The following is a 120,684-nucleotide window of genomic DNA, read 5'->3' as shown; positions in this document are numbered from 1 at the left end:
GTCGCGTGCTCGGGTCTCGCGCCGGTGCGCGTGCCCTGTCTCGCGCATTGTCTCGTCTCGCGCATTGTCTCGCGGCCGGTCGCGCGCTGGGTCGCGTGCCGTCTCTCGCGGAGGTTCGCGCGTGCCCTGTCTCGCGCCCGGTCGCGCGGCGGAATCTTGCGCACTGTCGCGCGCCGGGTATCGCGTGCTATGTCTCGTGCCGATGCTCGCGCCCCGTCGCGCGGCTGGATCTCGCGCACTGTCGCGTGCTATGTCTCGTGCCGGTGCCCGTGCGCTGTCGCGCGGCCGGATCTCGCATGCCCTGTCGCGCAGCGGGCTTCGCGCGCGGTGCTGGCGGTGATGGTGGCGGCCGCCAGGGGGCGCGGTTCCCTCGCCACCCACGCGGGGCTCCTCGCGGGGTCTCGGGGCTGTGAGAAGCTCCCGGCACGGCGGTAGTCGTGTCCCGCGCGTCATGTCCTGCCAGTAATTCTAGAGAGAGTTTGGGATTTGGGCTTTTTTTGGTTTTATTTCCCCAATTTGTGTGGGTTATTTTTAAACTATCATTTACTCTTCTCTTAGCGCCCCTGACATGGTACCGCGGTGCAGCGCAGCCCACACAGCTCCAATGCCGGATCGCTGAAGAGCAGAAATGAGAACCTGGGTGGTAATTGCCTGTTTGACGTCTGAAGCACAGCTGAAAGGCAAGACTGGAGTGCCCCTCAGAAATGCATCTTATATGTGTGCAGGGTCTGCACTCAAACTCTCATGACAAATGAGTTTCTAACTTCAGCTCCTCCAACGAGGAGGATACCACGACCCCCTAGGTTCTACTGTGTAATTATACCTACGTGGTATAGCTAGAAAGCCTCTAACTCTGTCTTCTTTACTGAGAATTGTGTTCGAGATAGTATGTGCGCAAAGGGTCATGTAAAGTCTTCTATTGTCTAAAAGCTTGACCTTTTACGTCTTGTTATCATCTCTCATCTCTTCTTTCTCTGACTAAACAAACAATTACTTTAACTTTTCCTCTTCATTAATGTTTTCTGAACCCTTTCACTGTTACTGCCCCTCTCTGTATTCACTTGCATCTAGCTCCAGGTTCCACAGTGTGCCACACCAAAGCGAATGAAGTACCACAGAGTTGCCAACGTGACATACAGTGATCACGTCTACTCTGAGTACCTGCAGCATGCACTTATGAAATCATTGGGAACATTTCTACATTTATTATAGCGTAGGGGTTTTTTTCAGACTGGCATGCTTACAGCAACGTTTTATACTGGAGGAAAAATAGCTGAGCTTTTATCCCTAGATAAAGCCTCTTCCTCAATCACCTTATTTCAAGTAACTACCTAATAAAATTAAAGTGATTCTGTATCCTTCATGTGCCGTGAAGTGTTGCTTAGGGCTTGAACAAGAATGTCTCTGTTCAGTTAGACTCTAGCATGTTGGAAAGGAAATACTATATTTTTTTCCTTCTGTATTAATATAAGTTTCATAAAGATTTCTCATAGCAAAGATTACTACAACACGTATCTTTAAGGTGCCTCTTTCTTTGCAATTCAATTCCCTTGTAAGCTATGTGAGCCTTGGGTCCTAGTGGGTTGCTCCAGGTTGTTCCCCCACTCTCCAGGCTGAGTATTCCAAATGCCATTTACAGATCCTTCAGTCACTTCCATTGATCATGCCTCTCATAAAGCAGAAGCATCCACGTGCTGTGAGGGTGTGACCTTGCTCAGGGTCTGTGGGCACCACCAGTGTGAATTGGTGGGTCTGCCTTGAAGGTCTACCTTGTGTTGCACAGGGGCAGCACTGGAATGTTAATTGGGTTGTAACTGGGCTTAGAAAGCTCGGACAAGTCACTCCTGCTCTTTTGGACAAGAAGTCCATGTAAATCTGTAAGTTACTGGTGCTGAGAAGGGGAGGCTGACAGCTACAGATGATAATCTCTCACTTCTTGGTTTCTCCTGCTCTTGGCTGCCCTGCAGTGCTCGGTCTCTGTGGGAGCGTGGACCTCATTTGCTAGCTGCTCCCTTCAGCTCAGCTCAGGCAGAGTCCCTTGATCCCTGGGGAGCTCTTAAGGATGTGCAATATGGAAGTATATTTGCATTAGGCTGTTGCTGAAGCCAGAGGAGGTGGGAAGACAGTAAGCAGCCCCAGGCTGGGTTAAACGTTTCATGGGGTAATGGAAAATGTGCTGCCTGGTCTGTCACCTCAGTTCTGTGGCTGTGAGAGCCTTACGGCAGGAGGGGTATGAAGCAATGTGCACAGTCAGCCTCCACGTGTGCTTAAGGGATCACACAGGAACATGCACACAGACCATAACTGTGCTTTTCCTGTGGATTCCCTGCTGGCACTTTGTGCTGCTTCAGCCACCTCTGCCATTCCTCTGCCATAGGGCCTGAGCTGATCCTGCTAGAGGGCACAGGCAGTACCTCTGATCACTCTGTACTCAAAGGATCCAAGATCCCCTTTGAACTGCTGGTGATTCGTGTACAGAGCTAAGGTTCTTTCTCTGAAGTGGGTTGGATGTGTCTCTGTACATTTTTCTGGGAATTTTGGTTAGCATGTCCTCTTGCCACATGCTAAGCCCTGCACTGATGTTTGTAGCATCCCAGACATTTGGATAATGGTTTATTTTTCCTGTGGCATGTTGCTGTGTAACCCAGCAGGCACAACATTTCATCTTTCTCTGCAGCTTGAAAACCTTCTTTTGTCTGTGTAGACATTCAGAGTAGCAACACATCTGCCTGTTATATTCTCTCCCTGTTACTGCTTTTACCTTTGCTTTGAATGGGTTTTAGTAACTTATTTTAGCAGATGCTGAAATGGGGAAATGGGTTGCTACTATCCTTGAATTTTATTCAGACACTGCAACTGCTTGTTGTTTTTTTTTTGCTTTATCTCAGAGAAAAATATTGGAACTTGCCTGTAAAGGTGCTGCTTCAGAGCTACAGTGTAGTGCAGGGGAAGAGGGGGGAGAACAGCACAGAAAGAAATGGGTGCTTGATAGTTCCCAAATAGAATTGTTTCCTCATAATGTCACTTTTTACCTGGTCATGTTCTCAACTACAATGTAAGTAATCAAGAGGGGTAAGAAAGATACGAATATATATATATGTGCGAGTGTCTATTAGTCTGTTGTCGTTATACAAAGAAGGAGGTGGGTTTTTTCCCCTTTTACTCTTTAAGGTTTCTCTCATGCTTTGCAGACTCATGCAGGGATGGACACGCACATGCATACACTGTCTGGTAGGGCAGGACAAAGCTCAGTGTCAGGGACAGTTGCTAATGTGACACAGGCAGCCCCGCTACCCACAGGTCATGACATGGAAGGGAAAGAAAAGAGTCGGAACAATTTATAGAGAAGTCAGGAGCCATCTCAAATATCAGACTTGTGTCCTGGCCGCTTGTTTTTCTTTATTTAATCAGGAATATTTTTTAAGTTATTGTAATCCATGTGAACAACCTGTGAGTGTTTTTGTTCTGACAAAGGGAGCATTCGCCTCTGAATAGAATAAATAGTGAGTGTGGGTGGGGTGCTTGGTGGGGGTATTTTTAATGCAACTTCATTTGTCTTTTGTTTTTATTTTTATCTCAATGTATACTCCTCTGAAAATGCTCCTGGTATTCTGTCTGTGGTCTTGACATGGACCTCATGGCTTTCATGTTAAATCTATTTTAAACTGTTTTGGTTTTGCAGGATCTTGGTACCTAATTCATATACAGCAATAAATTTGACAGAACTCTCAACAGTTTAACTCATAACTTCAAGTAAAATTAGCATAAACTTGTAGTTTCCAGTTAAGAAAGATTATTTCTTTGATTCTTTTCTGTTTTCCACTTCTGAGGCAATAGCAGATTTACTGGTTGCTATTTTAAAGGTATACTTAACCCTCAGACACTAACTTGCTGTGTGACTACCTGCACAGGGCAGGTGCAGATATCTCAAGCTGAATGCCTTTCAGCACTGAGGTTATAAATTGCTTTGATGTTTGCCCCTAAAGGTGAGCCCTGAGGGAATTTCATCATTCATGAAAACTGTGTTTCAGCTTTAGGCTTAGTAGGCTTCAGTTCTGCAGCCAATGCAGTTGAGTATGCTGAACTTCCTTTTGTCAGCATGAATATTTTTAGTGGTACTTCCAATTAGGGACAATTTAGAATTAAAATAATAGTATAACTGTCCCCCCTGATATTTTTTTCCATTTTCTAGAATTTTGAAGAGAAATTATACCAGTTTCTAAATGTGTTGGTGAAAGCTTTAAATAAAATAGAGATTTGCCCTGAAGAATGGTTTTGTTAAGTCTCTATTTATTGTTTTTTTAATACTACCCCAATACAAGGCCACAAACAGTGGAGAGAGTGACAGCAGAGCTTTCCTAGTTTTAGTTTTGAGCACTGGGGAAGGAAAAAAAAACCTGTTTTCTTCTGAGGCTCTAACTTTTCAGTTTTCCTGTTAGCTCTCTGAAGCATATACTCTAAAACTCAGTTTGTTCAAATTCATGGAAATCTGCAATCCACATAGGATACGAGACTGTACAGTTATTAAGCCAAGCAGTTATATAAAATACAGTGTTGAAATTAATATAGTGTGAATTGAGCAATAAAATCTCTTTGAGCTGTTTAAGGGAGAATCCTCAACATTACAGATCCTGTACAGAATGAACTGTGTAGTATGCCTTTTTTTCCCTAATGTGCAACTTGCCCCTCTCATCTGTGCAAAAGACTGTGTGAACCACGTGACAGAATAAAGGTGGTGCCTTACGCAATCTTCTGGTTCAAGATGACCATGAAAAACATACTTTTGGCTTGTTTCACCAAAATATGCATTCAAAGCACAGAGATGCTTAGTAAATGACAGACTGAAAGATGTCTACTGAGGAGAGGTTATTTGACTATGTATATGTCTATGTACATTGCTAATTTTAAGATAAAACTGCAGGGTTTCTGTGATGATGAAGGATTGTCAGCTACAATTGTATGTGCTCAGCTTATGATTTTTGCACAAAAATGTGGACAGTGCATGAAACGTGTTCTATTGTTATTTATTTTTTAAGAGGTAAAGTCTAATTAGCAGACTTAATTATTTTGCTTCTATTGAAAGCAACAGTAAGGCTTCCAAGATATTGCCTTCATTTTTTTCAGTACTCATTATGATGTTTCCCGGCGTTCATCAACACTTCTAAATTACTGGGAAGAATGTAATTAATCATTCACTTCCTTATGCTTCCTACTAGGCAGATGCAGATCATTGCAGGCAAGTTGAAGTAAGCTATTTCAGATTTTCAAAACATGCTGCAGCTAGTGGAAATTTGGGGTAAGCACCAGTTTACACATTCTGTCAACAGATCACAGCACAAAAGGTAACTCAATGTCTGACTATAACAGGATTTGATGACAGTTTATGGGTTGTCTTTGAGGAAGGATTTCTCTGTCACTAAGTCAATAAAAATCCAGAGAAGAAGTTTGTGGAACTAATTTTCAGTCCAGCCCAAGTGCATTTCAAAGCAAATTGAGAAAATAGAGTTCCAGTGTCAGAAGGCCCAAATTCTGAGCCAAACCTCGATAGCTGACAGTCCCATGTTTACACTGAGATTTATTTAGGTTTACTGGATTAAATCAAGATTCACATACGTAAAAGTTCTGTTCAGGCCAAAAAGGAACAGCAAACCAAGTAGACAAGTTCAGACTACAAAGATCAGAGTTTTCATCTTTATTCTGCAAATATGGAACATTTGGAAAGCATTGCGTAAACGGAACTTTTGCCAAGTTTTCTGAAGTAGTTGCCATCTGATTTGTCTGCATGATATTTACTTGGTAAAAACGCATATTGCTCTGTTTTTGGAAGTGAGAGCTTACCCGCGAAGTGCAACCTGGAGGGACAGAAAGTATGTTCTTAAATGGCTTGTCAGCAAAAGTTAAACTCGGCTCCTGTCCCTATCCACCCATGCTACTTCACAAACTCACATCACTACCGGAATGAAAGTACTCCCGGCAGTCGGAGAACAGCGGCCAAATGTGTTTAACGTGCTGCCCCACGAGGAGGGGAGGGAACAAGCTGGCCAAGAACTGAGTACAAATATGTAGTCCAATTTCTTCTGAAAGAATGAAACAGTCCTTTTATGTCCTTGTAGGAAAGTAACAGCTTTCTGCTCTTGCTCTGCAGCCTCCTTTTCTATAAAACTGTTGTTCAAAAGAGCATGGTGCAGCAGTGTGCTTCGGCCTCCAAGATTCACTTTTGGGTTATTGCGTTAAATAAACAATAATAATAAAAGCCCACGACCTTAAAAAAAAAAAAAGGCACCTTGAAGCGTTGTCACATAACTACTAATAATGACGTTTATTGTGTTTATTTTGCTAGTTTTAACCTGGTAATCAACTACCAGGTTTCACCCTGGATTCTGGACTTTAAGAAATCCATGCTAAAAATGAACATTTGCTTCAGCAAAGGCTTTGAGCTGAACGTTAGCCACAAAGGGTTTCTTTTAAGTTGGATATGAGCGGGGTTTTTTGTTGGTTTTTTTTTTTGCCTCCTCCCTTCCTCTGAAGGACAGAAAACAAGTTCTGGAAGTCTGGTTGCTGGTTTAAAACACTAATAATGTGAAATCTCTTCAGTGTTTCTGTATTAAACGCCGTTTTAGAGCCACTGCTACTTAAATGAAGGTATTTAGTTGCTGAATACTTACCTAAGGCCTGTTTTCATACTTAAACATGAGTTAACCTTATCAGGTATGGACTATATCAACAACTTCCTTTTTTTCCTTTGTCTGATTAATCTCTTCTTACTAGTGCTTGATTATACAATGTCTTTAGGCTTTGCGGGGGTAAAACCTGCCGTGGTAATGGAAGTAAAAGCAACCAGACAAGGGAGAGTGTCTGTCCTCACCTTGTGGCTGACTGACGTGGGAAGTATTTGAGCCTGCTTCAGGCTATGGTGCTTGGGCTCAGCTTGTTGAAGGCATTTGGCCAAAGACAATCTCACACCTGCGGTGTGAAGGCTGGCCACAAAGGCTTGCTAGGGGAATGACAGGACATGTAGGTTCCTTGTTTAGTCCTGTTATAGCCTAAGTACATTATTTTTCTTAATCTGCACCCTTTAGAGTTAGATCTTGTTCCTTTATATACCTGGTAATAAAGGAAGTTAAGTGTTTTAAGTACTGCAAGAGTCCTAGAAGTAGATCCAAGTGAATCTCCATATCAGAGAATTATGAGGAATTGGGTCCCATGGGCTCTTAAAATGGGAAGAAAATAAAAGGGAGGTTGTAATTGCCGTGTTGGCCATGATTCCTGTCCATGGAGGAATGGCTATTGCGGGAGGGCTGGCTATCAGACAGAGTGAGTTTGTAATCTGTTTGTAGTGGCAAATTCCGTGCTTGGCTCCTTGTGATATCTCAGTCTGAGTTAATTATAGAGTTTGGGGGGGTGGAGGGGAGGGAAGACAGAAATGAAAGCCTATCTCAGAAAACCCAATTCAAAGGAAAGCAGAGTTCAATTCAGTACCTTTTCTTCTGTCTGACGCTTCAACTGCTGAGTGTGCCACACCCTTATTCACACAGACAGTGCAGTCTGCAGAAGGTCCTGTCGTAAGAATCGAGTGAAGCAGCCTATTGTTGGGTGCAGCTCTGAGCCAGGTACTCTTCAGGGTTATAAATGCTACTGAGGCATTCCAGTGGTACTTATTTTCAGATCACTCTGATATTGATGCATTCCCTTGCATGTTTTCTGTTTGTGACCTATTTTTGATGCGTTTTACATCTGCTTTAGCAGCTCTTTGACAACCAGAAAACAGGGCTGTTTACTGAGTTCACAGCTGCTGCTAATATCCGTGCAACTAGCCAGAACTGACTGTTTTCTTGGTTAGCTCATCCTGTTGAATGAACCTCTCCACAGGGTTTGTTACAAGTTTGTTTCAACTGGAATGCTATCAAAAGTTTCCACACATTTGTGAAGTTCTCATACTTCAGCCTTCCTAGAAATCCAGAAACATATGCACCCTTGCTAATTCCAGTAACTTTCTTCTATTTCCCATGGCTTAACTACATCAGCTTTTTACAGATAATGAAAACATAACAGCCTGTTATAAATGGGACAAAATTCCTGCTGTCATTAGTTAATACTAATGCAACTGACAGCTTTGCACTTGAACAGAGTCTTTAAGGAAATGAATCTTGAAGTCTAGTTTTAAGGGCACCATTACCTATCGTTTCACATTGTAGTGTTTTATGATGGTCATTGAATTATCTTATTTTTCACTTTTTTTTTCTGTACAGATGAGGTTTGAAGGGGTGGGAATGTAAATTGATCTTGCAGTAATACGCATTTTCTTGCATCACCTTCAGTGCTCTCTGGGACTGGTTTTCTCATGGTGCATCACCTGTCAGTGAGGCTGCATCCTGAGCGTGAATTCTTACCTATATTGTTGTCTGAGCAGTTTGGTACTCTTGCAGTTTATTACTCTATGGATTAGTTACTCCCAGAACACTTGTTCCCACCAAAGAAAGATATTATTGGACCTTTGTGGTTTAGGTGCAGGAAGTCGCAGCTGTGTAAAGTCCAGGCACGGTTTGGTTTTGTTTGTTTTTGGATTGTGCTCAGGCATTGATTAATAGCACAACATTGTGGGCAGTCAGTATCTGTGCTTCTGGAAGTGAACAGAGATCCCAGGCTCTGGGAAGCGATTAACGTGTGAACACACTGCTTCAGTTGCAGCTCTTTGAGCTCCTGCCTGCAGACTGCCCTTCCTGATTTTTAAATACTGTTCAGACGTGTTATTGATCATCTCCCAAATGCTCATGTTTTTGATAATTGTGTTTCCTAAGCCACATCTTGGATCTCAAAAAACCTCCAAGCCTTTCTATGTTCTTGTCAGGTAAACATTATAGGCTACCTGTGATTGGAATTACAGATGTGGAAGCAAAGGCACAAAGGGTATAAAATATCTGCTAGTGTCATTTCAGTACATCAGAGACAAAATTAGGCAAAAAGATTTCTGACTCCCACCTGTGTCCTACTCTTCCAGCAATTTTCATGCTTCATTCAATTTTGGAACTTTTGTTGTCTCTGTATCTTGCAGGTAGCTTTCATTCCTTAATGGTTTTGAAGATTGATTTTCACCACTCCCACCCCCAGTTAATTTCCAGTTGTTAATGAAGTATATCTTGAATTTTCTTTGGTCCACTGTGAAGCTTGTGATAGTGACTCTAAAGTACTTTCTGATCCCTACCTTCTTGTTCTTAGGGAATGACAGAAAATGTCAGTAGAAACTGACCAGCTCCTACTCTCGTTTTACCAGGTACAGCCAACAGGAGATATCAGAACATTTGTTTGGGCTCTTCTTAGATGGACTTAAATATTTATTTGCTAGTAGGCTTTTCAGTTTGCATTATTCTAGTCCAGATGACCAGTGTTGTGGGGTAGCTTAAAAACATTTATTGTAGTAGTTAACTAAACTTAGAGTGCCTTGTTTGTTTGTGCTGTGATGACACTGACAAGGTGAGTGCCCATCATGGGAAGCTCATGAACTTATTTTTGGTACCTAAAAGTTGTTCTCCACTGATGTTAAAGGAAACTTAGGTGCACAATAACCTTCTCTGGACCCCTATTTTTTTTCACCTGTCTCAGATACTTATTCTGGGAAGTGAAATCTTGGTTTTCTGCTTTTTTTGTTTTGTTCTAAGGGGAGCCTGGGTGATGAGTAGCTGATACTAAGCACCTAGATTTGAGACAGCTAAATCTGTCCAACCAAAATCTCACCTCACTTAAAGGACAAAATGTAACACTGGTAGAATAAATACATTGAGAGTGTGCATTGTGCAGTTGAAAGGGGGCAACGAAATGTCTTGTGTTATTTTATGCAAGCATCTGCCTTGCTTTGCCATACTGAGTGGTAGGAAGAACTAGAAAGTAATCCAGTCAACACAGCTATTTGTGGAGGTCATGGTATGCTATGAACACAATTTGTTGACTCATAAAACCTTGTCAAAACATCACTGTTCCTACATCTGCGAGTCTCCTCTAATCTTTTTGCACCATCTTTGTTCCTTTAGTTTTTTCCTCTCTGTGAATTCATTCAGCTGGAGAGATGGCAGGTATTCGTCAAGGCAGCTCTCTGTCTCCTACCCAGACAATTCTGCTGAACCCTTAGCACCTTTCTGTACAGACAGGAACATTTCTTTCATGGTTTCCAAGCCTTTGCTGCTGTATCATTTTCCAGCTGCAGTAGGGCAGTGTATCGATTTTTAAGCTGACACCTGTGGTCTCAACCTGTGTACGCTCATTAGGTCCCTGGCTGATTGCTGGAGAGGACTGTGGAATAGTGCAGGCAGAACAAATGCTAAAATACAACAAACATCTTCCTCTGTGAAGAAATTCACCCAGTTGCAGAAGGACTGAGGGGAGAAGAGACCACTGGAAATAGCCTATTGCTGTTGCTCAAAGCAGGGACAACTCTGCCCAGATAGCTTGACCAGTCGTGTTCTGTGTACCTGCAAGGATGGAGACTCCACACCCTCGCTAGGCAACCTGTGCCAGTGTCCAATCATAGTGGCAGTAAAAGTTTTATCTTAAAAGGGCATTTAAATGGAGTTCACCATATTTCAATTTGTGCCCACTGCAACTAGAAAGGAAGAGGATGTTGTGTAGGTGGATTTTAGCAAAGTTGGGAGAAAGGAAACAAACCATTAGACTGCTGTAAAACAGGGAATTCGGTAGCAAAAATGCCGAATGTCTGTGGCACAGTACAAATCAGCAGATTCTACAGACTGGAAGAGGGAAATCCTTCCAGCCCCAACTGAAATAGATGAGGTAGTTCACATCTTTCAGAATTGCAGATTAAGGCAGCCTGAAACACAACGGAGAGGGAGCTATGTCAGCATATGCTCAGTGCATGTTCTCAACTTTATCTGTACATGTGAATGCAAGAAAATTCTCTCATTTTTCAGAGGCAAGCTGGGTTTCTCCAGTGCAGTTCTGTGGCAATGGGCAAATTCCGCAGGAAAGCTTTACAGCCGCAAAGCATATAAAGTCTGGAACATGGATAAACTGGTTAGGATAAAATAGAAACCAGCAAAACTCTGCCAAAATCTGAAGTGAAATGAATAGAGGTTCAAAAAAAGTTCATTCAGTACGCCTGGCTCCTTGTTTCCATCATTTAGGAATAATTACATTTTTGTCACTAACATTGTTTTTAAATGTCAATAGAAACCAGACAAGTAGATTTGTAAACCCAGCCCTGTCACATTGAATATATTAGGTTTTCCAATACGAGCCTCTTTTAAGTAAGGTTGAGGAAGCTTTAAAAACTCAGTAACTCTCGAGTGTTAGGAAGCTATTGAAAGAGCTTGTTAGGCTTTATGACAAGCAGGTTGAAATATAATAGGCCTGGAGCTTTGTGAAGGAGCCAGAAAGCTGTGGTTGGAGAGAGGACAGTGCCCAAGAGTTTGAAGGCCAGATGATTTGTGCAAAGGGGATGTTGGAAGGTTCAAGGCAAAATAAACACATGGAGCTAGCCACAGGGACGGTGTTAAGCTGAGATCAAAATGCTTCCTTAGCTTGGTTTCTAAACATCAGTTAGCCTGTCTAACCAAAGAAGGTATTTTCAGTTAATGTTTCTTCCTTTCCACACTCGGGACAAGGAACCATTTTCTGTTACCTAATTGACCACATTTGTTCTGACCCAAACTTTCCTTAGCCTTTTACCTAGTGAGACTGTGGTCTTCCTCCTAATCATGAATAGCATGTGACTCTCTTCTGGTAGTCCTAGATGGGTTTTATTAACTCTGTCCTGCCCTGCTGGCTCAGTTCTCATCCCTTTGCTTTGATATCCTACTTAAATAGGCACTTTGCACCTATCATTTGTTTTCTGGTAGAGGAGTTTTGGATATGATGTTGTCTACTAGACCAGCTTGGGTACCTGGGAAATGTAGTTAGCTTCTGGCAACATAGGTCCTTCTAATAAAATAGGCAGTTTTCCATGTTCTTAGATCCACTGCCATGCCTTGAGCAACAAGAAAAATACATAAATAAAGGGTTGTTCTTAGCATTTATTGCTTTGAATGCAAATTTGAAGATGTGAGCTAAGTGCAGTAATAACTTATGTGACTTGCAGGCCTCTTTAAGCTATAACTTGGAGGTGTGTACCTAGTCTTCTTCATATCAGCAGGGGATTGAGAGCTCCACAGGAATATTCCTTTAAAAAAAATCCCTTGATCTTCAATGGAGATGCACAGTAAAGAAAATGTAACTCTACAGTGACAGCTTGGTCTTGTAGTAATCACTACATCCAGTTACTGGGGTCTAATTGTATATAATAGTCCTGTCAGAACTTAAGTTATCTACCACTTTAAAAGTAGGTCCTAGAGGCCCTGAGCATAGGTATTGTCACTAGAATATGTCAGCTGAAGAATGAGTTCCTCGAAAAGTAGATCAGGAAGCTGTTACAGCTAAGCAGTTGTTATGGCTGTTGACGGCTAGCTAGAGAATATTACATTACACTAAATCAATTTTTCCCAAAGGATAGGAATTTTTTATGTTCACTTCCTTTTTTTACTGATATGGCAGATCTGGGATATGTAAAACAGAAGAGAACAGGGAAGCAGGAACATTTTAAAAAAACAAACCAGTGGTTTGAAATCCTAACTTTCTAATACCTTCTTGAATTATATATATGTTCTCTCTCTTTTACATAACATAGCTGGTTGGGAAAAGAAAAAGAAATCCTTTCTGTTAAGGTTGTAAACTGCCAGTGTTCATTACTGAACTTTCCAGATAATCCCTTGTCAACCTAAGATTATTTTCCCTAATCCCTGCTGCACCTTAAATACATCACCAGGCATTCACCAAAGAAAGGTTAGTTCCAACTCCCTTTGCAAGCACAGCATCTCTGAATCACTATAGACATTCTTCATGTAATCTCGCAGTCCCCGAGCAACTCCAAATACGGCCAACTCATTCCAGTCCTACCAACATATTCCTAGCTGAGTCAGGAAGGACACAGAGCCTTTGCAAAAACCCACTATCATACAGATATGTCACTGTCTATGAACAATACCAGATTAGATGAGGTAAAGCCCAGTTTGAAGAATGAGGGTAATTTCATAATTCAAAACCAGAATAAAACTAAATGATAACATGCTCTATCCAGAATACCTGACAGATAACTGGGTATATAAACCTACATTCCTCCAAAGTCACATACTTTGCAGTATATGGAACCATCCTGCATAGCAGTGCATGGCCACACCACAAAACAAGGACAAATTTCTTTACTCCATGTCTATGTATACCACATCTCTTTGGATGCTCTCCTCTTACCGAGTGCAGTCGATGGAACCTGTTGTTCCAGCTTCATTATGTGAAGGTGAAAGTCTCAGCTTTAGACACCAGCATTGCTGAACTTGAAAAGCATCGTCTTCTCCCATCTCATGGCTCAGGAGTTCATACTCCGTTACTGACCAGCTCACTGACTTTCCTCTAACTGAAGTTTTGTTATGGTGAGAATGCTGTGAAAATCTAGAATTATTTTTCCTTTTTCACATTATATATTTTCTGGGGCTTCTTTGAGAATTGTACTGGAGAGATAATGAAGGAATCTCAGAAGAGCATCTGATTTGCTGTTTGCGTTGTAATCATCATAGGCCTATTACAAAGTATATATTCCTCATCTTAATAATATTATCCTGGAGTGTAGGTTGGGAGTCAGGGAAAACTCCTATGTAGCTAACCTTGGCAGTATCCAGCATGTCTAGCAGATGCCAAGTTCAATGTTCTGGAATAAATCATCTCTAGCTAAATCTTTGCTAATATAGCAAGTAAAATATATGAATGTGTTATTTTAGCAAATGCATATTGTCAGATCCTTATTCTGGGTTTCCAGCCTCTAAAAGTGCAGGTGGTGCATATTAGTGATTAAGTGAACAGTTGGAGGAGGAAGGAACTTATAGTATCCTGAATCTGAATTCTTACTTGATGTAGATACTTGAAATGCTGCTATACATGGGAAAAGTTTCCTTTTTCCTTTTTCTTTTTTTTAAACCACTCAAGTGCAGACATATTTATTCCTTTTTTACTACCATTTGTTTGTGGGGAGCATGAGGTTTTGGAAATTTGAGAAAGTAACTTGTAGTTCTGTAGAACTTTCACTTGGATCTGTTTGGGCTATAATTTGCAGCCTGAAAGACATAAATATAAAGAAAACAGTTCCAGGAAATAAGGTGGCTTAGATTAATCGATGTTGCTGCACATGTTCAAATCAATTACTCAGAGGAAACACAAAACTTCTTAACTGTTTATAGTACCTAAATGCAATATAAATTAAGTACTGCTCTCCAAAGCTTGGAGAAGTTTTTATCTTAACAGGATTAAGTGAGTTCACTTGGGTTTTTTTAATAGGAAACAAAACTACTGTTCTGTCCCTTTTCTGGTCTTTTTCAAGATAAAATTTGTCCTATATAAAAAGAAAGACTATGAATGAACACAGATGATACGAAAGATCAAGTAACTTTCTACATTTGCTGGGCAGCAATTTGTTTATTTTTCACACTGATCGATTTTTGAGGTAAAAATATTAATCTGTCTCCACTTTCTCTTTTTAGGTATATTCAACAGTGAAAAATGAATTGGAAAGGACTTAAGAAAGGCTGGGGAGGGGAGAGGATGGGAGAGAAAATTAGGTGAACTTTAAGGTCAGTGTCATAGAGATACCAATCTAACCTGATTTTTGCCTGCCCACTGGAGAGGGGAAAATCTTACACAACTGCATTAAAGTTGAGAAAAATGAGAAGCTGAAGAGGAAATTGTATTACTCCCTGAGGTAGATTATGTTGTACCGTTAACAAATTAGAGTCACTTACATTCCTTAAAAAAAAAAAAAATGCTGAAGTCATGTAACTGAACGATATAGGCAACTGTAAAAATCTTCCAAGGAAGTGAGGGCAATATCACTTAGTATACAACTGGTTTCTCTTTTGTAGGAAGCCAGAGGCTCTCCACTAAGAGGAATATGTTATTTACAGGTTTAGAAAGGTCTGTTCCATATCCTAACAGTAATCCTTTTATGTTGATGGCAAGACAAAATCTAAATAGTGCCCCATTGTTTTCTCTGACTTGCAGCTTCACTTTTCTGAGCATCCAAGGTTATTTCTAGGTGGACGTGCATTTCAGCAAAGAGAAATTGTTAGGGAACTGGAAGAGCAAGTCTCTTTTTCTCTACCATGCTACTTGTATCTACATAGGCTGCAGGGCTGCATCACCCAGGGGAGAAGGCACTGCATGGATGCAAAATCCATGTCTGTCTTGCTGGCTGGTGGCCTGGTGGCTCAGACTGTGCCTTCCCTACTGTTAGGCAGCACCTGGACTTTTTCTCTTGAAGGAGGGGTGACAGTGGTACTGAGAAGGAAGTGTTGGAAAATGGAAAAGTCAAGGGAGTGCACCTCCACCTGATCTTTGTCATGGTGGCTAAGGACAAAGGAACCTTTGATTCTTCTGTAGTAATGGGCTTTTTAAACTTGAGTGGCCCACCTCTAGGTAAAGCCTCTATCCTCTTGCTTAATTCAGAAAGCATAAGACATTTTTTGATTGATTCCCACTGAAGTGCTCACATTGAAAACATTTCCAGAGTTACACATCATGGAAGAAGTACAAAATTTAAGTCCTTCAGTGTAAAAGTATACATGAAATGATGGATATTTCTGCAACTTTGGAGACCAGATTGCCCTTCAACTCCATCTACTTCAAATCCATTCTGAGAAACTTTTTCAGTGAGTGAACACTGTTAGATCCCTCAGTCTCTTTTCTGGGTAGAAGGGCCAGCAACATTTTTACAAGTTCCTATCTCACAGGTGAAACGTGCTAACTAACAACAGCACTTTAACTGCTCGTCTCTTGCAAAGTAAAATAGATGCATTTAAATGAACAGATGTTCATTTAATAGGGCACTAAATGCCCTATTTTGACTTTCACCTACGCTTGGATTTGAAATGAAGAACTGTACAACAGGCTAATTTTGACACATTTCTTTGTGAAGTAGCATGTACATTTCTGGTATTTACATTAAATTTTATGTCCAATATATAGTGCATCTGTTTGCCTTAATTATTAGAGGGGCAGGACAAGAGATATCCTGGACTCAGTAGCATGGTTGCTAATGCTTTGATCGGGTGCATTAATGGGGTAACAATACTACTGGATTTCTTGAAAGTGTTTTTGGTGAAGAATGCTTGAAAATTATTAAGTAGAAATACTACTGTACAAGATACCATCATCTTTTAGCTGAGCTTGATATGAAATGAAATTAGTTATTTGCTGCACTGCCTTGAAATGCAAGAAGTTGGAATACAGGCATTGGTTTATTCTGCCCTTTGTTAGACCGAGAGCTTTAGAAATGTGCAGAGCAGAGAACACAGACTCTTTTTTTCCCCCTTTTTTTTCCTTTTAACAATGGAGGGTTTAGAGCGGCTGCCGGCACAGGAGGAAATACCATTAGATAGATACAAGAAAAACCAATATTCTGCGTTATTCGTGCAGACAACTAACATTTGAAACTTGCACGAACTGCTTCCACTTAAAAGCTGTCAGTCACGTTGGTTATAAAAAGCCCAGAGCACTCAGGGACTGTCAATCACTTCCTAGGAGAGAGAGCTGACATCTTAACATTTACTTTTCCAGTATTTACCAGATGCAGAAAACCAAAGGGTGAAAATGCAAATGAAAACACACATTCTCACTGATCATATAATACAAGGGAAACATTTGGATCGGTTACTGTAGCTGCTCACCTAGGAGCCTCCAATCCCGAGAAGGTTTTTCTCTCTTGCTCTATGAATAGAACTGTTGCAGGCTGGCTCTGCCGTGTTGCAGGGAAAAGGCTTTTGCAGACAGTGTCTTCAGAGAGCTGTCATGGAGTTGTCAGGTGACGAAAAAGGTTGACTCTGGCCCCTTATGTCTAGGGGAGCAGCAAGAAATGTGCAGAAGACTTCAGAAGGGCACATAAAGGGCATCTACCTTGCTTTTTTTCTTATGGTAATAGAGATGTGGGTGTTGTAATTATCAGGCTGATGACATGTTCTCGTGTAAGAAGGGGATTGGCAAGGAAAGGAATAGGAGGAACCAATTAATTCAAATACATCTTCAGATCTTTTTCTCTATGTTTCTAGGTCTAGTTATCCCTGGATTGCCCGGAGAACCGATGCTTTAGATATTGGTCCTGGTGCTTCAGTGAGACTGCATCTGTGGGTAGCACTATGAATTCAGCAGCTGGGACCTCTGGTCAGGACCACTGTTATTGTCACATAGCAGGAGGTGTAGGTGCAGCTGTAAGCAAGGTGCAGAGCTGGTGTGTTTGCACATCGCAGGCCTATACACATTGTGCTGCTCTATTGTTGGGAAGGTCAAAGGGATGTTGTCCTTGAGGCTGCCTCCAGCAGTTCACTGGACCTGATACCAAGTTAACGTTCCCACAGCTGCGTGCATCCAAAGGGGTTCATGTGACTGTTGGTCCTTTTTCTAATCAGACTGTCAGCCTAAGTCAGCATGGCCAAACACAGCAAATACAGCAATGTTGCAGAACTCTGCTTTAAATGAAGTCACTCGTGAGCTCCTCTTTACTGGAGTCTTCTGGAAGGTCTGTTCAATAGTGAGCAGCTTCCAATGTCTATGTCCCTTGGAGTGGTGCAGCCAACATCTACAGCAAGTTGTTCAGCAGTGATCTCAGAAGTAACATGTATGCACAGGTACACGTTACTATGTGCACGCAAATGTTAAGTCTCACGATCCAAACACAGCCTTTGGTTCCACAAGTCATCTTCCATGCAGAGTTCCTCCTGCCATTTGGAGCAGAATTTGGCTCCAGATCAAACTACTAAATGAGGTTTTTAGAGAACTAGTGTAACTGTAGATACTTAAGTGTAAATTCATAGAACCAAAGTCATGCTCCCATTCAGTTCCCGTTGTAGTCAGTGGAAGCTGACTACAGTTTATGGAACCAAGTGATTTAGTTTACCTTGGAGTAGACATCTCTCATCTGTCAGCAGAATGATTCTATAAGCTTCATTGACTGTATTAAGTAGGTTTCCTTTGACTGTAATAGGAATTCAGGCATTTACTGCATATTAAGTGCCTTAATCTTGAACCAAATCCCACCCTTGCAGCCAGCTGCTTAAGTGACTCTGCCCATTTGGAGGACTTGCCCACTGGGATTATAGCCTTTCCTGAAACTCATGTTCCCACATACATGAAGCTACCATGTTTTCTTTCATAGCAGGGCTGTCTGACATGGTATATATACGTACTTTAACCTTTCAGGCATCTTTAACTTGGATACAGACAGTCTTACAGTTGTGGCAGCCCAGAGCTCACTGTGGATAAGTAGACCAAGTATTTACCAATTATTTCAGATCATTCTCTGTGTATTTGTGTGTCAGGTTTCTATATTAGCCAGTGGTATGAAGAATACCAATTTAGGTTACATGACACTCAAGAAGTTCTTGCTGCTGAGTGTGTATAAATGCATGAAAACTGTATTATATCTCGTAAGCAAATTGCAGTAGGGTTCAGGTACTACAATAAGATCGAAGGATTTGTTTGGGGACTTGACTGCAGGTAGAAGCTTCCACTGTTTTCCCCTTGGAAATGGGGAAAAAATGGACTAGTAGACTCCACTGTTGGTGACCTTTACTTAACAAGTGAAAAAGCATTTTTCCATTGTTTCTTGCATGTCGTGTCTATCTGTCTATACATGGGCCAGGCCTGTATTCTCTATACTTTATTTTTGTATTAGAAAGTTCCTTCTTGCCTTAGGGAGACTCTTCATCCTCCTTTCAAGGGTAAATAAAGATTGCTATTCACCATAACAATAAGTCTAGAAAAAGTAACAGAAAACAAAATGTCTCTGTATACATTTTGAATAGCTGAAAGTTGATTACATCAATGCTCTGCTAATCATCCTCACATTTTGATGCCAAAACCCATAAGGCTGTGGTTAGTATGGACCAGAGGTTGGGACTAAGAGAAAGACCAATAGCTCAATGTAAGAAAACGTAGACTGAATGTGTGTTGAGTAATTTCCTATAAGAAATATCCACTGCTATGCAGAACAGACTCCTGTGGTGCACAGAGGATGTCAAATAAAATAGCTATTTCTTTTTATTTCTCAAAATACTATGGAAGTTATATGTGAAGAGTACAGAGCAGAAGAGAGAGCTTGTATTATATAATCATCTCCTCCACGTTCTGTGGTCCATGCCCTTTGGTCCTTTACTGTATGACGGTTAAGATACGTAACACATGGGGTCAGGAAAACAGGTAATGAACACCTGTATGTACTGATTATCCCTTTGTTCCACTCCTCTGATGATACAGAAAGTTAGAAAACTCTTGATGTTGTAACCTGAAGCTCTACCAAACAAAGAGGAGACTGTAGCTGAGAGAGTCTAGGGCTTGCCTGCCTGGGCAAAGTATGGCATTCCCTGAAGTGATGATTCCTTGTCTGCAGATCATGAGCTGGAGATGTGTCCACATGCTGTGCAAGTTACTGCTACTGGCTGAAAGCCAGCGTGTAGTAGGGGTGATACCCTTGTGAAGTTTCTTCTGAGAACTAAATATAAATTCCATTAATTCATTCTTACTAGAGAACACAGGGTTTAACTTGTTATGTTTCTTAATTTTTAAAAATCCAGTCTCAAGCAGTTAAAAGAACTCTAATATTGAAATAAAATAAAGTCTTCTTCATCTGAGATTTAGTGGTTTTAGGGTAAACTTCAGGTATTGAATCATCAATTCCTTTGGAAAAGTGAATTATTCTAAATTGTTGGAGCATCTCCCCTATTTTCAACTACTGATCATAACCAGAACACAAGAGGAATTCCATGAGTATTATCCAGGTGAAGGGGAATAGGAACTGACCTAAAATATTCATGTAATGCTGGATAAATTGTCAGCTAACAAGGCAGCTTGTACTTAAGATTGCTTTTTCTCTGAACAACATCCAAACTTTTAGACATGGCCTTAAAGATATTGAAATGGCTTCTGAAATGGTCATTTTACTGGATGCTTGTTGAGAATGAACATATTTTTACACCTTTTGGAAGTCCCTTTTACTTAAAGCAACTGTGACTGTCAGTCATAAGCAATGTTTATGATGTTTTAGGAAATCTGATTACAATTCTTATGTGTTGGATATTAAAAAGAGGCAAAGTTTTCCCTAATCAGCTGTAAAAAGCTAATTTTGTCTTAAGATGGCAAATAGAATGGAATTCTAATATATGTGGGAATCTGAGAAAACCAAACATTGCACACATTATAAAAAAAGAAAACTTGGAAAAAGACACAAAGCAAATGTAGGTATTTCTTTTTGCAAATTTCAAGTGACTTAGACTACTGCAATAAGACAGAGTTGAGTATTGCTAGTGTCAAGGCATGACATGTCACACCTCTTTGACTTTAAAAAAGGTGTAGTAATTTCTGCTTCTCTTTTTTTTTCCTTTTGATTTCTCTACCTTTTTTTTTTTTAATCTCTGGATTTCACACTTTCAAGTTTTCTCCTCCACAGCAAGGCATATGTTTTTTATAATAATTACATATGTATGTATGTATTTGGCAAAAGGTAAGATACTGTAAAACTAAATGACTTCAGAAAAAGGGCCTTCAAGAGAAACATCAAATGCAATGAGATTCACAATAAAGTCTTAGGAATTGACAGCATGAAATAAGGGAGTATTTGTGAAGGCTCCTTAGATAGCAGTGAACAGGGAGAAGGCTGCCGGAACAGCTGGGTGGGACTTCTGTTCTGGATAACCTTGTTCTCCATTAGGGTCTTTTCTCCACTGATTGTGGAAAGAAACATGGTCTCACCAGGCTGAAGTTAGCTTTTGTGAATAGCTCTTCAAGTGAACATGAAGAGAGACTTTTAATGTAACGAGCTGCACTTCTAATCCCACGTGTCTGAAGTGATTTCAGAATACATGAGGGCTGTAATTCTGCTCTGAATTAGATGCACTGGTCCAGTCTGCCAGAGAGCTAACACTTAATGCGTGCATATATCCATACTGAATAGTTGCTGCTGGATACCTGCCTGAATTTGGGAAAGGGTGATAAACAGGTTTGTGACAGCTCGTTGGATATACTGTGACGCTAATAGCCGGGAAGAGTGCTCAGTAGGTAGGGAACCACTGTGCAGAATTAGTCAGTCACCAATATGCTCACAGTGCTGCACTGGTAGTAGGCTGTGAATTTGAGCCAGACGGTTGGTGCTCTCCTGTAGGCATCCAGACAAGCCCATTCCGAGTTGACATTTGCTACACTACAGATATGTCACGGATCATTTTTCACAGCCCTGTTGAAGTGGCTTATTTATTATCATCTGTTCTGGTGTTATATCCTGGACATGGGAGAACTGTTTACTGTACCACAGTGCCAAGAATTCCTTGTTACTGTGCAATCTGATTCCAGGAGAAGGCTTAGGATAAGCCTCATCACTTTCCTTGAGGCTACCACTACCACAGCAGTGCACCCCAGACTGAACCACCAAGTCAAATCTTAGGAGTTAGAGCAGAAGTTAGTGGTTTGATATTTGAGTGACCTCTAAGTGAAGAGGTACTGGATTTGTCACCATTCCACACTTGCCTCATCTTTAGAAATCAAATACCAAAACTGTTGCCAGCAGAACAACTCAACCTTGGATGTGGGCAGCTCTGTCATTAGTTCACTTGAGATTTGTTGAAGTCACATTATCATGAGCAGTGATTCTCAGTTATGCTTCACAGATCGCTAGCGGCCTGCAAAGCCATGCTGCCTTAAAAGGTTGGTGTTACAAGGGAGTGTGCGTAGCCCAGAGTGCATTCAGAAAGTTGACAGTGACCCATGAACAAGATGCCAAGGAATTGCTGCCATTACTGCCCTAGAGCGTGAAGAGAGGGAAAGGAGCTAATGAGTTTAAGAAATGGTAACAGGGCACGGCTGTTGTGTTTTCTGGACTTGGTGTATAATTCTTACAATTTCCTTTCCTTGCATTGTATCAGAGTCACATTCACTACTCTTAAATGTTATAAAAACACATTTCTGGGAAAGTCACTCACCTTTCTCTGGGTCTGCTTGTCCAGTTTGATTTATGTTGCTATCCTAGAACAGTATTTCCCAAAATCTCTATCAGTATGATCCATTAAGTTATCGGCTAATATCTGTCATCCAAGATGACTGACTGTTGTTATTAGGAAGGAATCAGATTGATCTTCATGGAAACCAGACTAGTGCAAGTGCCAGTTACCATGGGTAAAAGCTCACTGCTGTGTGTGCTGCAGGAAATCATGCTGAATCTACTGGAGAACACACATTCTGCACATAGATTTTAAAGTGACCCAGCATAAGAATGCCTTTGTTTCCAGTTGTTATCTCTATCTGTATGAGGGTAGGGGGGGAAGACTCCAAACAATAGCATGGCTCCATTGTGCCAGGTCTTGCCACTGGAAGAGTTTTGTGATTGAAACAGCAGATAAAAGCAATCATCTTTTCTCTAGTCTGCAGCTGGAAGGTAGGATAGATGGTTTGCCTGAGGTTACCTGCCGGGGAACCCATCCCTGTTTTCCTTAGTTTCAGAGTTTCAGCCATTTCCCTCTTCCTGCTACAGCCATCTAGGACTGGAACAACACAAGCTGGGACCTGCTGGGGAACTTCCTATGACTTACCTGCTGGCTTCCAGCTGGTGGAATGAAAGGCCAGCAATCCACTTGGCTAAGGACAGAAGATGAGCAGGCAGCCTGGGGGAGTTTTGTGTTCTTAGGAGCCCTTGGGTCAGACAAGGAGAGGATACTGGCTTGCCCCAGCAGCCGAGCCCTGCCTCGCAGAGAGGGGACCTGCTGGGGTGAGTTCCTTCAGTTTGCAGCTGGGAGAAACTGCATGTCTGGGACTGGCTTCCCTGCTTTCACAGCAAGGTGGCTTTCAGGGCAAGTGGAGGTGCAATCTGATGTGTGAGAGCAGGGCTTGTAAGGCTTTTTTTTAAACATTAAGCCACATTTTATTTTTCCATTGGCAATAACAGAGGTTTTCCTGCCAAAGCAGTCAATGCTGAGGTAAAAGCAAGAATTCTGCTAGCTAGCTAGAATAAATGATCTGGGGCCTGAAGCAAAGCAGGGGTATAAAGTGTTAAAAAATGGGCTGAAGACAACTATCTGAAGAAGTGTTGTCACTTACCGAGAAATTTACTTTACCAGCTAGTCTAAGTCCAAATATTAAAGTTGTTAAGACTTTTCATTTTTCTTAAGCAACTGTAGCACGAAGGAAAAAATTAGATGATGTTGAGACTTTGTTCTTTTTTAAAAATGGAGCCATGTTACTGACCCAGGACATGAAAAGTGTCTAGAAAGAAAACTCAAACACATTAATCTGTTCTAATCCAATAGAATACAAAAGTAGGCATAAAACAATGGCAGAACAAAATGAACTCAGATTTATAATTCTTTTATTATAAGGTAGCAGTAGTCAGTAACAAAGGAAATTAATTTTGCTTTGTTTACTTTGTGATGTTTGCTGGATTAGCAACGTCCTGTGAAAATACTGTACCTCAGACAGCAAAGTACAGCTTTTTCCAGGATGTGTTTAAATATTCTTATTTCTTGTGTGCTGCTAAAAAGGAAAAATTAAAACACGCCATACAGTACTCCTAATTCTAACCTGCTTTTTCAGATGTTTTAATTTGCCAAACACAAGCAAGGAAGTCTTCAAAGATCTAATATATGCTGCCCCCATCATTTCTGATAAACAGGCACTATTACCTGATAGTCAAAGAACTGCAGTAGTTAGGTGGTGTCTATGTGTCAGTCTGGTTAAGTGCTTTGGGTTATTCTTCACTGTCACTGAAGTTAGCTGGTGAATCAGAGTGATTCTGGGCTTATAGCTATAAACCCAGAAGTAAAAGGTGGCCTGTAAGTGGTTCTTAATAGAGCAGGAACATGTTTATATCTTTTTCTTAGACGTGCTTCCTAATAAAAAAAGTCATTATGCATCAGGACGCACTGTATGAATTATTAATCTCTCCTTGCACATGATGAAACCAATCTTTTATGAACTCATACTCTGTTTCAACCAAATTTGACAGCAGCCTAGAGTATATTAAGTGTATGGAGTTCTCAAAAGCAAGTGGTCAGGTCGAAGCAAGAAGGCAGCTAGGTTTCCAGGCCTATCAGATATCAGCGTGCCTGTGGTGGAAGGAAGCCCTGAGATGCAGGTGCTCATGGAATCTCCTGCTCACAGAGCTATTTTTCTCTAAGGAAGACAAAAAGTGCTTATCAGTCTGGATAAATTCTATTTCTGCTCATGGTTCTAAATATTTTTACATTTCAAAAATATCTACTGCTTTCTGTGTGTGTATGTGTGTGTGTGTGAGAGGGAGAGAGAGAACACCTAGGACTTCGCACACACCAGTGCTACAGTTTTCTAAATGTCAGAGCTGACCTTAACAGAGTGTAATCCATAATGGGAACTCTCCACTCCCAGTCTTCCCTCTGCTTCTTTCCCACCCCCATCCTGGCTCCACCAAGCTATTTTCCTGTGAGCCCAAGCTCTCAACACCTTTCCAACCTCTTCTTTTTAGCTGGGCTCATTTTTCTGCAGGCTCATGAGTTGAACCAGCATACAGAGATAGGAGTTAATGTGGCCACGGCACACTTCGAGTTTCCTGGAGTCTGTCTCCGATCCTTAGCATGGTAAGACACTTGGATACTAGCTCAGGCCCCTCTGCTGACCTAGGAATGGGAAGCATAAACAACCTATTGGGATGTAGTAGGGTCTGGTTCTGCAACTGTGTCTCACATTCTGTTTTTTGAACAGAATCCAACTGAGCAGGAGCTCTGAGGGTGTTTTCTTCACTACCTGCTTATCCTTTTACAATTGCTAGAGTCCACTGCACTGTGGGGAACAAAGTAAAACCTGAGGTCGTGGAAATTCCTCTGCTCTTCCACTGGCCTCAGAAACGTTGCAGGGATTTACTGAAGTACTAACAGTAGAAATGGCTATTCTACCAGTAGTAGCAATAAGAGATGCAGAAAGTGACCTGGGTTTCCATGTGCTCTGTGCTTGGCTTAAAAAGCATCTCAACACTGGTTGTAAGATACTGAAATAAGTAACAGTAGTATCTGCAGTGACCTCTCAGTGGTTCTCATTTGATCAAACAAAACCGAAACATACACATTTTGCTATTTGTGTGATGTTTGTGTGCACGGTGGTTGTCTTGGCAAACCACAGAACACTTTGGTTTAATTTTTTAACTAATTTCCTTTGTGCAGGAAATTGCAGTACCTTTCTCTTGTATTTAGAAAGCAATGTAATGCTTGTGGCTAATTTTAACATCTCTGTTCCTGTGCACAGAAAGCTAGAAGATTCTGCTTTCTTGGCAGAAAACAGCAGCGAGTTCAAATCCTATTAACTTGAGTCAGTAGGTTGATTTCTAATGCAATAGGAGAAGCATTCAGACGTAACAGCCATACCAAGCTCACACCTAAGACAAAGATTGTCTACTAAAAGATCCCGACTGAGAGACCACTATCTTGTTTTCAAAAGTACCTTAACCTCCTGGGTTTCCAGCAAACCTTAGACTCCTTCAAGTGAGGCCTTGATATGTGGAGCTTGTTATAGCTTTGGGATGGGATAGAGTCTAGAGCTGTGATTCAGCTCTTCTGCTCTATATGTAGGAATGCTGAATCCATGATCTGGGTGTCAGATCTGCTGTCTGTACTCTCCTGTGGTGTTTTTTGAGAGTCCCACAGGTTTTTGAGTGTCACTTGATGAGGAACGCTCTTGGTCCTTGTGACCCAGATACTGTAAGTAACTTGTTTTGCAGCACCAGCCTTACCACCCAGTTTCCCACCCTCCTGCCACCTTTCAAAGAGGTGCCTACCAAGTAGCTCACAGACAAAAAAGCTACAGTTTCAACTGCAAGGACATTTTAGGTGAACACTGGACTTCACTACCACAGATATTTGAACGAGGTGCCTTGACGGTGCCAAGATCAGTCACTAACTCGTCTACTTTGTCTTTATCACTTTCTGACATTGCTTCTATATGAGGTTGTTGTCCTGCTTCAAAGCTTGTGTTTACTTCACAGGCCATGGAAGCATGTCACAAATTCATTTTGGTGGAAATAAAGGGACAAAAAAGTATAAATTCTCATGTCATATTTTTTTACTCTGTCATTACGCTAATTTAATCTCACTTTTCCCCGTGACTGTTATGTAATGTTATTCCCTGTCCTCTTACTCAGTTTTCCTGGTTGATCTGCCTTTGCTAAACATCCATGTTATTTCAATCAACGAGTAAACCATTAAATGAGAAATCTTGCAGTTTAAATATGAAACTCTGATTCATATGGGAAGTGCGTTTTTTCCTTTGTTTTAATGAAAGCAGTCTCAGCGGCTCATAGACACAAAAAAAAATCACACATGGAAAATGTGCGTAAGCTGTTTGTGCTTCAGCTTTGAGGAAATGTTTATGTTGTACCATGTTTAATATGCATTAAATTATTGTTAAATCCCTAAATTATTTTTTTTGTTGTTGTTTGAAAATAGGATAGGCCCTCTTTATTTGTAGGAATAAGCAGAAGACAGAAAATGATCTTACTGAAATGATTTATTGTTTTGGTTTACAACCATGAAAGGGAATGGCATTTTCTCGGCTGTATACGTGCCTGGCTGTTGGCAGCTTACATTTCTATGGCTAGAGTATAAGATTATTAATAGAAAAAATTATTGATATATCTCCCACTTTAAATGCTCATCAGAAGTTTGCTCCCAGCACTAACCAGTCAGGCTTTGTGGTCTTGTGGGTATGAAAGTAAGTGGCTCGTGTTTGCATGCAATAAACTTCTCTCTTCCAAAACCTGATGGTCATAAGCATCCTTCAGCACATTTCTGCTCTCTTTTCCCTAAAGTTTCTAACATTTACTTTGAATTTCTGAGTGAGCAGAATATGAATCATACAGAATTTAGTTGAAGTACACTCTACCTGTATTGCTTCCAAAACTACTAGTCTTGTTTAAAAGAATAGCAGTTTCCAGACTGAAAGCATTGAGAGAGGTTAGAATATTAACATACCATTTTTTCCCTTCTGCTTTGTGAATTCCAAATTCAATTATGCTTTCCGGGAGACTGAGTACAGTTACATTTTAAATTCAAAAGTACAAGTGCAATTTATATAGGCCAACTGGTTTCTGATCAGGAGACATAAATACTATTTCTAAGTGCTGTTTTCATCTTACTCTTTGTAGCTACTAGCTTCACCTGTGGCTCTGGAAACAAAACATTAGCAGCAGTATGAAGTAAAAAATTGAGGAAATACCATTATTATTATTATACTGTTATTGGGAACAGAGTAATCTACTCTTCTTATTTCTTCCTACCTTGACTGTCCATCTGCAGTGGGCTAGAAGAAATTATTTGTGATAAGGAGAATTATACCAAGAGAAACCGAAGTGCCTTTTTTCATTTCTGGGGGATATAGAAGTCAAGACAAGGGTCCACGTCTCTTTTAGATAAACAAAAATTGGAAAAAAAAATGCAGTACTTAAACAGCAATAGAAATAAGCTGTGTCATTATCCTTACTTTTTGCCAGAGCCCCATAAGCATGTATGAGTCAGGGCAACTAAGTAAACTTTGTAGCATGACCTACAGGGTCTTTAGGGCCAGCATAGAATATTAATTCTAAAACCATGAAAGAATCTCTGTGCAGACACTTCTTCGTCTTTCATATTGTAGCAGTTTGCCAAACAAAAGTTCAAAAATCATGAGCTTTTCCGCAGTCTACTAAATTTCTCAGATTCTTGTGCGTGTTTGTGTGTGTTATAAAGTTACCTGTTTTATTGTTCAGTACTTCTGGCTCTCAGTTTTCTCTGCAAACATAAATAATCAAAATTTCTTTTTCAGTAAGGTCACTGAATTTTTTCCATGAGTGCGGTAACTTATGATCTTGAAAAAATTTAGACTTGTTTAAAATTTCAGTTTTGCAAGAAACAGAATCCTTAAACTTCAGGTCTTAATGTTGTCAGAAAAAAAATCTAAAATTCAATTAGTGTTTTGGAAATATGTTTGATCCTAATTGGTTTTCTTTTAAATTTCGTTATTAAAATATACCATGCCTTTCTGGTCATGCATGATTTTATGGTTTAATAACTTGAGAAATTAACTTGGTCTTCCTTCCAATGATGTTTAAAATCAGCAACTAAGGGATGAGCATAAAGTCTAAGAAATGCTATGGAAAATATGGAAGGCTTAACATTTCAGTTCTGTATTAGCTACTGCACATGTGGAACTAGGAGACTGCAGATCACAAGGGGTAGTGAATCCGGTTGTTGCTTCTAAAGAGGACATCTGATTCTCAGAAGAGATGTGCTTTTGTCTGAGAAAATCCTTGGCATCTGCATGATGTACTGGAATGTATCCCCTTACTTGCAAAGCTGTAACTGTGTGTTATGTTCAAGGTTTTATTTCATAATTTTTTTCTATTCTAGTTTTCTAGAAGTTTCAACTTTGCCTTTACATAGTTATTTACAGATGAATTGAAAATAGCGTTTTATACTTTTTACCCATGTGTCATCTCCTTTAGCATTTTAAGGGAACTTCAGTGTTCTTGTTGGGTGTGATTCTTTTTTTCTTTTTTGTTCTTTTTCTGGGTTTGGGTAGTCATTTATTAAATGAGAAGAAAGTTGTTTTGATTTCTTCTGTTTTCTTTCCTTTCTTTCTCCCTCTCTATACCCCTCCATGGATTTTACTGGCAGAACCAAGATTTTTGTCCATAATCATACATTGTCAACAATGACAAGGGTTGTAATTAGCTTCATAACCAGATTATATCATAGAATCACAATCTCTCAAATGTTTAATTCCATTGGCTGTGAGTCCAGACAGCTGCCTGTAATTGCCAAGTACGTAAATGTTTGCAGGTCTATTACTGGTTTTCATAAACTTAAGGAAGCCTGATTTGTAAAAACGTTAGTCTCCTGTTTAGATTTTAAACAGACATCTTTCTATGGCAAAGATTCAGTCTATCTAAAATTGTCATGCATGCAAGTATCAGCCTCATATTTCAAGCTGAAGGATTTTTGATTTTTAAACTTGTTTGGGGTAAGTTCTTACTTTGTGCAAAGTTAAAAGTGCTGCCACTTAAAAGGCAAGAGAACACAAGGGAACACAGTTTACTGGATTCATCTGAACAAGGCTAAGTGGACTGGATAAAGCCTAATGAATTGAACAGGCTTTTGAAAAATCACTGGTGTTTTAAATAGCAACTTTGGACTAGGTCATTTGCTCCAGAGACTTAAAGTGGTGTGGTAGGCCACTGTTGGAGGCTGTAGTAGTTAAGAATAAGGGTAAAATCCTGGTGCCATGGAAATGAACAACAAAAGTCCCACAGATCTCAGAAAGGGGCCGTGATTTAACCCAGCATCCAGCTTTTTCTATTTGCCAAAGCAGACACTAAAACACAAAGCAGTTGCAGGAGAGAGCAAAGGAGAGGAGAGAATTTTCCATGCAAACAGGCATTAATCAAACAGGACACTTTATAACGAAAGACATAATAATGAGGGCTTACTCACAGTTAAGGGAATTTTTATGTCCCAGGGTTTTTCCAGTTTTGCCAGATGCTAAGTCAAAAACAAGGCAGGAGGAGGAAGGAGAAGGCTAGAGAAAGAAATATTTTGACTACTTCTAGACTCTGAAGAGAATCAAGTTCTTGTGCTAGTTTTTAAATATTATATGTCCAGAGGGGAATAGCAGAAAAAAGCACAGAATTGTAATGGAAGTATAAGTAGACACAGACCAACGGGAAGCTCACTGTGATTCTGACAGGCTTTAATTTGCCAAAACCTTGCTTGTGCTGCAGTAGTTTTCCTGTATCCGCACAGTGCAGATGTCTTTAGGAGTAGGAGGCATGCTCCTCCCATTCCAGTTTCCTAGAAATGGATGAAAGCTTGAAGATTTCTACATGCAGAGGTTTATTTATTTATTTATTTCCCCACCAGCAGCAGACCTGTTTCTCAATCCAAAAATTTTCATTTCTCTCTTTGCCAAAGCCTTTTACAGTTCCTTGCCACTGGGGGCAATCCAACACAGGTATTGTGGTGGCCAAAGCTGCCTGTACTTTGCAGCCACAGTCCTGGGGAGCTCGTGACAGTTCAATCAGCTACCTTGAAAGAAAGAAGTGAATACAGTTAAGGTCAGATGAAAACAACATCTACTGTGTTTCACTAGAAAACGAGGAGATATTTATCTCTGAGTAAGAAGGAAAGATGATAGCAACTTTAAGATTTAAATTGATCCAAGTATATGATGCTAAAGATCCTAAATGGTTTCAAATTGCAGAAGATTATCTTGTAATTTGTATATATTGCTTCTGTAGGCTGCTGAGGAAGCTAATTGCGGTACATCCTGTGGTTGAGTTATCATCTTTCTCAATGACTGAAGATCATAATTTTATCTTTAGGTGAGTTTATTGCTACCCGTCTGTTACATTCATTTGTATGCTGGAGCAGTGCTGACAAGCCTCCTCTTGTTCCCTGTACAATTTGTGTCAGCCAACCAGGTTAGTGGAAGATTCACCTCTGTGAAACTACAATATAGGAAACAAGCTCAGTCCCCAGAGAGAGCAGAGGTTTTTTTGTTTGGTTGGTTTTTTCCCTTTTTTCTTTTTTATCCCTTGTGTGGCCAGTGAATAGGGGCTGCAGCTGGAAACAGGCTCATGGGCTGCATTCATGTACATTCCAACTGACCTGACTGCACGTTTACAAACAGCAAAGTATGCAGTATCAAAGCAGGTACACAGATGTAAGTGGAAATGAGATATCCCCATGGTGCTGGGGGAAACTGATTGTTTTGTTGAGCAGCATTTGCCTTGATGCACAGTGATTCTCTGATAAGAGCATTTTCCTACACAGGAAAACTGCTGAGAAAATGGGATCACTGCTTGCCTCCATTTGCCCTCACCTCAGCCACCGGAGTACTGGCACCTGGGGGAGCAGTCACACACCACCAGCTTTGTTCAGTCTTATATTTTATTCTTTTACTGGTGTACTAAATACAGATTGGAGAGACTGCCAAGGAAACTCTTGTTTCCTTAAGCAGAAGGGTAAGTGAAACAATGGAAGGATTTATTAATTGTCAAATTAACTTATTCTCTTGATATAAGCCGATGTGAAAGACCATGCCAATTCTGCATATGTGACATCCTGTCGGATAGTTGGGGACTGATGGTAGAGAGCAATAGGGTCTTTTGCTATCCTGTCTGCTTTTCCTTTTGAAATGTTCTTGTAGTCTTTTTCTAGCATAAGTTTGGATCTCTTTTCTTAGCTTGCTGAAATGAAAAGCGTGTTGGGAATGACAAAAGGAAGATGCACATAACTACAAAGAAAGGGCAGGAGCAGGTGAATCCCAGCTGTGTTAAAAAGGCATGTAAGTTTTTAAAAAAAAAACCAGAAACCTAAACAACAAACCACAACCAAACCCTAACACAAACAAAAAAATAATGTAGATGTGTATGGTTGGGTTTTTTGTATTTTTGACTGGCCCAAATGTGACAACAAGGCAATTCTGCAGAGAGTGCTCTGTAAGGAGTGAAATCTGAGGCAAAAATTGCTAGAATAAAAAGAGAAACATATCTTAGCACTCTTGTGTGCCGAATCAGTTTAGACAGGAAGTGAAACCAAACCCCTGCATCCAAGTACGGCCTCCAAAAATGCTGAGGAGTATTTAGTTTGGGTTTAGGCTTAACGTCAAATTGGATGAAACTCCAGGTTGTCTCCCAAAGTTTACCATTTTTCATGCTAATTAAAGGTAGATGTCTGTATTCATCAACAGAAGATGAAGTGAAGGAAACTCTTCTCGATGCTCTCCTTAAAGTCAATAATGAGAGCTGATGTCAACACACTCAAGCAAATGCTGCATAGAGAGACTAGGGCAGGAACATTGCTGGGCATCAGGCTGTGGCAATTAGGCTGGATAAGAGGCAGTTTCTAGTGAAGGTGGCCAGCTGTTTGGGCTGGGTGATGAGGTGTGGGCTGGAGATGGATGTGGGATAAGAAGAGGGGAGGCGACTAAGAGGTGTTAATTATTGGCACAGATAGTGGTTAGACACGGCACCACTGTTGGGACAACTTGTTGATGGGAGTTATGAAGCATGTTGGGAGAAAAGATGTCAGGTAAAAAACTGCCCACATGTTTCTGAGCTCTGAATAGGTTTGGGGGTTTTAGAGATGTTGATGGTGACTTGGCTGTACAGCAGTTCTTGCTTTTGTAACACTGAATTGTAAGACTGTCACTTTCTGCTAATACATTCTGTTAAGTAATCTTTACGAATAAATAAGTATGCTAATATGTGTGGTCAGAGCACTGACTAGCTCTCTGGTTAGGGAGAGGGAAGCATGGGAGAAACTGTTGGTTCTCACACATCAGATTTGGTTAATGTATGCGAGTGACCCTGACAGAGGTACATTAGTTTGGCGAAAACTTTGGAAGCTACCTCTTAAATCCAAGTGTCAAGGTTCATCCTGTGAAATATGAGGTATCTGTAAAAACAGAAGTGAGCTATTTTTCAGCTGAGTTCTAACAGTGTTCACAACCTGAGCTGGATGAAATGGCTGCAGATAGATTTCTAACTAGTTGAAAAGGCTGGACAAACTCATGCATGCCAGCTCTGCTTGCCCTGGGAGGCTGCACAGCGTTTTCCTACATGTGCAGCATGGTAGCTGCCTCAAGGAGTGACTGGAAGCTTCTGTGTTGATTAAGCCAAAGGGTCCAATGGCTTGCAAAGGCTTTAAGCAAAGCCTTGTTGTACAATTTATCAGAATGGCAAAACCTTGGAGCATTTTGGCTTTAGAATAAAAATGCTTCTGATATTGCTGTCTTGCTTGCTGACCGTAGCGAGGAGTGGGTTATGAGCTGCTCTCCTGTCTGCACTCTGCCGTTTGGGTTGCGACATCCCTGGGCGGTGGTTGGAGGGGAAGGAAGCTGAGTGTCCTGTCTCTGACTTTGCACCACATGTTTCAGAGCGCGGTCGTTCACTCTCACATTTTACAAAATCTATTTCCATTCTGTCATGGTATTTCACACATTCGCATTCTGAATAAGTTAGAGAATATTCTACAACTTACAAAAATAACTTTAGTTTTAATTTTTCCTGTTACATGAAGAAACCTATCCATACTTTATCTGTTACAGATGGAAAAACTACATATGGAGAAGTCAGATCTATTAATTAGTTTATAGGCACAAAGTCCCCTAAAGAGTGCCACAGATCCATGTGTTATTCGTAAGAGCTGTCTGAAGTACTTGCACTGAATAATTTATTTCAATTTAGCCCTGTTTCTACTGTTAATTATCCAAGATCAGATTTTGCTTTTTGGAATTTTATTGTTTTGGGCTTTTTTTTTTAAACAATTTTTCCCATTTACTTAAATTCACTGAAATGAATATATTTCAGCCTACAGAAGTATTCAAACCATCACACTCATTGAGTGTGTTCTGTTGTTTCTAAGGCATGATAGGGTGATTACTAACTTCTGTTGTTTTTAATCTTTCACTCATTATTTTAATCCTAGGAGAAGGAAGAAAGTGGGAGGAAACTAGGAGAATAGGAAAATCAGCCACATGAGAACTCCAAACTATATTATTGTTTATTTCACCTTTGAGGACTGCTTCAGGACCCTAGCTAAGAATGTGGCTCTGTTGCTCCAGGAAAAGAGAGACAAACAGCATCTTCCCAGTGCTGCGTAACTCTTCGGTATTGGAGGGGGTTAGGGTCAGTTAGGAAGCAGCACGTGGGGGACCAGGGAGCACTCATTTCCATGCTCAGCCCTAGTGACTTTTCCCTGGGTTGTGCAACTTTAGACTCCACTGTGGGATCCTTTCAGCAGGAAAGACAAGAAGGGCCAGGGCAATAGGCTGGGAAAGAGTTGGGCAAACAAGGGTGAGGTAGAAGAGTGGCAGTAGTCTGAGAGTTGTATTTTTGGTTGGGGATTATTTTATGTGTGAGGCTTTAGTTGGCCTGTTTATAAAATAAACCCAGCAAAATGTACGGTCTATTAAAACCTTCGTACAACAACATAGCAGGGTAATGTAATCTGCGCCCTCATTGAATTACTGTGAATTTTGCCTGCTAAATTAGAATTTTTATTCACCCTCTCTATGCAAAAATACTTTTTCAGCATTTTTGATGCATCTACTATTGTGTAGTGTAGCTGTAGTAGTAGTTATGGAAAAGCTATCCAGAAAAACTAAATTAAACTCTACTGAAATCTGTGTCTACTTAACACTGTATGTTTTATTCTTCTAACATTGCCCTGTGAAATACCAGCACTCCTGTATTAGGTAACACACACACTAGTGGGCACTCACCACCCCAGAGCACAGGGACAGATCTGATGAGGATCTGTGGGCACTTGGGGATAGGGGATATTTGCTGTTGTTCTCAAGGGCAAAATGAAGTGACTGATGGGATTTGCAAGAGCACTGGTTGCAGCTTTAGCAATCATAATACCTTTTAAAACCTGTCCCTGATCCTAGATAGACGAGAAAAGCAAAGAAGACTGGAGAAAAATGCCTGTAACTGTGTCCTTCCTAGAGGGCCTCAAAGGAGAAAGTGACTTTTCCAGAATTAGCTAGAGAATCTGAAGTAGCATTGGACTTTGAACCCAGATCTTGCAGTATGCTGCCATAAACACAGAACATAGAAATGCTTTTGGGCAATGAATGGGAGAAAGGGTCAAAAATGTAAAATAGTTCACAGCTTGCAGATGCGTTTTCTTACTCATTCCTCTCTGTTAGTGCTAAGTGTTGCGTTTGGGACTCTGTGAGAGCTGAAAGATTTATTTAGCTGGATATGATTTATTTATTCAGGTAACTCCCTCTGGTACTATTTATGTAGTTGTGCATTTTCATATTCCAGTAAGTCAGTAAAATGCAATGTGTTGATGTACAACGGGAATGTTAAGCAATTAAACGGTGTGTTGGGCCCCACTATTGTTGATTAGGTCATGCCTTAATTAAGTTTTCTGTATGTCTTCATATCTCTTGCTGGACATTTGGGCAGGCAGCAGGCTCTTAATGCTGCCACGATTTGGCAGTGGGACTCCTGGGTTACCGCCAGTCCTTGTACACAAAGATTGTGTTGATAGAATTACGATAAGGGCTCAGGGGGAGATAAGGGCTATGTTTTGGCCCAATGGCTTGACCTTGCTCTTGTTGATCCAACAGCAAGAGTCCTATAAATTTCAAAGTGATTGGGACACATTAATGCATTTTCATTCTGGAGAGCTGCATGCATGCAGATGGGAGGGACTGCTGGTGCTGACGTTGAGTGCAGTTTGTTGATACGCAGGTGCCTGTTCTTGCGCGAATCAGTCCTTCTTTTGGCACGGCAGCTTTATGTATCCGTATTTTATGTGTGAACACAATGTTTGTCAGGCACTTGTTTGGCAGTTCCGGAGACAGAAGTTCTCTGTACGCTGGGTGTCTGTCTTGGTGGTGCTAATTCGCAACCTATGTTGCAATGCTTGCCTGGGTATCAGAAGACAGGTCTCAGACACTGGTGAGTGCTCACCAAGCCTGTTAATCATGTCAGGCTGTAGCCACACAGTTGAGTTTGGTATTCTCATCACCTAAATTCCTAAATGTACTTCTAAGGCACACTCCCTTCTAACGCAAGCTGCCCAAACATCTGTGGCGAGAGTAAGGAAAACATGGAGAAAAAGACCCGAAGATGAATATTTCAGCACAAACGTGGGAAGGAATGCAATGTAGCTCACGCAAAACCTTCTGTAGTGTATGCCATAAATTAACACAATATAAATTTATACATATTTACACCACATAGACTAAAATATATAAATCCTCAATACTGAGCCTTCTGTAGTAGGTGTAAGCAAGCAGTCCATATGTTTAGCTGATTTCTGAGGAGCTCTAGGGAACAAAATGTATCTTTGTGGAACTTTTGATATTAAGGAGATTATAAACTAGGGTAATGAGTGCAGTTCTCAAAAAGGGTTGGCTTTTCTGCAGGCTGAAAACAAGCAGCCATCTCCTGATTTGCTATCTGAGGCTTTAATTCAGCCAGGTGCTAAAATACACATGTAACATTTAAGTGCATGAATAGTCCTATTGATGTTGAAGGCCTGAAGATCAATCCATTGGATTTTCCTGGCTTCAGGCTGCATGAGTCCATTTTTCTCTTGATTTGTATACTTTCATTGCAAATACCAGCTTGTAACATCTCATTAGGTACCAGGTGTTTCCTTTTCCACCATTTCACACTGCCTATTCTAGACCAGTTACTTGATAGCCCTTGCTTGTACAGCTGTGCAGCAGAGAATTGGATCTCTAATGTTTTTTCTGTCTCTGCTTTTTTAAATAAGGAGAGAAAATTTTTTTGTATGTTTAAGGTATGAGATCTGAAGTCCAAATGTCAGGATTCTCTTCCCAAGTATACCATAGTTTCGAAGAATTAAGGGAAATCACATGATTCATGAGTAATCTTTTGTGATTTCTGTGTCTGAAATGTTGGGAAACTCTCAATTTCGCAGGGGTGGGATGAGAAGGAGAATGAAGGAAAATGAGGAGAAGAAAATGGAGAAATTGTTTCTAAGTTTTAGGATAAATTGTCCTGACACATGTTCTTTAGCACAGAGACAGTGAGGTTATTTGCAGCCTCTCATTTTGGTCACCTCTTCACACAGGTGCCTATGATAGCTTAGATAGTCTCTGGAAATGGAAAGAAACCCTTCCAAAGTAGAGTTTTCTGGTGCTGTTGTACCAGTACACCCTCCACCTCACACTGAGGTTCTACTTCTCAGCCATTAAAAAATGCCTCCAGAAGTATCTTATCAGGCCTGACGTGTCCAAACCACACCACCAAGGCAATGGTCTAGAAACACATGCTTAGTGTGCAAGGTATCAGCACAGAGGGTGCAGGCAGGGCTTAGTGGGGACAAAGGTCTTCATGTGTTTGTGATGACTGCGTCCTACTCTGTGGCTTTACTACTGGGAGAAATTCCTAGTAGAAATATGAGCAGATAACAGCAAAACTTGAAGAGGCTGGGTTCATGCCAGCTGCTGTATGATGCTAGTTTAAACTTCTAAAAATATCAAAAGCTGTGTACATTAAAGAGACAGAACTAACCTGCTGAGCCATCTCAAAAGGCATATCAGTGTTTCCTGCAGCTGTATAACTCCTTCGACAGGGTTGCAAACAGCAAGCTTCTCATCACCTATGACTCTGCAGTCAGGGATGAGGACCCAAGACCCAGATGTCCTTCTCCATCACTTCAGTGATAGAGGCAGACAAGGACCCAATGGATGGGATACTTTTCATAGGTCAGAGCATCCTGCCCTACCTTTCCTTCCAGGCCATGGAGAAACCATGAAATGAGTGAGCAACAAAGACTGTCTTTCTAGCGTACTACAGTGCTTGTGGGTGTCCTAAAGTTTCATCTCCTCCTGATGGAAGGATGACTGAGAGAAGCAAAGGCAAGTGGACTTTGATGTGGATGATATTGTAAGGAATACCGGGCAGCCAGAATTAAGCAATTAAATTTTGGGCCTTAAGGGAAAGAAGTAGTCATGGAAACTCCCTGTTTCATTGCAGAAAGTGAACCATGGCCAGTATGCTGAAGAGGGTCACAAGCCTTTTTGTTTGCAAAGCACTAGGAGCCAGTGTCACTTCACATTACAATAAATCTAATTGTCTGTGTTGCTGATGGCCAATCATAACATATGTGATTGCAGCACTCAGCACTGCCCCATAACCTCTCAAAATACCTTTTCTTTTCTTTTCTTTCCTACTTGCCTCTAAGAACATAGTTAGTCCCATCCCTTGGCATATGTACATGTACAGACCAATTATTATGGCTGCACTGTCTGCACAAGCTGAGATGACAAAATGTACTCTCCTGACTTAGGGGGCTTGCACCTTGTTGGGACAAGGCTGGTGAAACAACCGAAGTGAGTAACTGCCTTTGCACAGGCCTCTCTCCTCTTCCTTGCTTATACCCATTAGCTCAGTGAAGGACAAGACATTTCAATGGGGCTGCGAAAAATAAGGCTTCCAGTTGCTCTCTCCCTTTGTCAGCGTTGAGGAAAGACACAAACCACTTGCTCTTTCATAAACATATGGGCACAAGACCTTTAGCTGAACACTATTTGTCCTGACTCTTTACGTGGACATAAGTGCTTTGCTTTAACTGAGAAGGAATCAACTAGAGGGTCAGAAGACAGTTCAATCTTTTGTTTACTTTACTTCATCCTATCTGCAAATTTATACTTGGCCAGCTTTGTGCTATCTGAACAGTCCTAGTCTAGTGTCATCAGCCTTTGACCACCAGTGGAATGACTAGCAAAGATAGTCACAGACTAGGTAGTTGTGAGGCACAGATTTTATCCCTGCCAGTTGGACTAACAAGCTTGCTTTAATATCAGCACTTGAATGAGACATGTCTGGTAACCTCTTTTGGTAAGAGACTGGCCAAGAGAGATCAATAAAGAATGGTTATTTACACATCTTACGAACCAGTGATAGGAGTGGATCAGTTTTACACATTGTGTCTAACTGGATGCAAGCTCCTTGGAGAAAAGAAAGCAGCACACAATGAAAATGCAGAGGAGAAAGCTAATGTGGTATGTCTTTTAAGGGTATTAAGACAAACCAGTTAACTCTTTTTTCTTTTTTTTTTTCCATAAGAAATATCTTTGGTGTCACTCCAGGGGTACTAATGGAGTCCCAGAGGAATGAATTTCAACCCTGCAGTCTCAAGAGTTGGGCTTCCAGCTGGCTATGTACAGAGGTACTTGGTCTAAGTGTTGTTCTTACTGGAACAAAATCCCCTTGGAGTGATTCTCATCTAGTCCATAGGGAGAACCCAACATGCAAGTGCATTCCCACAAATGACCCAGCGTTAATTGTCAAAGGGTAAGACTCAGCAGCATTCAGAAACTCTCTCCCACACACAATTCCCTTCTGCTGCCCATCCTTTGCCAAAACCCAGTCACAGGTGCTTTGGCGTGACTCTGTTACCTGTGTTTTGTTACAATTTGCTGTTCTGTTCTGAGGGAAATTGGTAAGCAGCATGAGTTTACATGGAAAAAATGTTTTTTACGTTTTTTCCTTTAGTTGCGTTTCTCCCCTTTGTTTTGCTCTGTACAATTATTACTGTATTGTTTGATTACATTGCCCTTTTTTATCCCTCAGTGCAGACCAAGCATGCTGAAAATGAAAGGCAGCATGTAACCTTCTGAAGTCACTAATTGTAGTACTGCAGGTGAGTTGAATAACAGACTATTGTAAATTTTGGTCTGAAGTTCTTTGCTGTATAAATTGGACAACAGCAGGAGAGAGAACAAAAACTATTTCCTACCTGATGTTCTTGGAAACCTGTTCCCAGTTCTTTGTGGAGGACTGCTGCTATACTCAAATATATTAAACTAGGGACACATGAATGACATTGATACTCTGCAGTGGAAATAGCTGAGCCTTTTGTATTTATCACCACTGCATGAGACTTATAATAATCTGCTTCTTTCTCTAAATGGAAACCCTCCAGGGAAGTTTTGTGTACTCTAAATAGCATATGATGAGAGACTTGGCTTCATGTGCATGTAATGCATAATAGATAAAGATACAAGAATATAAATGCAGATGAGAGTTATTCAGTCAAGGCAAGCATGTTTTGAGGGTGGGGAAGGCATGGGGACAAGAAAAATTATAAAAATGCCAAACAATACAGTATTGCTGCTACCCTTTCTGGCAAATCTCCGTATTTTGCCAAAATGTTTTCGAGCAGCAAACAGGATCTGTCTCATAAAGTACCTATCTCTAAACACTTACTGTCCTTATGTGTATACTCAGCAGATAATCACTTCTCTCTAGCCTTGTTGCATTGAATGTTGTATAGCTACTTTGAAGGGATCTCAGTGATGAAAATAGTCTGCAAAGAGAGATGGATACAAACTTTCAGAAGAATACTAATATCCTCAAAACTACGCGTGAACAGTAATTGATCAAACCCATTAGCAGCACTGGGATGTGCATAAAGTAGCATTAATCTGTTTTCTGTAGTCACACAGAGAAAAGACCCCCAGCTTAATCTCAGCACAAAGAGGTAAGTCTCAGCTTTAACTTCAGTAGAGCCAGTGGCTTCTTATTTGAGTAAATAAACTTCATTTCTCTGGTTGTTCAAGGGATGGTCAGAGAATTGTCTTTGCAGTGGTGTTGTCTACATAAAAAAGCTAGTGTGCATGATGCTCAGGTGGAAACTGATGGCACATTAGCTGTGTGGACTAATTCTTTGTGTAAGTGTTCCAACAACTCCCTTTTTAGTGGTAAGAAGGCGATCTAATGCTCTTAGAGAAGCATCTCTATCATCTTACTGCTACTTCTATCTTTTTGTGAAGTTGAGTTTTCTTTTTGTCTCCGTAAACTGTATGATAGAAGAACCAATGACACGTGGCCATGAGCATTCATGGCCATTTCTGTATGACCATGAACATATTGCAGTGAGTATGGAGGAGCAAAGGTAATTTCCTCTCCTTAGGTGAAAATTATGGTACAGTTATTCAAGAAAAAGGTGAGGGGGAGAAACTTGCTTGTTACACTTCTCTTTTTGACCCAGTTGACGTTTCAGAGGGAATCAGTGGTTACAGCAAGAAACCACTTCCTATTTCTGGATGAAAGGCTCTGTAATAGGAAAATAAGTTCTTTTATGGCCAATTGCAAAGGAACACATATCCATTCCTGCAGCAACAGCAGATGTACATGTTTTGTTTGACCCTAACTACATGACACAGATTCAGGCAAGCAGTGAACTTAACAGGGATACCTCACACCAAGCTCCAATCCTAGGCCTGGAAAAGTGCAAGTCCGAGCATTAAGTGTAACTAAGGACCTGCATGTATGTGCACAGTGGGCTGGCTATGGGGAGATATATAAGTTGCTTTGAATTTTCTCTGTTTATAAAACTTCCGTAGTTTGTAATCTCAAAAAATACGCCTTTTTTTTTCAGTTGAAATTCTTTTTGGCTTTGTTGGGGATCTTGCTGCCAGAGAAGACCTAGGCACACCCACCTCAAAGCTTTTTCCAAATCAGGATCTCATCACAGACTGAATTTCAGATTTTCCTCGATTCTGTGTGAAAGGCTTTGAATTCATACCTTTTTACGTATTCTACCATGCTATTAGGCATTGCTTGATGAAATGGTACATTCATTATCTTTTTCAAATTTGCATAAACAACCTTTAGTGGAGCAAAACCAGGAACTTAAATGCACATACTCTGGCCACTGGCTAAGCTGTCATTCTCTGTGTGCACTCCAGCCCGGGAAGACGTTAAATGTTTACAAGCAGCTAAAACAAGAGGTTTCACTAGAGCTCCAGGTTCTGCTATTTAGAGCAGAGGCAGAAAATTGAACTGGTGAGAGACTAAACGAACCTGATGGTTAGGGCTCTTCTCTGCAAGTGGAAGCTCCTGTGTTCCCCTGCTAGTGAATGCGTATTTGTGCAAAGTTGAGAAGAGAGTTTGAGGGTGGCCCAGCACAGTGGCAAAGGGATGCTACCCAGCTGGTAGCATAGTGGTAAAGGGATGCTCCCAAATAAGGAGTCTGTTGTCCTTAGACAGAAAAATGAATTATCCTGATTGCTTGAGTATTTTATAAATGGGGTAATTGTAAGTAACAGTTTTGTGAATAGTTTTCTGAAATAGGATACCCATTGCTAGATGAAACTAGTGGGTGAGCTCAGCATACGTTTGCATATACTTCGGAATAATCCAAGCTGCATTCATCAGTGAATTTGCTACTTGCTGAATTCCCTGCCTAATTCAGGTCCCATCTCACTTTGTGGTAATTTTGTGCATGGTAGTATTTTGCTCTTTTCTGTCAAAGCAGTTTAAAAATGAAAATAAGAATCCAGAATGGCCTTTAAAGCCCTTCATACATGGAAAGCCTATTGCCAGTGCATCTTGGAAGCCAAGTTCTGCCTTTAACCAGCTTTTTATTGACCTCTAAAGGAGTCTTGGACTTGTATCTTGGAATAGAATTTACCAGTGAATGACCACCTCAGTCATGCCCCCTCAGGTTGCAACAGGTGTTGGCACCACAAATTATGTCTTCACAGAAACCCAGGAGCAGACAGATGAATGCTAGCGGGGTTTGCCACCCTGAGAAGCCAGACAAGAGTAGGGTAAGTTTGAGTTAAGAGGCTCTTAGCACCAGAGCAGTCTTGAATGATGAAATCAACTACAGAAGCAGGGTTTATTCATGCGGGTGTAATTGCAGTGTGCTTAAATCAGTTTTGAAGGTGGAACTTCAGCTTCTAGGTCTCGTCAGAAATTTTCAAAAGAACCTACCTCTCAGAGCTACTGCCAGTTTTCCTATTGTGTGCATATACAAAAATCTCATTTTGAATCTTGATAAGTTCTTGGCTTTAATAATGTCTCAAAACTGCAGGTTTCCTAGCTTATTTATCATGCACTGAATAAAAAAATTTCTTTTGTTGTTGGTAAATTCACTACCTTTCAGTTTCCTTGAGTATCAACTTGCTTTGTATTGTCTGAGGAGATAAAGGGGAACACCCCACTTAACCTCTCAACATCATTCTCTGCTCCCTTTTCAAGTAATTTTCGTGTGCCTGTAATACTGTATAACTTGTATAAATGCTACCTTTTAAGAGAAAATAATGCAATCTCTCAGTATCCATATAATGAAATCTCTCTGTTACATTCCACTGCCTAATAACGTTGTGGTTTTTTCCATTGAGGGATGCCTTATTCGGTCGTTCTGACAAACTGCTGTTTTCTTGTAGCAAAATTTGTTCGATGTAGTGTTTTTACTGTTTTGTCAATAAGCAAAAGAAATAAAAACCTTATGGGATTTGAACAAGAACATTCACACTCCGTATGTGAGCTGCGTTTGAATTGGAGTGTGGTGGGGAAGCAGAGTATAGTATGCAACCTGTTTACTGAAGTGCATGCCAGCAAGTGAGATTTCATTCCCACTTGCTAGGATCTCACTTTGGACCCATTTTCTCTCTCCTTTCCTTTGCACTGCTCCCTCACAATGTCTGATGCTGGTAGCTTATTTTGTTTTAATTGCCGGGTTTGGACAGAGCTCTTTTTTTTAAGTGTTCATCCTAACAGTGGACTTACAAGATGAAATTATGCAGTATCTGCTGTAACAAAATGATCTAGTAAGACCTGCCATTCCTTGAGGCAGTATCAGTCAATTGGGAGTTCAGTAGAAGGGAAGAGGTGGATCTATCTCTGAGCAGAGTACTTGGAATCTCTCTGAATTTAGGCCATGTCTACAACTAAATTTCAGCTTTTTGATGATGAATTAATGAATTATATGAAATTGTGAATTGGAACTATTCATTTTTTTCTAATCACACGAGGAAAATATTGAATGCAGGAAACCTGAAGTTGATTCAAGTGGCGCAGTGTTATATAATACGTATTAAGCCTGTGGAAGGCATTGCCATGAGCTATCTACAAATGCTTCTGAGGAGATAAAGATCATCCAGAATTGCCTTAGATAAGATTTAAACTGTTCAGGGAACTGTGAGTTCAAAATGGAGTAAGCCTTTCATTGATTAGCCTCTGTTCTTACGCACCAATTATTCATTAACTGACCATGTCAGGTAATATTACATACTTGTTTCTGACCACTCATTGGAAGCACACCAAATGGAATAGATTTTATGCCACTTGTCTGGTATGATGCTGCATTTTCCGTGTTTGCTATCAATTGTGAACTTGGACAGTTTCAAATTATGTTTAGTCTATTTTGATGTCAGTGTTCCCTATCTGTAGAGACTGACACAGCTCCACCTACCTAATAATGAATATGTTAATTGACTCCTATTGGGCACCTAAATATGGCTCCAGAGCCAGGGAAATAGTAACAGCTGATGGCCCTTTGGGGCATAAATGGTTTCTCACTATGATCAATATTCTCCACTGCTGAAAACACTTCTTACTTTTTTGGACTTCCACTCACTTAACTCTCCCTCTGGCAGTTGTTTACAATACTGAAGTGCAACAGAGAGTTAAAGAAGGATAGCCTTAAAAGCTGCCTTAATGACATCTATAGGAAAATCGCCTAACTCAGCTTTCATCTTCAGACAGAAGGTCAGAGCTCACAGATTTTGTTGTTAGGCAGCTTCTATTTTGACCCCTTTGCCCCCGCCCCCTGTCCCATCTAGCCAGTGGGTTAAAAGGGTACTTAAAATACCCAGTATATTTCTTGATGCATCAGAAGTCACAGCTACTCTGGACATCAAGAAAGTACAAAACCAATGTTTCAGCATTCTCAGTTCCAGATGGACGTGTTTTGTAATGCTGTTCGTTTCAATTTCATGGGTGGAACAAGCCCTATTTAGAACTAGTATTTATGCTTGGCTCAGAGAGGGACAGGCAGAGTTTGTTCCATCAAGAGACTTCTGGGTGGGCTCTGGATTAGCACACCACAGGCGTGAGCGCAGCCAGAAGGTGGTCTATGCTTTGGGTTGCTCTCTCTCCAAGCATGCGGTCCTGTTTCTGGTGGGTACAGTGATATTCTTTCTCACTGAAAGAAACTTGCAAAAGGTGGTGAGGTGGCAGGAAAGGAGGCCATAGCACACATTTTGTTCCCTTTCACCCAAGTGACAAAATCACAGGAAAGCAAATATAGCCAGGGCAAGGTGGGCATAATTTTGGCCTGAATCTGTGTGTGGGAATCTTACATCATTGCGTCTAACTGGTGATCTCATGGAAAAGTTTTCTGACATATTCATGTGCCTTGGATTCCAAATTGTTTTCTTCAGAGAAGTCTTAGGCATGCTGGAGCTCAAGACCTGCTGACAGAGAGACATAGACTAAATCTTTATCCCTGTTGTTATAACAGATCTGATTTTTAAAGAATGGTGCACACACAATACATAGCTCCAATAACGTTAGCTGTAGGGATCCCTATGGAAAGTCATACCATGTGCAGCAAACCAGCTATAGTTCCCTCACCTCTGGATCCCAGAGTCTTTCTCTTTGATTTTTGCTTCCTTCACACAGTCAGTTCTTAGTATGCATTAAGACATTAAATTCAACTACCCTTCATGAAGCTGTGAAAAGGTCTGTGGAGCAGCAGGACTTGTTGCTGTATGACTGGGATATCCTGGCACAACTCTGATACAAATACCATGTGAAGGTATGCAGGAGGTAAACAACAGTTTTCCTGGATGTTCCTATATAGGAAAGTTATAGGACTGGCAGCACTGAAGTTATTTACGCTTTACAAGCTACACTACTGTGTTAGTGTAGCCTGAAGCAACCACTCTGTCATGGGAGAAGAGGTGTTAATTCCCTTTCTGTGCCACAGCAGCCCAGGCTTTGAACAAAGACACTGTGTACACTGGACTGTGGAAATTTACAGGCTTGTAATTAGATGTTATACTATGGACAGTGATTTTGTTTTGTTTTGTTTTTTTTAATTATTGTCTAGTTTAGATGACACAGACTTGTAAAGGCAAAAGTTAATTGGTGACTGAGAAAAGGACCCAGATATGTGAGTTTTTAAAGTATTTCAGTGAATCTGATGGACACATGAGTTTTGGTCATTTTGTGCAGGGCTGACCATATGTCTGAAGTGACAGCTAAGGGTGTAGGACCTGCAGACCCATAAGATGTGAAATAAAAAAAGGTGATTCATTCAGGACACTTGGAAGCCATGGAGTGCCAGTGAAAGGAGCCAGTTTTCTTGGCTGATACAGGTGCATTAATTGAGGAAGATGTGTTTGCTTTAGGGCATGACCAGTCAAACATCAAGTAACACATAGCATTAAATATTTTTCACATAGGACAATGGAAACCCTTGTACCTCTGTCAGACCACTGTGGTATTGTTTAGAGCAGGGAAACATAAAGACCTTGTTGTATCTATGTACTCTTGACAGTAATCTCTGGGATGTTCTGTGTGGGAGATGCTTTTAGTGCCAAGGAGCAGGCAATGATTTCAAGATTTTGGCTAAGTAGAGCTATCTGGGCAAAGAGAATGAAAAAGGACATAGGATGTGATGATTGCAGAACTAGGAAAAAGAGGGAGCCTGAGAGTCCTGTGTGGATTACAGCAGAGGTAGGGCTTTCATAATCTAGCAAATATGTGGGCTGAGTATTTCCAGCAGCAATTGTTTCTTCTTCGGTGCTTCCAGCAGAAATTATAATACTTTGTGGTTAAAACAGCAAAGCAGAATGGCAGAAACCTGTATGCTACTCTTTAGAGAAATTGATGGGATGGCATAGTTTCCTTATGTACTGATCAGTTCCTGCCCAGGTTTTGTCTTAAATTGCCAGCGCTTAGAGCAGAGGGCTGCAGCATTAACTCAAGAAAGATGCACCAGCTTGAATACCTGATCAAGGACACTATCGTTTGACCTTTCCTACCAGAGAGGAGTCAATATAGATCAGGTGGCCAAGCAGTACCCAAGCTTTGTCAAAGCCAAATTACACACACCTGATAAAGACTCTAGAGCACTATTTGTACACAGTAGAGAATCTTTCAAAGGCAAATATTAGTTCACTTAGTTATTTTTTTTTTATTATGACTAAGAAAATCCAGACTAGCTGATGGCTTTGTTCACAGAGAGAGTTTTACAATACCTCTGACCACATTTAAAGTTTTTGTAGAAGAATGCACATAAAATCCTAGAGACATGTCCAGTCATTACATTATCCATGTGGGGTATGTTGTAAAACCAGAAGAGGGTGAAATTTTCAAGACATTCGAAAATAAATAAGAGCCTAGGTATAAAAATATTCTGGAAAAGGATCCATATTAACAGAATGCAAGAACTTTCATTTCCATCTAAAAGGATGTGTACATTATTCTTGATATCCGGTTCTGTATGTCCTGTTGAATCTGCTATGTAGGCAGTTATAACTTGGAGAAGTTTTTTGTAAAGAACTCTTTACAAAGAGTGTTTCTCTTTGCAGCCAATCTTATATCCTTAATGAAGGCATCTAAAGGGGAAAGGAAAATTTGTGATGAAGTCAAAGTGCTACTCAGACTAAAAGTATATAACAGCCTTTTTTGTATAAGAACGGATATATAATATACTCTCAGTGTGTGGCTCATCCTGTAAAATAGAACTGTGGTAAAAACTGTTTGCATCAGATAATTTGATAATCTACTTATTCTGAAATGAGTTACTGTGAGATTTTTAACAGAGATATTGGTATGAGTCTTGAAGAGAAAATTCAGGCAAAAGGTCATCAGATGCTGAGAGCGCTCATATTGAAAACAAAACCTATATTTTTTATCTCTCTATTTCAGATTTTACCAAAAGTTTGGATGCATGCAAAACTGAAGATTTTTCATAAGTTTATGATCTTGAGTCTTGCAGCTTCTGTCCAACACAATGTCAGATTGATACGTGCGTGGAGTAGGTCAGAATCATTTTTCTAACTTCTTTGGGTTGTCTCTGGGAATCAAGGTGATGAGATTCTCCAAAGTGCTTAAAGAAGTATTTGTTAGAAAGGAAAGCAGCAATTCCAAATGGAATGAATTATGCTTCATTTTTCTTTGTCTCCAGAAACCACTTCCTTTCCTGAAAGCATCAAAACAGCCAAAAGGCAATAGTGACCAAACAGCATAATTACAAGTAGAACTAATTACACAAATTAATCTTCTGAGACCTATTGTAGACATGGGGAATATATATGAAGTTAAAGTCTATATTCCCAAAGTTCAGATATGTTTGAGTCTCTGGTTTTGGCATAGGCCTGTCCTACTTCCAACTAAGTAGTTTGCTCATGTTTTCTTTGGATATTTTTCCTGAGTGGGCTTTTTCACTGTGACTCATGCAGGATAAAGCAAACAAGTTTAGAGTGTGTGAAAGCAAGCTTCCGGAAGAGTACCAAGTCCAACTATGTAAATCCTAGACATACGAAAAGCCTGTTGTCTTTGACAACCCATATAGACATTCTCTGGATGAAGCAATGCCTACAACTTAAAATTAATTTTTTTTTTTTTGGGGTCCCATTAAAGAAAGTATTGAGCATTGCAGAGGAGAACTGCTTGGAAAAGAACTGAGAGAAATACAGTTCAGTATTTAAACAATAAATGAATCAGGAAGGTGGGAAAACTGGAAATTTTTTAATAACCCCATTGAAATTATTTTGTTGGGGTTTTTTTCAGCTAGTAAGGGAAATTTATGGTGGCATGCAAAATGAGCCCATAACTGAACATTTTAATGCTGGACAAAATGGAGAATTGAGTCATTCCATTAGCTTCTGATGCCTTGTCTTGATTTTGTGTTGTTCTAAATGATGACTGCCATATAAAAACTTTTCTTGGATCTCTTAATTGTTAGGTAGTGATCAGATCCATCTCTCGATTGTTCCATCAAGAAAATATTGGTGATGTTTTAAATTTTCGTTTACAACTTAAGTAGCTGCAATGCTCTAATCCTGATATAAGCATCTCTTAAACTCATTAATGACATCTTAAAACATGGTATCAAATTACATTTAGGTAATGGGGTTTTGGGGAGGAAAAATGTGTCTATTTTTATTTTAAAATATATTGATGTAGTGTTTGTAGGCAAGTAAAGGCTGTGAAAAACATTGGTGCTTTTATCCTATTCTACTATACCAAACCCACCAATGACACAGCCATTAGACTATGAAATTTCCCCTTTATTTTGAAAATACATCATGCCCCCCCCTCTGTGGGATAATCAGGTGCCGTGGCTTCTGCATTTGTTGGTATTCCTATAATTTTGGGAGTCTCCTCACAGTTACTTGAATGTCTTCTAGCAGTGCATGTTCACTGGGCAAAGACAACAAATGGGTTAGAAGAAATTCTTGGAGTCTTTGTTGCATCTTCCTTAAAGTTTGTACCATCTGGGATATGTTACTGAGGGAGAAAAGCAATGATTTAAAAACTAGGGGGGGGAAAGGCATTTTTTTAGACCTCATGATTCTGGTGAAAAATCCCTGAAACATAGTGACCCTAACACTTCAAAATGCAGGGGGGAAAAATTAAGAACTCAAAAAAAAGCCCCAAACCTCTTCTGATTTATACCAGTCTTGTTATTTGAGGAAGAATGTAACTCATGCTTATTGAGTGCTTCAGGTTACTGAAGGTTTTCTAGATTGTATTTTTTGGTTGTATTTATGCTACAAATTACTTCATAGCTTGTTGGGGTTTTTAGAGGTGGGAGGGTTGTGTTGTTTACATGCTGTGGATTGATTGCGAACAGTTTCCCAGAGAATATTCAATATCTGAAATTTCAGCTGGGTTGATTAGCTGTGAATGCTTGCATATGCTGTGTGGCTTTGTTCCAGTTCCTGGATTCAATGAGCATAACAACTTTGGCAGTCCAAATTTTGAAAAGTACTTATGGTGTCTGGAAGGCACCAGTTTTCTTGAAGTCCCAATGGCAAAGACAGAGAGAGTGATAGGTCCCATTCAGGGACCTGGATGGAACAGGACATAAGGATACCAATGACACTTCCCTCTACTTTCTCAGGTAGCTGTAAAACTCTCCCAAATATAGGTTCTTTTATGGCTGGAGGAATACCTTGAGCCGCAAAAGAGATTGGTGCTGCCACTCATTGCTTTTTTTCCAGAGCTTACTCAGCTGTGAGAGATGAAGCTCTGTGACTGAATTTAAGCAGAAGCATTGGTGGAATGCAGTTGAACACAGTACATTTCTGCAGATAAAGATTAGACTTCAAACCCTTTAAGCACATATTATTCTTTGAACATAGAGGGCTGCATTTGTTAATTTTTTTCCTTTGACATGATTGGCAGCATATCTATTGAGGCAAGACAGAATAACAGCCAGGGAGGGGCTTGGTGGCTCAGAAGAGCAGGCAAGAAATCTGTCCAGCGTAGGGAAGTCTGAATGTTGCAGCACACAGCCTGGGACAGGCACTGCTCTCTTAACTACCCAGAAATCCAAAAATCAGTGCCATTCCTTCAGTCCGAAGTAACAATTGGCCTAAATGGGTGGAACCTAACACTTGTAATCAGACTATTTGTGGATGTATTTTTTTTTCTGGGGCTTACAAGCATATGTGTTGATAAAGGGTCTAAGTGGCAAGTAAATGTGTTCTAAGAGAGGGCAACCAAGAGCTTCTTATTAGAATCAGCACTGTTCTCCTTATTTCAGTGCGGAGCTAGTTGCATTTTCTTTTGTTCTTTCAACAGGTTAGTAATTACAGTTGAGGTAATTAGGCTTGATGGAGAGTATATAAGACAATAAATGGTTATTCTGTGCAGTAGTGGGGGATATTTGGTGCCAAGCTTATTATTTTCAGTCAAAGCTAATTATCTCTATTATAATACATGACTCTCTTCCTTGAATTATGAGTGGGAAACTGCTGAATAGATTTTATTTTTTTTTCAAAGTGCCCTGAACCATGGAGAGAAATGAAAATTAAAAACAATGAAAAGCTTGTTAGACAATGAGAAGACTCATCTGTAAAGCTATTTCTGACAGACTTTTTTCCCCCCTCTCTCATCTCCGGTTATATAAATATCAAACACTTATCGTGAAATAAATTGTTGCATTACAGATGATATGGGTGTAAAAGTTTAGTTTGGGCATCAGAAACGCCCCTTGGGATTCAGTGGATGGCAGGCGTTGAGCTGCGTGGCCAGTCAGGTGTGATGGTGCAGGCTGAAGGGAGCAGTGAGGTTGCCCCTGACACCCAGCTGTGCTGCCCACAGCCCAGCCGACCTCCGAGTTGATGAGGTGATCAAGGGATTTGCAGATGTTCCTATCAAGCGCCTTTGAAAAAGACCAGCTGCCCAGAATAGGCGTCTGTTTTGCTTGTATTTAGGGCCTGCCCTGGTAATCTGAGCAGGGAAGCAATGTCAGAAGGGATTATACACTCTGGCTGTTTTACTCGAGCGATAAGGCCAGCAGAGACAGCGTGACTTTGACTGGTAGGATTTTTCTGCTCGGCAGATGCTCCCCTGTCATTGATTAATAATGCAGTCATCCCCTCCTCCTGTTACATCATGGTTTCAATTTGTAGCAGTGACAGCGCTGATCACCTTTCCAGTCTTAGCTGGCTTAGAGCATATCCTGGGTTTGCTTTGTCCCACATATCTGAATCGTGCTGTTACTTGACACTCTGACTGGTGAAACCTGTAGTAGAGCTACAGCTGACTGCCAGCGGTAGCGGCCGCAGCTCAGCTGTGCTCACTGCACCCCTTGTCCCAGTCCTTCTGACCTCACGCCTGAATTGCCTTCCTGTGGGGATCGGGCAGTGAGGCTGAGTAGAAGGACATGGTACACAACCATGCTTTGTCTTAACACACTGACAGCCACCACTAGTGTGGACAGCTGGACCCCAGAGCTGGGAAGCGCTCCTGGGTTCTGTGTTCGTGAAGCAGTCACTGAAATATCCCAACGCCTTGTTGGGTGATTGATGGGCCAATGGAAAAGGCAGCTCTTTGCTATTAAATGTGAATACTCTTGTGTGAAGAAGGCATGGGGCGGTGTGTGTGTGCGCGCACAGAACTTCTGCCATTTCTTGTTTTCCACATATACTTTTCCTAATTTTTTAAAATTTTGGTTTAAATTGAATTTAGTTCCTTACAGAAGAGAATCAGTAAAGCTTTGCTGTGTATTTACAAGACAGCTTTCCTTAGAAATTCTGTAGCGTGCTTTTCCATGTGTGCTACACAACAGATGTTTGAAGCTGATTGGTGTCATGTGTTGCATTTTGCGGTACTTTAATACGTGCTTTTGAGAGACAAGCAGTACAAAGAGGAACTGAGACTCTAGGATGGATAAAATTTTCACAGCACTGTCTTTGGTTGCTGCCAGCAAAACCACATCAAACTATCATTGTGCTGTTCATCTGCAGTCTGCACTAAAAGCTGCTTGACTTCCATTGGAAATTTCATCCTTTACCTGCACAGTAATTTTTCCAGCGAAAGCTGAGAGAGAGAGGGGAGCCTTTCCGGCAGGTACTGCACCCCCATGGAAGAGGAGGAGGCAGCTTCAGAGCACACAGAGGTTGGCCGATCCAGGTCTGGGGGGAGGGGGCAGGGAATTGGAAAGGGAGCAGAGGGGAAGTGCTTTGAGCGGATCATGGTTGTTCTCCGACTTGCGGGTGGGAGTGCAGGGCTGTGCCATGTGAAACATCGCAGGTGTGCAACGCGCCTGCCACTTGTGGTGTCACAGTGGGAGAAGAATAATAATCGTCAGGGTGGAAAGTGGGTTCTTTTAGATTGATGGGGACCCCAGCCAGGCCGGGGTCTTGAAAGGCACCCTAGCCTTGACAGGTATGGGGGCCTGAACGGTTGGTCAGCTGATTTATTTGTTTGTCTATTTACCTATTTACTTTTGGCTCACCTGCGGCTACTGCCCAGGTTCGGCATGTTCTGGATATATTTTCTCTGCTCTGCTACATCCTGAAAGGGTGGGCAGGACTAAGGGCTGCTCCTGGTTGTCCCCTTATGATGGTATTTAGGTAGGTGTTAGTAAAGTAGGAATTGAAGGACTTACCCAAATCGTTCTAACAGGTAAGTAGCCTATGTACCCCCCCCCCCATGTGGTTGCGAGCTATGCTGGCGAGGGTTCATGCCCTCGGTAGGGTCGCCCATGCCAGACAGGTCAAAACCATAGGACCAGATTCACTTCATTCTTGGGCAGGATGAGCTCATTAGCCTTCTGGCAGTCATCCTAGGAGAAGGACAACTCTCATACCAAACCCGGGCAGATGGAGCTCGCTTAGCCCTGGAAGGCCATCCATCTAAGAGAAGGTCACTCTAATCAAACCTACGTCCTGAGGACCTCGCTGCCACCGTCCAAGCTTGCTCGGCCCTGGCAGATGAACCTCAGGATTAAAGGGTGGGTTCAGTTCCGCGCACACTGCATCTCACCTAAAAAATCCATTGCGCAGGCTTGAAGGCTTTACCCACATGCAAAAAGTCCTGCAGCGAGGGCGAGGGTAGGTGAAAGGTGCACTGGGAGCCGCAGACTCAACCCTGCATGCAGGCGGTTCAGGATATTGGTCATTTGAGACTGACGGAGATGAGAGTCTCTTGGGGCAGCACCCTGAACGACCAAGCAGCCTTTTCAAGGACAGCACTGCTTGCTCCACTCGGAGAGGGGCCTAGAAAAGGTGGCCTAAACAAAGCTCATCTCCACCTTCACCCGGTTGGTTAACCGCAGACCGATGGGCATCTTCTTCCAATGCGGTCGCACAAAGAGCAAAAGACAAAGGCACGCACCTGCCTCCAAAGGTGTACCTAAATTAACTCTAGCATGCTGGAACATCAGAACCTTGCTCGATTCTGCGGACAGCGGACGTCCTGTGCGTCGCTCTGCCCTAATTGCCCATGAGCTGGCCCGTCTCAACATCGACATAGCTGCTCTCAGTGAAGTTCGCCTTCATGAGGAAGGCAGCCTCAGAGAACACGGTGCCGGTTACACTCTCTTTTGGTCAGGTAAGTCCAGAACCGAAAAACATCTCTCTGGTGTCGGCTTCATGATCAAAAACTCTATTGTCCCTAAACTCGAAAATCTGCCGACAGGTCACTCTGATCGCATTATCTCCCTACGCCTTCCACTAAATAACAACCAACACGTTGTCATCTTCAGCATATATGCCCCAACTCTCCAAGCTGACCCTGCTGAAAAAGATAAATTTTACTCTGACCTGCGCTGCCTTACCCAAAAAGTACCAGCAGATGATAAGATCATTATCCTTGGTGATTTCAACGCCAGAGTAGGCAAAAATTTTGAAGCATGGAAAGGCATATTAGGCAAGCATGGCGTTGGAAACTGCAACGATAATGGTCGACTTCTGCTAGAATTCTGCGCGGAGCAACAGTTTACCATTACCAACACTATCTTTCAGCAGAAAGATAGCCTAAAGACAACCTGGATGCACCCCAGATCTAAGCACTGGCACCTCATTGATTATGTCTTGGTGCGACGGAGAGACGTCCGCGATGTCCTCCACACCCGCGTGATGCCCAGCGCAGAATGTCAAACAGACCATCGGCTTGTGTGCTGTAAACTCAATTTCAATCTCAAATTCAAACCCAAAAAGGGCAGTATCCCAAGGAGAAGACTCCAAGTTAACGATCTCCAATCAGCCACAGTAAGAGAAAGATTCCAGGCAAACCTTCAAACTAAGCTTGATAACCATTCCACAGATTCTGCAGATTCCTCTCCTGAAGCTATTTGGCACCATATTAAAAGCTGCATCCTGCAATCCTCCGAAGAATCCTTAGGGTTCTCCCTCAAGAAGAACAAAGACTGGTTTGATGAAAACAATCATGAAATCCAGGAATTGTTGAGGCAGAAGAGAACCGCCCACCAAGCACACCTTGCACTGCCATCCTGTCCCGCAAGAAAAGTAGCCTTTCGTCTTGCATGCAGCAAACTCCAACAGAAACTCCGTGACATCCAGAACAAGTGGTGGACCGATCTAGCTGCAAAAGCTCAACTTTGTGCAGATACAGGGGACCACAAAGGATTCTATGAGGCCCTCAAAACAGCATACGGGCCTACATACCAAATCCATAGCCCACTACTCAGTGCAGATGGTCAAACGCTTCTGACAGATAAAACCTCCATACTGAATAGATGGTCTGAACACTTTCAGACTCTTTTTAGTACCAACCGTGTAGTCCAAGACTCAGCAATTCAGTCCATCACACAACGACCGGTGAAATACGAATTGGATACTGCCCCCACTTTAGGAGAAACCCTCAAGGCCATACAGCAGGTGAAAATTGGCAAGGCAGCTGGGGTTGATGGAATTCCACCTGAAGTCTGGAAACATGGGGGCCTTGCACTCCATGCTAAATTTCATGAGCTTGTGGTGCGCTGCTGGGAACTAGGTGAACTACCTTCAGACCTTCGTGATGCAGTCATCATCACCTTATATAAGAAGAAAGGTACTAAATCAGACTGCTCAAATTACCGTGGTATTACTCTGCTCTCCATTGCTGGCAAAATCTTGGCAAGAATACTCCTGAACAGACTAATTCCCGCTATAGCAGAAGAAATTCTACCTGAATCTCAGTGTGGCTTCAGAGCCAACAGGAGCACCACAGACATGATATTTGTTCTCAGACAACTGCAAGAGAAGTGTAGGGAACAGAACAAAGGTCTCTTTGTAACCTTTGTCGACCTCACCAAGGCTTTCGATACTGTGAGCAGAAAAGGTCTTTGGCAGATTTTGGAACGTTTAGGTTGTCCCCCCAAGTTCCTTAAAATGATCACCTCACTTCATGAAGATCAGCATGGCCAAGTCAGATATGGCAACACACTTTCTGAGCCCTTTCTAATAAAGAACGGCGTGAAACAAGGCTGCGTTCTCGCTCCTACCTTATTCACAGTCTTTTTCAGTATGATGCTCCAAAGGGCCACGGCAGACCTCGATGATCAGGACGGTATCTACATTCGATATCGTACTGATGGAAGCCTATTCAACCTAAGGCGACTGAAGGCCCACACTAAGACCCTGAACCATCTTGTCCGGGACCTGCTTTATGCTGATGACGCCGCCCTTGTCGCTCATACAGAAGCAGCTCTGCAGCGTTTAACATCCTGCTTTGCAGATGCTGCTGAGCTCTTTGGGCTGGAAGTCAGCTTAAAGAAGACAGAAGTTCTCCATCAACCTGCACCTCAGGAAGTCCTCCATCATCCCCACATCACCATCGGCCAATCAGAACTCAAATCAGTCCAACAGTTTAATTACTTAGGCAGCCTCATCTCCTCAGATGGTAAGATTGACGGGGAGATAGACAATAGGTTAGCGAAGGCATATAGTGCTTTTGGAAAACTCCATAAAAGAGTAGACAGCACTATGGCTCTGTAGACACTGATCTTGGTACCTTTCTTCAAGTGTTTATTACGCCATACTCTTTTATATGGTTCCGAAACATGGGTCATCTACCGCCACCACCTGCGTCTCCTAGAACGCTTCCATCAACGCTGCCTCCGCACAATCCTGAACATCCACTGGTCAGATTATGTGACCAATACATCTGTTCTTGAACAGGCAGCAATCACAAGTATTGAAGCCATGCTACTGAGAACGCAACTGCGCTGGGCAGGGCACGTCTCCAGGATGAAGGACCACCGCCTCCCTAAGATCCTGCTTTATGGTGAACTTGCCTCCGGCTGCCGCAAGAGAGGAGCTCCGAAGAAAAGATACAAGGACTCCCTGAAGCAACAACTCAGCCTTGGGCATATTGATCACCATAACTGGTCTACTCTGGCCTCTAACCGGGAGGCCTGGAGACAGACCATTTATAACGCTGCTGATGCTTTTGAGAAGGCACGCAGGATCACTCTTGAGGAGAAAAGACAACGCAGAAAGAATCGAGCCTTGCAGAATATACCATCTAAGGAGTCTTTCTGCTGTGTCTTTTGCAACCGGACTTGCCTTTCCCGTATTGGCCTTTTTAGCCACCAACGCGCTTGCAAGAATAGTGGGTAGAGCCCTTCCCAAATCTTCGTTCGCGAAGCCTAGCCATGATGAATTTTTCCAGCAGTCCCTTGTGCCACACAAAAGCTCTGTTTATTGACCTTATAGATTTTTGTGCTACTCACAGGCTGAAAATCAGACTTTTCCAGTTTGTTCTAGTAGTGCCATTGTTAAACAGTGGTGGTGTAAGTGGACTGCTGTTTTGATGGCATAGGTATTATTTATTTAAATTTATGATGCAATACAAATTGTCTTTCTCAAATTAGGCATGATATTGTGAACTCTCCTACATGGAACTTACCCAGGAGATTTCTGTGTCTGATGTTCATTGTTATACTATCCCAAATCTTAGTTCAAATTAGTGATGGCTTTTTCAGAGCTGCCTAGGAGTGGCTAAGCAGAGCCATAGCAAAGATACCTTACTAATTCACTTTCTTGGTGCCACTGAAAGTCCAATCTGATGAAAACTAAAAAGGTACTTTCCACTGAACTGCTTATAGATCCTATAAGGCCGTAGCCACATATTTAATAAGAGTGGCAGAAAATTAAAAAATAAAAATACAAGCAGACACTATTCAAAGGTGGTGTTTCAGATTTTTTCATAATGTCCCTGCCAATTAAGGTAATCATAGAATCATAGAATCAACTGGGTTGGAAAAGACCTCAGAGATCATCAAGTCCAACCCTTGATCCAACACTGCCGTGGTTACTAGTTACTAATCACTGAGTGAGGAAGAATTCACATGTATTAGCATTTGATCATGGTTATTTGCATGAAAGAGGGTTGAAAGATAGGGCCCTGGAGCGGCTATAGGCTAATAGAAGCTGTGTAAGGGCTACTAAGAAAGTATTAGCGCGTAAAATTAAGACAACACAGTCAGCTATACTTTAAATTACATCTAAATAGGGATATAAAATATTTATCTGAGATGCAGGAGAAGCATAAGCCTCTTGACTTTCACAAGGCAAATATATCGCAAAGCACAAACAGATGAAAATAGACACAGTTTTTGCATAATAAAATGTGTAGCACTCAGTCCTTCATTCCCTGGCCTGAGAATCCAAAATTTAGCAGCTAATAAGTAAATATTGTAAAACATAGTATTAGCTGATTAGATCTGGCAAGAGGCAAAACTTCAGACTAGGAACCTGCAGTACCAGAGAGCGGGAAAATCCATTAAACATACACAACAGTAACTCATAATGATAATCTTGTAGAGATGTGTCTGCAAACTGTAGCTCAAAAAGCCAAACTAACCCATTTACAGCTGCCGACATCTCAACAGAATACCTTTAGATGCTGTTAGCCTATTTTTGTTTTATGTCTCTTTTTGTAGCGGCAACTTAACTGTTTTAAAGTGTATCTCTGTGGGAATTGATGGGGTTTATTATGTACATTTCTGTACTATAAGAAAGAGAATGATCGATTTTGTTTATGCTGGTTGTTGTTTGTTTGGCTGCGTGACAAGGTTGCTATCAACAGAAGGGATGAAGCATGAGGTAATGACCTCTTAAATGAGAACACTTGTCGTACCTGCATTTTGCTTGGACTGATCAACAAGTATCAGGGCATAGTCAAATGCAGTGTGTGTTTCCTTTCATGTTTACAAACTGGCAAGCTTAATGGAAGGTAAACTTTGACATTTCTTAACAGTTTCCTTTGCCCTTGAAATTAAAGCTACTAGTATTGTAAAATTACTTGGGATCTACTGAGAGTTTGAGAAAAATGCTCTGTGAACTAAGCACAGAAACCATTTCTTACAAAGGCATTTAATTTTTTTTTTTCTTAGTCATTTGTAATCTGGAAGAAATTAAAGTTCAGCCTTCTACATATCCTCCTCAGTGAAGTCATGCTGACTCCTGATGATTTTCTTGTCCTTAATGTACCTGGAAATGATTTCCAGGATTAGCTGCTCCAACATCTTCCACGGCACAAGTAGTTCCTTGTATCCTTCTTCTTGAAGTCAGGAATGACATTTGTTTTCCCCCAGTCTTCAGGCATGTCTCCCAATGGCTGTGATTGATCAAAGATGGTTATGGAAAGTGAACTTGCAATGACACCTGCCAGCTCCCTCAGCACTCACGTGTGCATCCTGTCATGGTCAATGGAACAGTTTATATGTCCAGTTTGCTTAAGTATTCCCTGACCTGATCTTCCTCTGCTAAGAGTGTATTTTTGTTTTTCCAGCCTTTCTCCATAATCTCCAGGACCTGGGATTCCTAAGGGCCAGTCTTGCTATGAGGCAAAAAAGGCATTCTGTACTTTGGCCTTTTCCATGTCCTGTGTCACCAGGTCCCCAGTCTTTTTGAACAATAGGCTTACATTTTCCCTAGCCTTCCTTTTGTCATCCATGTACTTACAGAAGCCCTTCTTGTTGTCTTTGACATCCTTCACCAGATTCAGTTACATTTGGGCTTTTGCTTTCCTGATTTTGTCCCTGGGTGCTCAGACAACATCTCCACATTCTTCCCAGGTTATCAATCCTTACCTCCACCCCCTGTGTGCTTCATTTTTATGTTTGAGTTTATCTAGTCCAGTGTTGAGATCCTCTTCCCTGACCTCAGGATCCTGAACTCCACCATCTCATAGTCTCTTCAGCCAAGGCTGACTTTGATCCTCACATCCACAGTGAACCTTTCCTTCTTGGTGGGTATGAGGTCCAGCAGAGCATTTCTCCTCATTGGCATTCATGGTCTCCAAGAACCTCCTGGATTGCTGTGAGGGACTGTGTCGTCCCTCCAGCAGACATCTGGGTGGTTGTAGTTCCCTTGTGAGAATCAGGGCCTGCAAATGTGATGATACTGTGTGAAGTTGCTTATGCTGCTAGGGCAATCCAATGAGGGAATGGAAGAAAATGATGACAGAGAATATTTAAGTTATTTAAGTTAGTCCAGAACTGTGTAAATATGTTCTGTCTTGCATCCTCCCCTGCCAGCTGAAAAGGTTACTACTAATATCCGTCTCCTACCTGGAAACGTTTTACCCACACTAGAGATTACTGTCCCCTCTGACCTGTGGCTCAGTGTCATGGGCACCACTCATAAACCAGCAGAAGCCTCATAAACCTTTTCACATCAGAAAAAAAAAAGAGTGAACAAAGACTAAATATTTAAGCATTTTCAGTCAACTTCACTCATTTTGCCTGAAGCACACTTGCACACTAGGAGGTCAGCTTGCTGTAACCTCTGGCGAGGGTGAGAGGCAGCTGGGAAGTTCATCATCTTCAGCTGGCATAGCTAGGTCTGTAAAAGGACTTCTATCTTTGGCTTTTGTCCACTCTAGACATACTCTGCATATGACTAATTTGTTTTTTAAAAGAAACCCACAGAACGCTTACTGAAAGAATTCTGCTGCCACAGCATTCCTGCTAAGAGGAAGACTGAGCTATGGTCTTGTCTTGGTCTGGGAGGTGAGAAATCTGATGGTGTTTGCAATTATTGGCCTAACCTGGAGCAGAATGGCCAGTCAAGAATTGTACAGAGCATGAGAGAAAAGCTGCTCAGAAGTGAGACCTTCAACACTCATTTGTACCCCTGAACTTGTCTGAATGTTGAACAGTGGAATCATGAGGAAGAGACACCATTTGAAGAAGACACAAAATAAAAAAGAGAGAGGAAATACTGAATAATCTAGAGTGAGTCAAATGCAATTATGAGAAGACAAATGCTTTGTGAAAAGGTCTTAAGCTATTACTCTTTTCTATGACTGACAAGGTGCCATCATGACTTAAAAACTTTATTCTTGGACTCACATGGACCAGAAGTTCTAGTTTCTTATTCTTTCTCCTTGACTAGCTGCAATTTGCTGAGTGTTGCCTAAAGTTCTTATAATTTATATAAATTTTAATTTAGGAAAGATTTGGACTCCATTGGTGGGCCCACATCCCAAGCAAGGTTGATAAAAATAGACTCAGCTGTAGGAGAACAACTCCTCATGTTAGGGCAACACCTGGCACTGCTGTACCAATGGCTGAATGGACAGGGGCTACCTGAGGAGCCTGCAAAATCTAGTGTAAAGAGCTGAACTCCTTTGGTAGAAGTCCGTGACAAATTGCCAGAAATGAGAAGAGAACCACCCGGGTATGTTTAAGCTCTCCACTCTATGCGACTGAGCACAGTGCTCATGCTTCCAAAATGTACTGTTGAAGAGGAAAATTATCCTTCAGCCTCCAATGTCTGTGACAATCTGAGCACATTTTGACATTCTAGCAGCCTGCTTTACTCTTCTGCTTCATTTTTTGTGGATCATGAATGCCACAGGTCTCAGAAGTTCACTTGCAGGTTTTCCATTGTGCTCCCACCTCTGTCACCCTTACATCTCACAAAGCTGAGTGTTTTTTCAAGATTTCCTGAAATTCTATAAAGTAAGTCAGATAATGGTATGCTTTTTTTCATAATCAAGCAACTGGGTCTTAATTCCAAACTGTAAGTCCAACATACAGAATGGCAACAGCAGGGGAAGAGGTGCCTTAGCACACCCATTAGACGCAGAAATCAGATATTTCAGAGTTGGAGGTTGCTTTTCAGTAGATTAATGTGGTAGCACTAATGACGGATGTTGTTGCAGTTATTAAAAACACACATTCTAGAATAATGGAAAATAAATATAAAAGGGGTTTCATGTGAACCCAAGAGCCAATTCTGTTGTAAGAGTGAGAAATAAGGGGAGAAGCAATAAGTATTAAGAACTCCTAATAACTCAAGCAACTGAGTTGTGCATTTCTGGATGTGTTGGAGATTTTCCACAAATATTTCCTATGGAAAGAATTTATGAATCAAGGCATAAGGGTTGTCCAGGGAAGATTGGTCCCACATGGATACTGTTGCTGTTTTAACTCATCCAAATCTTCAAAACTATTCACTATGAACAGATTGTATTCATAAGTACAGGAAGCATTTGCATTTAGCATAGCTAAATTAGCTGAAGCAGAAATGAACGCACTCCATGTAATGTTTAACCAGAAAATAGAATGGTTGTATGGTCAGAATGAGACATTTAGAGGGAAAAGATAGAGCAAGCCAAATTTTATTCCTAGTTGGGGTTATCATAGGAGCGCAGCAGCATTGTTCAGAGCAAAACATGGCTAGATTCATTTGCTTTCTACTTACATTGGCATTCTTGTCAGTTATATTTCCTATCTGTACAGAAGGAAGAGCTGAAACCTACACTTTTTAGCATCATTGAAAATGGTGTAGATTATTTACCCTGAAGGGACCTATCTATTATACATTTGAGGGAGGAGGTATGCCACTTGTCATATTTGATTTTAAATAATGCTACCTGTATATTAGTATATTTCCCTTCTCTCTTTCCTCTTTTCAAAAAGTCCAAAGCAATACTATTCTTAGAACAATTTTTGACTCGAGACTGTGAGGTTACAACCAACATCAACTCTTCTAGAAGTAAATAGAGTTAGAAAGGTTTGTGGATACCTTTGCATTCTTAGGCACATTTAGCAATTCACATCACTGAAACTCCAGATTAAAAAAAAAGACCAGGAGTTCTCTTTAATTATCTTTCCTGGAATAAAAATTTTGCAACCAGTTTATCTGTATTAGAGAGATTGTACATCTTTAAATTTATTAGATAACACACCTACACTTGCAAGAAGATTAAGGAGGGGCAGAAATGTTACCAAAATTTCATAATGCTTGTGTAAATACTTTTCATCTAGAAATATCCTGAGCACTAGGATCCCTGTTGCTTCACAGCATCATCCTAGACAGATTCAGTAAAGCACATCATACTTAGGACCCAAACTTTGAAAATGCAATTGTGCCTCAGGTTAAAATTTTAGGAGTTAAACTATTTGTTTGTTTCAACTGGTGTTCCCATCATCACAAAGTATACTGCTTGGAGTTGTCAAGTGATGCAGAGAATTCTGTTGAAAAGTTCAAATGAAGAGCTGGGATATGCTGAAGTTGTTTTACCCTTGCTGAATCTGGGAAGTTCAACTCTGATGAACTTCGTTCCTCAAACGCTATGGAGCTGATCCCAAATGGCCTTTTTGCTGATCTTTCCAGTGAAGCGATTTTTTAATGTGCTGTCTGAAGGGCTGTGTCCTTTTATATCAGTGGAAAATCCAAGAACTTCTGTGGTGGTAGGAATGATTACCAAAGCTTGAATACTTTTTCCATTGACATTAGTGGCAATACTTGGCAGAGGCTGGGTATGATGTCCCTAGTTTGAAGTCTTGCTGGGGTAGAAGCAAATGCTTTTCTCTGGTGAGTGTGTCTGTCAAATTTTTAATACATCACTTGTCCAACTAAACATTTCACTCAGGACTGAATATACCTCGATTTTTACTTTAGATCTAAACTGGGACATCTAGAACACTCTGGAGCTGTATGGATCCAAGTATATGCTAACTTCCCATTAAGGGGAGTCAAGGGATATATCCCTGCCCTGATTGCTCCCTTCCTACATCCCTTTTGCACGTTGATTTTCACACTCATCATGTGAGCTAGAAGAGAGTGGCAGTGCCCAGTATCCCCTGATCTGGAAAACAGGGTGACTGGGCCTGAAAGGAACACTGCAGCATGTGTTCCCACAGTCCCCCACCTCACATTCAGTCTGGCTTTTCACAATGAGGTTCTTGCATCTTGACGCAGCATCATAAAGTGTTTACTGCTGTTGCAATATGTTCTCTGAGACATGGGATATCATTCAGTGAGAAACTCAGGTTTCTCACTTCAGCGTCTCTTCAAGAGGAAAAAGTGAAAGCCTGATATGGCAGTATTCAGTTATTGTACAAGGTACAAGCAAAACATCAACCGTTAATCATGGATGTTTTAAAACCATAAGCTCGTTGTCCATATTCTCTAACAGTTGGGGAAGAAAGTTGATCTTTCCTGAAAATGCTGAAGCAGATGGGAGCAGTGTGAATGCCAGAATATCCCTACAAATTCTCCTAACATGAAACAGTTTTGGACAGTTCAGGACATCTGGAGTGAATATGGAAGAGGGAAATGAAAAATTTCTTGAATGTACTTAAAGGCTGAAATAGAATCACAGTGGCACAGACATGCAGAAACTCTGAATGAAATACACACATGGATATGGCAGAAGGCTTAAAAGGAAGTCAGCCTGCTAGGAGCAAAACTATTTTTAGTCTCCTAATGAAGAAAGCAGCTGTATTTGAGAAAGCCAGTCACTCACTGCTTGGAAAATCAGCTGGAACTCTTTCTGGGTCCTGGTGTTCTTGGTTGTGAGAGGAAAATCTTATGTATAAGCTCTTTCAGCCCTGGAGAACCTTAAATGGCAGTCATCTTGGGTTTTGAAGCACAGTTGGGAGCTTCTTGGGAACAGATTCACAGACTTCTGTTGGAGCCCATGGTCACTCTGCAGTGTTCAACCACTCTTAGAATGAATGTTTCTTCATGAGACAGTAAGGATCTGGCAAAGTTCTCTGAGATGTGCATTGAATATAACATTGAATTCTGCCTTTTTTTTGTTCTGTGCTGTGCAGCTTGTTATACAATGTTTATTTCCATTCTTAATTTCCCTGGAGCTTTGCTGAGGTGCAGCAGGCTGTCCAGTTCATTGTAAAAGCTCTGTTTTCTTGTCTGTGTAGTGCTTGTGTTAAGTATGGGAATGGAAGAGAGCCACTTTTTTACTCCAGTGAAACTTGAATTGTGAAAACTCGCTGGTCTTAATGTACCATCTTTGTATAGAATAAGCCCTTTTGTAAGGTTTCTATGGTATAAAAGAGAGAGATGTCTTTTTCTGTCATATTGCTGAGTTAAACAAATGATCAAAGTGAGTTATGTGTATCCTGGCTGTGACAAGAATGGACAATAGTTATCACAAGGTCAAAAACATCGAATGTGCTTGCTGGAAGTAAAAGAGACAGCTTGATTTTTCCGCTGGCTTGAGAAACCATTTCTGAACTACTTAAAGTAGACGCATCTTAAAAGGCTGAATTGAGAGAAAAGGATTTTAGCTTCAAGCCAGTGTCTGGGAAGCCTGACCACAGCCTGAGATGGCCTGGCATTTTTCAGCGAGAGGATGAGATTAGTGAGGACGGTTGCTTGGTTTTGGAAACCTTCTTCTGCAAATGATGTGTCAATTTCCATCAATGGTCACCTGCCCAAGTCATCAGGAATTGGACATGGTCTTAAAGGTGAGAGGAAGGTAGGCTATTCAAGAAGAAATGCCATGGATAGGGAGCTGGGACCTGGGCTTCATGGGTATCCCTGCCCCTGGGTAGCTTTGCCAGGCTCCTTCAGTCACTTCCAGCTCCCAGCCTTGCATTTGGTCTCTTTAGAAATACTTTTTTTCTTGTCTGTCACATGCTTTAATACATGAAGTGTCTTACACAGTGGGGAACCATCTTTTATGTAGGTACTTAAATACTCAAAAATTGGAAGGAAGGAAGGAGAGAAGGAGAATTGTATGCACCTAATCTCTCCTTTTTTACTAACACTATGGCTTGGGAAAGAAGTTGATACTCTCAGATTCTTCCTATTTGCTTGTCGCCTGCCACGTATTTGCAGAAGACTATCCTTCTTATGATCTCCTGGCTAAGTTTCTTGTCCATAAATCTGTTTCTGCTTGAGCAATATAGTTTTAAAAAATAACCTCAAAGTACTGAAAGGAGGGAAGATCATTGACTGAATTGCATAAGGGGCAATTACATGAGTATTTGTTCTGGCATCAGTTAGGCAGGTTGGGGACAGTGACCAGAAGCTATAGAGAGCTCAGAGAGCAGGAGCCTCTTTGCCCAACTCAAGGGCACCCAGAGCAGCACATCTGACCACAGCCTTTGCTTTCTGACACAAATATCTGAAGTTCTTAGCTGGTTTCAGTAGAGCCTGTTTTGCATAAACCATGTCTGTTTTCCCATTACTCGTATGTCCCTTTCTTAATAACATAATGTAAATAATTCTGTACTGGATTTGGCATTCATTTAAACAGGTGTAACACTAAAGCAGTCATAATTGGTTTCAGTGTTCCCAGCCTTCTCTCTGGCTGCAGTTTCCAAAGGAGTTTGCTTGTTTTTGCTTTTGAAGATTTGTTATTACCATAATTCACCCATCAATTGGCTGCTTTTCATGTTAATTCACTTTTATAACTTGGTAGGAGGCAAGATGAAATGTTTCAGGCTGTATCCTAAGGTTATTCTTTGAGTGGCCCGTGTTTTAAATGGATGGGATGGGCATTGGCAAGAAGAGCTTTGTGATATTTATAGTCTTTAGGAATCTGTGTAAAAGTGAAAAAATGCTTATCCTGATTCTGTATAAATACCACATCCAAAGCACACCTGTCTTCTGCCATGTGGGCCAGCTAATTGGTTTTTGATCTATTTTTACTGTTCTTAGCTGAAAGGCAATTTTTTTGTTAAGTTTAACAGAAAGCTCTAGAGCTGTTTTAGGGGGTTGTAGCTGTGAAAAATAGCCACAGTTCTGTTTTTTAAAAAGCATTCTCAAGGAATAATTACAATGATTGAGAATGCTTCTTAAAAAAAACAGAAGCATGTACATTTTTCGTAGCTACACGTCTCTAAAATGACTTTGTGGGTTTCTTCACATATTCAGGAAACTTTTAAAAATAAAAAGGAGCAAATGTATCTCTGAGCTTGGCAACAGATTAAGTTTATATTTCACAAGTATCTGAAAATGGGTTCCTCCCCATTTGCAGACACGGATGCCAAAGTTTTAAACTGACAGTGCAAAGTTTATATTGCAAGCTTTGTAAAGGGGCAAAGCAGCGTTTTTCTGCTCTGTGCCAGTCCTGCACTTATGCATGGCTGAGATGAGGCCTTGTTGGACAGTTATTATTATTATTGTTTATGAATTTCTTGCCTTGCGGTCATGCAGAACAGCAAGTCGGCATTGTTGAGTTGGGAACTGTAGACATGAAAATAGCCAAAAGGTTGCCCCTGCTGCTAAACTTTTGGCAGTATTTTTGTATTCCATTCTTGTCTGTATTAAAACACAGAATGTAGTGAATGGGCCAAACCCTGAAATCCTTATTTGGTTATTATGAAAAGACAGAGAAAAGGCTGTGATTCATTAGGAGGGGGATGAATAAGAGGCTGCAGAGGTCTATGCAAGGTAGCTCAGAAGCTTCAGTTCCCTTGTCTCATAACCCAGAAACAAAAGGGTTGTCTGAGCACAGCAATGATGGCTCTGTCAGAAGTAATGCATTAAATAGTCCCTATGCTGGGACAAACAGAGGAGTGATGTAAGGAGATGCCTGCTGCTTATGTGATATGTATGTGCATGTATGTGCAGGGTTAAAGGGAAAGGGAGGCCATGGAGACCCATGGGTAAATGCATGCCCCTGCAAAGGTAACTTGGGTGGAAATCATTGCACGGGATGGTCCTGAAACCAACTGTTTCAAAAGATTAATTGGGGATTTTATTTTTTGGAGCACAAAATACCTGGGGTTACCTATTATCTCAAACAAAAGGGGTACAGGAGAGGGAACAAAACCTGTTGTTCCAGCATCAGAGCAGTCCCTAAGTGGCGGGTCACTAATCCTGCTTCAGTATTTTGCCGGGAGCAGCAGGAGTTACAGATGTTTGATTGCATCATGACAATATAGTCTCTGATGATGGTGCTTTTTGTTTTTGTAATCCCACAGAAATTATACTTTGGCTTCAATGCTTTGGCCTGTCTGGGCATGACTGATCATTATCTGCTCTTCAAGATTAGCTGAAAGTGCTTAGCTAAATGCTCTGAACTTAGTGGCAGAAGAGAATGAATCCGAGGGCCAGGCCTGTGAAAATGCTGCACAAAAAAAGGCTGCTGTGTTTGTCCCCCTGTTCTCCCCAGCATAAATGGAAGAAGAGGAGAGCAGTGCTTTTATCCCAAGCCTGTCTGCTTGGGATATATTCAGTTACTTAACTCATGGCACAGGCCACTACAACCACAGTAGGCAGGCAGCACTTCAGCAAAGGCCAGAGAGTGTTGCAAATAGTATTGGGAGGAGAGTTTTTGTTCCCTTCTCCCCACTTTTTATGTTACATGCTGAATGAGTTGCACATGCAGGTTTGTGCGGGCGGTGGTTCAGCTGCTCTGCCTTGCACTCCCCAGCCCTCCCTGATCTTGTGTCCCAGAGAATTTCAAAGATAATTTTAGTAAAAGGCTGTTCTGGATGCCCTTTGGCTCATCTGTTTACAAAGTCACAAAGTCTCTTCTCATTATTTTTCAGGGATCAGAGGGGACAAAAGTTTAAATATTAGCTCAGTTATTTAAACCCTGTGGCAATGCCAGTCTGCTTGGCACATAGTGTTGAACCCAGTGATAAGATATTTGGTCAACTGATGACCCACCCAGCTTTGTAAGAATTATGCTGATTAATTCTGTGTGAGAGATAGGAGGGACAAAGTGTCTTCTACCTTTTATAACAATTGCTAATCAAAAAATCTGCCAAAAACCTGGGCTTAGAGATCTATACTGTTGCCCTCCAGCAAACTCCGATTTCCTGGAGTCTTCTAGAGCGTTCCTAGATAAGCAGTACTGCAGATGAATAATGAAATAAGAAAAGAGTTCTCCAGTAAAGGCTTCGTGCCTGAAAATATTTTCTGGTATCTAATTACATTTTTGTCCACTAGATGGCTTTTCTCCCCCCGCCTGCGACTTGATTAGAGCAGTTGAAATCAACCGAATGTAACCTATCTAAAATGATATAACTTACAGCTGAATTCAGATATTTGTAACACTTCAGTCATAATTTTCTATGTACATACAGCATGCAGGGCATATATATCCTGTTATGTAAATTTCCCTATGGGGAGCAAATCTGTCATGTGTTGGCACAGAGAGAAAAACTCAAGTTAAGATGTTTTAGCAAATTGTATGCCAGCAAACAATGTTTGCTCATGATATGAAATTATTAAAGACCACGGAGCACATTCTGTGGTTATTAAAATAATAACTGACACTGAAAATGTAATGTAAAATCTTCCAGACCTTGTTTTGGTTTGACTGGGGGTTTTTAGGAATCAGAAATAGGAGTTCCTCCCCTTACCCACCCAATCCGTAGTATAACATTAATTAAGGATGCTTGGAAGCAAATTTAGGTTCTGCAATCATTATAAATAAGTGGCACCATTGGACAGAACTCTGCATTATGTAGCTTAAGCCAAATCAAATGGAATGCAAAAAAAAAATGTGTTATTTACATTGAGAAGAGTCTCAGTTTGAGTGATTGTGTGAGTCCACTGACCACTGATGAGATACTACCAGGGGGGCTGTGCCTTTACTGTTGACTTAGCCACATGAATAAGATAGCAGTCAAGAGAAGAGTACCCTGAATTAGTAAAATGTGTGATATTCAGGTTATGATAACAAAAATATAAAAATGCATCCCAACAAACATTTTATTATTATTTTATAATATTTACTCTCTTAAGAAAACATAACATGGTAGAATTAAAAATAATCACCAAGCTGATGTTCACATTTCACTGAAGAAAATAAAAGGAAATTGGTACAATTTTAGATCAATAAAATGTTCTCAAGAAACCAAAAAGTCTGATGTGAGTAAACACACTAGATGAAGGTGAGTAAACCTCTATCATAAGCTGCTCTTGGTGTCTTCCTGAGAAGTTCAGTCCCTTGCTTCCACCAGCACGTGGGATTTGGGGGATTTCTGCAAGGAACTTACTGCAGGAGCCTGCTTGAAGGTGCTGTTTTTCCTTTAGAGCTAGTAAGTATTTGTTCAGTGGGAAGCTCTCATTTCTATCTGTTGAATGAGAGCAGGTCTTTTTTTTCTGTCAACTTCCTGATACTCAGTCATGTGAGGAAAAAAGAAGTTGTGTTCTCATTTCAGCATCCCTCACCCTCCTCCTTGCTTCTCTGGAAGACGGAGCAAGCAAGCTATTTCTTTACTCATCTTTTTCTTTAGCATCCTTTCTTCAGGATCTTTCTTTCTTGTGAATCATTCCAGTGCCCATTCCTGCTCCTAACTCTAGCTTTTGCAAGCGTCAGCTTAGGGGGCTGTTGGACTTCCCTGCACAGCATGGGGCCCTGCTGGAGGGTAGTTTGAGATTGCCCTCAGTGGCTGCTGGCTAGCAGCACTGGGATGGAGGAGCAGCATAAGCACTGAAGCTCTTTCTCTGCAGATTCAGGAAACCAGTGTTGCTACAGTTTGTGGTCAGTTTGAGCTTGGAAAGGTGGTTTTTGCTGCCATGAAGTTTATTTTTTTTTTTATTTTTCTTAACAAAAGCTTAGATTCTGTGGGAAGTTGTGACTGAGACTTGCCAGGGAAGTCTTGCAACTGCAAAGCATATGAGTGGATTTTTAAGCTCCACTTGACTAATACCAGAAGGATTAGCATCCTATTTTGTTTGATGCCAACACAAGAAAACCTCCTGCGCTTTAAACTGAAGGGTTACGTTTGCTTGGGTGGTGCCAGTCACTGTGTTAAAAGCCCCGGTATGCTCATGGCCCTGGGTCATGGAGCACTTCAGGCCTAGCCAGCTATTGTGCTACCTGTCAGGAATGAATAGGGTGGAGGAGCAGGCTCTTTCAGCTCACAAGAGAGCTGACATTCTGAGTGCAGGAGGTGTGAAACACTAAATCAAGATTGCTAATGGAAGGGTGGTCAGCTAAGCAATTTGGTCAGAAACTATCAGGAGTAACACACAAGCACATACCTTTGAGCCTCTAAGCTACCTTCTGCTTTCAGTTGCCTCATGAATACAGTGACATAAAAATCCATTGACTTGCCTAGATTCCTATACCAGTGCTCCCAAGAGCAGAGTTGAGGTGACAGAAGGAAGGAGGAAGAGGTGAATGGAACAAAATTGTGCTCTGCAATTTTACTATGCACACTTTCAACCATTTGGCCTAGTAGACTATGTTCTTTCTGGCCGCTAAGAACTATGAAGCCACAATGAACAATCAGCAGCGCTTCTGCAGGAGCATCAGTGCAATAGAGATGCTGACATGGAAAACCTTCTCTAGTATGCAACTATGTGCATGCTGCTGAACAGGCAATAGTAGCAATCCCATTTTTTATCTTCACCCTTCTCTTATCTAGCTATCTGCTGATCATAGCCAGAAGAGACCATGTGAAATCCTCCAAGCCTAACCAGAGTATTCTATAGACCATAGCATTGGGGAAAAAGAAAAAAAAAAAAAAGAAAGAAAGAAGTAGTAAAATGGGAGAAAAGCTTCAGCTCAGTTTAAAAATTGTCTGGGAGGTGATGTGTGGGGTTCCTGTCCCTGACACAGTGGCTATCTGGCATGCTGTGAGGCCAGAGCTTTTGCCAAGTGCAAAGGTAGTTGGAAAGAGCCAGATCATGCTACTCTTCAAACTTATTGCAGCAACAGATGCAAACGGCAATATATAATAGCTTAACACTCAGTCTTACCTGTGCTGATCTTGGGGAACTTGGGGTAAGGAAGCAAAGGTTGACCAAAGTCACCTTTAATCCATCTTCAATCTTAGCATTGGCCAAAGATCTCCTTCAGCCAGTGCCAGTTTATTAGACTTCTGCGGTGCTTGCTCCAAAAAATCCAAAATGGAGTCACAGCAAGTGCTCAGCTGGAGGCAGGCAGGTAGTGTACAAACCAGTTATGTTAATTCACAGTTCTGATGTGCCACTGTGCACTTGTGTGAAGGCCATGCTGAGGTCCTTTCAGCTTCTTCACTGGGCCTTTGATCTCTGCCAGCACTGTGCATTTCTCTCTCCAGGTCAAAGAAAAGTGTTTTTACCACAAAGGAAATCTATAAGAGAGATTTTACTAACTCAAACACCTCCACTCTATGAAGGAAATGTAGATTCAATTCCTTTTGTGCATTTGAAATGCTGCTGCCCAACCTGGGCTATGAAAGGTCAGGGAAAACATAGGAAGCTAGCAAAAAATAATTGATAACACCAGAGCAAGAAGATGCGCGTGTCCCAGAAGATAAATTTGGCTCTGCAGTAAACATAAAAGGGTTTGCCTAAGTTTTTGTCTGTCTTTTCAATTGAGACACAAGTGTGCAACATTGACAGTAGCTGTCCAGATTTGATCTCAGGTTGACCCAAACAAGGAGTGACTCTGCTGACCTGCCCAAGCACAGAAGCTTGGCCAGGCCTCAGGATTGACTTTTCTCTGAGTAAACCCAGAGACAGCCCCAACCTTGACACTAGGATTTCAGACACACAGGGCTTGCTGTGGCTGCCCTGCAGTATCAGATCAGCTTCATCAACACTATTACCTTGCTGTCTCTATTTCCTTTTAACCCTGCAGAAAGATTACAGCATTTCTTCTCTGGGTTTGATGTGATCTGGTTTTGCTTACACCTAATGATCAACCACAAAAAAGATGAGTGGCATATAACTGTTATGAATTAGTATATGCTGTTAGTTAAGCCTTTGAATGTGTGTTTAATTTTCAGGTAGATGCATAATTACTCTGTGACCTGTTTAGCACTTGAGACTCATTCCTTTCAAAGACTGGAGGAAAAAAGAGGTTACATCCAAGCCGAAATTAAAAACACAAAAGATTTTTTTTTTTCTGTATCACTTTAGAAAGATTTCTGAACAAATTTGTTTTCAAAGTCATTTGCTCTCTATCCTAAAATGACAACTGCCAGCAGCTGGCTGGGAAAAAGCAAAAGTTAGCCTAAAAAGTAATAAAACTCACATGATCTGAAATTGTACAATACTGAGACCGTTTGTAACCACTGCTAGAATTATTTGTCATTCTGGAAAAAATAGTGAAGTGTCTGGGGGTTTTCTTTGTTACAATTTTTCTTAAAAGGGATTTTCTTTTCAGGAGGCAGGGGCAGAAGGGATTTTTGTTGGTTACTTTTTTTCCAAAGCTTAGTGATAACAAACAAGCAATGTGATTTTGGCAAGAAAGTATCACATGCACGTTAGAGAATAAATTGTTCCCTTGATGATGTACTGAGTGATAACCCTTTTTGGATTTATGGATTTTTCTGTATATTTGCATAGAAAGTCATTACAGCACCCTTTCAGCTGATAACAGTAACACACTGTTGCATGTTTCTGCGTGTCCTACAACTCCCTGGACAAGCTATTGATCTGGTAGGTCACTTCCAATGAAGCAGACAGTCATTCTGTGAGCTCTTTCTTGGGTGGGAGATATGCCTTTTCACTAGCTTACAAGGTGTCATCTCCCCTCTCTCTTGGCATAGAGCATGGTAACTTCAGAAATCATGTGCTTCTTTCTGATTAAGATTTCTAGTCTGACACATCACAGGGAAAGAAAGAAAAGGAGGAAAAAGCGCAGCTTTTCAAATGGAGGAAAGTCAGTCCTCTTACTTGCCAGATTAAAAAAAAAAAAAAAGCAATGCTTTCCCAGCTTTGCTGTTTCAGTGTCGATTTCGGTGCTAAAAATGATGCATGCCTGTTGTATTGAAGTAGATTTCTCCAGAGAGCATATTTTCATTCAGATTCATGTAACTATTGACCAGAAACAAGGTTAAATTGAGCCTGTTTAAAAATTAACCCATTTAAAGAAAAAATTGCATAACACAGTAGCACTCTTCAGGCAATCCTTCAGCTTTCTAGCATCAAGTCATCTCTGATGGTGTGCAGGCTGCATTTAAAGGCAACACAGTCCCAACAGTTCCTATGCCTGTGAAGTTCTGTGCTGTTGCTTTAAGCTGGTAATTCTCTGATGATCTCTCTATTGTTGTAGTGCAGAAACAAGTATGTGCACTCATTTCTGCATTTATTTTCCTGGACACCATTTTTCAAAAACATAGCTTTAAATGTGCCTGTTTTGAATTCCGTGCCCCTAAAACAGCTCAAGCAAGGGATACAGGAAAACGCAGGAAACTGTAAGTGCTTTAGGAATCCTCTCTGCCAGAAACACAGCTACCTTCAAGGCTGTGTTTTGTCTGTCAGAGCAGGGGCAGGTAAGGGAAGCACGTTAGGAAGCAATAATCTGAAGTTCGTAGTAAATTTAAATCCCATGGCTCAAAATTAGGTGTGATTCCTTCTGTCAGGACCACAGAGCTAAGTAAAGGTTAGATTTCTTCTCCTACTCTATTTTCATTCAGGTTAATATTTAAGCTGTGCTGGTGGTTGTGTCCAGGAGAACAGTGGGCGCTTTTTACAGCTATAAATGGTAACAGGCTGGGTCTGTACGAGCTCGCCTGTCAGCTGTTTGAGCCCGGCGAGCACCTTGGATGCAGCTGGCCCCATCCCGAGCGCTTTCCTAGCGTTCATCTCCTCGTTTGCACCAGCTCCCTCATTGGTCGTAGCTATCACCCTCCTCGCAGCGACTGCTGCTGCTGACAGTGTATCTCTCCTCGGCTGAGATTACTGCGTATGACCTACTTTGAAAATGGTGTGAACCAAGGTTCACAAATTGACTTGGAAGGGTGCCATGAGGTTGGTGTGCAAACATGCGCGGTCTGGGGAGGCTTCTGGCAGAGCAGAACTGGCTGTCTCCATGTCCTTCCAGATGCAGCATGCGTTCTTTTGCCAGCCCCGGCTTCACAATCCATCTTTGTGCTCTTGAGTGCGACATATTGATTTCCCATGGAGGCCTGCTAGGTTAGAGAGCCTCTAGCCAATAAGTCCTCCATGCCTTTTTGCTCTCAAAGCAGCTGAAGTAGTAATAAAGATGAATAAAGGGTTTCAGGCTGAGCTGTCAGCTGAAGCCTAGCAGTAGTAGTAGTAGTAGTTGTAGTAAAAGCAGTAGTAGTGGTATCAGAATACAAGTCACAAAGGAGAGCTAAGTAGTGACATTTTATTTACACAGTTCATCTGTTTGTTCTAATCCACTCGTTTATAGTGTAATGTAAACTTGCAATTACCAGAGCTGCTTTCCCTGCCAGATGAACGGTTTAACCTGTATGTCATTCCAAAGTACTGATAGAGGAGAAAATTCAACAGAAAGGAACAGCCTGGAGAATTGCAGTGTGAGCGCTGTATGGGTCTGTGATTTTTTTTCCCTTTCCTTTTTTTTCTTCTTTGTCTTCCTTATATAAGCTCTTTGCTGCAGAGGAAAGTTTCCACAGACTCAGAAAGATCATATGCAGTTTCAAATCTTCTTGAAAGATAAGGCTTTTTTTTTTCCCCTCCCCAAGGCTAATATATTACATACCTACTCAGCACAGGGCTGCCTGTTATCTGATAAGATAATTAGCATCAGACACCAGAAGAAGCATATGTACTTTTAAAAGGAGCATTACTGAATGTTCACAGAGAGAGTTAAAGAGCGTGCTTGTCTTGCAGCTTTTCTGTGCAGAAGCCTTGCACTAGTATTTGACTTTGGGTCAAGAAGTCCTTTAATAAATTAGCAATGCAAATGTGTTTCACTTTATACATGTGGAATTTAAGTGTTTCGGACAGCCATACTAGAGCACTTTGGGGCTTTTTACAGATTTAATGTGGGCCAAGAGTACTAACTCAGGCTCTGAGTATTTTTTTGTTTGTTTCTTTTATCCTCTGTAAAGACATCTGTTCTACATGGCTCTCCACCTTGGCTGCAGTTCAATTTCCACTGACTTCCATGAACTCCATTATGAAACCCAAGTACAATCCTCTCTTTGCACCAGGACCAGCCTGTGACTCCTGAACACAGACCTGCAGCTTACGGATGCCCTCAGCCACCTCGGCTGAGGCATGTGGCTATGGGGAGCAGCCACCACCTTGAGGAAAGTACACCTCATCCTCCAGCTTGTCCCTCCCCTGCTGATTGAGTCACGAGTCCTTAAAACCATGCTATAGTAGTTTAAAAATAAGGAAAGCTGAGACAAAGGCCTCTATCAGCTCTAAAAGCAGGATAGCACTGATGCTTACCCTACCTGATGTGGTCTTTGCCAGTTGCTAAACAGCTAAAATGATCCATTGTTCCATAGCAGTTCCAGAACTTAACATCTGACATTAGTTGTTCCTGTTTGTAAAGCAGCTGGCCCAAAGGCAGGAGCTCCTGCCTGAGCATGCCTGATGGATCTGCTGCATCAAACCCTTCTGGCCTGACAGTTGTAATAATAAATCCCATAACTGAGCTGACATTTTGGCCTGGCAGGGTCTTTCATAAGACTCAGCTGGGAGCAATTATTTAATGAAAAATGTTAATAGATTAATAGTTTGCCCATGAGTTGTTACTTCTAGCATAGAAAGCACTGGGTTGTTTTTAGTGATGGTTGTTTTCTTTTAATAGCATACATGGAGCTTTTCAGGGGATGTGGGGGTGCTCCTCACCTAAAAAGTGGGGACAGGACTCTGAAAAATATGTAGTGTCCTTGTCATTTTCATCATTCTGTGTGCTGTGCAATGTGTGATGGAAACAGTGGAAACTGGAGCCAAAGTGGGGGGTTTGTTTCTGGTCCCTGTGATAGGGCTGCCAGCAAAGAAGAAGAGTTTTCAGCCTACCCCAAAGGGGACCCAGGTTATTGCAGATGGGAGCATCAAATGAACAGGAAAAATTTCTCCTCAAGATGTTTTCACAATTAATTGTAAAGGAAAAAATGGTCACAGATGCAGGGAGGAGGAGAATCCTTCCCACTCCAGTAAGTCTTGTTACTCTGATGGAAATATCTGATGCATCAACTTGTCAGGCTTTGCTCTCTAAACAATCAGCCATTCTGTTGAAGGAGCAGATAGAAAAAGGAACATAGTTGGAACAGTACAATGCAGGCCAGCCCAATGTTTCTTTTGTGTGGCCTGTGGTTCTAGAAAACATTTCGGAGTAACTGAACAGATCAGGGAGACAGAGATGCAACCACTGCCAGGCACGCTCAACCTTCAGCTCCTGCTCTTCTGTCTGCCCCCATTCTCTCCCAGAAATGAGGGGAGACTTGAGCAGAACCGAAAGACAACCTGTGAGTACCAGTGACAGAAATGTTGCCTGATACAACAGTACTACACAAAGTACTACAACACACCTTGCCACTGCCAGATGCCTACTCCTCTGATGTTACAGAAGGAGCCTAATGTTGCTTTATAAACCTCAGTTGACACTACTCACCTTGTCACATCTCTTGTATGAGGTATTTTATTTCACAGCCTCTGCCGAAACACCCCAGGCACTCAAGCTAAATCAGGAGAAGAAACAAACCATAATTTTCAAGGTTTGAGCAAATGGGCAGGGAAACAGAGTATTTTGGGCTTCAGTAAATGGAGGGTATGATCTCCCCCTTTGACCTGAATCTTCCATCACAGCTAATGTTTGGTCTGGTGAGATTTGTTCATGGATTGGTCTTTCGAAGAGCGAAATCCTACAGGCTTCCACCCAAATTTTAACTGTCCTCTGCTAATCAGGTTGACAAAAATTAATCTCTAACATCAGCTGTTAGGCAGCCAGTAACTTGATCCCTGTAACTGAGGGGTAGCACAGAGTACTGAGGCTACCCTTGTAACTTTGGCCAGTGAAAAATGGTAGTGATATTTGATACTGTTGATCATCAAATGCTTCTAACCTGTGTGGAGAAGCTGTGCATATCAGTGGAAGCTCCTTGAAAGCATTCTGTTCCTTCTCCTAAGATGGAGCCAGAGGAGTCACAAGCAGCAGTTGTTTTCATGTTTCCGAACTCCTCATCTCTGGAAGCTGACAAGGTTTCTTCCATATGCATGTGAAACCACTAGAGGATTGAGGAGATCACATAGTGAGCTACAGTGCCTGCTTTTCTGTAGATGTTATCTGGGTTTTCATATTCCTTATTGCAAGTGTAATTACTGTCTTCCCCTAATTATCTTAGTAACTACCTGAAATTGACATTGCACTGCAGAGCAAGTGGCCAGAAGTGAACCAGGCAAGTCCAAGTTATCAGTTACGTTAAACAACTGTATCAGTGTATCAGCTTAAAAATCACATATAAACCCAATTGACTGTGCTAGCTTAAGACCATCTTATTTGCAAATACAAAATTGGCTCCTAAATAGATTTAAGCTTAAACCAAAACAGACATGGTTTAACACTGAAATATGAGGATGCCCACTCTGTCTTCTACACCAGTTTGACCAAAATGGATTTTAAATTATGCCTTTAGAAAAACCAGTGTACTTTTTCCTAGCAGTTTAGACCTAGATGATGACTGTAGAAGCAGAGGAGTGCTTTGAAATTCTTCCTTTTATAACTATTCCAAGTGCTGAGGGCATTTGTTTGACGTTTGTTGCACCTCTGTTAACTTTTGAGCTTTAGTACTTGCCCACAGAATATGCACAGAAATAGGAAAGCTCCATCTCCATTTCACAAGGACCAGACTGTTGTCTTCGCTCTGATGGGTGCAGTGCAGCTGCGATGATCCACATAAAACGATAACTGCGTTTGCAATCACATGCTTGGAAAACTGGAACAAAAGGGAGCAGTCTGTCATTTTACCGTGCACACATTGCCATAGGTCTGTTGTTCATAAATGTCTCCTCATTTTTTTCTACCTGCTATGCATGGAAGTTCTGCTTCATTGCACGGAGTCCTGGGTAGGTTTTCAAATTTGACCCTGGAAGGCTTCCAAGGAAATGGCCTTCATGGTTTCTGAGATTGGGCCGTCCTTTACTATCATGATAGTATGTGAGTGCATTTCACAGAAACATTGAAACTGTCAAGCAAAAGAAGGAAGCTTCTGGATACAGGACTTTCCTAGAAGTTGTATCTAGACTGAGGAATTTCTGCAGTGAATAAGATGTCTGTAGACATCATCTCTTTCAGAAAATGTCAAACTCTCTCTATAAGTTACAGAAAAACACAAGTGCATGTGTAACCCCTACAGGATTAATCAAGCTTTCTCCTATGGGGTGCTAAGGAAGGAAAAGTGGGAGAGATTATTGTTGCTATTTTTACATGCTTGGGAGCTGCTAAGCGATTATAATAATGGGAGACATAAATTACTTCACCAATGCATTTGGAGATGAGACAGTGAACTGATTCTTGGAGGAATACAGGATATGTATCCTGAATGGCAGACGCTGCAGAGGAGAGGGCTCAGGCAGTAGGAAATGGAAACTGTGTGGATGAAACTGGATTTCTGTTCTGCTCCCCCGCTTTAATTTGTTCGTGGTGCAAGCAAAGCAGGCACCCCATTTGCAATCTGCGAGTTTAGTGAAAGCCTTCACACCTGCTACCTGAAGGACAGTTCAGCAAAAGAAATTCTAAAGTTTATTTAGTAGATTCTTTTTTTCTTTTGCTGTTCCCAAAAAAGAAGCTCATTCATATGCACTTGACAGTGAGAGGTAAATTTTCTGTGCAGCGCAAGGTGACTTAACCACATGATTCTCAGGAACAGTAGCAGGAATGCTGCAGCAAAATCCTCATGCCAAGGCATGTGAAAACATCTGTAGATGAATCCACTGCCCTATGGCAATTAGAATCCTGGTCAATGATTTTTGTTCTGAGTGCTGAAACAAATAAAATCCATGCCACAAATCTCCTGTCTGCAGCATTGTGATTCTCTCTCTTTGAGATTCTGTGCAGAGTTTTTCCTGGTGCATTGCATTAATATTAAATTAACAACACACTACTCACATGGAACTTACATTCTAAAAAAAGCTCACATTATGCTGTGAGCCTTTTATTACAAAATAATAGCAGTCGTGAGGTTAAAGTTTGTTCATACAGTTTTCTATAGAACATCTGTACATTTTTTATGGAGGATGAAAGCTACGTTCCACGTGTAGCTTAGTCATATGAATATAGATAATGAGTAGTTTATTGAATTTCCTTTTAGATTTTTACCATTCACTTATATTCATATAAAGCATGCAAAACGTACCAGTTTTTTGTAAGTGGTGCTTGCTTTTCAGAAACTCTAATTTTTCTGTCAGTGTTCTGCAGAGGATGTGACCTGGTATGAAAAGGACCTATTCCTCTAGGATTTAGCTTGTAGCTAGAGGCATAAATCAAAGATTCTGTGAAGTGGATTGTAATCCACACTGGAAAGAATAAAGAGAAATCACTAGGTCCATATGGAGCAGGACCTTGAAAAGCTTTATGAGGACCACATTCACTGGAACAGTTACCCAGCATCCAAACCATGGAAGCCCACACAGGCTTCAAAACCAAAATATTTCAGGGCTTTTGTGGCCTTCTATGATGCGGAAGCTGGACAGAATTTTTATTGAATCTGGCCCTAAATAAGCAAAAGAATTTTGTAATCAGTGCATGGTTTAACAGGAAGCCAGAAAAATTCTTTCAATATTGGAATGAAATGGTGGGAGAGCTTAGCCCTAGATACAGTCCTGGCTGCTGAGCTCAAAAAAAATTTGCCTGCAAGCAAAACTAGCAGGGAGTAAAGCAAACTCCTAATTAACTCAAATTGGAAAAGGTATGTATTGGAATCTCAGGTTTTTACTACATGTGTATATAAGCCATACCTTACTTTTCAAATGCTGACCCTTCACTCCACAAAAATGTTTTCAAGACCTTAAACAGACCCAGTCCTTAAATGCTGAAGCCCCTTTTCTTTTTCTCATATTGTAGAAGCATTTGCAATTATTGGTAGAAAACTCTGGATGCAGTGCCAGAGCTCCTTAATGCCATTCCAGGTGTCAAACAGCAGGGACTGTTAGAAAGCAATATGTAGCAAACCTCAGCCCTGATGGTATTTCAGCATTAAGCCTTGGTCCCAGAACAGTTGTATTGCAGAATATCTTAAAGTTTTGGTAGAATGGATGTGGAACAGGCAAATGAGTGACTACTGCATGATGGTCTAGATTTGAAAGTTACTACTGCATTACCTATGCTGTGAACTTGAAATTATCTCAGTTCTCTGCAGTGAGACATGTGCCATGGCAGAGCCAGCAGGAGGGGCAGGTATTCTAACTGCAAGTGTGTTTTCTCACCTTGAAATTTTATGTTCATGTTTTAGATGCAGAGGTTTGGGTAGCATTCAAAAACGTCCAAAGGGACATTAGCCAACCTCTGAGAGCATTATGGAGACCCAGATAAGTGGACAGGGCTTGTTTTCAGTCTAGATGAGTGGATCTGAGTTAATTCCTTTAGCTTCAGAATATACCTGTAAGTCATGATGATTTCACCCACAGCAGCATGTAAGCATTTCAATAAACAGGGTATGCACTGTGCAGCAAAATCAAAGCTATGCAGTAATAACTACCCTGCAGCTAAATGGTGCTTTTTCCACAGCTGAATCCTTACAGGGATGATGTATTTTTTAGTCATTCATTGCCATGTGACTTATTAAAACAATTAACAGGTAAGAAAAGTGGTTGTTTTGAGTGGTTTGACAAAGGCTATGCAGAATGAAGTTCAAGCAGAGTGAGTTTCTGCCTCTGTTGGTAGGAAAGTGTGTGAAGTGGCCAGGGCTGCAGTTCTCTTCTTAGCTCCCCTTCTAACTCACTGTTTGACCTTGGAAAAGTCTCCTGGCCACTTTGGGTTTTCAAGTCATTATGAACTCAAAACTCATATCAGCTTCTCTAAAAGATTTGTGAGCTCTCCATGCAAACCTGGGTCCAGCTCTGGAATTATGCCTGATGGGTTTATAATTTGAGCCCTGTGTACACAAGGTTTGAGGTTTTGACACGTAACCAGATGAAACATAGTGGTTTCAGCTGAGTTTTGCTTTGAATTTTTAGGTTCAGCTCTACTCCTCACTTAAAAGGAAGGACTGAAGGTGGTGGAGCTAAGTGAAGAAACTGTCCACTGAGGGCTTCTAGGAAAAAAACAGATAGTTTCACTTAGTCTGATTTAAAATTAAAGCTCTAGGGGAATAGTTTACTGAGGCTTTTATATTCAGTGCAATTGCCTGTACCCTGTTCCAGGAGGAGAATATGAGACACAGGTGCATAACGTTTAAAACCTGCATGATGAAAGAGCTCTGCAGACAAACCTGGAAACCTTGTGAGTGACATCACAGATGCCTTGCCTTGCCTCTGTATCTTCCCAGCCAACCATCCGAACAGAACTGTGCAAACATAACTTGTGATTTTAACAGTGAGCTACCACCCCAGGATTTGCAGGACAGGTCTTTTAGATTTTCTGCAGGGTGGTAAATAGATACTTTGTCAGTCTGGTCACAGCTTCACTCAAAATGCACCTCATGTCCATTGTTGATGTTGCTGTGTTTGGGTCCTACTTTGCTAGACCTATGCATCCCTCTCTGGCCTTGTAGCTGTGCTCTGGACCTGTAGATCTTTTTGAGGGTCTGTAAAGCCAGTGGAGCCTGAAATCAGCTCTAGTTTGTCAGTGATTTAAACTAATTTCTGAGCTCTAGTGCTGTGGACGCTCCAGCTTATAGCCCATGCCTTGGCGCATAGTTAATGTAGATAGCTAAATAACGCAGGCTTAGCGGAAGAGGTTTCAGCAAACAATTTTTATTTTCTTAGGCAACAGATTTCAAGGACACGAAGGCTGGGTGAGCTCTGGGTCACAATTTGCTCAGGCTATATTTGCACCACAAACATGGAAGCAATTGCCAGTGCTAGATTTAGCTGGCCACCATGGGCAGAGCCCTAGCTCATATGAGACCCAGGTATGTCCCTCTAGGCTCCCATGCTGGAGGAACCCTCAGGGGCTGGACTGGCTCAAGCCAGTGTCACCGCCCTGATTCGCACAGCCATTGTGCAGGGGAAAGGAGCACAGGACCTTCAGGACCAGCCAGCTCATAAGGATGTAGACAGCTGCTCCCCAGCACTCAGGGGGAAACTTCAGAGGGCAGAGTCTGGCACCGCGTTGTGTAACTTTATTTCAAAGAACTAACTGTGATTTTTATATGGAGCATTTGTGTGCCAAAAATGCAGCTCTTTTTATTTAGTGAAATATCCTTTGAAAAACTGTAAAATCATGACAGGTTTTCATATTTATTTTACATTCAGCTCAGGATTATACACGATCAGCTTTAGGGCCTTGTAGGAGCCAAGAGACTATAAAGGTTGTCAGAAAATTGGAGGCTTTATACCAGGCTGTTCTGATTTAACTGGCAGACCATTTAAAGTTACTGAGATTTGGGGAGAAGCAGAGCTTTTTAGAAATGTCAGTCTTCAGAGTGCTGCAGTTTCTGACTGGCACCCACTCTCCAAAGTACTGACCTCAGCACCGACAGAAGAACGGCAGCAGCATCTTTAAGCTAGATTTTGTTATTATTGTTCAGAAGTTTTGCCATTTCTGAGTAGATAAGTTTCCCCTGGAGATGTAGTAGCATCTGGGCTTTCTTGCAGCTGAGTTTAAAGCCTCCTGGTTCCCTGAAATGAAGTGACAGCTTTTAGTCTTCCACATGAACGTGTGAATGTATTCAGGTTCATTTATAACACACAGAGAAGAAATTGATATTGGGGGGAAAGGAAAAAAAAAAAGGAAAGAGAAAAAAATCTTCGAGGGCTTCATCTGCTCAGGGAAGTAGTATAATGCATCCACACACTTCAGTCCACGTGAGCAGAGTAGTAATGGGATACACACTCACACACACACGCACACAAGCTGGGATCCTTTTCAATCAGTTGAATTATTCCTTTGGTCAAAGGTATTTTTCTTAGTTCTAATAATAAATGCTGAAATCTTGGGTTAGTGAAAGATACAAAGATAGACTTTAATACACACAATGTGTGTTACCTCCAACTGTATCCAGTACACAATGGACACATTGTTTCTCTCTTTTTTTTTTGTTTCCACAAAAGTATAAAAGAGCGTCATGCAACAGACAGCACATTTTAGTCTGCAGTGGAACTGGCAGAGGATTTCAATGGAAAGTTGATTTATTTCAAGGGATTATGGGAGTCCAGGGATAAAGCTGGCACCTGGCCACAGGGAGAGCCCTTGACCTAGAAGCAGGAACAGTTTTCAAAGCTGTACATGTACATAACTGAGCAGAACACTTTAATTTAGTGCAGAGCATAACCTGAATTCCTTCTCTAAAGGAAGATGAAAGAAAGAAATTTTACTTCTTAGTAGGACGTTGGAAGCTGTATCCAAAGCTCTTTGCCTATTTTACATCTTATTCTGCAGCATTGCAGGAAGCAATTGTTTGTGACAAAAGGCCACTTTCTTCCTTGGTTAACTGGGAAAGCAAATTGAGCTGCCACTTATAAAACCGACTGGATATAGAATTAATTTGCTTTTCTTGATAGATGAAACAAGTTAACAGATCACTGCAGGTTACTCTCTGAATCAACATATGAAACATAATTTCATTGTCTTTCCTCCCCTCTTCTTCTAGGCCTTGAGCGGTAATTATAAAGACTTCAAATCTCCCTAGTGACATCAGCTGGTTAAAAAACTTTGGATCACTGGATTAATGTAACCCAGAGCCTGCTTTCGGCAGCGTTATTCACACTTCAGACAAGGTAATTCTATACAAAATACTCTTCCGTAACTGTGCTCTATTAATTTTAGTAGTAGTTTTCAGTAAGCTTCACATTGGGATTCACATTATCTGGCCTATTCCTTAGTCAGAAGGTACAAAGCATAACAGCAACAAAAGGAGTCTTTAAAATGATATTTTGGAGCATTTCATGAAGACTGTGTATTATATCAAGCATACCATAATAATTACATTTACTAAACCTTCCTGAGCGATAATAGGCTTCTAGCTCAGCTGCCCGTAGAATCAGTCATAAACTTCAGCCACCTAATTAAGTGCTTTATTCTGCAGCTTCTAGTCCAGCCAAACGACCACAGGCATCTGTAGGTATCTGACCTGAATCAAGGACTCTGGGTTTGAGCCCTGTGTTTCCAGACAGTGTGTCTGACTGATACTGCAAAACCACAAAATGCCAGATGGTTTCGACATATTACACAGCTCCCTGTATGGGCATCCAGCGACAGTGTGTGCCTTCCTGCAAAATTTCACAAGCTGAAACAATTTCTTGCAGTGTGGAGACAACACTCTGCCTGAAAACAAAGATTTAACGACATTGGCGTTGCTCAGCCTCTTGTCAACTTCTGCTCTGGGAAAAATTGTCAGCTGTTCTAAAATTAGAAGATAATGTAACACTGGCCAGAATAGGGCATAGTCTGGGCAGGCTTCTTCATTATCAGCTTCCTTGTTGAACTTTAATCCTTATTTTATGACCACTGGTTTGGGTATAGCTTGCATCATGGGCACAAACTGCCCGTCATGGCATATTTGCACAGTGATTTTGTTGTTGCATTAAAATGAGACTAATGGATTAATTTCACTTGTCAGCTATAGCAAGTGGAGACTGAGGGGCTTTCCCACCACACAAACTGTGGCTGGGTTGGGTCCTGCGTTAGGACGTCCTTTTGCTACGTCACCTAAAGCAATCTTCACTGAGACCACCAAGTCCCCTTGCACACCAACTAGTCTACTGGTTTCCTTCTAACTTGTATACAAATACCTTGGATATCTAGGGAAATGGGAAAGAGCAATGGAGCCAGTTCTGTGCAACAGAGGGAGCCTCCTTCCTCAGTATATGCATATACTCTTTTGTCAGGCTCTGGAGGTCAGGTCCAGACCCTTTGCATTTCCTGAGCTAAGTCTTTCAACTCTGTAAAGTTCTTTAAGCACACAAAATATGCCTCTGGGTGTGCCCTGAGCTAGTATTGGCAAAACTGTTGGGGTTGTTGCCTGCTTCTCTGCTTAATCTGGGAAGGAGAAAGAAGGCAAATTTGGCTCTCAGAGGAGAGCCATTCAGCTAGTCCTGTTCTTTAACATATGCGGTCAAGACCTAGATAAGGCAGCTTTACCCGTGTGTACCTTTATTTAGTGGCATTTGGGGTCTGGTGCCAGGTATTGAAGGAGATGCAGGCAGTGCAAATGCATGAGATAAAACCAGGCTGCATTTGTCATGCAGAGGAGTTTCAGACTTCTGCCCAGGAACCCCATGAAAGGCAAGGATATTAAATCCTGCCTGCAGACAGCTGCCAAGGTCTTTTCTTGAGCATACCTATTTCTTCCAGAGTCATAATAATCGGGCCTTGTCAAGCCTGATCCTGAACTGAGGGACACAACAATGTCTCCCAGTGCATGCTGAAGAAAATGATGAATGGCTAGCTCATTTTATCCCCATGCAGGTCATGGGCAGTTGCATGCATTTCGTAAGGCCAGCTTTGTGCTCACCATCCTTGCCATCATGTTCAGGAATTCCTGAAAGGCTGCCACTATGGGGCAGGAACCACTGTGCTGTGTCCATCCCTTAACTATGCTCCCTCTGAGTTCTCCATGTCCTTTCTGACGAAGTTTTAGATTTGAGATGTCACAAGGACTCCAGATGTAGCTGTAAACCTTGTAATCTAGGGTATTTGCCCTGAGCATATCTTTCTGGTGAACTTGGCATTGGGATTTCATGAAGAGATGGGTTAAAAAAAAAGGTTAAAAAAAAAAAAATAATTGTGCATTGAATGCTTTTTGCAGCATTACCAGCGACATTCTGCGCAGAAAGCTATGCTTCAACTCATTTTCATCTTCTGTTGTAACTCCCCTCCTTGGCATTATTATCAGTAAATTTGTAATCAAATACATGGCAGCTGCACCACTGGGCCCTGTCTGTGGTTTGATGTGGACAAAATAATTATAAAATCCTTGGGAAAGGTCTGTCTTGATGTGTCCAGGCACATGCCAGTAATAAGTATTTATATAACATCTTTTCTACTGATAGAAATTAATAAAAAGGAAGAACAGAAACATTTTCTGTCACTTTAACATAGCAAGGAAACACATAACTGATTTACTGCATGTTGCTTATACTTACTCTCTTTCTTATCTACCAATTATGGCAAAGAACAGGAGAACTCTAATGACAGTAACGTTAACTGAATAAAATTTTAGTTACTTAGCTTTAGTGAATAATTTGTCTTCCTCAACCTGATTTACTAATATCTTAGTTGACAAGGCTCCCCATTCAGCATATTCATTTTGTAGTTAGAGAGGGATTGTTTGTAATTTACAGTTTAAGTCTGAGTGCTGTTATTTTGCACTATGAAAGAGCATCTGTTACAGTAGATAGCTCTTTATATGTTAGTGCCACTAAAACTAAAGAACACCAGCCATGTTAGCAGCCAGTTTATGAGCACCCGATAATGTTGAGCTGTGTAAAGGTGAATTTCTTTGGAAAGGGCAGAAAATATAATTGCATAAGTGAACTCTGTGCAACTGTCACCTACAGTGGGATGAACTTGAGTAGAACTCATTAACACCAGCTGTAGGATCCAGGTTCAACACTCTGAATTCCTGGGTGAGGTAAAATCCAGGCTAAAATCTGTAGGTATTTGATTGTTACCTGATTATCACTACAGGCTTCCCAGGGTTTTAACCACAAGTTTTCCAGAAGATAGCCTACATACTTTCTGATTCTACAGGGCAATTTATAAGTAGACTGTCACTAGAAGATCTGATTTAGCTATAACCGTACGCAGGCAAATTCTAGCATAACTTTCATGGTTGTCTTTGCCAGTATAGAGAGGACTAAGTAGTTTCATAGCACATTGGAATTAATGTTGTTTGCCTTTTGACAAAACCCCAAACCTCTTCAATGAACCCTAGCAAGAGACCTATCATATTTAGTGCTGGTTATGGAGCTTTACTTTTTTTATATTTGATTATAAGTCTTTATTTCTGTCTGTTTGTTAGCCTGCAGAGAACAGTAAAAGCAGTAGTTTATGAGTCTTCTTTTCACTGTACCTCGGTGAAGGCAAGCAAGGGTTCTTGACAATGAGCTGGCACTAGGCATTTCTCATCCCATTTGTCCAGATGGTATTGTACAAGGTTTTACCACTACTGATAAGATCATAAACCTTGTTCAGTCATGCTACAGCTTTGAACTCATAGATCATACCATCACCACCAACCACCAGTATTATGCCTCTTTCTAAAGAAATATTAGTGGCATCATCATAGATCAAATCAAATCATATACTGATTATAAGTGCAAAGCTGTGTTCACTATAGGCTGCCTGTGGACCTGAAGTTGTAGCCTAGCCAGCCTTAAGGAGCTTTTTTTTTGGAGTAAAGCTGATCATTTAAAGCCCAGAATACTAGTAGCCCATGTTGATCTCAGCTGTGGTTGTGGATCCTCATAATTTTAAGAAATCAGGCCTAACATTACCTGTTAGAGACCACACAGATAGTCAGTGATGCATGTTGTACTTTTTCCAGCTACTCATAGACTCAAAAAAGTATGAGGTTTAAAAGAACATGAAAAAGTGTCTTCAAATGTAATAAAGTTTAAATAACAAAGAGTTCACATTGCTGGTTACATCAAGCATTTATTGTTCCATTCTACCTTGCATTTCCCTTGATGTATTTTTAAGTCATTGCAAACTTCGTTAAAATCCAAATTCCACAATCTTCCCTCCCCCCCCACAAAAGTGTCCTTTTGCCTTGGACTCACATTTTGAGAAGCCTATTTCTTTTGTGTTTCTAAAATGCCAAGATTTTAATGGAATGCTTTATTAGGTTTCCAAGTGCTTCTGGCCAATAACAAGCAAAGTTCAGCTCAGTAGTTTTAATCTCAGAAACATCAAATCTGTTTTCCCCACATGTGAGAAGAGCCATGCAGCTTTTAAGAAGATTAAAGCTATAAATTCTAACATTACAGGGACCAATGCTTTCACAGTCCAGATCAGGAAGGGTTATTTTATGCAAGTTTTAACTTGTGTGAATTTCCAATACTATTGATAGCCTTGAGTTTTGACTGGACTTCTCCCATCCCACCTCATCCCACTGTGTACTAAGATATGCTATTTGTAGAAGGTGAATATATTGCTTTTTCTTTTATTCTGCCTCTCTGCTTTATTTTACTGTTAAGAGGTAAATTACATAATTTTCATTATCAGTGCAGCTCAGAAAACCATCTGTTACTCAAAGACATCAGGATCAGCAGTCAGCCACCCTCAGAATAAGCAGCTGTAAATCTAGAATGCCTATACTTTCTAAATGCAGAGAGGCTTTTACATTAATCTCCTGGACTTGCCGAGTAGCTGGTACAGTGCCCAAACACAAGTAAACTCAATTAGTAAAAATAGACATGATGTGGCAGTTCAATATCTGGCATTTAAGCATGTGTGCTACAAACTAGAAGGGCTCAGTTCAAGTCCCAGATACTCTGTTCTGTTTTGCACATATGATTCAGTTCTTTTCCTGTTTGCCAAATACCTTGTTAAAAGCAGTAGTAGTATTTTATTTTCACAAAGATGCAGTACTGCTGGCATTTACACAGGTGTAAATCTGGAGGAACTCAGCTGACTTGTTAGGACTCCAGATGTTCAGCATCTCTGAAAAATTACATTTTACAACTGTCACTTGAAAGCTAGTATGCAAACCAGCTTTAATGTTCCTGTGTTTTATATGTGCAGAATTACATAGAAAATACTGTTATAGGCAGATAACATTTACAAGAAACATACTTTTTAGAGCTTTGCTCTGCATAACAGGGCAGGCCTGGGTACGTTAATTTGCAGCTTCAGACTTACAGGGAAATTTCCTTCTTTACCTACCTCCTTTAGCAATATGGCAGACTACACCTCTTTTTTTTATGGCAAGCTGATCAAAGTCAATTTATTCAAGTGCAAGTTCTCTAAGATTCTTCTGCTCCGCTGTGTAACAGAAGGGCTTAGGTCTGGGTGTGGTGTTCTTGACCTTCTAGTCTTTTGTCTTTTCAGCCTGTTTTGCTTCCTCTGTCTGCCCAGTTTTAGCCAGGAGAGTGATCTAAAGAGACCCTGTTTGTTTTCTGTGCACCTTACGATAGGCTGCCATTGTGTAACGACATACAGTATGCAGGATAAAACACCCTGCTTATTATAGCGTAGTTAAAAGGCCTGTCACTATTTCCATTTCAAATTCCTATTTTCAGGAGTTTACTACTGAGCTGTAACAAATTGCAGACAGGAAACTTGGCAGTCACATTCCCAGCCTAAGAGCAAATTCTTTTACCAACTTTAAATAAGTAAATTAATTAATATTAATGGCATATGCTTCCAGCATGCAAAATAAAGGAGGTTTTGTTATTGTTTTGTTTGTTTTATCCTTGAAACAAAAGATGAAAATTAAGGAGTGTATTCACATACCAAGTGTCCCTATACAAGAGTTATACAACAGACCAGGAGCAGTGTTACTAAGTGATGGAGATGATTATGTGGTGGACATTCCTAACTCTCCTAAAAGGAATATCAATACAGAAGGGCTATTAATCAACGCATACAAGGTATTAATTCCCCAAAGCTGGGAAGAGCAGAAGAGAGTTGTATATCATAAATACTGACAATGCTGACAAACCACAGCTTGATAACCACGATGGGTGAGAGTGAAATTCTTCAGTGTTAGCTTAAAAGGAACAAACATCAAAGAAAAGAAAATAGTAACACCACGAAGTTACAGAGTTTGAAGTAGAACAACTAACAGGTGATACATTTTAATGGTAAATGTATTTTCAGTATATTTTACCAATCCCAATTTTAATTATTTAGCCACACATTCAGAGTTAAAATCTTGAAATAATTAAAAACCAATTTTGAGTCTGTTGTCCAGATAGCAGGGATTTCAAGTTGGCAAATGCTTCATGCTCATCTTTCTGTTCATTGAAGATTTGAGTACTGTAGGGAATTTAGGAACTGATGACCAGAAACTGCATGAATTCAATGTGCTATTAAGGGAAAGTGCTACTACAAGAGTAGCAGGTTCAAAGGAAGCAATATACTGGAACTTAAGTCACACAATTAGCATTTTGGCTAGTAAGAAGCATTACAAATGCTAACGTAAAACATAGGCAAATTCTTACACAGCAAAATAAGTGGGGAATAGCAAGTTCTTCAGGAATAAAAAGGGCTTGGTGGTTGTTGGAATTTTTTCTTTCATTTTGTTTTTGGGAAATTATAATTTTTGTAGGCTAAAATAAGAAAACAATGTTATTGCACCTTTGGTGAAATCTACCCTTTTGCCCCACTGATGATTTGCTATTTCTGAAAAATCAGCTGGCCTCAAAAATGCAGTTTTTTCTCAGAGGGTAGCTGTTCTGAGAGATATGTTAAATAATGGAGTAATTCACTGCATCAGTTACTGCAGACAACATAACCTGTGTGCCGACATTATAAACTGCCTGGGGAGGAAACTTGGCCTCATATAACTGACTTGAACATCTAGTTCGAACAGGAAAGGGGTGCTGATCATCATTTAGGGATCTAAGGGATTATTAGAATATACAAAAAGATTTTAGGAAATCACCAAAGGAAAAACTTCCATGAGAAGTCTTTCATTTCCAGCTACATGCAGATTTTGTGATCTCATTGCAGAGACCTTAAATGTGTGCAAGGTTGAGATAAATGTGTCTTCATTCAGATAAATGTTTTTGGAGACCAGACAATGACTCCTGTACAAGTTTAGCCTTTTAGGGACTGTTGTAGAGCCTGCAAGCTCCTCTTCTGCAGTTTTCAGGAGGATTGCTACAAGGGACTCGAAGAAACTGCTCAACTTGGCAGTGACTCATGTTGAGCTAAAAGCTTCTGGGAATGTTCCTGGGAACCTCTGGTACTCCAAAGAGACTCTAGCAAGAGACAACACTGGCACTGGGATGCTTGCCCAGATGATAAAGTATGCAGGAATTTCTGTGCAGCTGATAAACTCTTCTCAGGACCCTATGAAGTATATACATGGTGTAACAATATCTATAGGCTCTCAGAAATGTATTTATTTTTATTTTATTAATAATAATATGTATAAATATATTATTTAAATACTATATATTATACATTTTATATATATAAAAATGTATTTATATATACCAGGGCAGCAACAACTGGTATACAGTACTTGTGAGGTCTGTCCCCTCTGCCCCCTCCTCCCACACTGGGTACCTGATTTGACTCTGAGAATTATTTGAGGAATTTCCTGCCCTTTCCCACCCTCCCTGCTCCCCATAGATACACATTTTTAACCAGCAGAGGGAAACAGAGGGGTTCAAGAATTAGAGGACTTATATATGTGTGATACATAACAAAGACTCGGCAAAGAATATATCCTATCATATAAACATTAAAAAAAACCAGCTGAAGCTGTAATGCAACAAGGGAGACAAAGTCTCTTAAATATGACTTCTGTTTGCAAGATTTTGGGGTGTATTAAAAAAAAAGTACACTTTGAACTGTATTGGGCGGTGAATCACGTTGGAGGTGAGGGAGGTGGCGATGCCTCTATGTGCAACTATCGTGTTTATTTCTGGGCATAGTGTTGCTGTTGGGGTCAGACTGTTAAAAGGACAAGTGTTCAGGGAATAGCAGCAGAAGCAATTGTAGTGGGGGCAGAGGTGATCTTGGCTGATATTCTCTCTGGGCTAACCTGCTTTGCATTTACCAGCAGGCAAAGGTGTTTATCTGTGCAGTTATTGCAGAGTAGCTGGTGTCCTAAAAATCCACACCCTTGAATGCCTCACTGTAACATGTTCACAAGGCCATACCCTCAAGCACAAAGCTAGCTTTAAATGTATGATTCAGAATCATTAAGACAACGGGACAACTTGTGCACCTTAAATCAGACACCAAGTTTACACACCTAGCTGAAGATGGGCCAAGTAAGGGAGAGAAATGACTTAATATATATCCTAAGAAATTAAATGTATCATGGAAAGGGGAGAGACAGATTAAAGGGCAGGAAAAACGTGGCAATCTCACCTTTGTAGCATGTCATATTTTCCAGACCTGTTATGCATACAAGTGTATGAAATAATTTCCTGAAATTGGTGGAAGATGTCCCATCACTTCTGATTTTTAACACCAGAGTGGACTGGTTGACAGAGGTAGTTCATGAAATATGAAGGGTTTTAGTCAGTTTGTGTTGCTAAACAAGTATGAAAAAAATGTAGATAGAACCATGGGTTTATTTTTGTTTACATTAATACTGTTCTGTCTTGTCCTTGATATATGGAATTGTTGCTTTTCTGAGTCCTTGACTAAGCCTTGGGAAAAGAGAGCATTCTGTATTGCTTTCGTAGTAATAATACTTGTACTTCACTGTGTCACCACTGTTCCACGAAAGCAAAGGATAACTTTTACTATCTCTTTTCTTCAGGCAGAAGAATGGAGGGAGTGAAGATGTCAAAGGAGTAAGAACAAGACAGAGGGACTCAAAACCAGGTAAGAATTGAGGCAGAAGCAGTGAAGTCTTTAACAGACTGGTTTGTGTAACAACCTTTCCAGCCTGGAAGAATGATAATTTAGAGGCAATATGATAGATGGCTGTAAAGATGTGGGTCGCTTGGAGAGTTTGGGTAGGGACTGGTCATTCTCTCTCAAGCAAGAGCTAGGAACACTGAATGAAGCAGTAAGGATGAGGTGATTCTTCTTGCATCAGGGACTCAATCTGTGCAGTGTGACATAGCACATATCTACAGTTTACATGTGCTGATGGAGGAGACAGCACAAGTCTTGGGACATAATCCATCGAGGATCACTAAATAGCCAGAAACCACATCCTGATCAGAAAGTCCCTTAAGCTGAAAACAGTGGGAGGATGGAGAGTATGTGGAGGAAGTAGTATACAATGCCCATGTCTCCATAAGCATCTGCGTATGACCACTGTTGTCCTACAGCCACTGTGTGGCCATTTTTATGTCTTCATGCACAGAGAAGATAAGAGGACTTTCAAGACAAGAGGAAATGGCCTCAAGTTGCACCAGGGGAAGTTTAGATTAGATATTAGGAAAAAAACTTTCACGGAAAGGATTGTAAAGTGTTGGAACAGACTTCACAGGGAAGTGGTACAGTCACTGTCCTTGGAAGTGTTCAAGAACCACGTGGCTAATGACACTCGAGGACATGGTTTAATGGTGAACATAGGGGTGGTACTGGATTGACAATTTGGACTTGATGATCTTAAAGGTCTTTTCCAACCTTAACAATTCTATGATTCTATGAGAATATAAACTGTGAAAAATCTATAGTTAGAAACCTTTCCCAACTAGCTTCTCTTGAGTAGGAACAGCCGGTCGTGAGATGGTCCTGCTCCCAGGTGTCCACTCCACTCTCTTGGCTATACTTGACCCCATGACAGAACAATCCACACACAAGCAAGTCTGTCCATGTGATAGAACCTACACTTCACAAGAGTTTGAATTTTACAATTTTTGAAGAGGCCCTGAGGGTCCTTTGGGATAAGGTTAAAAATGGGCTTTCAGAAGGCAAGTGTCTTTGGTGTATCTGTTGCCCAGCTAAGTTCCTTTTAATAAAACTTCTTTCACACTGTTGTGTTTTGCTTGTAATATCTGTGTCAGGGCTTCTAGAGCTTTGAATAAGTATCTTTCATTACCTTAAGTATAAATAAATGAATAAAATCATATGAGGATGATATGAGAGCAGATCAAGAACAGATCAAACAGAGGTAGGCAAGTATAAATGGAAGCACTCCTGTGGAAAAAGTGAACAGGGTGAAAGAGAGAGACATAATATGACAGTCAATAGGAGAACAATTATTGCCTATTAGTAGAAAGGCCTCTGCTGAAGGGTAAAGAGAGAACATGAGGATCTGGCAAATCTCTGAGGGAAAGATGCTGCCTGTGTCCACTAAGAAGTCGAAGTGATACCAGTGTAGTTACAATATGGTCTGTGCAAGCAGAAATAACTCTGATTTAAAGTAATATCCTGCCTCATGCCTCCTGTCACTTTTCCCAGGACTTTTTTTTTTTTAACTACAGAGTTTCAGAGTTCTTTGAGCATATCCCTCTGACCTTGCAGAATAAATGGGAAAAATGCCCACTCATCTTGTAATTGGATAAATTGAAGGTAAATGTTTACCATGCTCACCTAGGTTGTTGGTCAAAGCCTTGCAGGCTGAGGACTTCTTACCCTCCAGGCAATACACTGTCATGCCTGTGGTCTATCTCTGCCTGGGGATTTTCCAGCCGACTATGACTGTGAATCAAATCGAAGGGGATGTAGCAATTCCTTCATACCAGAATTATTCAATTTAAATTTTTGCTTGATGTTTATGAACCATTCCAAGTCACGATTCCTGTGCATCAGGTGACTGCTGTTTTGTGCTATATGATATCTTTTGAAGACAAAGAAATACAGCTCTTTTCTGTGTAAAAGATACCTACATTCAGAACTATTACTGACTTTCTGGTTAATACTGTACTAGTTATTAATTTTCTTTTTGAAGAAAATATAGATACAAAATAACTTTTGTCTTGGACATAAAGCAACTTGCACTTGTCTCTGTCTTGAAACCAAGGCATGAGCCCAGATTTACCCATATTGAATGAATTTGGTAAACCTGAGTTCTGAATTTGCATGACACCTTTGGGGTCAAGGCCTATATATATCATATTTAGTGAAGAAGTAGAGACAGGGAGAGTAGAAAATAGCTGTTATTCATAAGATGTGCTTTTTCTCAAGAAAACATAATGATTTTTAGAGTGTGAACAAAATGAGCAGACTTAGCAATAGGATTGAGCACATTGGCTCTGAAGGTCTGGTAGGTCAATGATCCATGAGGTAGGAAGGATTTGTTCAATAGACCAGAACAGCTCAGTTGGGGCCATTAAAGACTTAGGAGTCAAAAATCCATGTTTTCAATCCCTATGTCTGTTCAAACAGGTAACCAGTCCATTCTAGCCCATTTCCCTTCTCCCCTTAAAACTCATTGCACTTATCAAAGTATGTATAGCATTGATCAGAGAGACTGTGGCAGGTTTTGGAAGCCACACTGCCTTATATGTGGGTAAGAAGCTTTAAGAAAGGTCAAGAGTTATTTCCCAACCCTAAGTGTTTACACGATAGATGCTAATCTAATCTGTCTAGACCATAACGCCCTTAACAGACAGAAAAAAAACTGGTGTAAGTGAACTCTCAGATAAGTCTCTGTACCAGGTATGATTTAAAGGGACAACACATGTCTCTTATAAGGACTTGTGGCCTCTGTCTGCTCCCTGCTAGCATCTGAGGGCCCCCTCCCAGAAAGTGGCCAGTGAATTCTCCTGAGGTCTGCACCATTGGTTGAATGTTAATCCTTGTTAACAGCACTGCCTTGACATCCCTGTAAACTAAGGATTTTCCACAGAGTACAGCTTCCCTTCTGTGCCCTGCTGGTGTACTTTGACCCCTAGATGAAGTGATCACTTCTAGGAATAAAACATCTGTTTAGTTTCCATTCGGGCTTGGTCCTTCTTCTCACACCAGCCATAGGGGTAACTGCAGGGGAGAAATGTGGAGACCAGGACATGGGTGGAGACCTCAGACCACCAGCCATAAAGCACATGGCAGGCCATAGTAGTTATTACTTGAGAGGTGCCTAGACCAGTTAAGCACCTCTAGAGAAGGACCAAGCACTTTTATTTCACACTGATCACTGTTGGAACAGCTTATGGGGCTGACTGTGGCTGTGGTCCATCCTGGGGTGGTCACTGGTAGGTTAGCTGATCTTCCTTCCAGATCAGAGACCTGTAACTGACTGAAAACTTATTCAGAAGACTAAATCAGTCTTGATTTTAAGACTTCAGAGGATTCCTCAGTTTTCTTAATTCCCCAATGAATTACTTTGCCTGTTTTAGAAAAAGCAAAAGATCTGCATCTAAGGACCAATTGTTATTTTAAAGCTATTGAAGCTATTGTTATTAGAAGAGGAACTTGATTGCTTCTTTTAAAAAATCAAGACAATGATAAGGTAAATATTTCTGTACCTAAATATCCCATTACCTATACTCTAAGGCATGTCATGTCATGGCTAGGCTTTGCGAACGAAGATTTGGGAAGGGCTCTACCCACGTTTCTTGCAAGCGCGTTGGTGGCTAAAAAGGCCAATACGAGAAAGGCAAGTCCAGTTGCAAAAGACACAGCAGAAAGACTCCTTAGAGGGTATATTCTGCAAGGCTCGATTCTTTCTGCGTTGTCTTTTCTCCTCAAGGGTGATCCTGCGTGCTTTCTCAAAAGCATCAGCAGCGTTCTAGATGGTCTGTCTCCAGGCCTCCCGATTGGAGGCCAGAGTAGACCAGTTATGGTGATCAATATGCCCGAGGCTGAGATGTTGCTTCAGGGAGTCCTTGTATCTTTTCTTCGGGGCTCCTCTCTTGCGGCAGCCTGTGGCAAGTTCACCATAAAGCAGGATCTTAGGGAGGCGGTGGTCCTTCATCCTGGAGACGTGCCCTGCCCATCGCAGCTGCGTTCTCAGTAGCATGGCCTCAATACTTGTGATTGCTGCCTGTTCAAGAACAGATGTATTGGTCACATAATCTGATCAGTGGATGTTTAGGATTGTACGGAGGCAGCGTTGATGGAAGCGTTCTAGGAGACGCAGGTGGTGGCGGTAGATGACCCATGATTCGGAACCATATAAGAGAGTAGACAGCACTATGGCTCTGTAAACACTGATCTTGGTACTTTTCTTCAAGTGTTTATTACGCCAGACTCTTTTATGGAGTTTTCCAAAAGCACTATATGGAAGGCATGACAAATAATGATTTGTTCAGCACCCTACAACCCCTACCTAGCCACAATGTGGTAAAATAAAGAATTTAAGGGCAGCCTTTCCTTTGAATTCACTTGCAAAGGACCACAGCATTTTAGATCATAAGATTTTTCTCTTTGAGTCACAGTGTAGTACTACATACTTGCTTAGTCTTCATGAATGCTTTGCTCTCATTTCACTAAATGTTAATTTGCATGAGATAGTTGTGGCTTTAAAGAGACAGCAGTAGCTCTCTGTGTCTACCAATCTAATTTCCTTGCATCTGAAAACAATCACAGAGTACTGGAGAACATCCTCAACATCTCTGTTTTGACAGGAGGTGCGCTTATGTCTAAGTGAATACACAAAAAATAAAGATGTTAGTCATATTTTATTATGTTCACACAAGTGGCACTTAAAGAATGCAGTCCAAATACATTATTCTTCAGATTGTGTACATTTTTAACTTTCCTGAGGAAAGCATACCTTTATTAGCCAGCTGCAATCCAAATTATAGTTTCTCATTTGTTAAAGCTGTTAAAATACCTTAAATCAGCTGCATATGTCTGAAATAATAATGAAAATAACTGCATTAGCAAAACTTATCTGAATGCAAGAGGGCTATAAATAGATAGGAGGTGAATTGGGCAGTCGGCAGATTCTGAGTTGGAATAAAATCATCTTACTTAAGCCAAAAACATGGCAACCAATATTTTCTGTTATAAAAATATTTGAGATGAATTTAGTTTTTATGAAAGCTGTCAGAGGCTGAAATGAATAGCAGAAGTTCCCTGTTTATTTACAAGCCAATGCTAATACCTGAAGAGTAAAGCAAGGCACCTTATGAGCAATGACAGCAAACCTTTGATTGTATTCAAAATCCTCTTTGCCAGGGGATGAGAATGACTTCTATGTTCATGCTCTCTTGGAGTAACCTCTGCCTTGATAACACTTGTCATTTGAGCAAATGGTATGACAGGTCTGTGAAGTGGATTACTACTGTCCACTAGAGGCTGTAATGAGACCAACAATGTCATTTTATGACAGATTGGAGACTTGGACTGTAACAATCAATAATTGTGAAATTACTTTTCATGCTCAATACATTGTCAATCCCTGGATTTCCCTGAATATGAATGTTTAACAAAAAAATAATTCCAACGTATTACACCACTTATTCTTTCATTTTCCGTAAGTACTATTAATGGTATAAAGTATGCAGTGTGCATCTTGCATGTAAAATTGTTTATCTTTTGGTCAATACTGTATTTTACTGGGGGTCATATCAGTTTCAGCACATCGCCAGCAGTAAATAAAAATGCTCAAGTTGACATGGGTTCTTCTGTCCCACTCACTGCTTTCATCAGCACCTCCATATTTTGTGGAATTCTTTGTGGAGGGAATATATTGAGGCCCAGTGTAGGCCCTCAGCAGGGGAGATGCAGAGGCACAAGGACGTCTTATGACACAGTTTTATGTCCCGCAGGTCAGTCAATGTTTGCAGAGGCATAGTACCCTCATCCCTCACCTGTTATATATCAAGTCAAAAAGGAGGTGAGAATGGCTTATTCACCTGACGCGGCTGGTGGCGGTTGTGGCACTTTCCAGAGCCAATGGGCTAAGGCTGCCTGCTGGCTCAGGAAAACTATTGCTTTGACTTACAATGGACCTATATTTTGGGAATCTCTTTACTACTCTGAAGCAGAAACACAGACAAAGATGTAAAAGCCTAGAGCCTGGAGTGTGGCAAAAAATGAGGGTCCTGAGGCAAACACCATGGCCACAGAGTGGAGGAACACACAAGCCTCTTACATGAGCCTGCTGCAGAAGGGAAAGTTGCCCAAAGCTTGCTTCAGCATGAATGTGGCTTCTCTTTCTCTGCATGTGCCACACCTCTTGGCAAGGTGAACGTTTGAGAAGGAAAGATTCCTTTCTCCTGAGGTAACACTCTGTACTACTGGAATAAAAAAGGTGGCAGACAGGAGAATGCCGTGTACTCAGAACTGAACCTTGATGATAGGTTTGAATTTCTCCAGGGCTTTCACTTGATTTTCAGTAATCTCCAGTCTTTGTCTCTCTCCCTTGGTTCCTTTTATTAAATCAATGAACCTTACATTAACTGGGTGAATATAATTTTGCTGTCTGCTTTGCTGCTGTAGATTCAGTCTTGTAGTGCTCAGTAGCACATTTGTCCAGACATCTTAGCCTGTTGCTTCTCCTGTCCCCAGACCACTCCTAGAGCAGAATATCATGTTGGTTTTCATAGCGAACCTGAACTAAAGATGCAGAAGGTGCTGTAGTAAAAGATCCTTACATTTCATAATGCTAGTCTATATTACAGTATCAACTCTAAAGCAAGAGCACCGAAGTTTACAATGTTATTACTATGTTCTTTAGCAATTATGATGACTAGTACAGTAATTTATAGAAAGGACTACTTTGCTGATCTGCACAATGACAGGCTGAGTCCTAGGGTACTTTGCATCTAGACTCTAATGCTAGATTTAATGCTAAAACCTAATGCTAGTAGATAATGGACACATAGGAGGTATACCTGCACTAGAAACCAGGTAGCTTGGAGCATATCGTTGTGGCAAATTCATACAAGCTGCAATAAATGGCCTGGTCTGGATGGCCATGTCACATGGAGTGCACATCTCAGGCCTTTCTGAGGCCTGTGACCCCACAGCATCCAGCTCCATGGAGCTGGTGCTTACCAGCCTTTGGTATTTATACAACACTTTTTGCAATGTCCTTGGGGTGGGGAGAGGCCCTCTCTGTGCTCTACTTCTTTTCCTGATGCCAAATCAGTGAATGGCTTCTTATGTACCACTGTCAGGTTGCATGCAAGCAGAGCAGCCTGCTGTCCTTTCCTTTCTCTGGGCTGCATCCATTGCTTCCATAAGTTCTTTTATTTCTCTAAGTTGTACCTCCCTTAGTAAGTTGATTTTTTTTTTCACTTGAGTAGCAGACTGAGACAGTCCAGAAGGAGGATATTTTCTCTGGTCTCTGTTTTGCATCTGTGCCCATCACTGCAGTTTCTGGCACTTGCAGAGCAAAGACCCGTGTTGAGAGAAGTAAGAGAGTAACAAGCTGCGCTGGAGTGCCAGGGAAGTGTAAGTTGCCATAGTGGGCGGGGGGGAGAGGCTCACAGTGGTCTGCATGCAGCTGGGAGAGATGCGAAGAGATCTTTGATGAAACCAGTGCTGAGGAATCCAGAGGGAGTCAGTACCCAAACATGCGTGGTTCAGCCCTGCCTGTCTTGTAGTTCAGTGACGGTATGAGTCAGAGCCTCTTTGGTCTGAATGAAGTGGAAGGTACTTTCTACAAAGCAACTCAAGCATATGCCAAGGATCCAGATAAATAAAACTAATTCAGAAAAAGGGAGTGGGATGCAGGCTCTTGCTCTAAATCACTTCACAGTTCTCCACAGCGAAATGCAATATGGCATCTTAAATAAAATCACCCTCTTCTGACTCTCGCAGAGGCTGCTTCAGAGCATTCCCTGGCTTCCAGCACAGTTTTATTTCCTCCCTTAGAGAGACAGACCAGCCTTGACTGAGCAACCGATTTTCATGCATCCTTTAAAACAGCATTCCCTGCCATTTCTGAAGGACAGCACGCCTCGCTAGCTGTCTGTTTCTTCCCCCTTAAACAATATAGGTTTGGGGTTGGGTTTTTTTTTTGGTGTGGTTTTTTTTTTTCCCCCTCCCCATCTCATTTCTTTCCGCCTGCAAAGTGATTTGAGATCCGCGCAACGCAGCCTGCCACAGGAGCGGGGACTTCTCGGGAACACTGGCGTGCGCAGGGTTTAAGCCCACCGTAGAGAGCCAGCCTAGCCTTTGAAGTGTTACAAGGGGAAGGAGGAGGTAAGTGTCGAGAAGAGCCCCCCCAGTCCCCTTCCCCGCCCCCGGGCAGCGTGCGGCGGCCCCGCAAAGGGTTAAGGCCGCCTTGGCCCGGCGGTGCCGTGCGTATGCAATAATCTGTGTGGCTCTCTTGGCCGCCTGCCAGAGTGTTGCCTTGCCTCCTCCTCCTCCTCCTCCACCTCCTCCTCCCTTCTCCCCCCTCCCCCCCCCCGCCTTTTGCATGAAGTAGGATCCTTGAGCTGTTGCAGAGGCAGCCAACTGCTCCATATTTGGCTTCTATTACCCATTTACATGCTGGAGAGAGGAGAGGGAGCGAGCGCTGTACCGCAGACATCATTTCTACTACAGTGGTGGAGACATCCCGGACCTGTGTCACTGCAGGGGGAAGAAAAAAAGCCAAACAAACAAAAAAGCAGACCCACCCCCCGTGATCAGCTAGGAAGACATTTGTGTGCGAGTCTCTCTCTGACCCCCCACCCCCGCCAACCCCACCTCCACTGACACTTTACAGTAAGTGGCTTTTTCTTCCTCCTCTGCTTTCTGCCTCCCTCCCCCACCCCCGGCTTCTTCCCTTGTTTAGGCTGCAAACCTCCGTCGATTTCCAGCTGGAAAAACACGGGGCTGGGGTGGGGGGGAAGGGGAGCGCAGTGTCCACCCCGCCGCGGGGCTGCAGCCGCCTCGCTGCGGCCGCCCCCGGCCCGGCCCGGCCCGCAGGCGCTGCCGCCGCGGGCCCGGCCTTGGGGAGAGAGGGAGGGAGCGAGGGAGAGGGGGCGGCCGCGAAATTACCGAGGGCGCCGCGGAGGAAGCGGAGTGGGGATGCGGGGACACGGGAGGGAGCGGGGGGACGGGGCGGCCCCGTAGCGGGAGCCGCTCGTACAGCCCTGCCCCACCCCCCCCGCCGGCTCCTTCCTTCTTCCTCACCAACTCCCCCCCCCCTCCCTCCCGCTTCCCCCCGGCCCGGGCGGGGTGTGGGTGGCCGCGGGGACGGTGGACATTTTGCGAGCCGCGGCTGCCCCCGGTGCGGCGGCGGACTCGGGGTGTGTGAGACTGCGCTGTGAGACTGTGTGTGCGGGGGGGGCGGTGCGGTGCGTGAGTGTGAGTGTGTGTGTATATCTGTGTATATATATATATATATGTGCGGGATGAGGTGCATTTGTGCGGTGCCGGTGCCCGTGTGCGGGGGTTGCGGTGCGGTGTGTGTGTGCGGTGCCGTGCGTGTGTTTGTGTGTATGTGTTTGCGGGGGGGTGCGATGCGTGTATGTGTGTGTGTGCGCGCGGAGGGTGCCGGTACGTGCGGTGCGGTGCAGTGCCGTGCCGTGTGTGTGAGAGTGCGGGGGGGTGCGGTGCCGGTGCGGTGCCGTGGATGTGTGTGCGCGCGTGTGTCAGCGCGGTGCGGGGGGGGCCGTGCGGGGCGCGTACGCCGGGCGGACCCGGCGGGGCGCAGCGCGGGGCCGGTCGCCGGCAGGGCCGGTCGCCGCCGCCGCACGGCGTATGTAGTACGGGGCTGGGCGGCTGCCGGAGGGTGAATGAAGCGAGGAGGAGGCGGTGGAGGAGGCGGCGCTGGCGCTGGGATGTGCCCGGCAGCAGCCCCGCTCCGCTTCACTCAGGGCCCAGGCCGGCTGCAGACGCCACCCGGTACTGCCGGGAGGGACAGGGCGGGAGGGGTGGGGGAAGGGGAGCGCCGGAGGGCCGCCGCCCCGCTGCCCGTCTGCGGCCAGGGGATCCGGCCGGCGGAGCCCCGAGGGGGAGCGGGGCCGGGGCTCTCCCCACCGCCGCCGCCCCGGGGCTCAGCTCGCCGCCAGCGGCGGCCGCTGCCCTCCTGCCGCTCACCGATGCCCCGCCACCGCCGGGTTTGCTTGGGTCGGGTGGGGGTGGTTCGGTTGCGGGAGTTTGGGGTTGGTTGGTGGTGGTTCGGCTTTTTCTTTTTTATTTTTTAATGTTATTTTTTTTATTCCTAAGGCATCCTAATTTACTGGCAGAAAAACAAATAAATGACCCCGTGTACGGTTGTGGGTGCTGAATTTGTCAATGCGATTCCTGAGAATATTAAAGTCTAAATTAAAGCGTGCTGGAAAAGCATTAGCTCCTACTGTAATAGTAATAGCGGTAATAATAAAATGACAGAATTGGGAGCGATTTACATATTATTGAAGAGGAGGAATTACTGAAGAGTAATAATAGAAAAGAAAACAAATCGGAAGCCCGTTATATAATGCACTGTGTAGACAACGAGAGCGACAGGCTATTTTTATTTTGTTTACCGTATGCTGTGTAATAGGGACTCCTTCGAGCAGCATCTCTCCCCCGTGAGCCCGAACTTCAGATAGAATTGGGGAAGAAATTTAAGCATTCCTGTTATGCCCAGGCAAAGAAATCCGTGTTTGTAAAACCTTCCTCTTTACAAATGATTTCTGTGTACAGATCGGCAGGGGTGTGCAGGTAGATGACCTTTGCTGGAGACCTTTTCCCTTTCATATGGTAAAGAAATTTATATTTTGTTACACAGCTTACACTTTAACCTTTAACGCTCATGGTTATGTATTTCATGCAGTAATGGTTACTTTATGTGTGGGATATGGTCAGGAATAGAGAGTTACTGTGCTGACACACCGAGAAGTCAAGGACTTTTAATTTCAGTTTCGAATGAAACCTTCCCCTAAAGGAAAATCCCGGCTTCGTGTTAATCTATTTCTGTTCTGGGTGATGGAGACGGTGCAATTTTATCATAAGGAGCAAGGGTTATGAATGGGGGAGAGGGAAATTGAGAATGGCCAGTGAAAATATTATGCTGTAGTTATTTTTGTGATGTGAGATAATAGTAGTAATTGTACGTTATTGCACCTAATTTGTTCATAAAACTGGCCCGGTATTTTACAGACAGCAGTTATTTTGAAAGAGTGACTGTAATCTCACTTTTTACATAAGGCAGAGGTCGATAGGTTTTCCTCCGTGTTCGGCTGTCTGTCTGTCTGTCTCTCTCATCATGTAGCGACATGTCAGCGGTGCTGGCTTTCAGCGTGCTTACTCCAGCCCTGATCAGTCATGTAATTAGATCAGGCTGCCATGGTAACAGACCGGATTCACCGTATTCACCGTCCAGCCAGGTGTGTGTGTGTGGCTGGCGGGCGACCCAGAGGGCTACCGCTAGCTCTGTGGGTGCCTTGGGCACCGCTTCGGGCTTGCCGAAAATTGAAGGATGCCAGTGGTGGGTTCCTAATGGCTGAACTTCTTGGGAGGAGTGTTCTTTGCCTGCAGTAGTGTCAGGCAGATGGGACCGTACATGGCACGCTTAGCAGGTTAGTCAAATTGTCAGCTCCACTTGCGTGTATTACTAACAAATTAATGAAGGTGGGGTACTTTGTAAAAATGCTTTTGGCTTATAAAAGCTTGCATAAAAGTTTCTTCGGAGTTTTCCTTTTTTTTTTTTCCCCTCCTGTTTGTCTGGATTAACTATTTGGTGGCTGTCATGTTGTTTGGAACAGTTCCCATTCCAGCATTCACATTTTAGGCCACAGGTTTGTTATTCTTCACTCGTGTACTGTACTTTACACCCTCTGCCTGGTAAAATGAAAATCAGTGATACTTGATATCAACGTTGTCACTCTAGGTTTGCTAAGCCTTGTCATAGTTCTTAGCAAGGTTTTGTGTTCTAGGTTAAAGCTGACTGCAGTTTCTCTTGATAAAATCCTAAGTATATACTACTAAAAACAATTTTCTCCTCGGGAAACGCTTCATTTCCAGTAGTAGTATTTCTTTCATTTTTATTTTTTTGTGTTTGTGCTCATCAAAATATTATAGCCACAGAGCAGGAGACTTTTTGCCGCAGTTTATAATACCTTGAAAGAATATGCAAAGAATTAGCTTTGAACTGCATGCTGCTCTTAAAAACATGTTTCACCAAGCAATGTATATTTGTCTTCATTCTCAGTGTTTAAACATCACTCTTTTAAGCCACTTTTCCACAAATGTAGGTATAATTTTTTAAAAGCACCAAATTTGGCACTGTGTTCTAATGTCATAAATCTGGAGTGACTCCAGGGGACGGGATTGTGAGCCACTTACATGGGTGTATATCTAGAATAACTCCGTTTATTGGACTTAATCCAGGCATGTAGTAGAGTAACCAAGCTCAGAAAGTGATCTGGTGCGTATCACTGTTATTTTCTCTATATTACTTTTCATGGCAAAAAGCACTGTGGGCTTAAATGGGATTTTTGCCTGATTAAGAAGCTGCATTAAGTGTCTGTAGAAGTGGGTAACACCCCTATTCCAGTCACTAATCTTGTGTGGACTTACACTAATATTGAACTTGGCCTGGAGGATTTCATGTCTCAGTGATGAGAAATCATCAGCACCCACAGCTCCTGAGCATTTGTAAGTACCAGGCTGGAGCATAAAGCAATCTAGAAATAGCTCTAAAATAGATATTTTAATCTCTCTGGTGCTAAAGCATTGGAGCTGAAGGAGGAGGTAATGAGAAATGCCTGTTGGTGGTTCAGCTTTGTGGTAACAGGCAGCTGGTGGTCTTGGGTTTGGTGTGATGAGTTTGCAGGTCTCAGCCTGCCTGCTGAACAGAGGTGTTTCTTCTCAGAGGGACAAGGGGAAAGGGCGTTTGTGGGCAGTTTTCTGCACCCAAAGTGCAACTTTTCAGTGCCTCAGCTAACTTGCCCTTCTAGTTAGGAGAGAATATCCTCTGTTCGGTGTGTCCACCTCTGGGCCTCCATACTGAGGAGGTGGCTTGAAATAGAAGAGCTTGTTGGGAGGACTGGCTGGAGAAAGTGGAATAGTCGCGCACAGGATGACTCCTGTAGTGTGAGCCTTTGTGTGCCGCATGCTGCTTATACATATTTTATTGTAAGACAAATTACCTGTGTGACTAAGAGTGTTAGAAAGTAATTGCTTTCAAAAAGGCCATATATACATAGTTGAAAGACTTTTTGAAAATGAACAGTGCAACTTTTCTTCTTTGCCTTTCTGGCCTGATTGAATTTATTTAGAAAAGTTGAGAAAAATAGTCTTGTTTTAAAAGACATTTACAAAAGGCCTGGAATTTCACTTAAAATTTTTTATATAATAGATCCAGTGGCCTAGTTTCCCATTAATTAAGAAAATAGACACTTGGATGCAGTCGCCTGAAAATCAACTAAGGATTTCAATGTTAGAATTTAAAAATAATTGTTTTAGTAACATAGCTAGTGAAACAAAATCAAGGCCTAGTTTTCCCCTTGCTGAAGCTTAGCAGCACATCTTAGTAAGTGGCAGTCAGGATTATCATTGTCATTGTTCATACAGTGCACTTCTTTTGTTGTGGTGTACTAATTGAAGGGGAAATGCAATAAAGAAGTATGGCAGGCTGTTAAGGAAATGCGTGTCAGAATTGCATAGGTGGTCTGAAAGCACTGGTTGGCTGCAAACCTACTCCAGCATGTGAGGCAGCTCACTCTGATGCTGCTTGAGACAAGTCAGGCTGTGTGACAGCCTCAGCTATAAGCATGCAGGCTGTGAATGATATGCCTGTTTTGGAGAACCGTACAGGTATGGTGTGTACAATGCAGGGAGTGCAGATAACAGATTTAGGTGTAGTTATCTTCTGAGACTGCTGTAACCGACTCTGCATTAACAGATAAAAATATGATTAGCACAAGAAACAGAAGTATGGCAGGCTTGGCACAGGTAAATATTTCATTGCAAAGAACTGACATGCTATATTCTGGTGACTTCAATAGCCTAAGCTTTGCAAAGTGGAAATCCTGACCTCATCCTTTCATTTTACTTTTATGCAAGTGTGATAAATAAATAAATAGGTATTTGGATGAAGGCACTGTATTTTGGAGTTTTATTCAGTGGTTCACATTCTTTATATAAGAAAGTTTAGGATTTTTACTCTGTTTTGACTGAGGTGATGCATGACTAATATTTTAAAATGTAAGAAACTTTGTAGACTCCTGATTTTTGCAAAAAGACAAAAAACAGATCGATGACCATAATTCCTTTCTGATCTCAGTGCATGTATTGAGAATGTAATTCTTTGTGGGTTGTTTTCCTCTCAAAGCTGTAGTCTGAGGTGGTTGTACAACATTTGCAGATCTGTATGCGTTCATTGGTCCCAGTCTGCAAAGTTACTTTAGTATATGTCCCAGTAAGGGTTTTGCTGAATAAGAATTGATTGAAGAACCTATCTAGAGTTAAATATGCATGTAAATCCTTCCATAAATAGGAACTAGTAAGTATGCTCATAACCGAAACAACAGAAATGCTTCTCAGTGAGGGAGAAATGGTCCCATTAAATCCTTTTATTGTACCAAGAGTGATAAAAATATTTGGTGAGATTCCAAGTGAAAAACCCAAATGTATTTTGTTTAATACGTGATGTCAGCAGAAATTCAGTGCTAGCTCTTTATAATTTTACTGAACAAAGTTACAGAAATTTAAAAAAAAATCACATTGGTAGAGTTTTGCTTTGTTTATATTATTTGGGACTTTGCAGTAAGAGGCATTGACTCTAGCATACCACCATTAATGACAAAATAGTGTACAAGATAAAGTCACGTTCCAAAAGGTGATTATTTTTCACCTAATAGTAGTAGTTGCAGCAGTATGTTTTCAGGATGCGGCTGCTTCTCAAATAAAATATGTTCTGTTGGCAGTGAAGGCAGTCATCTCAACTCGCTTATGATTCTTCACCTCATTAAGATCACATTTAGGAAAAGAGCACTCAGTTTGAATAAATGGGCTCTACTCTCTACTGTATGTGCTCTGTCTGCAGGATTAAATCTATAGTTTATTTGTGCTTGAGTAATAGCAAATGGAGCCTCTCAGTCTTCACTGGAATGTCTTAGCATGTGTAAATTGCTTGACTCTTAACTGTGCTTTTGTTTCTTTTTATTTTGGTTTCCATCTCTTCAACTCCTGGATCAACAGTCACATCGTGGGCCAAACCACATGGGCAAGCAATACAAGCTGTGAATTTATTCTTGACCCTGTAGGACAGTGACCACCTTCATTTTTGTCTTCACCATACAGTTATGCACTGCCAATAAGGTGAGAATGCAATGCTTTTATTTTCCTAATACAAGTATACACTGTCTGCTCTGGGCTTTAAGAAGCGTGCACACCTTCCTGCTATCTGTATGATTACCTCTCCGTGATACATTTGTACTTCCCTTGCCTGGCAGTAGAGGTCCTTGAGAAACTCTACTCAGAAAAATTCCATTAACTCTGGTGACTCAGTTCAGTGACTTACAGGACAAATGGGTTCCAGATGAGTGGTTTTACGCTCACCTCAGATCACAGCATATTGAGTTACTAAAAGATGATAGTATGAACGGAAAAGTTGACAGACTTTGATTTTTGTTGTAAAATGCCATGCATAAAATTGTATATATCCTTCCTGCACTTTTATGAACATTTTCAGTGGTTCCTGTTGCTTGCCACCTGCTTGACTTTTCCACTGTCCCAAGTTCCTCCTGTGCATTAAACTTTATCTGGCATAAGAATACTTCCTAGGATGACTAGTCACTACTGATGTGTCTAGGTGTCTTTTATTCTGGTTTGGGGAATCTTTTAAATTCTTCTGATTTTGTTCCTGAAATATCGTAGTCAAACAGGATATAATAGTGCGCATATATCAGTCTGCTCACCCTTGCCTCTCTCTCTTCTTCCCATATGGTTGTGGAGAATACCTTAAAAAATCAAGTCCCAAGACTCAACAGTCGTACTGCCAATAAAAAGAACATAAATTTTTATTTTATTTCTTTAATCTGATTGTCATTAAGCCAGCCTGGTTTTTTGGACCCATTCTATGATTTTTAAGTGCTTGGGATTGGCAATACTGCTAATGCTTTAAAAAAAAAAGATAAAGGGTCATAATAAAATTGCTTGTGTCTTTAAATAAAAGAAAATTAAATATAGTGATTACTTGCAGAAAATCAAAGTTGGTTGTTTTTTTTTTTTTATTTACTACCAGAAAACTTAATTACTGTAACATTTTGTGTATGTGAGGCTGATCAGAAAGTATCCATTGCAGAATACTTTTTAATGTATACAGCATGTCATAGCAAAGTATGCAGCCCATAATTTACATTTTATTGTGGCTGTGGGGAAGGGTGCTGTGTTTTAAAGGGAAGTTGCCTAAGCAAGTACTAATGTGCAAAGACATGCCTGTTATGGTTTACAAATGATCTTGAATGGTGGGGGTAGATTTTAACCACTGTATCTCTTCAGACCAATAAGAATTTCTTGAGAGTGAAAAAACACACAAAGTGCCCCGTGCACTGACACACTTCGTCTTTCTGTTTTGGAAGAAAACTGACTTGGTAGCAGCTGTAGTAGTGACTAGCTATTGACTTGGGAGATAGAAGGAAGCTTTTTGTTAAGACATTATCATTTCCACAAAGCTTTTCAGTTTTTTCAGGGTTAGCTTGGGTTGTATAAAAATGTATTTATTTGAAGAAGTGATTACTTCAGGAAAGGCTTGTATTTCTTAATTAGAAAAAATAATAGTTTATAGCGTATTGGTCAAATCCTATGAATAATCAGACTGTGTTACCCACAATGTATTGCTAAGTCACCTTGAATATTTTAGCATCTGGCATTTTCTGCAATTGCAGAAGGGAGAATATATTAGATGTTAAGCAAACATTTTGGATAAAAAATGTAACCCAGTCTGGTGCAGAGACATGACAGGAATATAGTTATAAACTGCTGTTTTTCCTGTACCAGCTCAGCTTGAAGTATAGTGTTGTATTTGTGGATCTTAGATTAGATTTAGTTTAGCTTCTTTTCTTGTTGGACTTTTTAGTCACTGAATTTGGGGCTATTTCTGTTGACCTCATTAGTTAGTTCTTGTCTTCTCTATGGAACAATCAAAATCAGGCCCACTGTATAACTAAATAAGTGAGATAAAAGTTGCTGAGATAGGCACTACCTGCTTACAAATGTTCTCTCTCTCACTGGGAGAAACAGGCAGGAGCTCACAGTAGTAACACATGAAAGAAACGTGACTTGGCACCACGCAGTGAGCAGCCACAGATAAGATTCACAGCTTAAGACAGAATATCTCGTACTCGGGCCCATTGTCTTTGTGGCTTTTGCGTTTATTTCTTGTTTTAGGCAGACCTGAGTTATTACCATGGTATCTGTCAGAGGGACTGAATATTGGACGCATTTGAACACATCCAAAAATGAGATCTCAGAAACTGTTCTTGAGACCTAATATCCCTACATGTGCGTTCATGGCTTTACTCACCTGATGATTTGTGTGGCTTCAGGGAGTAATGTCACTGCTGTGTGTGAGCTCCAGGTGTGCTTACCCTTCCAAATCAAGCAGCAGCATTTTTTCCAGAGCCTGCTAAGCATCTTGCCTGGACAAGAAAATGGGGATTAGTAAAAATAAAATGAAATAAAAATAAATAGATACAGCTTTGCTTTTTTTTTTTAGTTAATTTTAGCCTTCTCTACTGTTATTTGTTTTGTTATTCTCTCTATTGTTATTTGTTCACAGCATGCACTGCCTCCTTCCACGTAGGCAAATCACTCAATGCTTTCTTTTAAACAGTTGTCTTGAGTGGATTTTGCATGATACACTGGACATTTTAACAATTAAAGAGTTCTTTTTAATCTTTTCCACTGTCAAATCACTTGATATTTATTAATCGTATTATAGTGCTGGGTTGAATTTACAGCTGCAGCCCATTTGTAAAAAAATTTTTGGGGCATAATTTTCAATAAGTATGACTGTACACTATCTATTGTAGCTTATTTTGTACATAAGACGTAATTTCTGTTTTACGCAGGCTTCTGGCTACTGCTCTCTGTAAACAGACAACAATCTGCCCTTTTAAAATACTTAATAGTGACCACAAAAAGAGCCAATCTGTCTCTATATTACTGTGTGCAATGGTAGCTTTTTGGTTATCGTATCAGTGTCCTTTTATCATAGCTGGTTTTATTTCTTCCCTCTCATGCTGTTTATGAAGGTCTACAGTAGCTGTAGGGTTAAAAGAAGATAGGCAGTGGAGGTTTTTAGCATGTTAAGAGCACAAGTGAAATGGAGCTGTGAACTAGGTATAATAGGATAGTAATTAGAAATAATTTTATTTTTTTTAATTGTTTGTTTTGTGTGTGGGTAACTCAAAGGTAAATTAAATGAAATGCTGTGAGTGCAGGCATTGTCTTAGATGTGAGGCTTTGTGGTCTCCTCACCTCAGCTGTAACCTTTCATGTTTTTGCTCTGTTGTCCCTTCAGCAGATACTGAAGGTCTGGTATCTGACTGATGGAAAGTTTCATACACAGTCCGAAGTATAAATGCAGTTGGGTGTAGTGGTCTGTCTACATAAAAATACAAGACACATGTTCATAATGTGATACAAGCCACGATCTGAGGTTTGATTCACCTTCCACCTTGGTGTTTTAAAAAGGTGTATCAAATGGAATAAGAAACTTTTTGTCCTATGCACTGCAACTTGTTAGCATTACTTTAAAAGTGTAGGCTTTTGGATATAGCGTAAGTATGAGACAGTTGGAGAGCTTCTGTGTCCTGGAGGCCGAAAAGTGGTGAGGTGACTAGATGTGACGTGAAGTTGTGTATACGCCTGAATCTGTGTGTGTGCCCTCCTCCTGGGCATGGTTTTGCGTATGGTTTTGGGTGAAAGTTAGCCTTCCGTACCAGGGGGTATAGTTTTGGTCAAAAGTTAGCCCAGTTGGCGGCATATGGATTTAAATGTGTTGATGAAGGGGTTTCTCATAGTGAGACAGCGATAGAGGCAGACCCTAGATTTGATAATTGCTTCTTTATTTTCTCATCAATTACTTATTTAGAACTAGCTGTAAACCTGACTTTAGGATTTTTTGTGTCACTCCTTGCACTGTAAAAAAGTACAAATGTTAAAGTGTTTCTCACTCATATTGGAGTATGGTTGTGACTGTTACCATATTTTTGTTTGTCAGATACCCAAAGGCATGAAGGCCATTGCAGCTTTGTATATTTAACATTTCTGTGAGGCCAGCTACTTAAAAGAAAGTCTGGCTTTAATGGAGAAGGATAATTACAAAAAACAGGCTTAATCCTTTACTGTGCTCAGATATTTTGTACTTGTGAATATTTTCTTATTCGTGCAGTTCCTTTTCAGTGCCATGTATAGTAGTCGAATAGAAAGTGATATTTTCAAATGTATATGATAATAAAGGCATTTCTCCTTTTCCGTAGCCCCTGAGCACATTCCCTGCTTGGTACTGTGCTGTGTTCATAGCTTTTCCAAGGTAGTCTGACAACAAGTAGATCCAGAATGGTTTGAAAATTCACTGTATACAAGAGAAAAAAAATCCTAGTAGGTTATTACAGTACAAGAAGTTGTAACTTTATTCTCCATGTACCACTAGCTGTTAAAAACCCCTTGGCACTAATCATATGTACTGCATTTTTATTTACAGATTAGTAGTCTCTACTCTGACATATGACTAACAGGGAAGCCCCTCCCTTTAACAGTTGTATGTCATCTGCTTCAGAGAACTAATTACTTGGCAATTCCCATTTGATAATTCCCTCTTTATTTTCTGATGAGTTACTTAACAGTGATGAGCTTGTTGGGCAGAATACCGTGCTTAATCTGTGCTTCAGAAACTACAGTGCAGGCCTGGGGATATCATTGTTTTAGAAATGCTGTTTAGCCTTGCCATAGGAACATTGAAACAACACTAAGATGTGAACAGTTCACAGTTAACAGCTGAACGTGAATGATGCACAGCTTTTGCCAAAAAATAAGGGAAGGGTTTAGATTACTCTTACACTGCAAACAGAATCTTAAATACATAATTTCTCAAAAAAAGACAAAACTAAACCTAATGTAATTTAGACGTCAAGAAGCAAAAGCTTGTTTCAGAGATATCTTCTATGTATCATTGCTCCTCTCCACTGAAATAATTAATTTAATGGAAATTTTTTTCTTTTAAAAAACCTGCTGTTTCTTGTAATACTTATCTGACAGTTCAGCTGATTCCTGCTGATTATTGCGTTCTTTTAATATGAGACAGAGAAGTTTTTACTGTGTTTTCTCTGCTGTTACCTGTCTTTTTCATTCTTCCCCAATCCGTTTTCACATTCTTTTACTCTAGTGGCCACAGCAACCGTTGTATCTGGCTGGGGAATGCATTGGAAGTCTCACTGCTAATTACAACATCGCAGTGTTTCTAGAGGGTACCTGAGTTCAGCAGTGCTTAGCTACAGCGCCAGGCGAGGGGATTTATGGGGTGAAGTGACATCAGCCTGCTCATGGCAGTCATGGTAAGGTCAAAGTGAGTCTCTCTTGCAGATCAGGAATCAGATGGTCCTGTTTATTACAGTGTCTCTGAAATTCAGCCATGCAAAACCATACTGTTGAATTTGAATAAGACTTTGTTACTGATTTCAGTAGAGAAAGGTTTATGGATCAACTACAGTCACTTTGACTAGCTGGTGGCATTATTTCACAGATACTGATAGCTGTAGATTTACATTGTAGCTGAGTCGGTGCTATGAGCTGAGAATTGGGCTATTCTTTCTTTTCCAGGAATAAAAAGTGTAGTAGTTTGTGTATTAGCTCACATGACATTGCATCATCAGGCTTGCTGATTTATTAGATATTCACAATGCTGTTGCTTGGCCAGTACTGGAAGCTGTGTCACAAGCTTGTTTTATCAATGAGAAAAATGCATTTGTACATAGTTACATGTTTTTTTTTGCAAAAGTAATCAGAGGAACAGTAATTTTATGAAACACATAATGCAGAACAGATTAATTTACTTTAATTGTGTTCTTGAAGTATACCAGCTATAAAACCTTTTTGAAAGGATTATTAATCAAGTTGATCAAAGGTGGCTTGAAGTACAAAATTCAAATATGAACACAATTACTTTCTATCTGTCTGTATGTTTGCTGTAGCTTGGGTTTGTTTTTTTTTTTTAATTTTTAATACAAAAATGTGTCCCATTTTCCTTTTTGAATTTTTTTTTTTAAGAGAATATGTCATGTTTTAAAAGCAAAGATACAAGAGGGCAAAACATATAAAATTTCAGATTTTGTAAAATGCAGTAAGTAGGGAGCATAACAACACAAGCAATTGAAACGCCACAGAAGGTCATTGAACCATTTTTAATTTATTTTTGACATTTACGTTTTATCCTGTTTAATTTTTTAATGAGTCAAGATGTCTCAGGTAGTGCTGTATAGGCATTGCTGAAAACAGAAATCCTCTCTAAGAATCAGAAAAGAAATATGACTGTGAGCAAAATGCCCCACCTGTGATATGAAGGTTTGCTTACACTGCTGGGAGTTGTCCTTTGACAAATACTTCTACGAACCATTATAGCTGTTGTGAAGGGACCTACATCCCGAGCTGTGGTGTCATTCATTTTCCAGAGGCAGCCAAAGAGTTGTTAGACGGTGATTCAGGCCGATCTTCAACTGCCTAGTCAGAGATGGTCTGTCCACCTGTGAAACACTCTCTCCAGGCTTAGCAACATTTCCCCAAAGGCTGAGACTCCACTTGGACAGCACTGCCTATGATTTCAGAAGAGGTTGTACCAAAAGACTACATTTTTGGCCCAGGGTATTTTCTTCCCTCAGCAAGGGGAGGCAGTGTTGCTTGTTACTGAGATTGAATTTTAGAGTAAAATGTTTGGCCCTAGAAACACCAATACACAGAATCACAGAATATTCTGAGTTGGAAAGGACTCACAAGGATCATCGAGTCCAACTCTTAAGTGAATGCACCAATACTATTTCTATTAATAAAACAGTAACATATGAATATTGTGAACGTGATCGTAATTTAACACAAGATTTTAATTACATACTAATGTCTTAAGATTTGGGCATCTGGTTGAAAACAAAGAAAACCCAACGATTAACATACGGAGAGGGTTTTTCTGTTGACAGCTGCTGTACTCTCCCTGGCACTCAATGGTACCTTCCCCTTACTTTATTACAAATGAGAGACTGATACATCCTAGATACTGTGTTTCTTTCATCTGGATTCTCTTTCCCCTTTTCCACAGCTGCCCTGGGCCATGCTATAATGAGTCCTCTGTGAGCAACGCTGGCTGATGGACTAGCCAAAGATGACCTGGTAGATCTGGTCAAATTATTTGCCTTTGCATCTCCTTGTTTGCAGAACTGAGGAGCTGCTTCACCTCTTTGCATTGGACTTGCCTGTGTCCTCTTTGAATTAGGGTTAGAGTTTCAGGTTTCCTACTTAGCAGGCTTGCTAAACTTTCTTGGATCTCTGCTGTGATCTGGCCTGATATTTCTGTTGTTAATGACAGTCTTGAAAATCCCTTGTGATTTCCTTTGTGAACTTGACAGTTGCTTAATTAAATTGTGGGGAGATAAGTGACATGTCAGGATGTGTAACACATCTGTGTTCTATTTTATGGGGAAAGAGGATGATGGTGAAGTTTATAGACCTCTACCATAGATCTGTAGTTTAATATTGCACTGCGTATGTGTTTGGATAGCTCACAAGTATGTTACATGCTGTCTTAAAATACATGTGATACTGCAATACCGAAAGGACTGAATATTTGCACAAGATGACAGAATAACTCAGTCTTGTTACATGGTCATCAGCTGTGAGAGTAATACAAACCAGCATGGGTGCATCCTACCATTTTTTGGTCACCACTAGTTTGTTTTGGTTGCTTCACAGTAGCAGCTTCAGAGGAAATACGGTGTGTAGTGACTGAGGAAATTAAAGTAATTCCTGAGTGAAAATATGACATTACATGATGGTATTGTCCAGATGTTGTTATCTGTTAGTGTACAGCCAGAAAGAGCCCTAAGGAAAATTGAAGTGGGTAGAAGGTTTATAGTAAGCATCTGAACTGCATTAAACATCAGCAATCAAGTACACCCCTGTTACCTAAGGAGTCAAACTTGTTGAATGTCACATTGGCTGTATGGAATGGGAGAAATGCAAACCAAGACACACTTCTGCTACGTGTGCAGCTCTGCTATGAAATGCGTTTATCTGAGCTGTCAGCTGGTTGGCTGCAGTGTTTGGTGCTGTTCACACTGCTCAGCCAGGGTTTCTCTATGAAACCTGTAGTGCTGCAGCAGCCGGGGGTTTTATGCTCCTCATCTTATTAAAAGTGAACTGTGTGTATTCCGCATCGCACTGAGGCGCTCAGCCAAAGGCTAGGTGAAATAAGAGGTCAGGTTCCCACCTCTGTTAGTTACTTGGGTGGTTTAAATGGAGCCATGTGGGTGTAAATGTGGTGTGATGGAGCCTGGGTTCTCTGGGGTGTGTCAGGGCCCTCTGGACTCAGAGCTGTTGCTGGCAGGTCAGCATTTCTGATCAGACACTGCTTGTTTGGCAGCAGTAGAGCATTCACTTGGCTTTTCCTCCAAGTGGAGAGGGAGTGAAAGCTGTTCCTCAGTCAAGTGTCATCAGTCTTCTTTCCTTGTCATAGTTCAGGTGGATGTGTTGGTGAATTAGACTAATCTTTCTTTATATAGCTCAAGCAGTGTTTTGCCTTTTTATCTTTCTGTCCTGTTTTAACCATTTCCGGACTTCATTCTCTTATTGCTGGCCAATTAATTTTTCTCCTTACTGCCTTCTCTACCAAGATTCTCCCATGCTCAGCAATTCTCGCTGCTGCATATCTGACCTACTTGTACAGCTCCCTTGTTGGGTGTGTTACCTGCATGATACTTAAACTGTGTGTTGGCCCTTTCTTTAGTTTGATTTTTTTTTGGTGTGTGTTTCTATGTGTCTAAAATGTATTTCTGCTTAGAGTGTTTCAATACCTCAGTAGTTTTCTTCAGAAACACAAATTTGAGTGTTATTTCGTTTACTTCCATTCCTAGTTAGTAATTGCTGGATTCTGAGCTTTGCAACCCCAATGACCTGACTGAACAAGCCTTTCACTCCATGCAGCCTTCCTCTTCTCCTCATGGGTAAAGACCCTTTATTTCTTCTCTGAAGCTTCTCTGTGGGTGCCTGTTTCCCTGGCTGAACATTGGATTTTCAGTCTGTATGCCGCTGCCAGTCTTCCCTGGCTTCTGCTGCAGTGTCTCTTCAGCAGACATCTTGCTTGTACAGCTTTTCAGCTGATCTCTAACAAATCAGTAGCATATATTTGTTTGTATAGAATTACATGCTGGCATTGTAAAAAGAAAAACCAAAACCAAACCAAACAAAAACCCACAAACCCAAAACTCATTCAGTTATTTTCTCTGTACCTGAGCAGAGCCAGGAGCCACTCCCTTTGGGTCATTTGTTCATAAAATAATGGGGTCACTATTACTTTGTTATCATGTGATCTGCTAATCGAAGGGTTCTTTTACTGTGTAATAGCAATAATTCGAACTGTTAATGTAAATTTAAAAAATATAATACCCTTTTCACGTGTCATACTGATGGGACAAAAGTAGCAGCTTGGGCACTCTTCTTTGGGCTTCCATTTCTGCTCATATGATGACTCTGATCCAGTGGTAAAGTTCTGTAGTAATGTGTAAGGAAACTTCCAAGATAGAATGTAAGTTAAATAAAAAAAAGAATTTTTGAAAAACACTTCATTCAGAAAAAGAAAATAAATTTGACATAGTATGCATTTTGAGTGAGGTTCTTCAGAGAAGGAAAAATTTCTGGACTGCTATGGAGAAGTACAGGAATGAAGCAACCACTGAATGAGTGAGGTTCACTTAAGGTGTGAAGTGAAAATATGTGAGGGTTTTTTGTGTGGGTGTATCAGTGTGCTTTTGGAATGAACTGACTATTGGAATAATATTGTGGCTATGGCAGATTTAAAAAAAACCCAACAGTAAGTATTTGGTTGATAATTCTCGAATTGATACATTTTCTCAAAAAAGTAGGCTTTTGACAAAACAGAAAACCATCAAAAATAATGCTTTTATCTGGAAATTGATAACCCTTCTTGTTATAAGTAACAACAAAAAGATGCAGACTAAGGGATATTAGAGGAAAATACATATTTTCTAAGTTGTTTTACTCAGTGAATTTAACAGTAACTTGAGTATAGTTAGTTTCGCTTTTTCTTTATACAGGCAGTTTCCCAAGGTGAGAGAAACATCTGAAAAAAACCCCAACCACATGCTTACAAGATTATAAAAACTGGTGCAGGGAGCTCAGAGGCATGAGTTACTACTTTTAAAGTCCTCTGTTAAAAACAAGGCTAGACTCCATATTGATGGAGTCCTTTTAAAGGCAGTGCCCTTTTAATCAGCAAACAGGTCCTCTGTGCATCAAATAATTAAAAATAGAGCAAAGTTTCTGAACAAGGCGTCTGGCAGAAGCGTCTGTACTTCCATCTGTGCATGATTAGCAGAATGTTTCATGATATTTAAATAGCACAAGCTTTGCTCTCTTTTTTATTATTTGTTGTGCTGAAGACCTGTTTGCTTGTTAAGTGGTCTTTTTTGAATAGTTACTGGCAAGGAATCAGCTTGAACACACTGCAAATGCCAAATTGTCCCTTTTTTCAGAGAGACGCTGCCCTTACTGGTTTGTTTTTTTTTTTTTTTGATGGGAGTTTTACCACAAGTCTCACTTGATGTTTAAATTTTCTTAAGGACCAGTTCGTTTCAGAGGGAGTTTAGCATGTATTTATGGTCCCTGCCTGTGGGCTACAGTTTCACCGATAATGGCAGTTATTTTCATAGCAGTGTCGCTCGGAGGCGCGTTACAGTGCGAGTACGCACCAGGGTGTACTTGCAGAGTATGTGTGTCGGCTCAGCTCTGCAGCTTCTGTCGGCAGTGATGGGAGCCATGCGTCTAATCTGCTGTGCACACTGCTCTGAAGCCTTACCCTTTCAGTGGGGATGTAATCAGCCAGGCAACAGCTTTCCAAGCGGTTTTGAGGCCTTAAGCTGGGACTCCTCCTTGCTGGCAGTCATTCAGCGTCGGATTGTGTGCTCCTTGTCTCTGGCTAGCAACACGGTGCTTTGCAGATGTAGGCACTGATTTCCCTCCATACTAGTAAAGTTTTTGTGTGTGTATTTTACAAAGGCCTGTACAAGAAGGTATGGAATGAAAAGAAGCCACTGTCTGGATGCTAAGTGCATTGCTGTAGCTGGCTGAGGGCAGTTCTGTTATGTGCAAGTGCCTGGTTGTTGGGAGCAGGCAGGTTGGCAGGGAGCTGAGACACTCATATGGGCTCAGAGGTCCTTTGTGGAAAGCCAGTATTCACTCTTCGGACAATCTGTGTTCTTGGATGGGCATGGAAAATAAGAGCTTTTGTGGTGTGTGTAAGTGGTGTTTACTCTGTAGCTAGGCTTTTTGTTGCTGGTTTGTTTTTTTTTTTCTTGTGTTTGAGAAACGCTGTGGTGTGTGATGTGTGAATACTGACCTGGGTCATCTCTTAACTTCAGTTGAAGACTTCAAAAGAAGTTGTGGTTACTACTGAGAGCAAAGCTGCTAACCTGACGACATAAGTGCATAAACTCTGTGTGTTTGTACCTCAGAAAAAAATACTGAGAAGCCTTGGCCATGGAGAAAACCTGTCATAAGCCTCCACACAGGGTTCACCTCACCTCACTTAGCTAGTCCTGTGTTACCTGCTGGTGTCTGTCATGCTGTTTCTGGCCCAGCTTCTACAGAGCAGAGTGCTCTGTGGTCTCAAAGCAAGTTCTCCTCAGCAGGGTTGTATCTTACGTGGGCAAACTGTTGGAAATTCAGGGGGGTAGTGGTAGGACCATTTTGCAAGTGCCTGTCCGTTGCGTGGTTTGGTTTCCAGGCACCCAGCAGGGCTAAATGAGCAGATACAGAGGAATCCTGGAAGGGCGAGAGAAGGAACAATCATATTTCACTGTAAAAGCTAAGGGCAACATGTATGCCCATTCTTTTGGCTAGACTGCTCAAGTAGGGCATGAAGCAGTTCCACTCACATCAAATTGCTCTTAAAAACTGTTGCTATTGGACCCCCAACAATTGATTTCTGCAGAAATAAGAATTACTTCCAGAGCTGATTCTTGATCCATGTAGTTTGGTGGACCTAATATTAGCATCGTTCCAGGAGCAGGAAGGAGAAGGAAGACTTGAGATCATTTTAGAAAGATACATGAAGTTGTGTTGGTAGGTTGGTTAAACTAAGTAAAGCTTTGTGTTTTGCTCCCAGTATTTTTTCTCAAAATATACCATAATGGGTTTTTTGGAACAGCTTCAGTTTATGTTGTGGATGTGAATTAATTAACATTAGTATGAATTGCATATTGTCTAATGGAATTTGTTTTTCTGTGTCTTCTGTTATGCTCAAGGTACTTCAAACACTTTAAAATAATGAGTTCAGCTGTAATCGTGCTGAGGCTTTGTAGACAAACATAACCGTCTTTCCGAGTGCAACAGGAGATCAAATTCAGGGATGGTTTTGCTGATAGGAGTGGGAAGGATACTTGTTGTGATGTTAGTATTACCCCATCTGTTTTTTCTAAAAGCATTTGTGAGAGGCTCCTTATTTTGGCAGACTAGGTTTTGCTGTTTATTACTTCATTTATAACTCTCAATGCAGTGTAAACAGAATGAAGAAGAATTGCAGGGCACATTATTCACAAGCTGTTGTTTAAACTTCATTGTTGCATTTCTAGCCCTGATGATTTCACATGATGACATACTACATGAAAAATCTGGTAGCCCTTGATTTCCTGAAACAAACCCAAAGCTTCCTTTTATGGCCCTGCAAAAGCACATTGTAGCAAAGCAGGTAAACTGGAATTCAGACGAAGATGGTAGTATCCTATTACTTTGTGTGAAAAAAGGAGAGTTCTGTTAGTTGTCTGCAGGTCTCCAGAGGAGAGTGAGTGCCTTGTATCACTCAAAAATAATTCAGCTTACTGGCGAGAAGCATGGATAGCATCCAACATACAGACATCCCCAAGTATAAGGATTATAATGGAAATGTTGATGACCAGTCAATATAGACATATTAACAAGTATTTATATAACTCAGAGTTGTTGACTACTGTAGACATGTTGTTTTAGGCCCCATTCCCACTGGCGTTCCTCCTGGTGACTTTTGGAGTGTTAGAATCAGACCCCTTTGGCTCAAATTTGGAGTGGATTAAGACTGAAAGAAGTGTACATGTTGTGAAATCACCTTCCAGTTTTGGAGGGAAGAACAGTGGAAATAACTGACCTGTACAATGATACTGAAGTGCTTTATGGCATCATCAAGCCATACACTGAAAATAAAGCTTTCCTTAGGT

The 120,684-nt window shown here is 41.3% G+C and overlaps 1 long non-coding RNA gene across 4 annotated transcripts; it reads left to right on the top strand.

Moving 5' to 3' along the window:
- The first annotated feature begins 38,671 nt into the window (after positions 1-38,671).
- Positions 38,672-109,846, top strand: LOC113964215. 4 transcript variants are annotated; one of them, XR_003533104.1, is made up of 7 exons: positions 38,672-38,777; positions 39,182-39,251; positions 83,454-83,580; positions 92,253-92,317; positions 100,363-100,492; positions 107,411-107,530; positions 109,601-109,846. It is a non-coding gene; the product is annotated as an uncharacterized LOC113964215 (long non-coding RNA). The 4 variants fall into 4 exon arrangements; XR_003533105.1 differs by lacking the exon at positions 100,363-100,492; XR_003533103.1 differs by lacking the exons at positions 38,672-38,777; positions 39,182-39,251; positions 83,454-83,580; positions 92,253-92,317; positions 100,363-100,492 and adding an exon at positions 100,717-100,999.
- The last annotated feature ends 10,838 nt before the right edge of the window (positions 109,847-120,684 follow it).

The sequence above is a fragment of the Neopelma chrysocephalum genome, unplaced genomic scaffold, assembly GCF_003984885.1.
Source record: "Neopelma chrysocephalum unplaced genomic scaffold, ASM398488v2 Primary Assembly neopelma1_26b, whole genome shotgun sequence".
Classification (NCBI taxonomy): domain Eukaryota; kingdom Metazoa; phylum Chordata; class Aves; order Passeriformes; family Pipridae; genus Neopelma; species Neopelma chrysocephalum.
Note: the sequence above shows the minus strand (reverse complement) of the source record. Positions and strands in the feature narration are given on the sequence as shown.